This window comes from Sapajus apella, unplaced genomic scaffold (genome assembly GCF_009761245.1).
Source record: "Sapajus apella isolate SASKATOON/1434 unplaced genomic scaffold, GSC_monkey_1.0 scaffold90, whole genome shotgun sequence".
Lineage (NCBI taxonomy): Eukaryota > Metazoa > Chordata > Mammalia > Primates > Cebidae > Sapajus > Sapajus apella.
In genome coordinates, this window is record NW_022437030.1 from 4088056 (window position 1) to 4192641 (window position 104586).

At 40.7% G+C, this 104586-nt stretch overlaps 1 protein-coding gene across 11 annotated transcripts; it reads left to right on the forward strand.

Moving 5' to 3' along the window:
* Positions 1-6975: 6975 nt before the first annotated feature.
* Positions 6976-72184, forward strand: CYLD (CYLD lysine 63 deubiquitinase). 11 transcript variants are annotated; one of them, XM_032255700.1, is made up of 19 exons: positions 6976-7045; positions 7685-7764; positions 14933-15587; positions 16477-16779; positions 19119-19224; positions 45506-45514; positions 46501-46599; positions 48385-48501; positions 49756-50135; positions 51338-51503; positions 52403-52544; positions 54390-54512; positions 56891-56982; positions 57814-57880; positions 61608-61740; positions 62833-62941; positions 63724-63842; positions 64380-64596; positions 66511-72184. In XM_032255700.1, exons 3-19 carry the CDS (start codon positions 15084-15086, stop codon positions 66693-66695), a joined length of 2871 nt encoding a protein of 956 aa, XP_032111591.1. In that variant the 5' UTR covers positions 6976-7045; positions 7685-7764; positions 14933-15083; the 3' UTR covers positions 66696-72184. The 11 variants fall into 11 exon arrangements, with proteins under 11 accessions (XP_032111591.1, XP_032111595.1, XP_032111598.1 ...); XM_032255704.1 differs by having other exon boundaries at positions 14961-15587; XM_032255707.1 differs by having other exon boundaries at positions 7685-7745.
* Positions 72185-104586: the final 32402 nt, after the last annotated feature.

Below are 104586 nucleotides of genomic sequence, written 5' to 3' on the forward strand. Positions count from 1 at the left end.
TATGAGAAAGAGATGGCCAAGCAAAGGGTGAGAGGGAAGAAGTGAATGTTCTGGTCATAGGGAACAAGAGGTACAAAGATGCTGGTGGGGGAAGCAGACTTGTATGCATGGTAGGCTCAACAGTGGCTCCAGAAGATATGTGGATCCTAATCTTCGGGACCTGTGAATGTTGCCTTATGTGGCAAAAGGGACTTTGGAGGTGGAATTCAGTTAAGAGTCTTGAGACGGGAAAATTATCCTGGGTCATCCGGATGAGTCTTAAATGCAATTGCAGTTTCCTTGTAAGAGAAATTTACAGGAAAATGTAAAGCAAAGGGAAATAGGACACTGGAGAAGAAAGCAGTGTGACCACCAAGCAAGATGCTACAGTACTGGCTTTGAAGGTGGAGGAAGGGGCCATGAGCCAAGGATTGCAGCTCTAGAAACTGAAGAAGACCAGGAAACAGATTATCCCCTAGAACCCCTGCAAGCAGCATAGCCCTGCCTGCCTTGGCTCCAGCCCATTTTGGACTTCTGGCCTCCAGGACTATAAGGGAATAATTTGTGTCATTTACAGTTAAAGAAGATCTCCCTTGCTCCTGGGAGGAGACGGGACAGGAATATGTAGGGGTGGGGATGGGAGGAAGAAGGAGTGGGAGGCTGCCTCCAAGCTATGGCAGGTGAGAGGCGGTTGGCGGTGGAGGCAGAGAGAAGAGGATGGATTCCAGAGACATTTCGGAGGTGGATTCCCAAGGGCTCACGAATGGGTTGGATGGGAGGGATGAGGCAATGGCAAACATCAAGGATGACTCATAGATTTCTGACTTGAGAAACTGGGGGCCTGGGGAAGTTGGGTAAGAAACCAGTTTGGAAGTGGGAGGGAGTTCTGTTTTGAATTGTCAAATCTGAGACACCAAAATGGAGAGGAGAAGAGGGGATGTGAAAGAATGGTGTGAATTTGGAGTTCGAGTGTCAGACTGAGAATGGGGCCCTTGTGGCTGGATGATGTGGGCTAGAAAGTGATTATGGAGAAAGAAGAGGTCAAGAAGGCCTAGGGAAGATGGTGCTGAGATCTTGATACGTGATTCCTGGTAGAGTTCAGAGTAGGAGAAATTCCCTAACTAAAAGCCTCCTGGGCCTGTGTAGGGAAGTAGGATTCTTAATCGTAAGCTTCTGTGATAGGGAGATTACCTGAAAGGTACATGCTCATGCCAGGAGTTTATCCATGAGCAGACGGATTCCAGTTTTGCAGCTAAGGATACATAATTTTTATGCATAGAAGAAAAGATATTAGAGCAGAATTTAAAAAGGAGCCTCAGATATTCACCATCATCCTTGAAGCAAAAGGATGCCAATATGAGGGCCCTTCCCTCCCATAGCACCAAACAAAAAGCTGAAATGAATACGCCCCACAGAAATGTGAGAGGTGGAGTCTTATTCCAAGCTGCTGAGTTGAGATTGGCACTTCATTCTATTATTGTACCAGGACAGCTTCAAGCCACCATCTTCACTCCGGTGAGTGGCCCAGCCCAGGGTGTGAAGTGCCCAGCACTCAGGGCAATGCCTGGCAGTGCCCGGGCATGAAGGGATGTGCTGCCTCAGGCCCCAGGTGGTAGGTTCCAGGTGAGCCGTAAGGTCGTAAAGGACATTTCCCCTGGAGAATTGCCAGTGGAGACTGCAGCAGGGAAGACTGGCAATCCAGGCTCTTTGATTGGCTGCCCTTGGATAGTTTTTTTTCCTCTTATTTAATCTTAACCTATTATTATTTCCTGAACAATCCACAGATCCAGTTCCCTAAGCCTCACCACTCCCCTGATCACTCACTCTGAAAACGCTTCTTTTGGGGAGCGCTACTCCTCTCTCTGATTTGCAACAACTTCTCTCTTGATATCTTCAGTTACACATTCTCCTCCGCCTCTCCCTCTCACCTGCTCTGCCTCCACCCCCAGGAAAGAAGGTCATACCTTTGGGATTCACCCTTGCCTGGGTTACTGCATCAGTTTTCCTGTTTCTGTCTTTGATCCAACGTGTGAACATATTACAATGTAGGTCAGACCAGCCACTGCCCTGATTTAAATTCTCAGTTCTTCTTGTCTGATGCAGGGTAATAGTCAAGGTCTTATCTGACTGGGACCCCCTGTGTCCTCTCTGGCCTCCCCTTTGTCACTCACACCTGTTCTCTGGGCTCCAACCTCACCAGCTTCTTCGCTGTTTCCTGAGCATACCAGGCACATGGCTGCTTCCAGACCTCTGTGCTCACCTGCCCCCTCCTATAGGAACATTGTTCCCAGGGACAGTGGTGTGGTTGGCTTCTTCGTTTCCTTCCAGTCTTAATTCAAATGCCACCTCCATGAGGTAGTCCTCCCCTGAAAAATCTACTTAAATAGCAGTTCCCAGCCACTGCCTACCCTCTTTTGTATTGTCTTCCCTGTACAAACTACCTGACACCTGGTCATTTTTTCCTTCCCCTAGAATGTCAGCTTCTTGAGAACAGGAACTTGCTCACTGCAGTGTCCTCAGAGTCAACAAAGGTGCCTAGCACATAGTAGGTGCTCAATACATATTTGTTGAATGAATGAAGGATCCACTTTCTTTTTTTAAAGAGGGCAGAAAATAGAATTTGGGGCAGCTTGTAAGGATGAGTCCCCCTTTTTCCGACATTGTTTATGTCTCTTTCCTAAAGGAGGAAGATTCCCTGGGAAGTGGAACCACCTCTAATGCATCATCTGCCCCAAAATGGGACCCAGATGTGGCAGAAAGTTTCCTTTAATAAAGAGCTTTCTGTGTGTGTTTTAAAAATCAAACATAGAAATTATTTGTGATTGATATCAGCAAATAGCTCAAACAGGAGAGCATGGATTTATAGTTCAGCTGGATTAGTTTAAAGATGATTAAAGAAATCCCTTTTATCTTATCAAAAAGAGCTTTTAGGTGGCCAGAGTAAAAGTCCCCAGACAGAATGTTCAGTTGCAGTTGGAATTTCTCTTCCCTAAGAGATAATCGTATCTCAGAGATGGAAGACTCAGCCCGACATCCACTGATCAAAACACTGTGCTGGGCTACTGTAGGGAACGTGCCTGTGACATATCTTTGCTTGTGGGGATACCTGGTCCCATTAACCCCTTGCCCCAGTGTTCATTCTGAATGCCCATATTCACAGGATTGGTGGGAAAATGGCTGGAACCACGGGAAGTTGGATGAACATCTGGGAGTTGCCATTTACCAAGATGGGGAAAGCAGAGGGATTGCAGGGGGTGGTGGTGGGGAATATCAGGAGTTCGCTTTTGGCTGCATTGAGTGGAGATGCTGAGAAGGCGGTAGGATATAAAAGAGACACTAAATTTGGAGAGACTGCAAGTGGGAGGTACCCCGTGGTAGGCACTGGGAAGCATGGGGCAGGGCCTAGTCAATAACCATTACTGGTGCCACTGAACAGGTTCCCTTGAGTCCTGGCCATGTGCTACTCTATGTCCCATGACCCTACCAGGCTACCTGGAGTTTACCACCCTCCATGGGGAAAGCTCCATTCAATTCAGTAGCTTTATGTTGGCTTCTGGCTGTGTGCAATGAGAGAACTACACAAGACAGCTTAAAATCAGTGTTAGGTCAGGCACAGCGGCTCATGCCAATCCCAGCACTTTGGGAAGCCAAGGCAGGAGGATCACTTGAAGCCAGGAGTTCAAGATCAGCCTTGGCAACATAGTGAGACCCTTGTCTCTACTAAAAAGAGAAAAGTTAGCTGGGTATGGTGGTGCATACCTGTAGTCCCAGCTACTCGGGAGACTGAGGGGGGAGGATCACTTGAGCCCAGGAGACTGGGGCTGCAGTGAGCCACGATTGTGCCACTGTACTTCAGCTTGGGCAACAGAGTGAGACTCCATCTCAAAAAAATAAAAGCAAAAGCAAAAACAAAAACAAAACAACAACAACAACAAAACCCCAATGTTATTTTACCTGTAAAACCCTTCAAAAACTTCCCACTGCTCTTGGATGGAGACCAACCCCTGTCCTTGGCTCTCAAAGCCTTTTTGTGTCCTCATTATCTGTGCTCTGCCTCTTCCAGTTTCTTCAACAGGTCATTCACTTGCCTGTTCGCTATTTCTGAGTGTTCCCCCTCACTCCTCCCTGCCAGTTATCTTTACTATCTCCTCTCAAAGGTGATGTCCTCAAACAGGCCTTCCCTGAGTGGCCCACACCCCTTTAGGCATGCTCAGAGAGATTCTTCTTCTGAGGCTTACCAGAGCCACAATTAAGTAAGTGATCATCTAATGAGTTTTTTAGTTTGCCTTTTTTTTTTTTTTTTTTTTGGCCAGAGGCAGAGTGGCGTCTCTCTTGTACACTGCTGTTTCCTGGCACCTGCTCAGTAACTCAACCGTTAATTCCATGAACCCAGGACCAGGTTAGATGGAAGAGGCTGTGGGGTGGTGGATTCAGAGAGGTCATTAGTGAGGGCTGGAGCCCTCTGCAAGGACCTATCTGTAAAGATCTTGACTGGGCCCTCCACGAAGGGAGTATTTGGAAAGCAGAGGGGATGAGCATTTCAGTTGGGGAATCCATTTAAACAGAGGTGGAAAGAGCCTTGGCTTGGAATTACGGTGTCAGCCCATCTCCTGAGTGTCAGGGGGGCTAGTAATTTACCATCTTTGGACCTTCATCTCCCATCTGTAAAATGAGAGGCTGGTTTACCAAGGACTGTAAATAATAGCACCATGACACTATCTCCCCATCTCATTCCCTGGCAGATATCTCTCTTCCCGGTGAGCCTGAACACAAGTTCAGAATTAGCTTTAACACAACGTTCTAGGTAGCCATTCCCAATTGATAGGAAATGGTAATTGAGATAGGCCCCATTTGTCAGGCTTGAATTGGATGAAGATCTCTTAGATGAAGTCAGACCCCGGCACTGATTCAGTGAACCTGTGACAGGAGGGTAGAGCCTGGGGAATAATGCCCTATGGAAGTAGAGACCTCAGCAGCACTAAATGCCATCAACAGAAAGGACACAAAAATGGGCCGGGCATGGTGGCTCACGCCTGTAATCCCAGCACTTTGGTAGGCCGAGGTAGGCAGATCATGTGAGGTCAGGAGTTTGAGACCAGCCTGGCCAATATGGTGAAACCCCATCCCTACTAAAAATACAAAAATTAGTGGAGCATGGTGGCAGGCACCTGCAATCCCAGCTACTTGGGATGCTAAGGTAGGAGAATTGCTTGAACCTGGGAGTCAAAAGTTGCAGTGAGCTGAGATGGCATCACTGCACTCCAGCCTAGGCAACAGAGCAAGACTCTATCTCTAAACAAACAAACAAACAAACCAGAAAACCAAACAACAACAACAACAAAACAAAAAAAAGGAACACAAAAATGTTCCAGTCCCTGCTGGCAAACTCAAATGCCTTAAGAGACCAGTAGATGTAGATGGTGCAGACAAGAGAAGTGGTCCCCGGGGTAACATGAGAATGTTTGCTTTGCCTAAAAGGACCCCAAATCTCTCTCCTTCATTTTGTTTTCTCTTTCCTCCTTCTTATTTTATGGGTTAGGCAAAAACAAGTTTCAGCTGAAATTTTCTTCCAGATAGTTGGATTGTGACCTCTGAGTCCTTCCAGCTTTGTTGGAGAATCCAGATTTAGAGGAGAATGGTTCTGCCTAAGGCCACACTTCAAGCCAGGCCTGTTGATTTCCTGCTTAAGGGTTCCTACCACAGTGTGGTCATGGAGCCTGGGAGACAGGAAGAATAGGGGTGACCAAACAGGGACAGGAGCAGAATGAGGCTTAAGTTTTCCAAAGATGTTCATTTCACTTTGGATGACTATGGCAACGAAGAGGGGTGGCCTGTCTACTGCTACTGTTAGTCATCACTCATGTGATTGCTTTTGTGTATTCATTGGTTTAAATTCCCTGGATCTCCAGAAACATGTCACTTTCCACTGGGGGAAATTTGTGTCATGATTAAACACACACACACACATACACACACACACACACACACACACACACACACACACACCCCTCCTCCTTTCTCAGTGTTAATCACCTTCTCCTATAATTAGCACTTAAAATGTCAAAGGAGAAGAAATTAATTAACAGGAGTATCCAGTGCAGCAAGGCTCTGGGACTGATTATAAAAAGCACTTCCTTAAATATTTTGAGTACTTTTGGGAATCAGAAGCCTCCCTTCTAATTGAAAGATCCTTAACTACACCCTAAGTCCTGGCTGGTGGCCAGGGGTGCGGGGCTGAGTGAGGCGGCGTGTGGAAATCCCTTCTTCACCATCCTTGGGAGAATTCCCTCCAAACTGGGATAGGTGGCAATAGAGGTTCAGAAACAGCAAGCGTCCCAGGCTGAATCTGCGGGGGAGGAAGAGATGAACTTTTCCTGAGCTGCTACTGCGTGCCAGGAACTTTAACTCGGTATTTTGCCTCCATCCTGTAAGACAACCGATACTATGATCTCCATTTTACAGATGAGGACATTGAGGCTCAGCGCGGTTGTGACTTCCCTGGGTCACGCGGCCACTGAATGAAAGAGCCAAAGATTCAAACTGAGGTCTGATTCTAAAGCTTTGCTTTCTCACGGCATCCTGGAATCCTGTTCCCAACCTTTGTCTGGTCTCCCAACCTAGTCCAAACCTAAGCGTCTACAGTTTTGACAGCTAAGGGAGAAGCACGGGAGGCGGAGCTGGGAGCAGCACAGCGCCCCGCCCCAGTTCCGGCATCAGCCAATGGTGACGCGGCACCCGCGCCCTTTGGCCCAATCAGCTCGAGCTCCCCGCCTCCTTCCCCACTCTTCTCCGCCCCGCCCCTCCGCTTTCCCTTTGGCTCCACCGAGCTTGACCGAGCGGAAAGTCCCTTCGGTCGGCGCCGGGCTGGCAGCCATTGGAGGAAGGTCTGTCACAGGGAGGCCCAATCAGGGCCCGCTCAAGAGCGCAGTTCGGCCTGCGATTGGCTAGCGCGGCGGCTCCCCCCTCCGCCCCCGCTCCCTCCCTCTCCCCTGGGCGGTTCGGAGGCGGGGCAGGTGGGGGCGGGCCCAGGTAGCAGGTTCGGCTGCGCGGGGGCCGAGCGTCGGAGGTAAATACTAGGGCGGTGGGTGTGGGGCTCCGGGGCCGGCCCGGGACGCGGGCTTGGGAGCCGGAGCGAAGGGCTACGCCCCGCCGCTGGAGGCGAGTGAGTGAGCGGGCGGCGGGCTGCGGGCGGCTGGCGGCCCGATCCCCTCTGCACAGCCGCCCGGCCTCTGGGCTCCCGGAGCCGCCGCGGCGACCATCGGGCCCTCGGCGCCGACCCGTTAGTTGCCCGGGCCCGAGCCGGCCGGGCCCGGGGGGTGCCGAGCCCGCTTACGTCAGCCCGGGCTTCCCCACCCCCGGGACTTCCCCACCCCCCCGAGGCTTCCCGGGAGGGCTCTGAGTCCGGGGAGCGTGCGTGGTTGCCGCCGTCGGGACCCCCAGAGGAGAGGGGACTTGAAGCGGGAGCCGCGCGGGACGCAGCCCCCCTCCTCTCCCCCACCCCATTTACAGATGGGGAGACTGAGGCACAGGCCGCTGGCGGGTCCCGACGGCCACGGTTGGCCTTGGGAGCCCGGGGCTGTGATTCCTCCGGTCTGCGCCGCGGGGCGTAAGCACCGATTGGTTTTGGGGGTGTTGGTGGCTCCGGTCCAGGAATCTCGGTCGGGGTTCTGGCCTCGTTAATGGCGTGTTCTGTTTTTTCTTTCAGTTTCAACCTTTCCAGGGTGAGGATGGTTCTACACAGCCACCCGGAGTTCTTTAGTTGAAAGGTGCGCCTCGTTGTGACAGGTATTCTTTCTTTATGTTTTTCTTTTATGCTAACGATGAATGAGGGGGGGCTCGGGGGAGGAAGTCATCAAATCTTGAGGAAGATGCTGTTGAGTTTGGTTCTCAGCTGGGTCAGCTGCCTGGTTATTCATGTACTTGGCATCATTTTTCTTCCACCCCTTGACATTTACATGTTTTAGGATAGTTGTCATCTTCCAGCTACCAAGCCTGTGGCCTTTCAATCTTCCAGCCCCCATCATCCCTACCACCATCCTCTCCCCAGTTTTTCCTGGAAAGTTGTATCCTTAGCTCAGCTAAGGAGCATGCCTACCTAGCCTTTGAATTTGGGCTAATTAGGGATCTTAATAATACTGTTCATTTTGCAATCATTGACTTTCAGAGAGGCACCCAAGCCTTGAGAGGGTGTTCATTCGATTGTTGGCTTTCTACACACCCCCTCATGCCCCAAGTAGATTGAATGGCCTTAAGAATTTAGCCTCCCATTCCCCACTGAGCAGTGGGTGGATTTGAACTACAACAGTATTAGGAGAAATGATTTGCTGGAAATTCTTATTGAAGTTCATATACTCTGAACGTCGAGAACACCCAGAACATTCTCTAATATTCTGCTGCAAAATTTTATAGTACTCTTGCAAATAAATCTTCCTTTGGGTGGTAACTTTTGTGAGAAGCAGATAAGGCTTGTTATATAAAGCAACAACAAACATTAAGCACCAATGATTTTTGTAGTCTGGGCCACGTAAACTGTGGTTTTGTTTGATTTAAGGAAGCCTTCAACACAAGGAGAAAGGAATAATTATGCTCTTTATCAAACTATAGTATTTTGTTCCTGATTTTCACACTATGATCTTAGTTTTTTTATTTTTTTACATTGGTTGTAGAGGATTTATAAGCATCATACATGCTAATGAGGGTATAGTGTCAAACCTCAAAACAACCTGGTTTCATAATTGTGACATTTTCCATATTTGTTTCTTCTTATGTGTATAACAATGAAGTGGTTTACCATGACTTCATTTTATCCAGAAAATTAGTGAAGTTTTAGGCAAAAATCATTAAATACTCCCAATTCCTGAGTCTTTTTCTTTTCTCTTTCTCTTTGTTTAATCCCTTAAACAGAAGGAGGAAATGCAATTTTGTTTTCACTGTTACCATTTGAGTCCTTCATTCATTTCTCCGTATTCAGTGCCTAGCATATGCCAGGCTCTAGTGTGGGCACTGGATAATATAAAAATGAAGGACTTGGGGAATTCACAGTTTGGCAGTAGAGTGGCTATGTTTAACATTAGAGAGACAGCAATATTCCTGGTTCTGGTGGGAACATGCAGATGTGGGAGCCAGGCTTTTTTCTTTTTTTCTTTTAACCGTATAAATCCCACTTATATTAGGGAATGTGTGCTTGTAGCACAAGTTAGTCATTGAGGAAAACTAAAACTGACTCAGTCTCTTTTCTGGCCATGGAATTTCTGTATCCCTATTCTTTAGCTGTTTAGGAATATAACAACTTTGTCTTTTAGTGAGAGGTGTTCTTTTTTAAAAGGGCAATCATTCTAGCTATCTAAAAGCTTTTGGAAAAAGGCCCACATGTCTTCTTTCCTTGGTGGTCACGCTGACCTTCGTACCTCTTTGCCTTTTATAATTAGGGACAGAGTTAAGTATTGTGATTTTTATTCTAATATAGATAGCTTCCTGTGGTTTTCAAAACAAGCAGAATATCTCAGGAGATGGAAAAAGCTCTTGCATTGGATCTGTCTTTGTGAGATGCTTATGAACAATATAACCTGATAACTTGAGAATCAGAAACACACTCTATTTTCTGGATAAGTTAACCGTTGTCAGTTTTCTGTAGCAACCGATGTTCATTTGTACTGTATGTTGCCTTACAGAATGTGGTAATTGTAATCTTTAAGGTTTTCATGTAAAACTTATTTCATGATCATCTTTCCATTGCCTTCATGGAAAATTGATAAATATTTGTGCCTTCCAACCCACATCGTGGTTTAATGACTTCATCTTAATACAATTAAGTTTCCCTTTACTCAGAATCCAGACTCTCAGCAAGCTCAAATAACCAGAACTGTTTTCAAATCTATGTGACCCTGAACTGTTCTTCTTCAATGTCCTCAAAGGAAAGGCCTTCTGTTCAACATGGCTTTAGGGTTAAACATATTATTGTGTTTCAACTCTTTGGTAATTTTCATTCAGTATTTATTACCAGGATGTACATAATCACACAGTTATCCAGCCTGAAGTAAGATAGTATTTAGATGAGTCATTTGTTATCTACTCGCTTAAAGTGATTCAACCTGCAAAGTAGTAAGAGAATACAAATGAAAATTTCTCCCTTCACACTGACCCCTCTCCCCCACCTGCCCTACGGTGACTTTGAATTTAGCAGTGCTGCTTTTTCCTTCGGTTGTTTTACTGTTCAGGCAGAAGCTGAGTGAATGTAGAAAGTAGATTGGTGTGTGTGTGTGTGTGTGTGTGTGTGTGTGTGTGTGTGTGTTTGTGTGTGTGTATGTGATTCTGAGATAAGGTCTTGCTCTGTCACTCAGGCTGGAGTGCAGTGGTGTGGCCATAACTCACTTCAGCCTGGACGTCCTGGGCTCTAGTGATCCTCCCATCCTCCTGAGCAGCTCCCCGAGTAGCTGGGACCACATACCTATACACACCACCACACCTGGCTAATTTTCTCTTCCTTTTTTTTTTTTCCTTTTGGGACAGGCTCTCATTCTGTCATTCAGACTGGACTGCAGTAACGCTATCACAGCTCAGTAAAGCCTTGAACTCTGGGGCTTAAGGGATCCTCCCACCTCAGCCTCCAGAATGCTAGGATTACAGGAGTGAGCCACGGTGCCTAGCCCAGATGTAGTTTTTAGTATTTAACTCCATGCTGAAAGCATAAACAATACCAAACTAACAAACAAACCTTCTAGATTGATAAATAACTCATTTATAATGTGATTTAGATCTTTCCCTTCATATTGTGTTGAGTCACTTTTTAATGCTTGGGGTACCTAAGACTTTAACTATTTAACGACTGTGCACATCCCAGTGAAAGTACAATGTTGGTGTTATATTCACTTTTACAGTGGGGAGAAACGTATGTTAGTATATTTCTATTGTAATAGTGGTATTTTGAGTACATAAAATAAATAAATAAATATATATATTTATATATATATATATATGTAGTGTGTGTGTGTGTGTGAAAGAGAGAGTGAGAGAGAGAGAGATCGAGAGAGAGGGAGAGAGGGTCTTGCTTTTTCACCCAGGTTGAAGTGCAGTTGTGCGATCATGGCTTGCTGCAGCCCCACCCTCTAGGGCTGAAGCCATCCTCCCACCTCACCCTCCCAAGTAGCTGGGACTACAGACACACATCATCACACCTGGCTAACTTTTGTACTTTTTGTAGAGATGGGGTTTCACTATGTTGCACAGGCTGGTCTTGAACTCCTGGGCTCAAGCAGTCCACCCACCTTGGCTTCCCAAAGTGCTGGGGATTCCAGGCATGAGCTACCTCACTGCTGAGAATATTAATGATCATTTAGTTTATTGCCTTATCTCTAGACTCAAGCCATCAAGTTTCCCATTCAACTTTTTCTATCAGTTGCAGTGAAGAGAATCAATTTTTAATATGATAGTTTCAAACCTGTTCTTAATCTGTTCTTTCTGAAAGAGGAGAGGCTGCATCCTTTATTTTTGGATAATGCTTCTTAAATATTTGATAACTTGTACTTTGACTGTTCTAGTTATCTGCCATGACCCATCCTGTTACTAAGTCTAAGCTCATTTCCACTTGTGCTGATGAAAGGAAAAAGTTTGCCACTCCTTGTGGAGTTTACTTTAAAATATGGTACTTGAAAGCTATTGTTTATTACCCTCAAACGTTTGTAAAAACCTAGCAGTTATATCAATTTTTACTGTGGATTCTCTCCCTTAAATGATTTCAGACAGCAAGTTTATAATCAAATTTATTTATAATAGTGTCCTAATGCATTACATTTAGTAATTCATTTTTGTCTTAATAATAGGTTATTAGCACTAATGATTTTTATTTTAAATTGTGACATGAATTGTTAAGCTAGAAGACCAATAGAATAGGAGCTCTTGGTATATAAGCAATTATTGAGATTCAAGGAAGTTTCTGATTGTAATATTTGAAGACATTATTTTTAGGCATTTTTTAAAAAGAATTTCTTTTCAAAATAGAATTGCTTTACCTTTATCAAAAAATGTTTTGGCCCAAAAAATCTAAACATATTTTAAAGAGAACCAAAACAACAGCTCATTTTTTTGGCAGTTGCTTTTTGACTATCTTAACCTTCTGGGAGTGACCAAAATCTCTATTTCAATAGAGCCCACGTGTCCTTTACTCCTGAAGACGCATTCTGAATGTCTGCATTCCTCTTTTCACTATCGTGACTTTGTTTTTTCAAATACTCAAACATATTTCACCACCTGGCTTCTCAGAACTGATTCAAAGCAGTAAGTTGGAAAGCAACAAGGCCGTAAAAGGAGTCAAATGCATACAGCAGGAAACCACAGAAAATGGCTGATTGCAAGGGAAAACTCTAGACAGTAGATCTGTAGAGAGCATTTGTGAGCTCAGGATGCATAAGGTAGAGCCTTTAACAAAATAACAAAGAGCCTTGCAGATCAAGAGTTATGCAAAATAATTTACAGTCATAATGGTAAATCAATGATCAAGAAAAAAAATAAGGACATTTTCTTGTGGAAAGTGTTGACATGTTAAAAGCATTTTGGTCAAAACGAACAAACACTTCATTTTGGACCTTTAAAGGAATAGAACCAAGTTGAGGGGTTGGGTAGCTGTTTGGGCAGCTTTTATGAATTTTGTTTATAGACTGTCAAGATAGTTGTTTCCACAGGTGTCTTATATAAGTAGCAAATATAAATTGATCCCATTCTTGCTGAAGTAGACAGTGCCCTCAAGTGGAATCAAAACAAACACACAACAAAGACGAAGGAAAAAGGAGAACCCCTTTATGCTGCCTCTGCCTTTACCCTCACGGAGTGTTCTGTAGATATTTCAGTAATGTTGGTGTGAAGAGGGCGCCTAACCTGCAGCCTGTCTTGGCCAAACCACATGTCTCCTGCTGGCTTGTAGAGGGAGAGACTTTTAAAAACCCTACTATTGTGGAAAACTTCATTATCTAACAGTGCTTTCTAAAAGAAATGTTCCTCTGTATAGATTTGCCAGGTTGTTTGATTATAAAGTGATTAAATCTAAAATTTCGTTCTTTCGTTTTAGGAGTATTTATTTTTTAATTGCTAGAATAAAATAAATATGATAGTGCTCTCAATTACAGCCATTACCCAGTATAATGGAAATGGATCCCTCTAGCTCAAGGAAGGATGAAATAAATATTGTATTTGGAAACCAGGTAGCCACATTCTTATGACAGGGAAACCTAGGAATCACTGTTTTTGGCAAAAAATTAATTAAAATAATGAAGTAAAGTCTCAGTTTGAATTAATGAAATTGTGTAGTTTTTAAATCATCAGTTCAAATAGGTTTGAGAATGAGGCTGCTTCATTGGAAAGATTATTATTCTAGTAAAAATTTTAAATGAGGACCAGGTACTGTTGCTCATGACTGTAATCCCAGAACCTTGAAGGCTGAGGTGGGAGGATCACTTCAGCCCAGGAGTTTGAAGCTGCAGTGAGCTGTGATCCCACCACTGTACTCAAGCCTGGGTGACAGAGTGAGACCCTGTTTGGAAAATAAATAAATTAATGAAATAAATGAAAATTTGAAGCTGAAAAAGAAGTCATAGAAATAAATTATAATGCAGTTATGTCATGATATTCCCTTGCTATGTAGTAGATGTTTTGATGCTACAAAATTGATTTTAAAAATATCTTTAATATAATCATAATGTCTGATATTTGTGATTTGAGAAATTAGATGATAACTACGATTAATGTGATGAACATTGCCCATCTATGGACAAAATATGTAAAATGAAGTTGAGTCAGAGGGAAAATGTTCCATTATCAAAATATGGCCATATCATAGCTATCATTTACAGGCATGAGCCACAGAGCCCAGCCCCAAATGCTACATTTTTTAAAAAAATTATACTTTAAGTTCTGGGGTACATGTGCAGATCGTGCCGGATTGTTACATAAGTTATACACGTGCCATGGTGGTTTGCTGCATCCATCCCCCTGTCATCAATGTTAGGTATTTCTCCTAATGTTAGCCCTCCCCAATCCCACCCAACCCCTGCTATCCCTCCCCTAGTCCCCCCAACAGGCCCTCGTATGTGATGCTCCCCTCCCTGTGTCCATGTGTTCTCATTGTTCAGCACCCACTTATGAGTGAGAAAATGTGGTATTTAGTTTTCTGTTCTTGTGTCAGTTTGCTGAGAATGATGGTTTTCAGCTTCATCCATGTCCCTGCAAAGGACATGAACTCATCCTTTTTTATGGCTGCATAGTATTCCATGGTGTATATGTGCCATATTTTCTTTATCCAGGAACCAGCCCAAATGCCCAAATGCTACTTTTTAAGTTTGTTAGTGGCTGAATATGGGCTGGGCCTGGTGGCTTATGACTGTAATCCCAGCATGTTGGGAGGCCAGGAGTTCAAGACCAGCTTAGCCAACATAGTGAGACCCTGTCTCTACAAAAAATAGAAAGCTTAGCTGGGTGTGGTGACATGTGCCTATAATCCCAGCTGCTCAGGAGGCTGAGGCAGGAGGATCACTTGAGCCTGGGATGTAAAGGCTGCAGTTAGCCATGATTGTGTCACTGCATTCCTGCCTGGGCAATAAGAGTGAGACCCCAACTCAAAATAAATAAATACATACAAATACATTTAAAAACATAGAATGTAAGAGTATGTATAAGGGTAACCTTTAAAAGTTTTTACTAGAATCTGATTGTATATGGTTCTTGGAAGTAAACATTATTGTGTTGTCTTTGGAAGTATTTACAGTTGGATTTCATTAATTAAATATGCACAGTTACAGTAGATAAAAGTAATATGCTGTATGGCTTTTAGCCCTTTTAGATATTTTTTGGAAATACTTCATTTGTGTGTATGTGTTTACTGGTTAAATGAAAAATTTAAAATCTTCAACCTTAATTTTAAGTCGTGTAGAATGAAGTCTAAAGTGTATTTTTGCTTCTTCACCAGGCATTTTGATTTGCTTTCTTTTTTACAGCATGGACACTACATTGCTGAAAACATGCTTTGGGACTTCCACTGAATTTATCTTTTGTGGTTTTATGACAAAGTTATTAGTAATTTCCTTTTTTTGAGTTAGTATTTTGAATTTAATATCACAATGAGTTCAGGCTTATGGAGCCAAGAAAAAGTTACCTCGCCCTACTGGGAAGAGCGGATTTTTTATTTGCTTCTTCAAGAGTGCAGCGTTACAGACAAACAAACACAAAAACTCCTTAAAGTACCGAAGGGAAGCATAGGACAGTATGTTCAAGATCGTTCTGTGGGGCATTCAAGGATTCCTTCTGCAAAAGGCAAGAAAAATCAGATTGGATTAAAAATTCTAGAGCAACCTCATGCAGTTCTGTTTGTTGATGAAAAGGATGTTGTAGAGATAAACGAAAAGTTCACAGAGTTACTTTTGGCAATTACCAATTGTGAGGAGAGGTTCAGCCTGTTTAAAAACCGAAACAGACTAAGTAAAGGCCTCCAAATAGACGTTGGCTGCCCTGTGAAAGTACAGCTGAGATCTGGGGAAGAAAAATTTCCTGGCGTTGTGCGCTTCAGAGGACCCCTGTTAGCAGAGAGGACAGTGTCTGGAATATTCTTTGGAGTTGAATTGCTGGTAAGTTTGATAAACCACTTTAGTGGTGTGTGTGTTTGTGTTTGTGTGTCTGTGTGTATTTGTATGCACATACGTATTTTTCTTCTTTAAATACAAAACAAATTTTCCCAAGAGTCTTCTGTAATTTTTAATATTCATCATCCTTGCTGATGAATCCATAATCCAAAACTTGCTTATGGTTGTCCCTGACGATATGTGTGAAAATCACTTTGGAGTTTATTTCTGTTGGAAGGAGACCCAAGAACTCCGTGATACATTTCCAGGCTTAATATTCATTCTCAAGAACTTAAATGTCAATCATATTTTGACACTTTTGCAAATAAAATTGCATGCCTTCTTTGCTTCTTGATTTATTTTTTTTAAAAGGCATGATTGTAAAAAAATTGGGAATTTGAATCCCAGTTAAACCATTTACTAGCCGGGTTGCCAGATTATTTAACAAAGCTGCTTAACTTCTCTAAGTCTGCATCCTTACCTGTACAATGATGTTGATGGTATATGACTTGTAGTGTTTTTGTGGTACATAGATACAGGATTTAGCACAGTGGCTGGCTTAATGAATGGAGCTAGCATTACTGTTATTTTAAAGTAACATTTTCTTTTTATAACCAAATTAATATTAGAATTACAACATGGAATTCGGCCTAGCTTCCTCACAATAGAGTTATGATTTGAAATTATCAGATAATTTTATTTCAGCATCAGATACAGCTCTTTCTTACTTTTTAAACACCCTAAATCCAACAGAAACTGCTAATAACTATATTTCTTATATATGAATCATTTAGAATTTTCCCAGAGTGATTTTCCTGCAATCTCTAAAGTGAACCCTTTTTCTTATGAATCATCTTTCTATATCTATTTTTTTCTCCTCTCTCTTAAAAACTAGGAAGAAGGTCGTGGCCAAGGTTTCACTGACGGGGTGTATCAAGGGAAACAGCTTTTTCAGTGTGATGAAGATTGTGGTGTGTTTGTTGCATTGGACAAGCTGGAACTCATAGAAGACGACGATACTGCGTTGGAAAGTGATTATGCAGGTCCAGTGGACACGATGCAGGTCGAACTTCCTCCTTTGGAAATAAACTCCAGAGTTTCTTTGAAGGTTGGAAAAACAATAGAATCTGGAACAGTTATATTCTGTGATGTTTTGCCAGGAAAAGAGAGCTTAGGATATTTTGTTGGTGTGGACATGGTAAGAAAATTTTGTATTAAATATCTTTGTGAATATATGTATTAGTTTTAGTACCAATTTACTTGCAAATTGAACACTTTGAATATTCAAAATGATCTAATTTGGAGTACTTTAAAGAGCATGTTCTAATTTATGTTTGGTAAAGGAGCATTGAAATAGAACAGGGGTCTACATATAGAATTACATTTACTTTTTTCTGATTTGAATAAGCTAGAAAAATCTTCTCAATCTTTAAATCTGCCTTATTGTAGCTGACCAATACACAAAACAAAACAAAACCCAAATATATTACATGATGTCTTATTTTTCTTTATTTTGAAAAAGTTTTTTGGGGTAACCTATGTTTTTTAATAATTTTCTACACGATTTTATTGGCCGATCTGATTTTAATAAGTAGTATAAAAATCATTTATAGAAAATATCTGGGTAGAGGAAAACCACATTGATTTTGAGTAATAGACAATTAGAATATTCTCATAGGATGTCATTCATTTGAAAAACCTTTTTTAATTGTGGTAAAATATACATAACATAAAATTTACCATTTTAAGCACTTTTAAGTGTGCGTGCAGAAGCATTAAATATATTCACATTGTTGTACTGTCACCTCTATTCATCTCTGGAACTTTTTCATCATCCCAAACTGAAACCCTGTTCCTGTTAAACAGTAACTGCCCACTTTCCCCAACCTCTGCTAACCACAGTTTCTTCTGCTTTCTGTATCTGTGAATTTGCTTGTTCTAGGTTCCTCATAAGAGTGGAATCTTAGAATATTTGACCTAAGCTTGTGTCACTTATTTTTAATGTTTCTTTATAATCATACTTGTTAATAATGGATCCATTCCAGTGTGGTGAGTTAAATAATACCTGCAGCATTGAGAGAATGAGAAGAAAAAGGCTGGAGCATTTTTATCACACATTGAACATATGGGCAAGACTTTGTTATGTATAAAAAAGGAAATTCATACGGAATTATTGAGTAGTAGAATGAGTTAGGAGGGGACGTGAGTAGTAGTCTCTTGTACTCACGATGGGGATGATTAGTCATCATTTTTATCCATTCAGGTATACCTTTTGGTTGTTGGTAAGGTAATGTTCTAGCGTAATGTTTCCTGTGCTTGCAATTCTAGGAAATTCTATTTGTTACTCATTGGTTAGTTACTAAACATTTACTTTTAATATGTGAAAAGTTAGAACCAGAGCAAAACATATATGCCCCTCACGATAGCTGACAATAAAGCACCCCTTTTAACCAATATTCTTTAAATATTAATTCAGTATTTATTTCAAGGAGAATTGTGGCCTGCATGGAGGGAAGATTGGAGAAAGTGGGCCGCTGGTTATCGGGGTTGGTCTCCCCTTGTGTCAGGTTCTTGGGCCTCAAACTTGGCAGAAGCTGTTTAGGGTTTAGGCCTTGCCTTTAGATGGCGGTCTGGGGTCAGCTTGTTTACCCGGGGCAGGCTACCTAAAGGTTTGCCCTGACAGTTTCTCTCTCTGCCTCCATCTGTCCCATAGTTGACTTGTGCAGACATTCGTTCCAAACATTTCTATTATACTCCTTGAGAAGAAAGTTCTGGCAAATGCTAGAACTTTCTTTATCTCTTCTATTCAAAGAGATATTTCTTCTATTTCAAACTTTGTTATCTCTTCTATTCATGTTCTATTTCCAGGGACATTTTAGCATGCCATGCACATCGGTGTCCAGGGCAGTTGTCTGACTGGCCCATCTACTGACGTAGTTCCCTGAACAGCACAGTGCCAATTGGTGCTATATTAGAATATCAAATAATTAAATATAAACATCTCGATCCTGGAGAAGATTCCCATATGTCCATAAAATGTCAAAGGAACAAGGAGAAAATAGACTTTTTTTGTAAAGAAAGGCATACAGAAGTTCAGAACGACTATTTAAGTGCTCAGGGAGTATGAAGAGCCTAGGACTAGTTAGAGGCAGGTATCTGGGTGAAATAATATATTGTTAATGACTCTTCCTATGCAAAATGTTGTCTTTTGAAACCTCAAATGAGTGTTATTCCATAGACTAGTATTTATTGTTCAGTAAAATATGAAAAACGCTTCTGATTCTTTGCTTATCTAGGGGTTTACTATAACTTGGTTATTCTTGGATCTCATTTTCCTGAAGAATAAAATGAACAAACAAACGAAAAAAGCAAAACCTTATTACTATGGCAACTATTCCTAATATATTCTTTCTTTCCTTTAGGTAAAATTGTTAACATTTACCAATGTAAAATATTTTGGAGGATTCTTTATGGAAAATACAGACTTTCACATTTACATTTCATTGAGAAGGATTTTAATGTTTATTTAACTTCTAGGATAACCCTATTGGGAACTGGGATGGAAGATTCGATGGAGTGCAGCTTTGTAGTTTTGCGTGTGTTGAAAGTACAATTCTATTGCACATCAATGATATCATCCCAGGTATGTTTTCTTTATGTTTTATACATTTATAAGGCAAGTGTTTCTGAAAAATTTTTTATTTTTTTATTTCAGTAGGTTTTTGGGGAACAGGTAGTGTTTGGCTACATTAATCTTTAATGGTGATTTCTGAGATTTTGGTGCACCCATCACCTGAGAAGTGTGCACTGTACCCAGTGTGTAGTCTTTTACCCCTTGCCACCCCCTGTTCTTTTTCCCTGAGTCCCCAAAATCCAGTGTATCATTCTTATGCCTTTGCATCCTCATAGCTTAGCTCCTACATATGAGCAAGAACATACAGTGTTTGGTTTTCCATTCCTGAATTGTTGTACTTCACATGGAATAGTAGCCTTCAGTTCCATCCAGGTTGCTGTGAATGCCATTATTTTGTTCCTTTTTATGGCTGAGTAGTGTTCCTTGGTATCTGTATATAACACATTTTCTTTATCCACTTGTTGATTGATGGGCATTTGGGAGGGTTCCATATTTTTGCAATTGCAAATTGTGCTGCTGTAAACGTGCATGTGCAAGTGTCTTTTTCCTATAATAACTTCTTTTCCTTTGGGTACATTCCTAGTAGTGGGATTGCTGGATCAAATGGTAGAGCTACTTTTATTCTTTAAGGAATCTCCACACTGTTTTCCATAGTGGCCATACTAGTTTATATTCCCAACAGTGTGCAAGTGTTGCCTTTTCACCACACCCACGCCAACATGTATTATTTTTTTATTTTTTGATTATGGCCATTCTTGCAGGAGTGAGGTGGTATCACATTGTGGTTTTGATTTGCATTTTCCTGATTTGGTGATGCTGAGCTGTTTCCCATGTGCTTTTTGGCCATTTGTATATCTTCTTTTGAGAATTGTCTAAAAGCGGGCTAATGTCCTTAGCCCGTTTTTTGATGGGATTGTTTGTTTTATACTTGCTGATTTGTTTGAGTTCTTTGTAGATTCTGGATATTAGTCCTTTGTAGGATGTATAGATTATGAAGATTTTCTCCCACTCTGCTGATTATTTCTTTTGCTTTGCAGTAAACCTTTTAGTTTAATTAAGTCTCATCTATTTATCATTTTTGTTACATTTGCTTTCAGGTTCTTGGTCATGAAGTCTTTGCCTAAGCCAGTGTCTAGAAGGGTTTTTCCAATGTTATCTTCTAGAATCTTTATAGTTTTAGGTCTTAGATTTAAGTCTTTGATCCATCTATAAGGCAAATTTTCTAATGTATATTTTGTTTTGAAAACATAATTATGAGCTTCAAAATGTATTTTAGAACTTGACTTTTATATTATGAAATTGTTATTAAATAGGATATGCTTTGTTACCCTCAAATGAAAATAATCAAGATTTTTGTTTCCAGAAGTATATAAGGGTGGCATTCATATGTTTTCATTCACTTTTCCATCACCTGTCCATTCTAAGGGTTGGGGGAAAAGCCCTTGCTGGCAATTAGAAGGATCGGAAAATGTAATCAACTGCCACCTGAGTAAGAGCTTGTTTAAACTAGAAGCTTTTACACAGAAATTGGTCATCTAATCTAATCGAATGTACTGTGGAGAAGATTCTTGCTGGATGACCTGTGAGATCTCTTCTAGTTTTGAGAAGGGGTGATTAATCAGGGGTCAGGACTCTAGTCAGAAATAGATTTCTCAACTTTACATTTAGAAGAAGCCTCAAGCAATCTTCTATTTTGCCTCAAACAAGTAGCACCTAGTGGCTGCTGTCAGGTAATTGACAGTTTCTGTTGATAGCAACATCAACAGTTTCATTGCCCTGCTGTTAGGGGAACTCTCTGTGATACAGGCTAGTGCAACAAAGCCAACAGTGGCAGTCAGAGATGGTGATTCTTATTGAGCACTATGCAACTGTGATTAAAATGTCAGAAGGCCTGCAGGCAGACTGTAGCCAAGAAGGTACTAGGCCCTGAGTTAATTACTTACACTTTTTTACATTCATAACAAACTTATAATATAGGTCTTAATGATTCCCATTTTCTGATAAAAAGCTGAGGCTCGGATGGACAAAAATTGCCAATATCAGAGTAAATGGTAGAGCCAGAACTCAAATCCAGACTTGTCTGATTAGAAAGCTGTGCTCTTTTCAGTACCTCTCCACCCCAAATCCTGCCTGTATATTTAGGATGTGAAGACCTGCATAGAAAACCATACTTCTCAGTTTCACATGATACCTGGGAATATTGTTTCCATGGAGATATATTTTGCCTCTAATTCTATAAAAGCTGAATTTTGCTATAGCAAGGATCACAAATGAATAAGTATACTAAATTGTTTTCTTTTTTTTCAAGTCATTTCAGGTCCTCAGTTTCTTTTGTTCTAAAAATGAAGGGGCTAATACTAGATGATTCTTAAGGTTCCTTTTAGCCTGCACTGTTTGCCCTTCCTGTTTTCCTGTTGCTGGGGCAAGTAACCAATGCTTGTTTTTCAAGTTAGGGCATGCTTTCTGCTTTAGTTTTGAGCTTTACAGCAAGAACACATTAATTTAGTTGGAGATATAGGATTCAAATTATAGCTTTATTTCAATTTTACTTTGCTTTACTTGATTTAAGTCAATTTTTAATTTTTTGCAAATTGAATTTCTAGTTATTCTGGTTTTTGCTTCCCTTTGAAACAAATGGTTTACATTCAGGAAAAAGCATATATGTGCTTGATACTTTATTTGGCAAAATTTACTTTACTTTTTCATGATTGTTAATGGAGAGATTACGATTTATTATTTTATGAATTAAAATACTTTTAAATATCATAATAAATGCTTATGGTTTTAAAAACAGTTTAATAAAAAGCCATTCCTTCATTCAGATATTATTAAGCCCTTACCTAGATGATGGGGATATACTAGGAAGCAAAACTGGTAAAAATTCTTCTCGTGTGGAGTTTTCATTCCAGTGAGTAGAGACAGTAAATATGTAATGTGTATGATCAATTACATGATATATAAGATGGAGAATGATAAACAAGGTGAGGGGGAAGGGAGCCCCAGGTTGTAGGGTGGGATTTTTCAATTTCTTATAGGGTAGTTTTGATGAACCTTCTAATAAGGTGATGTTTGAGCTGTTGACATGAAGGAAGCTTGGGAGATAACATGTGGATTCCACAGGAGAGCCTAAGGCTGCAGCCAGCATGGCCAGCTTGAGCAATGTGAAGAGCTGACTGTGGCTGCAGCAGATGGAGTGAGGGAGAAAGTGGTAGGAGCCGCAGTGGAAGCTCAAACAGGTAGTGCTAAGTGGGCTGCTGTGCGGATTCTTGGCTTTCACAGTGACAGAGGTGGGGAGCTATAGGTGGGTTTTTAACAAAGGGCAACTCACCCTAATTTGCATTTTAAAATGATCTCTCCAGCTGCCTGTTAAGAATAAACTAGACAGAGGACAGAAACAGGGAGACCAGGAAGGAGATGGCTGTAGTTATCCACGTGAGAGACAGTGGTGGCTGGGACTGGGGTGGCATGAAGCGGATGGTGAGAAGTGAAGGATTTTGGATATAATGTAAAGATCACTAACAAGATTTGTAGATGGGTTGGGTGTGAGGTTTGACTGAGAGAGAACGGAATCAAGGATAATTCCAAGGTTTGGACTGAGCAACTGGTAGGTTGGAGAAGCAATTTACCCAGGTGGACAAGACAACAGGAAGGGCATATGTGGGGGAGTGGGAGTTAGAAGTCAGAATCTTGGTTTTGATCATGTTAAAATTGAGACATCTGTTAAATAATTTCAGTTGAATGTTTATGTTATTATAAGAATTCATCTTTAATCCTTAAAAATGGGCAATGTGCTGATCATTTTCATATTTAAGCAACATTTGGTTGGGTGCAGGGGCTCCCACCTGTAATCCCAGCACTTTGGGACACCAAGGTGGGTAGATCACGTTAGGTCAGGAGTTCGAGACCAGCTTGACCAACGTGGCGAAACTCCCATCTCTACTAAAAATACAAAAATTAGCTGGGCATGGTGGCAGGCATCTGTAGTCCCAGCTACTTGGGAGGCTGAGGCAGGAGAATTGCTTGAACCTTGGGAGGCTGAGGCAGGAGAATCACTTGGGAGGTGGAGGTTGCAGTAAGCTGAGATCTCACCATTGCACTCCAGCCTGGGTGATAGAGTGAGACTCCATCTCAAAAAAGAAACTTTTTATTGTGGAATGTATTTGCAAAAGTGTATATAACAACATATATTAAGAATAATAATGAAGACTCATGAAACCGACCATCTAGGTTAAGAAACAGAATACTAGAAGTACCTTAAAAACCACCTGCATACCTTGTCTTTGTTATAATTGCAGTCTCTCCCTATGGGTGACCAGTATTCTGATTTTTTTTCACTAATTATTTTCTTGCTTTTTATAATTTAATTATATCTCTATAACTAAACAATATACTATTTAGTTTATCCTGCTTTTGAACTTAATGTAGTTAAAATCTTACTGATTTTTAAATCACTTGCATCAGTTACTTAAAATATATTTTGAGATTCTTTTCTGTGGACCAGGGTATGAATAGTTTGTTCACTCTCACTGCTTCACAGTGTATTTCCTTGTGTGACTATCCCACAATTTGGTGCCCATTGTCATATTAATGGACACTTAGGTTTTATGGTGTTTCCACCTCCTCTTCAACACTTGGCACTGATTAAAATTTTTTGCCAATTGGACAGCTGAGAAATGGTATCTCAAGGTGGTTTTAAAGTTATGAGTAGGATCGAACAGACTTTTATATGTTTATACGACATTTGTGTCCTCTATTAAACATGTATGTTTTTTGCCTGTTTTTCTGTTGAGTCGCTCATTTATTGACTCATGAGTTCTCTAGTTTTATAATTTTAATAAAATTATTTTAATGTTTTATTATGAAAATTTAAACAGAAAAACTGAAAATTTTATATTGAGCATCTTTATGCATACTATGTAGATCCTATAATCAGCATTTTACTTGCTTTATCATGTATCTGGCCATCATTTTATTTATGTACTAAGCCATCATGTTTTTTTGTGCATTTCACATGAAGTTGCAGATGTCAGTTCACTTCCTCCTAAATTCTTTAGTGTGCATCTAATTAACTAGAGACAAGCATTTGCGGTTTTCTTTTTCATTTCAGATAGAAGTCACACATATAATGAAATACATATGGATTTATTTGGGTTTTAACTAATACATATATACCCTTAAATTAGAAACCTCTATCGAGTTACTAAAACAATTTTAGTAAGAAATGCATTCATGTATCTCAAATCAAAATTTAAAAGTACAATAAAAAATCTCATTTCCATTTTTATCTCCTCTGCCTCAGTTGCCTGCTCACTCCATCTTTTGTTTCTCACTAGTCACAGTTTTTAATCTTATATATCTTTCCAGTGTTTCTTTATAAAATATAAATATTCATATTCCCCCTTCCCTTTTAATACAAGAAGTGTACTGGATATACCATGCTGCCGTTTGCTTTATTCTCTTCATTTTATGTCTTAGAACTCTTTGTATATTTGTGAAGAGATTTTCTTGTTTTTTATAGTGTATAATTTTCCATTGTATGGAAAACAATTCTATAACCTAACCAGTTTCCTATAGATGGATATTTGGGTTGGTTCTGACTTTCTGATATTCCACACAATGTTACTGTAACCTGCACATCACTGTTTCTCACATGTGCTAGCATGTCTGTAGGATAAATTCCCAGAAGCGCAGTTGTTTGACGAAAGGGTTTATGCATTGGTATTGTTCTAGATATTGCTAATTGCTTTCAGTAGTGGATAAAACAATTTATATTTCTGTCAGTAGAATACAAGGATAACTTACAGCTTTCCCATGAAAGTGTTTTTTTTCCCTAATCTGATAGATAAAAAATATATATCAGTGTATATAATACATTTACAAATAGAAATTTGCATTTCTTCTGTTGAGTGATGTTGAACATCTTTGCATATAATTAAAAGCAGTTTCTTTCTGTGAAGTGTTTGCATCTGTGCCTATTTTTAAGTCGGGTTAGGTTATTGGTCTTTTTTCTCACTGATTTCTTCATGTGTTAGGGAGGCAAACTCTTTCATGATGTGAGGTGCAAATATTGCCCAGTCTTCCACCCTCATTTGTCATTTGTCTTTTTTTTTTTAATTGCTTATATCTGGTCATCCTTATTTCTTTTTACTGTGGTAAAATCTATATAACAAGATGTACCATTTTAGCAGTTTTTAAGTGTATAATTCAGTGGCATTAAGTATGTTTGCAATTGTGCAACCATCACCACTATCTATTTCCAGAAACCGTATTCATGATCACAAATAGAAACTCCATACCCATGAAGAAATAGCTCCCCGTCCCTCTCCCCCTCCAGCCTCTGGTCATCTCTGATCTCTGCTCTCTGTCCATATGACTTTGCCTATTCTGGGTATCTCATATTCGTGGAATCATACATTTGTCCTTTGTATCTGATCATTTCACTTAGTGTGATGTCTTTTGACTTTGGTGCTTTTTGCCATACGGGATTTAAAAACTTTTTAGGCCATTGTATTTATCATTTTTGTTCCAATAGCTTCTGGATTTTGAGTTACTCTAAGGTTATAAAGGAATTTCCCTGTGTTTTCTTCTAGTACTCTGTGGTTTTAGTACATATCATTCTTTCTTTCTATCTATCTCTATCTATCTATCTATCTATCTATCTCTTCGACCCATTTCTGTTTTATGTGGTATATAATGTGAAATATAGATCCAATTGAGCTACTTTTAATTTTTTCCACAGGTAGAAGATACCCAGTTGTCTTAGTATCATTTATTAAAAAAGGCCATCTTTATTGGTTTGAGAGGCCACTTTCATCATACTAAATTTCTATATGTATTTTGGTGTATTTATGGACTTTCTATTTTATCTCCCCAGGCTCAAATACCCACATTGTTCTTAATGATTTTTTAAAAACTGTATATATTCATGGGGTACAAGTACAATTTTGCTACAGCTACACTGGTATATTACACTGTGGTAAGGTCAGGGCCTTCAGCACATCCATCACTGGAGCAATGTACACTGTACCCACCATGCAGCCTCCCATCATCCACCCCTCACCACCCCTTTGAGTCCCCCCATTGTTCATCTTTTCACACTCTGCTTCCACGTGTGATTCTTTATAATGTGTTTTAATATTATTAATGCTAGTATCCTCTCACTGTTGTTTTGAATTTTCCTATTCTATATTGTTTTCAAAATAGTTGTCTTCTTGATAGTTTTGCATTTTCACATTTAAGTGTTTCACTTGGATTTGGTTTTGTGCAGGATATGAAATATGGGTACAGATATCCAATTTGACCTTCCATGCTTGCTGTGTATAAATCAAGTTTCCAGATGTATACGTGTGGATCTTTCTGGGCCCTGTTGTTTCCCTACACTAAAGCCTATCCATAGCGTTAGAAGTCTTGGTAGCTGTGAGAGTACATTTCCATTGTTCTTTTTCATGATGAGTGTCTTGGCTATTCTTAGCCCTTGGACTTTGTTGTAAGTTTAAGTAGCAGCTTCTCAAATACTCTAAGAGAGTTCTGTTAGGATTTTGGAATTGCAGTTAATCTGTAGAACAATTGAAGGAGAATTGACATTTCTATGATACTAAAACTTCTAGCATATGAACATTGTATAGCCTTTCATTTATTTTTCTTTTAGTAAAATTTTATAATTTTCTCCATGAAGAGCTTAAATGCCTTTTGATACATTGTAAAATAAAGCATATTTTCTAACTGTGTTGTGCTGTGTGGAAATACAATTGCATTTTTTTTTAAGAAAACAGCTTTATTGAGATGTAATTTATAATTCACTCAGAGTATACAAATCAATGCATTTTAATGCATTTACAGATATGTGCAATTGTCAAGACAAGTTTAGACCATTTTCATCACCTCAAAAAGAAATGCTGTACCCCTTAGTGATCACTCCCCAAACACTTCATCCTTGTTAGTTGTAAGTAACCACCAGTCTACTTTCTGTCTCTGTATGTTTGCCTTTTCTGGACATTTCATTTAAATGGAATCACATTATGTGTGGTCTTTGACGTTTTTCACTTAGCATGTTTTCAAGGTTCCTCCATATTGCAGCATACGTCAGAGTTTCCTTCCTTCCTAAGGCAGAATAATATTCCATTGTATGGATACATCACATTTTGTTTATTCATTGGTAGATAAATATTTGGGGTTTTTTCACCTTTTGGCTACAATGAATAATGCTACTAAAAACATGCATGTACAAGTTGTTGTTTGGACATATACTTTCGTTTCTCTTGGGTTTATATCTGGGAGTGGAATTGCTGGGTCATATGATAACTCCATGTTTAATCATTTGTGGAACTGCCAGACTATTTCCCAAAGCAGCCACACCATTTTACATTCCTACTAGCAGTGTTTAAGGGTTTTGATTTCTTTGTCCTTGTCAATACTTGTTATTATCTGACTTTTAATTCTAGCCATCCTAATGGGAACGAAGTCAATTTCAATTGACTTTTGTGTACTAATTTTTGTTACAAACAGTCTTACTAAAATGTCTTATTCACAGTTTATCTGTGGGTTACTTTAAAAATATTCAGTCATTATTGTTTGCACATAATAGTAGTTTTGCCTCTTTTTTTGAATTATTTTTTAAAAATGGTTGTTTACTGTCCTAGCTAGTACCTCTAAATACAACATTGAATAGAAATAGTGATGGAAAGCAACTTGGCCTTTTTTCCTGACCTTAAAGAAAATGCTTTCAACATTTCATTATTAAGTGTGATGTTTGCTATAGAGTTTTGTTGTATTGTCATTTATCAGGTTAGAGAGTTACCTACTGTTCCTAGTTTTCTAACAGTTTTATCATGAATTGATGTTGAATTTTATCAACCCCTATTCTCTACTGATATAATCCTATTGTCTTTCAATCTGCTGACTTGCTAATATTGAATCAACCTTACATCCCTAATATAAACCTAATCTCCTCATGATTCATATTTTGCTTGGTCCAGTTTGCTAGTATTTGCATGCTGTTTTAAAAACCTCTGTTTAAAAGAGATATTGGCCTATCCTTTTTCCCTCTTAGCTGTCCCTGTCTGGTTTTGGAATCAAAGTCATGCTTGTCCCATAAAGCACCTGGGAAAGGTTTCTTTTATTTTGTTATTTGAAAGAGTTTATGTAAGATTAGAATCACCTATTCCTTGAGTATTTGGCAAAGCTTCTTTTTGTGGAAATGTTTAGCTACCGATGAAATATCCTTTAACATTTCTATTTGTTTTTGATTTTCTTTTGTCAGTTTTATTTTTTATAAATGTATCCATTTAATTTGTTTTCGAAGCTTTGGACATTGTTTTGTTTATAAAAGCCTCTTAATTTTCTGTTCAACCTCAGCAGCATCTGCACTTATGTTCCTATTTTCATCCAAAATGTTAATCATTTGTGCTTTCTTATATTCCTCACCAATCTTACCAGTGGTTTCTCACTTTCATTTTTTCAAAGGACCAACTTTTGGCTTTCTTAATTCTTTCTAGATATACTAATACACTATTATTTTTACTGTGTAACTAGTGCATTTTTTAGGTCTGAGCCCTTAGTTTTCAGCCTGACATGCTTTTGTCTCCTGGGGACATTTGGCAGTGCCTGGAGATTTTTGATTGCCACATCTGCTTTAAGAGTACTACTGTCCCCTAATGGGTGGAGGCCAGAGATGCTGCTAAACTTCCTATGGTACACAGGGCAGCCCTGCACAACACAGAATTATCTGGTTCAGAACCTCAGTAGAATTGAACTTGAGACACCCTGTCCTAAGCAAATTCTAGGAGTTATGCTCATTTTATAATGTTAACTTGCTGGATGGCTATGGGGGAATCACTTGTAAAATAAAATTTCTTTCATTATTTATGTATTCTTGGAGGGATAACCAATTCTGTGCTGATACTGTTTTCCCCAAAACAACACGGATAAATGTAATTTCACTTGTCTTACAAAATAAATACAGGCATACCTCATTTTATTGTGCTTTTCTTTACTGTGCTTCACACATATGTGTTTTTTATTTATTGAAGGTTTGCGGCAATCCTGCTTTGGGCAGGTCTGTCAATGCCATTTTTCCAATAGCATCTGCACACTTTGTGTCTCTGTGTCACATTTTGGTAATTCCGGCAATATTTCAAACTTTTTCATTATTATTATATCTGTAATGGTGATCTGTAATCAGTGGTCTTTGATGTAATTATTGAAATTGTTTCAGAGCACCACAAACCACACCCATAGAAGATGACAAATTCCACCGATAAATGTTGTGTGTTCTGACTGCTCCACTGACCAGGCAGGCCACTGTCTCTCTCACTTCTTGGGCCTCCCTATTTCCTAAGACCCAACAATATTAAAATTAGGCCAGTTCATAACCCTATGGCGGCCTCTAAGTGTTCCAGTGAAAGAGAGAGTTGCACATCTCTCACTTGCGATCAAAAGCTAGAAATGATTAAGCTGAGTGAGGAAGGTATGTTGAAAGCCAAAATAGGCTGAAAACTAGGCCTCTTGTTCCAAAGTTAGCCAAGTTGTGAATGCAAAGGAAAATTTCCTGAAGGAAATTAAAAGTGCTACTTTAGTGAACACATGAATGATTAAAAAAAAAAAAAAAAAGAAAGCCTTATTGCTGATATAGAGGAAGGTTTAGTTATTTGGAAAGAAGATCAAACCAGCACATTCCCTTAAGCCAAATCAGAGCAAGGGCCTAACTAACTCTCTTCAATTCTGTAAAGACTGAGAGAGGTAAGGAGCTGCAAAAGAAAAGTTGGAAGTTCACACAGGTTGGTTCATAAACTTTAAGGAAAGATGCCATCACCATAACATAAAAGTACAAGGTGAAGCAGAAAGTACTGATATAGAAGCTGCTGCAAGTTATCAGGTCTAGCTAAGTTAACTGATGAAAGTGGCTACATTAAACAAAAGATTTTCCATGTAGGCAAAACAGCCTTCTATTGCAAGAAGATACCATCTAAGACTTTCATAGCTGAGAGTAGTAGTCAATGCCTGGCTTCAAAGCTTCAAAGGATAGGCTGGCTCTTTTGCTAGGGGTTAATGCAGCTGGTGACTTTAAGTTGAAGACAGGATTCTGAAAATTGTAAAGCCCTTAAGAATTATGCTAAATCTACTGTTTCTGTGCTCTATAAATGGAACAACAAAGCCTGGATGATAACACATCTATTTACAGCATGCTTAACTGCATATTTTAAGTCTACCGTTGAGACCTACTGCTCAGCAAAAGATTCCTTTCAAAATATTACTGTTCATTGATGATGCAGCTGGTCACTCAAGAGCTTTTGTGGAGATGCACAAGGAGATTAATGTTATTTTCATGTCTGCTAGCATAATACCCGTGTTGCAGCATATGGATCAAGGAGTAATTTCTACTTGCAAGTGTTATTTAAGAAATATATTTTGTAAGGCTGCCATATATCATGATTCGTCTGATGGACGGGCAAAGTCAGTTGAAAACTGCAAAGGATTCACCATTCTAGATGCCATTAAGAACCTTCAAAATTCATGGGAGGTCAAAATATTAACATTAACAGGAATTTGGGAGGTTGACTTTGAGGGGTTGAGGATTTCAGTGGAGAAAGTAACTGTAGATGTGGTGGAAATAATAAGAGAACTACAACTAGAGGTGGAGTCTGAAAATATACTTGACTGAATTGCTGCAATTTCATGATCAAACTTGAACGGACGAGGAAAGGAAAAGTAGTTTCTTGAGATGACATCAATTCCTGATGAGAATACTATGCACATTGTTGATTTGACAACAAAGGATTTAGAACATTCCATAAACTTAGCAAAGCAGCAGCAGGCCTTGGGAGAGGATTGACTCCGGTTTTGAAAGAACTTCTATTGTGAGTAAAATGTTATCAAACAGTATCACATGCTACAGAGAAATCTTTTATGAAAGAAAGAGCCAACTTCATTGTCGTCTTATTTTAAGGAATTGCCACAGTTACTCCAGCCTTCAACAGCCATCACCTTGATCAGTCAGCAGCCATCCACACCACACTGAGGCGAGAGCCTTCACTAGCAGGAAGACTGTGACTCATTGAAGGTTCAGATAATCATTAGCATTTTTTAGCATTGAAATAGATTTTAAATTAAGGTGTATACATTATTTTCTTTAACATAATGGTATTGCACACGTAATGGACTACAGTATAGTGTAAACATAACTTTCATATGCACTGGGAAACCAAAACATTTGTGTGACTTGCTTTATTATGATATTTGTTTTGTTGTGGTGCTCTGGAAAGAAACCTGCAGTATCTCCAGGGTATACCTGTATGAGTTTGTGGGTTTCAATTTTTTTTTTTTTAATTTCCAAAGGGTACTTTTGAAAGCTCAAAAAATAAATAAATAAATAAATAAGCATTTTAGATTGAGAGTAACTGTTCTCTTTACCTACCTTAATTGCTTTTCTTTGAATTTTACATTTAACAGCGGAATGTAATTCATTATATTGAATAAGTTAGGAGACTAGGGAAATCATTAGTTTAGTGTTATAATTTGAGATACCTGAGCTGTGAAGTTGGCTTATGTATAATTGATTGTTTTTCTCTGTTGGCTGTAGAATAAATACTTGAAGTGCTTTCCCCCACACTCTAGAGCTGTATTTCCTTCTGTATATTTTTTCCACATCTCAATTTGGTTTGAAATGTAAATTATCTTGGGTTCTACAGTAGCACTTAAAAAGAAAAGCAAAGGAAAAAGCTACCCTTTCTATTTTTCCTGGAATATAACCTAACAAGGAATTGTTCATTAGTAGTGTTTATCTTAAAAACATTTCCAGTTTTGTTTTATTAAAATATTGGTGGAGGATTAAAATAATAAAAATTAGTTACATGAATATCTTGGGTGTCACTTGTCAGGCACACTTTGATCTTCTAAATCAGTAGTTATCATTGCCATTATTGCTGGCTCAGAGCAGTGACGAGAAAGGAAAAGAATGGTACTTTTTTTTCTTTTAAAGCTTGATTTTCATAAATCCTGAATAGGAGATAATTAAGAATGATACCAGCTTTTATAACATAATACACAAATTACACTTATTTGCCAACAAACAAAGCTTGCAAATAGACTTTAAAAATTAAAGTTGTTTAAATGAAAATTAATTTAGTTTATTTGAATGAGTCTTCATCTATCTTTTATGTCATCATTAGGACTCTTTTCTTGAGAGGAAAAAAATGTGTCTCCTTTAGTTCCTTAGTTTCTTTTTCTTGCCCAATTATCTTCATTTGTAAGACAAAATTCATATTTCCAGCATTTAAAAAAGAAAGATTCTTTTTGGAGCAGTTGAACAGCTGGGGAGCTTAGGAAAGAATTCTTTCTAGTCAATTGCTTGTAATAGTGGCTTCTGAAGGATACCTTTGACTCAAAGATGCAGGAATCTTAAATCTATTATAAAATTGTTTCTCTCCTTATTTCTGTTCTAAGTGGTTTAAAACACTGCTAACATATCTAATTTGACATTATGTTTAGGTTCTTGAAGTTGTTATGATGAAGCATATCAATTAATGCCACTCCAAAATTATACATTTCTGGTTTTCTAGTTCAACCTGTGTCTTCTGTTCTAATTGTAGGGGTTGGGAGTATAATGCTATTTTTTGACGATCTCCACAATCAATAGTGAACATATCCATCACCCCAAAGTATGTCCTTTGGGATCCCTCCTTCTGCCTCTGCCTGTCCTCCTGTCCCCCACATTCAGACAACCACTAGTCTTCTTCATGTCAGTATACACTTGTTCACATTTTCAAGGATTTTATAGATGTGGAATAACTCAGGATAATTCTTTTTTGTGTGGCTTATTTCACTCAGCGTAATTATTTTTTAATTCATCCATGTTGTTCTTTTTATTGCTGATATAGTTATACTAGTTTCTATATCCATTCACTTGTTGATGGACACTTGAGTTGTTTTCAGTTTTTGGCTATTATGAATAATGCTGCTATGAAAATTTGCATACAGATCTTCATATGGACATATGCCTTCATTTCACTTGGGTACCTACCTAATGTGGAATGGCTGATAATATTGTAGATGATTGTTAACTTAAATAAAACCCCCAAACCTTCCAAGCTGTGTTTCCAAAGTGGTCGCATTATTTTACATTCCCAGCAGCAGTATATGAGAGTTACGGTTCTTCCATATCTTTGCCAACACTTGATGTGATCAGTTTTTAAAATTTTAGTAACATCTAATTGTGGTTTTATTCTGTACTTCATTGGTGACCAGTGACATCAAACATCTTTCCATGTGTGTATTTGTCATTTACATGTCTTCTTTGGTTTAGTATCTGTGCAAGGCTTTTGTCAATTTTTAATTGTTTCTTTATGATTGGGTTTTGAGAGTTATTTATAAATTCTAAATACAAGCCCTTTTTCAGATATTTAACTTACAGACATTTCAGATTATTATAGATTCACATGCAGAGAGAGGGATCCTGTGTGCCCTTTAGCCAGTTTTTCCCAGTGGTAACATATTGTAAAGCAAGACGTGTGCAACATCACAACCAGAATGTTGACTCTGATATGGTCAAGAGGCAGAACACAGAGATCTCACAGAGATCCTGTATGTTGCCGTTTCATTGCCACATGAATTCCCTCTTACTCCTACCCCATCCTTAACCTCTGACAACCACTCATCTGCTCTCCATTTCTATAATTTAGTCATTTCAAAAATGTTACATAAATGGAGTTGAACAGTATGTAACCTTTTGAGACTGGCTCTTTATTTCACTCAGCATAATTCTCTGGAGATTTATCAATATTATTTTATATATCTATGGGTTGTTCCTGTTTATTCCTGCTATATCCATATTATGGATGTATCAATTTGTTTAACTGTTTACCCACTGAAGGACATCTGGTTTGTATCCAGTTTTTGGCCATTATGAATAATGCTTTTATAAATATTTGTGTGCAGTTTCTTGACTGCACATAAATCTTTATTTCTTGGGCATAATTGTCCAAGTGTGTATTTGCTGATATTTGCAGATTTAGTTTCTTAAGAAACGGCTAGGAGACGATCCAAGATGGCCGTTTAGGAACAGCTCAGGATTGCAGCTCCCAGTGAAAGCGCAGAGGGTGAGTGGACGCCGCGTTTTTATTGCCCACAGACTAGGAAATTCCCGGGCAGAGGTGCTCCACGGTCGCCAGCGCGGCTGTTTCGGCCAGCGCGGCTGTGCCGGCCGGCACCGCTGCTTTGCCCCGCGCGGCTGCTTTGTTGGCGCCCCGGAGCCGCGGTTCTCCGTACAAAATACACCAGTCCGCGGGCCCTTTTGGCTGGCGATTGGAGCCACGGGAAGTCGCCCATACACTGGTTCAAAAAGGGGACTGAGCAGAGAACCAGGACAGTAGATTCCAGGGCAAAAAAAAAAAAAAAAAAAGCGCCACAAACCTCAGTGCCGCTGTTTAAGCCAGCGCAGTGAGTGGCCGCAGGGGAAAACAAACAGACCCCGGCGCCTCTTCAACAGGCGACTGGAACACCAACTTAAAAAAGGCTCTGAGGCAGGGAGCCAGGCGATCAGGCTCGGCTGGCCCCACCCCCACAAAAGAACAGCAACCAGAAACTCTGGATTGAGAATTTCACAGCAAGCGCAGCTGAACCCGGGACGGTCCAGCTCTGTGGGGGAGGGGCGTCCGCCATTACCGAGGCAGCCCGCCGTTGCCAAGGCAACCCGCCATTGCTGAGGCAGCCCGCCGTTGCCAAGGCAACCCGCCACAGCAGAGACTCCGCCCCAACAGAGGCGGGCCACCATCGCCAAAGCAGTTCTAACTACACCCATATAAACAGGACTGCAGGGAAGTTCACTCGTCGGGGCGGAGCCCACAGCAGCTCAGCAAAGCTGCTATAGGCCGACAGTGACTAGGCTGCCTCCTTGCTGGGCTGGGCAGGTCTGAAGGGAAAAAAAAAAAAAAAAAGAAGGCAGCAGCATAACGGAAACTCATAAATAAAGCCCTAAATCCCTGGGACAGAGCACCTGGGAACAAAAAGCAGTTTATGAGTTCTGCTGCAGCAGACCTAAAAGTACCTGCCCAGCAGCTCTGAATGAACAACAGCAGAGCTCGCAGCTCACCATTTGAGCTCCTATAAAGAAGAGACCGTCTCCTCAAGCAGATCCCTGACCCCTATATATCCAAAAAGACACCTCATAAAAGAGAGATCAGATTGACACTAGGTGGGTATCCTTCTGGGACAAAGATAGCAGAAGAAGAAAACTGGTAACAACCCTTGCTGTTCAGCAGCTGCTGCAGGTGAACCCCAGGCAAGCAGGGCCTGGAGTGAACCTCAGCAGACCTACAGCAGAGGGGCCAGACTGTCAGAAGGAAAACCAAGAAACAAAAATAACCTCATCATCAACAAACAGAACGTCAATCTGAAAGATTTGAGACCCAGTCTGAAAGCCAGCAACTATGAAGTCGACAGGTGGATAAATCCTTAAAGATGGGAAGAAACCGGCGCAAAAAGGATGAAAACACCCGAAACCAGAACACCTCTCCTCCTAAAAGGGATCACAACTCCTCACCAGCAAGGGAACAAGGTTGGATGGAGAAAGAGTATGATGACATGACAGAATCAGACTTCAGAAGGTGGGTAGTAAGAAACTTCTGTGAACTTAAAGAACATGTTCTAACCAAATGCAAAGAAACTAAGAACCTTGAAAAAAGATTTGACGAAATGCTAACAAGAATGGACAAAATAGAAAGGAATATAAGTGAATTGATGGAGCTGAAAAACGCAACACGAGAACTTCGTGAAGCATGCACAAGTATCAACAGCCGAATTGACCAAGCAGAAGAAAGGATATCAGAGGTCGAAGATCAACTCAATGAAATAAAACGGGAAGGCAAGACTGGAGAAAAAAGGGCAAAAAGGAATGAACAAAGTCTCCAAGAAATGTGGGACTATGTGAAAAGACCTAATCTACGTTTGATAGGCGTACCCGAATGCGACGAAGAGAATGAATCCAAGCTGGAAAATACTCTTCAGGATATTATCCAGGAAAACTTCCCCAACCTAGCAAGGCAGGCAAACATTCAAGTCCAGGAAATACAGAGAACACCACAAAGATATTCGTCAAGAAGGGCAACCCCAAGGCACATTTCAGATTCACCAGGGTCGAAATGAAGGAGAAAATACTAAGGGCAGCCAGAGAGAAAGGTCGGGTTACCCATAAAGGGAAGCCCATCAGACTCACAGCAGATCTCTCAGCAGAAACCCTACAAGCCAGAAGACAATGGGGGCCAATATTCAACATCCTTAAAGAAAAGAACTTTCAACCCAGAATCTCCTATCCAGCCAAACTAAGCTTCATAAGTGAAGGAAAAATAAAATCCTTTGGGAACATGCAAGTACTCAGAGATTTCATCACCACCAGGCCAGCCCTACAAGAGCTCCTGAAAGAGGCTCTACACATATAAAGGAACAACAAGTACCAGCTCAACTAAAGGGCAAAACAGCCAGCTAGCACCAAAATGGCAGTATCAAATTCACACATAACAATATTAACCCTAAATGTAAATGGACTAAATGCCCCAATCAAAAGACACAGAATGGCAAATTGGATACAAACACAAAACCCATCAGTGTGCTGTATGCAGGAATCCCATCTCACATGCAAGGATACACAAAGTCTCAAAATAAAGGGATGGAGGAAGATTTACCAAGCAAATGGAGAGCAAAAAAAAGCAGGAGTTGCAATTCTCGTCTCTGATAAATTAGACTTTAAAGCAACAAAGATCATAAGAGACAAAGAGGGACATTACATAATGGTAAAAGGATCAATGCAACAAGAAGAGCTAATGATCCTAAATATATATGCACCCAACACAGGAGCACCCAGATACATAGGCAAGTTCTTAATGACTTACAAAGAGACTTAGACTCCCACACAATAATAGTGGGAGACTTTAACACCCCATTGTCAACATTAGACAGATCAACCAGACAGAAAATTAACAAGGATATCCAGGACTTGAACTCAGACCTGGACCAAGCAAACCTAATAGATATTTATAGAACTCTCCACCCCAAATCCACAGAATATACATTCTTCTCAGCACCACATCACACCTACTTGAAAATTGACCACATAATTGGGAGTAAATCACTCCTCAGCAAATGCAAAAGAACGGAAATCGTAACAAACAGTCTCTCAGACCACAGTGCAATCAAGTTAGAACTCAGAATTCAAAAACTAACTCAGAACCGCACAGCTTCATGGAAACTGAACAACTTGCTCTTGAATGTTGACTGGATAAACAATGAAATGAAGGCAGAAATAAAGTCCCTCGAAACCAACGAGAATGAAGACAGAACATACCAGAATCTCATTTAAAGCAGTCTCTAGAGGAAAATATGTAGCAATAAGTGCCCACATGAGAAGCAAGGAGCGATCAAAAATTGACACCCTATCGTCAAAACTGAAAGAGCTAGAGGAGCAAGATCAAAAAAACTCAAAGCCAAGCGGAAGACAAGAAATAGCTAAGATCAGAGCAGAACTGAAGGAGATAGAGACACAAAAAACCCTTCAAAAAATCAATAAATCCAGGAGCTGGTTTTTTGAAAAGATCAACAAAATAGACAGCCCACTAGCCAGATTAATAAAAAAGAAAAGAGAGAATAACCAAATTGATGCAATAAAAAACAATAAAGGGGATATCACCACAGATTCCACAGAAATTCAAACCATCATCAGAGATTATTACAAACAACTCTATGCACACAAACTAATAAACCTGGAAGAAATGGATAAATTCCTGGACACTTGCCTCCTGCCAAGCCTAAACTGGGAAGAAGCCGAAACCCAGAACAGACCCATAACAAGGTCTGAAGTTGAGGCAGCAATTAAGAGCTTACCACCCAAAAAAAGCCCAGGTCCAGATGGGTTCACAGCTGAATTCTACCAGACATACAAAGAGGAGCTGGTACCATTTCTTCTGAAACTATTCCAAACAATACAAAAAGAGGGAATTCTTCCCAAATCATTTTATGACACCAACATCATCCTGATTCCAAAACCCGGCAGAGACTCAACAAGAAAAGAAAACTTCAGGCCAATATCCATGATGAACATAGATGCAAAAATCTTCAATAAAATACTGACAAGCCGATTGCAACAGCACATCAAAAAGCTTATCCACCATGATCAAGTAGGCTTCATCCCGGGGATGCAAGGCTGGTTCAACATACGCAAGTCTATAAATGTAATTCACCACATAAACAGAACCAAAGACAAAAACCACATGATTATCTCAATGGATGCAGAGAAGGCCTTTGACAAAATTCAACAGCCCTTTATGCTAAAAACACTCAATAAGCTAGGTATTGATGGAACGTATCTCAAAATAATAAAAGCTATTTATGACAAACCAACAGCCAATATCATACTGAATGGGCAAAAACTGGAAGCATTCCCCTTGAAATGTGGCACCAGACAAGGATGCCCGCTCTCACCACTGCTATTTAATATAGTATTAGAAGTTCTAACCAGAGCAATCAGACAAGAAAAAGAAATAAAGGGCATTCAAATAGGAAAGGAGGAAGTCAAATTGTCTCTATTTGCAGACGACATGATTGTATATCTAGAAGACCCCATCGTCTCAGCCCCAAACCTCCTGAAACTGATAAGCAAGTTCAGCAAAGTCTCAGGATACAAAATCAATGTGCAAAAATCACATGCATTCCTATACACCAATAACAGACTTAAAGAGAGCCAAATCAAGAACAAACTTCCATTCACAATTGCCACAAAGAGAATAAAATACCTAGGAATACAACTAACAAGGAATGTAAAGGACCTCTTCAAGGAGAACTACAAGCCACTGCTCAACGAAATAAGAGAGGACACAAACAGATGGAGAAACATCCCATGTTCATGGTTAGGAAGAATCAATATCGTGAAAATGGCCATACTGCCCAAAGTAATTTACAGATTCAATGCTATCCCCATCAAGCTACCAATGACCTTCTTCGCAGAACTGGAAAAAACCACCTTAGACTTCATATGGAACCAAAAGAGAGCCCGCATAGCCAAGTCAATTCTAAGCAAAAAGAACAAAGCGGGGGGCATCACACTACCAGACTTCAAACTATACTACAAGGCTACAGTAATCAAAACAGCATGGTACTGGTACCAAAACAGAGATATAGACCAATGGAACAGAACAGAGGTCTCAGAGGCAACACAACATATCTACAACCATCTGATCTTTGACAAACCAGACAAAAACAAGCAATGGGGAAAGGATTCCCTGTTCAATAAATGGTGTTGGGAAAGCTGGCTAGCCATGTGCAGAAAGCAGAAACTGGACCCCTTCCTGACACCTTACACTAAAATTAACTCCAGATGGATTAAAGACTTAAACATAAGACCTAACACCATAAAAACTCTAGAAGAAAATCTAGGCAAAACCATTCAGGACGTAGGTGTAGGCAAGGACTTCATGACCAAAACACCAAAAGCATTGACAACAAAAGCCAAAATAGACAAATGGGACCTAATCAAACTCCACAGCTTCTGCACAGCAAAAGAAACAATCATTAGAGTGAATCGGCAACCAACAGATTGGGAAAAAATTTTTGCAGTTTACCCATCTGACAAAGGGCTGATATCCAAAATTTACAAAGAACTAAAACAGATCTACAAGAAAAAAAGCTAACAAGCCCATTCAAAAGTGGGCAAAGGATATGACCAGACACTTTACAAAAGAAGACATACGTGAGGCCAACAAACATATGAAAAAATGCTCATCATCATCACTGGTCATCAGAGAAATGCAAATCAAAACTACATTGAGATACCATCTCACGCCAGTTAGAATGGCGATCATTAAAAAATCTGGAGACAACAGATGCTGGAGAGGATGTGGAGAAATAGGAACACTTTTACACTGTTGGTGGGAGTGTAAATTAGTTCAACCATTGTGGAAGACAGTGTGGTGATTCCTCAAGGACCTAGAAATAGAAATTCCATTTGACCCAGCAATCCCATTACTGGGTATATATCCAAAGGATTACAAATCGTTCTACTATAAGGACACGTGCACACGAATGTTCTTTGCAGCACTGTTTACAATAGCAAAGACCTGGAACCAACCCAAATGCCCATCGACGATAGACTGGATAGGGAAAATGTGGCACATATACACCATGGAATATTATGCAGCCATCAAAAACGATGAGTTTGGGTCCTTTGTAGGGACATGGATGAACCTGGAAACCATCATTCTCAGCAAACTGACAGAAGAGCAGAAGATCAAACACCGCATGTTCTCACTCATAGGCGGGTGTTGAACAATGAGAGCACATAGACGCAGGGAGGGGAGCACTACACTCTGGGGTCAGTTGGGGGGAAATAGGGGAGGGACGGTGGGGGGCGGGAAGCTGGGGAGAGATAGCAAGGGGAGAAATGCCAGATGTAGGTGATGGGGAGGAAGGCAGCAAATCACACTGACACGTGTGTTCCTATGCAACAATTTTGCATGTTCTTCACATGTACCCCAAAACCTAAAATGCAATAAAATAAATGGGAAAAAAAAAAAGAAATGGCTAAACTGTTTTCCAGAGAGACTGTACTCATTTACATTACCGTTGGCAATATATGGGTAATCCGGTTTCTCTGTATCCTTTCCAGCATTTGATGTTGTCACTATTTTTAGTTTTAGCCATTTGGAGAGATTTGTAGTTGTGTCTCATTGTGATTTTGAGTTTACCTGCTGGCTGCTGGTGTTGAACCTCATTCCGTGTGCTCACTGTCTTGTGTGTGTGTGTGTATATGTATGTGTGTGTATATGTGTGTGTGTGTGTGTGTATGTATACATATTAGATGGAGTCTCGTTCAGTCACCCAGCTGGCTGGAGTGCAGTTGCACGATCTCAGCTCACTGCAACCTCTGCCTCCTGGGTTCAAGTGATTCTCTTGCCTCAGCCTCCTGAGTAGCTGGGATTACAGGCATGCGCCACCATGCGTGGCTAATTTTTGTATTTTTAGTAGAGATGTGGTTTCATCATGTTGGCTAGGCTGGTCTCGAACTCCTGACGTCAAGTGATCCACCCACCTTGGCCTCCCAAAGTGCTGGGATTACGGATGTGAGCCACTGTGCCCAGCCTTCTTATATATTCTTGAGTGAAAGATGTCTTCGTCTCTTTTGCCTAGGTTCTCATTGGATCCTGTGCTTTTTTACTGATGAGTTTTGAGAAGTCTTTATGTGTTCTGGATACTAATTATTGGTTCGATATGGTTTGCACATTTTGTCTCCCAGTGTGTAGCTTGTCTTTTCATTCCCTTAACAGGGTCTTTCACAGAGTACAAGGTTTTTATTTTTATGACATCCAATTTATAAAGTTTTCCTTGTATGGATCATGCTTTTGTGTCAAGTTCAACAACTTTTGTTTAGCTCTACATATGGAAGATTTTCTCCTAAGCTTTTAAAAAATGAAATGTAATATGTTGTCCAACCCTCATCGCTATCCAGTTCCAGAACATTTTCATGGGAACCCAGTACCCAGTAAGCAATTACTTCCCATTGTCTTACCCTCAGCCCCTGGCAACCACTGATCTGCTTTCTGTCTCTACCGATTTGCCTATTCTGGACATTTCACATAAATAGAATAAAAAATATGTGGCTTTTGTATCTGGCTTCTTCAGTTAAGCATAATCTTTTCAACGTTCATCCATGTGAAAGCAAAATCAGTACTCTATAATCTTTATGGTTAATATTCTAATAAATGGATCTGTTATATTTTGTTTATCCACTTATCAGTTGATGGACATTAGTTTCTAGTTTTTGACTATTGTTAAAAATGCTGCTGTGAACATTCATTTACAAGTTATTCTGTGGACATCTGTTTTCAGTTCTGTTGGGTACTGCCTAGGAGTGGACTTGCTGGGTCATATGGTGACCCTGTGTTTAGTCGCATTTGTGGAACTGCCAGATGGTTTTCCGAAGGAGCTGCACCATTTGCTTTTCCAGGCCACAATGTATGAGGGTTCTAATTTCTTTGCATCCTTGTTCTCTGTTTTCCAAAACATTTCATAGATTTACTTTGTACATTTAAGTCTATAATCAATTTTGAATTAATTTTTTATAAGGTATGAGACTGAAATAGAATTTCTTTTTTAAAAACATCTATGGATATCTAATTGCTCCATCACTATTTGTTGAAAAGACTCTTTCTTCCATTGAATTATTTTTGTGCCTTTGTCAAAATTCAGTTGGATATATTTGTGTGGGTCCATTTCTTGGTTCTCCATCTGTTCCATTGATCTGTGTGTCTACCCTACTGCCCATGTCATGGTCTCTATCGCTGTGGCTAACTAGTAAGTCTTGCAATTGATTAAACAAATCCCTCCTACTTTATTCTTCTTTCCCAAAGTGATTTTAGCTATTCTAGATCTTTTTCCTTTCCATATGCATTTAGAATAATCTTGTGTGCATCTATACAAAATCTTGTTGAGATTTTGATAGGAACTGCATTAAACCCAAATATAACTTTGGGGAGAATTGATATCCTTTGGCTAGAGAGAGCAGAACTTTCATTGGGGCCTTCTTTTGTCTGTGCCTATTTATGTTTCCAGGGTGCTGACTTATTTAGCTCTAAGTATGGAATAAGAATGCAGTCAAGAAGGAAACCCAGAGGGAAATCTCTATGATGTTATTTCTTAGGTCTTGAGGTTCCTAGCTGGTCTACCTTCTCATCTCTATCTTTCAAACCCTTCTTATATTTGTTTTATATATTATGTCTAGAGTTTTTAGTTGTACTTAGCGAGAAATAGGAAGTACATCTACTTCATCTTCCCCAAAGTGGAACTTGCACCTTCCTTTTTAACTTAACAATAGATGTTGGAGATTATTTCATATTAGTACATAAATTGTACACTTAATCTTTCATTTAAATCATTGTATTATATTTCATTTTTTTGCATGTGCCATAGTTTTTGAATCAGTCTCCTCCCGATGAGCATTTAGGTTGTTTTCAATCTTTTGCTGTTATAAACAGTGCTTCAGTGGATAACTTCGTATCTCTGTATCGGTTAGCATGTGTGTCAGTATAGCTAAAAGAGAACTTCCTAAGAGTAGAACTGCTAGGTCAAAGGATATGTGCATTTTACGTTTTGATAGATAATAGTACGTGGCTTTCCTAGAGATTGCCTGTCAATCGGGATCACTGTGAATGCTGCCTGTGTAGGCAGAACTCCTGGTCCTCTGAGACAGTTAGAGCTGGAGTCTTGAAGAAGGATAATTTGAAGCATCAGATCTCAGTATGCAACTTTTGGTGTGATCTGTATGGCACCTTTTAGCATTTCTTGAACCATTTTTCATATACTATTATGGAAAATATTTATTCTGATCAGGAACCCAAACTTTTAGAAATTTTTGAATAGCTGCTATGTAGCTATTGGTCTTATTAATACCCCATTTTACTCAAGTAAACTGTATTTTCTTCGCAAGATTTCTACGGATGTTAAATTCTCATTTGAGTCTGAATTATGCTCTTGTGGCTGCTGATGTTAAGCAGTACATTAATTGGACAATTTCTCTTAATTTACTGGGTCATTCAAATTCATAGACACTTCATTTGATTTGAACAATAACTTGTTCTCGAGTTTATTGTTATGATTTCCAGCTCAAGATTCTCCAAGGGATTTTTCTTTTTCTTGTTAAATCAACAAGTGGTGGATAAGCTGTGAATTTTCTTAAAATGCAGTCTTGCTGTATATATGTAATGGATACATTTGGTACATATTTACCTTTGTACATATTTATGCATATGTATCCATATTTCTCTTTTCCTGAGTTGGTAAACACTTCTAATTCACTTCAGTTTGAAAGCTTTGCTTCATGACCCAAGTACTTTTGGGCCATGAACACAGTTGTGACAAAGTAACAAGAAATATTTGGTATGTAATTGCTGGGGGACAAGTTAGAGGTGGTTTGTGTTCTTTATCTGCATAGAATTCTAATTCTGATGGAATGTCCTCTTCTTCAGAGCTGATATTTAACCCCCTCTCAGACAGGCTTTGGCAAAAGGTAGCCACAGTTTCCAACTCCGGTGCCCTCCTGCTCACATTCCTAATCTTTGGAGCTCCTTCCCAGTGTCACCTGCAGACCTGTCACCACTGGCCATCCGGTTGGACCTCCAGTCAGCCCTCCAGTGCTGCCAGGCTCCCCTCATAGCCTAACAGAGGGAAGACCACCTGCTGCATTTGTTATAATGGTTACTAACTATATAATGGATCTATATCATGGTATACATGTAAACATCTTTTAAAAATGTTATATGCAGTTAATTACAGTTAATAGTGGGAATTGTTTGTCTTTAGTAAATTTATATGCTATAATTTGGGAACTCATCTCAGTGACTAAGATTTTCCTTCCAAAGTAGCTTTCATGGGTGCTATTTAAAGATATCTGAATGACAGCATCATAAAAGTACAGTAGTCCCCTCTTTCACCAAGGGTTCCTTCCAAGACCCTCACTGGATACCGGAGACTGTGGCTAGTACTGAACCCTATATATATACTGTGTTTTTCCTCTATATTCATGCCTCTGATAAAGTTTAATTTGTATGGTAGGTACAATAAGATATTAAAAACCATACTTAATCAGAGGAGATACAATTATACTATGGCAACATCACTGCTCTTGTACTTCAGGAATGTTATTAAGTAAAATAAGGGTGACTTGAACTCAAGCACTGTGATACTGCAATGGTTAATCTGATGACTGGGGTGGCTACTAAGTAACTAACAAGGCAGGGAGTAGACACAGTGCGGCGATGACGACGGATGGGGGATGGGTCACGTCCAGGGGTTATGGAGTGGAATGGTACAAGATTTCATTATAATACTCAGAACAGCATGCAACTTAAAAGTTATGAATTTTTTATTTAATATTTTTGGACAGCGGTTGACTGTGGGTAACTGAGACTGTGGAAGGTAAAAGTGTGGATAAGTGAGGACCATGGTATTAATACATAGCTTTTCTCTTATACCACTTGATGGAATTCATGGTTAATTGGTATGATTTTTAAATTAAAATAATAGTTTCATATTTTATTGGATCATATTCTGAGATGTTTAAGATATAGTTTAATAATACATTCCCCTCCTTTAACCATGGAAAAAAGTTACCAAGTATTTACATATAATTCATTTAGTGTGATTTCCTCTTTTTTTAAGAAAAGTATTTTCCTTGCGTTTAAAATGTAAAAATTTTCCTATTTCTTTCTTCCTGTCCTCAAATCCACTGTGGGTGATAACCGTTTTTGCTGACACACAGCTTTATCAGGTATGACTCCTAAGTGTCGTGTTGGACTTCACGGATGTGTTGTTGAATTTTTCAAAGGAAGAACTTTCCACACTGACCTTCTACATTCCCTTGATCAGTATTTAGGAGTATTTTATGATCATCGCTGGGCTTTAAGGTCTAGAGTGCTCTTTGTATTCAAAACAAGTTTGCCACATGTGTTACACCTGGATTTCAGAAATTAATTGTGTTTTCTTCAAACATATGACTGTTGTATGTCGCTGGCTTTCTGTGTTTTTAATCTGTGTATAATTCTCTGTTTTCTTCTTTTATATATATGTATTTGTATACACATCTGTGTTATTCCTAACATACGTGTTTTTAAAAGCAGATACATGTTCTTAACCAGAACTTTTCTAACCAGATACATATTCCTAACCAGGCTGTTTTCAAACTGTGTTCATGAAATATATTAATCTAAGATGCTAAGCAGAGTGGCATAAAAATGTTTACCAACAAGTTTATTATGTTTCCCCTTGAGCAATTCACAATGCACATTAGCATATTAAAGGTTCTGGTTCCATGCAGTAAAGAAATTGTTTATCTTTGTTTATCTCAGCATCTTCAAGAAATATTTGAGTTTGAAACACTTCAGAATACACAGGGGTGTTGTAGGCCGCTGATTTGTGAAATGCTGTAAAAAATTGAGTAAGGTTTTCTTTGTAGTGTTTTAAGACATCAAATAAAATTGACTACAAGTGATTAAATTTTCAAGAGGTTAAAGCATTTAGCTGAATTGTATTTTGAGAGAGTATTTTCTTATAGAAATTACATTTTGAAATACAGCATTGATTTTTTTCCCCCATAGTATTATCTTTTTCAATATTTTTCATGGCCTTTAAAAAGAGTTTGTGAGACTAAAAATTCTGCCATTTTGTGGAAGGAGGGTTTTTAAAATGTTGTTACTGTCATTGCTTTCTTCTATAAGAATTTGCCTTTATCTTTAAAAAACATGTTTACTATTTCAGAGAATGTGACACAGGAAAGGAGGCCTCCCAAACTTGCCTTTATGTCAAGAGGTGTTGGGGACAAAGGTTCATCCAGTCACAATAAACCAAAGGCTACAGGTATGGATTAATAGCATACAACCTTTAGTAATTTACATAATGCTGAATTTGCCATCGCATTAAAACAGGTTATAAGCTCTTACTTCTTAACGTGTGTAGACTTTTTTCCTTCAAACATTTTTAGTAGTGAAACTAAAGCTTTTATAGAAATATTGTTGCTTAAGTCAAGTGTCCCCAGCCCTTTTCACCTCATGAAGAGTTCCCCATAAAGGACCTGTGTGTTTTGCTGGTCTATAATCAACTGGTTTTTGGAACTCCTTATTTGGAATATTTATATATATAGTTTAGGATTGCAGCTGTGTAAAATAATCCTATATGGATAATGTTATATAGGATAAAGTATACTAGAGATTAATTAAATGGTTTTACTAACTGGATGTGACACAAATTAAATCCCAAACTGCTAAGCAAAAATTTCTTCTGTTTCCCAGAAGCTTCCTCAATACGTGCGGAGCTCCATAGCTCTTTTTTGTTAGCTTCCTCATACTTCATAGATTTATAGAATAGTAGTTATACAAGCCAAACAGCTCATTAAAAAGCTCTAAGAAATTTTGTTAACTCAGATGTGGATTAGGAGAAGAATATCTTTTCTTCAATTATTACAATTTTGGTTCATTTAAAAGGAAATTATACTTTAAGAATTATTTTAGGCCGGGCGCGGTGGCTCACGCCTGTAATCCCAGCACTTTGGGAGGCCAAGGCGCGTGGATCACGAGGTCAAGAGATCGAGACCATCCTGGTCAACACGGTGAAATCCCGTCTCTACTAAAACTACAAAAAATCAGCTGGGCATGGTGGCACGTGCCTGTAATCCCAGCTACTCAGGAGGCTGAGGCAGGAGAATTGCCTGAACCCAGGAGGCGGAGGTTGCGGTGAGCCGAGATCGCGCCATTGCACTCCAGCCTGGGTAACAAGAGTGAAACTCCGTCTCAAAAAAAAAATAATAATAATAATAAATAAATAAATAAAGAAAGAATTATTTTATGTGACAGTGGGGCCTGAGAGACTTAGAATTAGTTGCAGGATATATACATGATAGTCTTTTTTTTATGGTAACCTATAGATCTATATGGGATAGCTCAAACTTGCTACTTTCACTTAAAGAGAAATAGACTAAAGATTTTTTGTGGGTTCTGGAGAGCCCACTGGCCCCACCATGACATGTCTTCTAGTTAACACTGAGGCAGGGTAATGTCTTGAAATGGCTGTGACATAGCTACACCCACCCTCTCACATAAAATAAATCCAATCTATAAGAAATAAAAATGCTTGATTTTTTCAAAGACACGAGGAATTTGACTACCAACAATTCCAAATGTTTAAAACTTAACTGTTTTAAACATAATTTGTGTATTGATTTATATACAGCATTTGAAGATTACTTTCTTTTCAAATGAACTGTTTTAAAATAATAGGTTAAATTTGTGAACCACTGGGTCTGTAGAATGAAGCTGGGGAATGGTGATTTGACATTTAGAAATAAGCTGCAGTACATGGAACAATTTCTTAAAGCAATTCATTTTAAGAAAATGAGTAGGCTTTTCTTTTAACTTACTCCGATTACCCTCCTATATTGACTTTTGGGCCCAAGGATGTTTTCAATATGGCCAAAATGGTTACCGAATTTTTAAAAGCCGAAGGCAATTACAAAACATATTGTTTTTATATACATTTATTGGTTATGTAAACAGTTGTTAAGATCGTACTCATTCATTTCTCTTACTAAAAAAAAACTTTGACACTATGTTGACTTTATTTTTAAATGAAACTTTTCTTGTTCTATAGGATCTACCTCAGACCCTGGAAATAGAAACAGATCTGAATTATTTTATACCTTAAATGGGTCTTCTGTTGACTCACAACCACAATCCAAATCAAAAAATACGTGGTACATTGATGAAGGTAATCTGTAATTTTAGAGTTCTTTATAATGAACCTCTCTTTTTAACTCATCATAGAAAAATGGCTTTTTAAAAACAGCAATATCTATAGTTTTTGGAAGCAGAATGAATAAACCACAATATTTAGTTTGTAATATTGCTCAACTAAAATATCGTACACAATTTGAATTGTACTACTGTTAAGATTATTAAAATGTTTAAGAAATGTATTAGTAGTTTGTTCTTTTCCTTTAACTGATCTGTTTAGGGTGGGAAATTTCTGTCTGGTTCTTTCTTGACCTCTTTAAAGCATTCCCTTTTAAAAAAAATTTATCTTCCCTTGTTTCTGGGACATCATTTTCTCCTAGTTTATTCTCTTCTTTGTTCATTTGTTCAACAAATATTTATTGAGTGCTTACGATGTGCCAGGCATTCTTTTAGGCATCGAGATGAAAATGGTGAGAAAAAATAGACACAGTTTGTGCCCCTTGTGAGTTTGCAGTTGTTAAGTTTTTGAGATAGAAATTAAACAACCACAGATACAGAAGTAGAGTTGCCTTGGTGATGTGCGCAGTAAAGGTACATGATGCCAGGAGAATACATCAAAGGTGATTTTTCTTAGGGTCTTGGGGATGCTTCTTTGGGACAGTGACACACGCTTAGGTTTACCAGAAGAGTGACAGATGACAAAGTGAAAGGGGCCAGAAGAACCTCCTCGGGAGGAGAAATAGCATATGGAAAGTACTCATGGAAGAATGAGTTGTATCCTGAGTTCATATTTAGCTTTTGTTTTTTTCTGAAGTAAACAATTAAGTCTATAAAATTCCCTTGTAAGTATTAATTTAGCCATGTTACATAAGGATTCTTTCTTTCTTTGTTTCTTTTTCTCTCTTTTTTATTTATTGTTAAAACTTACTATCTCTTTTTTGATCCATTAGTTATTTAGAAACGTTTCTTAAGGTTTTTGGTATCTTTTTATACTGCTTTCTCAATTAATTGTGTTTTGGACAAAGAGTATCACCTATACGATACCCACTGATAATAGATTTTTTTGTTTTGTTTTGTTGGGTGCCATTGACTGAGGTGCATAGATCGGGAGGTGGAGAGAGAAGCGAGAACACTGTTGGAGATATTAACTTTGTGATGCCTATGAGAATACTATGAATAGTCGGGAGGCCGGGGGGCAGTTGGACTAGATCTGTATATTTATTTTTAGAAATGTAAGACAGAGTCAATATTCTTGAATGCGTTTCTCTAATTAGGAATAATTTTTTAGTTGCAGAAGACCCTGCAAAATCTCTTACAGAGGTATCTACAGACTTTGACCGTTCTTCACCACCACTCCAGCCTCCTCCTGTGAACGCACTGTCCACCGAGAACAGATTCCACTCTCTACCATTCAGTCTGACAAAGATGCCCAACAGCAATGGAAGTATTGGCCACAGTCCACTTTCTCTGTCAGCGCAGTCTGTGATGGAAGAGCTAAACACTGCACCTGTCCAGGAGAGTCCACCCTTGGCCATGCCTCCTGGGAACTCACATGGTCTAGAAGTGGGCTCATTGGCTGAAGTTAAAGAGAACCCTCCTTTCTATGGGGTAATCCGTTGGATCGGTCAGCCACCAGGACTGAATGAAGTACTTGCTGGACTGGAACTGGTAATTTAACTTGATCCAAAAATTGCGATTTTTTTTTCTGTATGAGGTTTTGTGCAGATTTCCCCCTATTATATGTTTTTTGGGAAACTGTTATGTTTGTCAGAAAAGTTATCACTACAGAAGAATTTTTTCACCATGTTGCCTGACTTCCCTTTGCCACCCACTTGCGACCCACTTGTCCTAATGTTAGTTGATTTACATTCAAAAAATGAAAGCTGATTTTTAGGCCAATCTATTTAGGCTTCTTATATTAAACAGAATTCATTAAATCAAGCAAATTTTCCATCAGCCTTTCTCTTTCTTCTTCAGCCCCTTCTCCTGGTCATTTCTAATAATTATATCATTGGCTTTAAAATTAATCACCATTTTTAGAGATCTTTTGAGACCTTTGCTAGAGGGAAAGGGTTTCCCTTTAGAGATCAGGAGAACATATTGTTTGATATTTTGTAATCAGGAGAGGAGAACTTGAGTACATTTAGCATTTATTTATTTATTTAGAGATAGGGTCTCACTCTGTCGCGCAGACTGGAGTGCAGTAGCACAATCAGGGCTCACTGCAGCCTCGACCTCCCAGGCTCAGGCGATTCTCCCACCTCAGCCACCTGAGTAGCTGGGATTACAAACATTTACCACCATGCTCAGCTAATTTGTGTTTTTAGTAGAGACAGGGTTTCACCATGATGCCCAGGCAGGTCTCAAACTCCTGGACTCAAGTAATCCACCACCTTGGCCTCCCAAAGTGCTGGGATTACAGTGATGAACCACCGCATGTGGCCAATTTAAATATATTTCTTTTTTCTTTCTTGTTTGTTTCCATGCTAGTGAATACTATCTTGTGGGGCGTGGGGGTGAGGTGAGAATGCAGGTTGTTAGAATAAATAGCCTTCTCCTTCCCTGCCTGTTTTAATGCTTATAGAAATGGTGCAGAAAAGGCCATTAACCAGGGGAGGCCGAAGTGTATATTCTGAAAGGAAATATAGAAAGGAATTCATGCGGGATTAAGGGATTCACTTTTTAAATCATTAGCTGTTGGCCGAAGCACTGATTACTGAACTCCTTTATCTCGATGAGGTTCCCAGTACAGGTGCGAAGAGGGAATGGTGAGAAAGAGTATACTAGAAACAGGTCTTAGTAACCTTAGTTCTTTGTATACTGTCTCTGCAAGGTGTGGTATAATGCATATCGGAGCATTTCTTTTTCAGGAAGATGAATGTGCAGGCTGTACCGATGGAACCTTCAGAGGCACTCGGTATTTCACCTGTGCTCTGAAGAAGGCGCTGTTTGTTAAACTGAAGAGCTGCAGGCCTGACTCTCGGTTTGCATCACTGCAGCCAGTTTCCAATCAGATCGAGCGCTGTAACTCTTTAGGTATTTGGATGCTTTTCGTTTACTTAACAACCTGGAATGACTGTAATTCTAATCTCATATCATGTCATATTAGGTGATGGCGACAGTGTTTTAATATTTTTCTTGCCAATGCTCATTAAGCTTTAAATCAGTAAAAATTGTTGCATGGTATATAAGAAAGTTGTTTTAAGGGGACATCTTAAAAAAGTATTAGGAAGAGTATTTGAGACTTACAAAGTGAATAATAGTGTGATTTGTTTTTCTCTTCCTGTTGATTACACTTAGTTTTCAGCAATACCAGTGGTAGAAATTGAAATGTGACCTTTTTTTTTTTTTTTTACTGACTTCCCTCACAGTGTCTTGTTTAAGTACAGCAGTGAGTGCATCTTACAAAGAAATCAGCATTAGTGTAAGAAGTAAATTTCAACTGAGTGCTCTCCTTATCACGTGTAATTGGGGCAGGTTCCTGGTGCTGTTTCTTTCCATTGTTGGATAATAGTGGAAAAGCATCTTGGGGCTTCAGCAGGTGCAAACAGGAAAGTCATCTTCATGAAAAACACTTTTTATTATGTTGAAATAGTCCTTTGGAATTTTCATTTTCTTTTCAAACTTGAAGCATCTTCAGATAAACACTGAAATATTTGGGAAACATATTTTATTTGACAGGTGCTTTTTACACATAATACTCTAAAATGTGTTTTTAAATTGTGGAGGAAGTGAAGTTGAAAATGAACAATAGCAATTTTTATAAGCCAAGTTAAATAGCAGTTACCCAAAGCCTACTTTTTACTTAAAGTTAAGAAACAAATTTTGCATCAAAATACAAAAACATTTTAAAATGAAAAAAATATTTATGAGAATACATACTGTAATAGTTTAAAAGAATTCTTTTCATTTGCTTTTTTTAAAAATCTTTTCAGCATTTGGAGGCTACTTAAGTGAAGTAGTAGAAGAAAATACTCCCCCAAAAATGGAAAAAGAAGGCTTGGAGATAATGATTGGGAAGAAGAAAGGCATCCAGGGTCATTATAATTCTTGTTACTTAGACTCAACTTTATTCTGGTAAGTTTAAAATGCCATAAGGGCAGGGACACATATGGGTATGTGTTTGTGTGCGTGTATTTGTGAAAGAAACTGCCAACTCCTTCTAAGTAGGGAAACTGGATGACCATGGGTCAGGATAGAAAGGGAGATTTTTTTTCATGACATACCCTTTGCAAACTTTTGAATGTTGTCTCATGTTTCTGTATCCAAAAAGTTAATATAAAAAGTAACTGAATAATGAATAAGAGGTGAATGATATTGTTACAAATGGAATAGATATACTGAGAGTATCTGGGAAATGTTTCTGCACATATCAAATAACATAACTTGCAGTGAAGCCACTGGCTGCTGTGTGCTGTATTTATTTGAGTAGGTAAAGGCAGTCATAAAACTACCATCTTTAAACAAACCTATTTTCAGTAGCAGCACTGCTGCCCTCCAAAGTGGAACAACTTAACATTGCAAGAATTTTTTTTTCCTGACACCCAGGCTGGAGTGCAGTGGCATGATCTGTGCTCACTGCAACCCCCACCTCCCAGGTTCAAGTAATTCTCTTGACTCAGCCTCTTGAGTAACTGGGATTACAGGCATGTGCTATGACTCCTGGCTAATTTTTTTTTTTTTTTTTTTTGTATTTTCAATAGAGACAGGATTTCGCCATGTTGGCCATGCTGGTCTTGAACTTGTGACCTCAAATGATCCACCTGCCTCAGCCTCTCAATGTGCTTGGGATTATAGGCGTGAGCCACCATGCCCGGCCTTAACATTGCAAAGATATTTAAGCTCTGGAGAGTGAACCAAGGATCGTTAGGCTCTGAGGACTGTAGGCTGAGTTAAATTGAGAGTAGCCTGCAAGTTCTGTAGCTATATGATAAGAATTAGGAAGTTAACTTGGGATGCTAACATTTTTAAAGTAGGGAGAAGAATAAACTGGTGGCCATTTTATTTGCAGAATGCTTTGGCAAAAACAAGCCTTATAGTATTGATATAATATTCTTTAGATTTACTGATAAAAATCTGTATTAGCCAAATTTTCTGTTTATTTGATACCAGCAAATTACTGCTGTTAGTCACTCATTTTATTTATTTATTTTTTTGAGATGAAGCCTTTTTCTGTTGCCCAGGCTGGAGTGCAGTGGCGTGATCTCGGCTCACTGCAACTTTGCCTCCCGGGTTCAAGTGATTTTCCTGTCTCAGCCTCCTAAGTAGCTGGGACTTCAGGCACATGCCACCACGCCCAGCTGATTTTTTGTATTTTTAGTAGAGACAGGATTTCACCCTATTGGTCAGGCTGGTCGCTAACTCCTGACCTCAGGTGATCCACCCACCTAGGCCTCCCAAAGTGCTGGGTTTATAGGCGTGAGCCACTGCACCCGGCCTGTTATTCACTTATAAGTGATTTTAGCATTTAGAGAAATTCATTAATGTAATAGATCTTTGCAAAGGAGCATGGGGAGAGAGAAGTGGGGCACTGAGTGGTGCTAGCCTCGGGAAGTTGTCTCCAAATGCTCTCCTCTGTTGTCTGTAATTTGACTGGGATTTTTAGTTCCTCTTTCAACTTGTGCAAAGAAGTTTTCCTTCTTAATATTCTGTGGGCATGTTATTATCCTTTAACTGTGTTGATCTGCAGTTTGCTTTCTCAGTATTTGTTAGTATTGTCCTCCTGGAATGATCTCTAGGTCCTGATGATTGAACCGTGGGTATCTTCACAGGGGCCCTAGTACCTGTGTTAATGAAAAACACAAATTGATATGTTATTTGTTCTCTAGACTTCACTTATTTTCCTCTTCCAATTCTTTTAAAAATCTATTTCTTGAAAAATATGTTTACAGCATGAAGAAAAATATTCTTTTTCTTTTGCAGCTTATTTTCTTTTAGTTCTGTTCTGGACACTGTGTTACTTAGACCCAAAGAAAAGAATGATGTGGAATATTATAGTGAAACCCAAGAGCTGCTGAGGACAGAAATTGTTAATCCTCTGAGAATGTAAGAAGACAATATATTGCTATTTTGCCTTTAAATGGTGTCCTATTTGCTGTTTTCTGGCATAGTAATTAATTTATACCTTGTCTTCATATAATAAGAGATGGGTGAAAATTAAGTTTCATGGTAAAATATTACATTTTTAAATCTTTGGTCCTTGTATGTTTTTGCTTATTTAATTTCTTAAATCTGGCCAAGGTGCAGAGCATAGCATATTCCATGAAATGATTTAAACCATTTTGCTGGAGTAAACTACAGTTTAGCAATTGCAGTAGGTTTAGGAAAGCTGATACATAATACTTAGGATTCTTACCTTTTAAAATAGTTTATTCCGACACTTCCACTACCAGTAATCATGCTTACTGGTCAAACTGGCATAGTCTATCTTCTTAAATCTGAAAGAAAAGGAGCAAGTGAAGTTCTGTACAGAATAGCTAGTATTTAATCCTTTTGTACTAGCAACAGATGAGATGTATTTTAGTACCATATGCCTTGGTTAAAGGAATATATCTGGCCTCTTTCCACCTGTCTTAAAAAGGTGACTCTTTACATTTCCTACTTTAGGAATTATAAATATGTCTTTGTATGGCCACAGGAAGCAATTTGTAATGGTACAGGCACGAGTGACAAGGAGATACCTAGTAAAGACTTTGAATGAGTGGTAGTGATATGTGATAATGTCATATGATAAAATTTGAACTGTGAAGAATTAGGATCGTAGATCATAAAACAAATTTGTTCGTTCAGGAATATAGAGAGAAAGTGATATAATTTAAAGTCCACATAAGATAAATTTGAATTCTTTTATACACTTTTCTTAATTTATTAATTAAAGTAAAAAATAGTTTGGTATCAAATTTGAACCAAAAAAGCAGAATACTGAAATATAATGAGCATTCCAAATTATCTGCTATATCACATGACTAGGAAAGTAAATTATAAGAGGATAAATTTCCTCACTTACATCTTTTGCTTTCCTTAAATTCTGTAATGAATTCTCTAATGATCTTACCCTTTAAGAAAATTGTGAATCTTGATTTTCATATCAATTATTTTGTCTTATGCAAATTTTTAAACATACTATTTTTTTCCCGTAAGTAATTGATACTGGAACAAGACAGGTCAAGTCCAAATCTCTAAGGCACGTTACTACCTCTTTCCTTCCTTCCCAAACACCCTAAGTTCATTAATAAACATTCTTTGAATCCTATTGTTCAACCAGTTAAGAATCATAGTTAATCACATTTTCTTACCCTGTCCACAGTAAGAAACTGGTCAGATGCCTTGTTGTGATCAGGATTCCCTGCGTCTGCAGCATTCATATCTGTATTATAGCGTTCATATCTGTATTATGGTTTTATTTGGTGCTGAAATCTCTGCTTTTCTTCACTGAAAGCTTCTCAAAGGCAGAGACCCGATGTTTTTCACCTTACTCATTTTGTATTCCCAATGGCTGACAGGTTACATTACTGTGTAAGCGGTAGATGCTGAATCTATATTGATTGCAGGAAACTAACAAGTAAATGAATAGTCAGCATAAAAAATCGATATAAAATTAGCTAGTTCTGACTTGTCCTTAGTAAACTTATGGTAGCCACTAAGGTCTCCTCTGAAGCTATTTTTAGAATTACAAATTCAAAGTGATATTAAACTTACTGAATATGTCTTGCATTCAGACAAAGATGAGAGAAAATGTCATAATTATGCCAATTGGTTTGATTGCAGATTTTAGATTTTCAGTTTCTTAAAAAATCCCATTTCCCTTAGTGGCTATTTCACACTTTAGTATTAAAAGGATATTCTCTCTCAAAATTGTATATTCTGCTTTATGAAGTAAATACTTTAATTTCCCAAGCAAATATTATTTAAAAACTCAGTCACCACAAACTTAAAAAATGTTTTTTCTCATATTAGTCTATGACAATTACTTGTAAGGCATATGATAGTGTCTAGGATAATTCTGGTTCTAGGTCTTTAATTTTTCAAACTTCAAGAAAAAGCTTGGCTAGGTGCGGTGGTTAACACCTGTAATCCCACCACTTTGGGAGGCTGAGGTGGACAGATGACTTGAGGCCAGGAATTCAAGACCAGCGTGGCCAACATGGTGAAACCCTGTCTCTACTAAAAATAGAAAAATTAGCTGGACATGGTGGTGCACGCCTATAATCCCAGCCATTTTGGTGGCTGAGGCATGAGAATCTCTTGAGCCTGGGAGGTGGAGGTTGCCGTGAGCCAAGATCAGGCCACTGCACCACTCCAGCCTGAGTGACAGAGTGAGACTCTGTCTTTAAAAAAGAAAAAGAAAAAGAAAATGTGTGGTTAAGATGTGTTATATAATTTAATACATGCCAATATCAATTAATAGTTTTTTACCAACATAGATATGGATATGTATGTGCCACAAAGATTATGAAACTGAGGAAAATACTTGAAAAGGTGGAGGCTGCATCAGGATTTACCTCTGAAGAAAAAGGTGACCATCTTAACTTATATGCATTAAAAGTAACTGAAGAGCATATTCACATACCAAAGTATTAGCTGAAACGTGTGTCTGTGTAGCTGGGGGCTTTATTTTAAATTAGGAGTGTTTTTCTGTGTGATATGGTTATCTCCCCATTTTGTAAATTCTTCCTCTCTTCTAAAAGTGATTGATGATGTGTAATAATGAACCCCTTTAAGAAGTGGGCTGGTTCTAGTATATTAAATGCTTAAATAAAAAGTCCTTTCCTTTCCACACAGCAATGATATTCTCAGTGGTTTATCTCTCGTGGTGCAGAGTTGCATTGGGTTTTCTACGTTTTCCCACTTAGTTTTTCTTGTTACAAAAGGGAGTTAGAAGCTGCTGACTAGGATTAAGTTTATGGTTAGGGAACAGTGTTCTAATCTCTTCCTAGCTAATGGGCTTACTCAGAGATTCGCTACCTGACTTTGAACTGGATAGCATACCGTAACCAGCTATAATGCTTAGAGGCTTGCAGGGAAAAATGGGGTATACTTCAGGTTGTACTCCACTTAGCTTAAAACCCCCAAAAGAAATAACAACTATTTCATTATATGTGATCTATTACACCCTTTCAAATGCAATAAAGTCATGACAAAATTGAAACATAATACTTGATCATAACTTTTAAAAATCTTTTATGTTTTTCCTTTGTCAGGAAAACTTGAAAACTGTACTTTTAATTGAAATAATATTAGATGAATGAAATTGAATTCAGTATTAAAATATGACTATTAGAAATAAAAAATAAAATGATTTAAAAATGTTGCCTGTGACTTATTTGATTTTAAAATTTTCTCCTAGATCCTGAGGAATTCTTGAATATCCTGTTTCATCATATTTTAAGGGTAGAACCATTGCTAAAAATAAGGTAACCTTTAAATTGTTCTAGAAGCACTGTAAAATAGACAGTTCTCATTTCTACTGCCATTATTTAGCAGATATGAATTCCAGAATGATTTCTTAATATCGTATTTGTTTAGGGCTCTTAATAGGCTAGTGGAATATCATGCAAGTTAATTTGTTTATTGTCTTCGCAGAGTACCATGCTTTACTTGAAGAACAAATCCAATGTAAATTTGTACTATAATTTTTAACCCTAGTGATAACTATTATTGAAAATCATTTTCCTATGAAACTGTGTGTATATATATATATATTTCTTCATAGTTTCAATTAATGAACCTTTTAAGAAAAAAATCTCATTCTAACTTAAGCACTTCAAGAACGCTTTTTTTTGTGTGTACTCATCACTCAAAAAATTTAGTCTTAAATTAGCTTTCCTGTTCTTTGATGTATAACTTCGTCTGCCCTCCCCACTCACCATGTTGAATGAAAGCCTTGTTTAATGTAGTAAAGTTCTTAACAAAATGTTCTAAATGACTGAACTTTCCAGATAGTTTGAATGTTCTCAGTCTAAACAATGGACCTTTTTATATTTTAGCCTGGGTTTCTCTCTTGAGAATCTTAGTAATAGCCTGTATACTTTCCTAAATGCTAAACATAGATAAGTACTCTTCCTCATCTCTGTGTCTTAAAGGGATGTTGTTTGATGCCATTGTTGAATTGATGGATGGGGAGAAGAGAGGGCTGGTGGAAGGTGCCATGACTGTGGTTTGATATTGTTTGGGAAGTTCTGATGAATGAAATGAGACATAATACATAATCATCAAGAGCTCGTATTATCTGCCCAAAGATGATAATAGCCATATGCACACCTAAAAATCTTAGAGAATTGTCTAAAAATTACTATAATTAGCAAAAGAATTCATAATATTTCTATGTAAAATAACCAGGGAAAAATCAATGGCATTTCCATATACCTTCAAGCAAATATGAAAAAATAATTTCATACTTCATGAAAGTATAAAACACCAAGAAATCAATTTTATTGAGATAAGATTTTTTAAAAGACTTATACAGAACTAAAGGGGATTTGATTAATTAGTGAGAAAGATTGTGTTCTGGGTAGGACAATTAAATAATTTAAAGATTATTACATAATAATTTGCACACAAGCAAGATCTTAACATACTTTAGGAAAGTGGTTTTAGAGTTCTCTACAAAATGGAAGTGGACAAAAATCTTGAAGAATGCTTTTAAAATAGATTTCTATTATAAGCTATGAAGGCAAAGCAATAGACTTTAAAATAGTGTATGATACTAGCATAAGATTAGAAATATGGATCAATGGGACCAAATAGAAAGCTCAGAAATAGAATTAACTGTATGTAGCATTTCAGTGTCTCATAAGTCAACTTTTCGAATACAAATGAGAAAGGAAAGATATCTTTAATACATGATACAGGAAACCTAGCAGGCACTTTGGAAGAAGAAAGTCAATTTGGTTTTTCATTTTAAAGGGACAAATTTCAGATGCTTTAAACAGTTTTTTTCATCCTTTATCCTCCCCTTTCTAGCCCACACACCTAAGGAATGTAATACATGCCCAGCAATAACATAGGTTGAATACTACAGTGACCCTCAGAGTGGGTAAGGAGGGATCAGGGCGTCTCTGAATATAACTCAGAGTCTGAATGCATTGTGGGACTTGAAAGGGCCTTGGGAAGTTCTTACACCCCCCTGAAGGGTACACTGTCCCCTTCATCCCTGCAAAAAATCTCTTCATATTGACAATCACCTTTTTAAAGTTTATAAATATTCTAAGCTGGCTCTTTTTCAAGAGTAATTCTTCCCCTCCACTAGCATTTCTTATTGACAGAGAAAGAGAGAGTCAGCAACAAATAGTCATGCAACAAATAGGAAGAGCACGTGAAAAATTAAACAGTCTAAAAGAGACTACAAGATGTCCTTAAATGATTGAAGAGACAAAAGAACTAGATGCCAATGGAAGGTAAAACAGGGTTGATAAACAGAATCAAATAAAGACAGAATCTCCAGAAGTAGAAACTATATCATGATGTTACCTCATTGGTGCAGGGTGCACAGCTGAAGAGAGAATTGCTCATTTGGAAGACAGAGCTGAAGAAAGTACCCAGAATGTTGTCCAAAGGGATAAAGAGTTAGAAAACAAGAAAAAGAGGATAAGAGACATGGAAGATGGATTCTAACTAGAGTTCCACAAGGAGATACTGGAGAGAATAGGGAAAAGGCAATATTTCAACAGATAACAGCTGAAGAATTTTCAGAATTTTTGATAGACTGAAATTCTAGTAATAAAAATATTCAGAATTTCTGAGCAGAGAGAACCAGGACTAAATTACCATTTAAGACTTATTACAGGATATACTTTAGTAAAACAAAACTGAGTTTAGAATAAAGGAGTGGGATGCAAGAAACAGGGAAAAGCCAAGAAATTAGTAAATTGTCTTCTCTATCCTAATTTCTGCCTCCCTTCTCTCAGTGTTTGCCACGTAGTGCTCCCTTCAACCACCAGCCCTCCCCTGCTGCCATGATTATGATTACAGTTACTGACCTCTGCTACTTCCTGGTTTCTTAGTCTCCTCTCTCTCTCTCTCTCTTTTTTCCTGGAAACTGTTAATTTCCTATGCTTTTTGGCTTTCACAGAAAAATTCTGGTTTTTTGTCATAGTCATCAACAACTGATTAAAACACTGGTATAGCATAGCCTTCAGGTTTTTTGCTTATTCTCTGTGTTTGTTGTGGGTCTCAAGAATCTCCTGTTTTGTTATCAATTAAGTTATCTTTATTTGGGGACGTAAGTTGCTTTGGAAAGCTGAAGATTTCTGCAGGCTGGTTTCTGAATAATGAGGCTTCTTTTTTATAATGAAAATGATGTTAATATTTTCCCCTAAAAATCTTAAAATCTAGAAATAGGTTTAGATGTAAACAGTCTGACTCTATATCTAGAAATTCTGCTGAAGAGGTAAATAGTAAACTTAAGGATTATTAGTCCTTCTGGTAGAGTTAGTCCTAAAGACTAATGACATGCTATAGTAAAATATTTAGAAGGAAAATGTTCAAAATAGAAGGGTAACACTATGATTAGCGTATGGTAGATGCTTAGTTGGTATGTGTTGAATAAACAAGTGACTATTAGACAGCATGCTTTAGCAGAAAGAATGGTAAGCAGTGGTTAGGGTCCCTGGGTTCTGTACCCAGTTCTGCTTTTGACTTGCTGAGAAGTCATTCTCCTTCCCTAGATCTTAGCACCTTCATTTTAGAAATGAAAAGTTTGGTCTAGAAGGTCTGCTAACGGTCTGTCATATCTGGGCATATAAGAATTTATTTTCAAGCATTAAATGCAGTTTGCAGCTTTCCAGATTCGGGCAGTTAAGTTGCCCTAGTGATTTAGCTTTTGGTTAGTTCTGTTCACATAGTGGTTCTTGATTGGGGTTATTGGGGTTAGAAAATTCCATTATTTTTTTCCTAATCACTAAGAGAACTTTCCAATCTAAAAACTAAACAAAATAAATCATTTATAAGGTCTTGTGCTTAAGCAAATTTAATTATTTTATCCAAATCATTTATTTCCCTCTGTTGTTCTGACTGTCCAAAGCTACACGATCAATTTTATGGTTTTTCTGTTCTCAGATACTGCTGGGACAGCTTCACATTTTGATTTAAGCATTTAATAAATAGATTATATGTGGTTTTTTTTTCTCTGCATGTTTTTAGATCAGCAGGTCAAAAGGTACAAGATTGTTACTTCTATCAAATTTTTATGGAAAAAAATGAGAAAGTTGGAGTTCCCACAATTCAGCAGTTGTTAGAATGGTCTTTTATCAACAGTAACCTGAAATTTGCAGAGGTTAGTGATCCTCACTTATGGTATTTTTTTTTATGAAAGTCTGTGAGAGTCTTAAGACTATTGATAGATTCAATATCTCTTGATTTTAACTAGCTGAGAACAGTTTGAGACACAAACTGTTAAGAAACATGAATTTTAAAAAGTATGCAGTGTTTCAACTTTGCCTTTACGGAAAACGTCTTAGAATTAAGATTGAATTTTTTGGATTTTTGGTGCCAAAGAAAACACTAAGCTTATTTGCAGAACTTGAAAACTTTTCAGTAGTTTTTTTTATTTTATTTTTTGAGACGGAGTTTTGCTCTTGTTGCCCAGGCTGGAGTGCAATGGCACAATCTCGGCTCACAGCAACCTCCGGCTCCTGGGTTCAAGCGATTCTTCTGCCTCAGCCTCCTAAGTAGCTGGAATTACAGTCATATACCACCACTCCTGGCCACTTTTAGGCAGTTTAAAGCAAAAGGAAGATGTATGTTTTTTAAAATGCCATTTTACCCAAGCATATTATCCAAATATATCAAAATATAATGTTTACTTTTCCCTCTTCATCAAGAGACAAAATGTCAATACATTCATTTATATTTATTAATGACCAAGTGATAGAACTTATTCTTTTATTGTCTGAGAATCTTCATAATTTTAATAATATATGCTTGTGGTTTATTTTGATTGTTTTCATTTCTGAAGGCATGTTTTGGTAAAACCTTAACAGCCACAGTTATTTATTTGTTGAAATATAATGAGTAGTGTACTTCTGTGATGACATTTTCTGTATTATATTTGCAAAAACAATCTTTCCAAAATATTTAATAAGTATAAACCCAAATAAAATACCATGATTTTCTTTGAGACCCAAGACAATTGAACTCTGTGACCTCCAGGTGCTGGTATGTCCCTGCGATCATGAGCCACTTGAAGACTTGTGGCTTGTTGGTGTCCTGTATTCACAGCCCGTGGTCACATGTGGATCCTGTTTTATAGGACACCAATATTAAGGCAGAACTTACTGTTTTGTTTGACAGCCATTACTATTTTGGTTTCATAAGGAAAAGTTTTTTTTTAACACTTTGATTCTAAAAATATCTGTCTTTTTTATAGGCACCATCATGTCTGATTATTCAGATGCCTCGATTTGGAAAAGACTTTAAACTATTTAAAAAAATTTTTCCTTCTCTGGAATTAAATATAACAGATTTACTTGAAGACAGTAAGTATGAGGTTTTTAAAATTTGTTTTGTTGGTTTTATGGAAATTGTCAGATAATTCCCATCAATTGTAGGTTAGAATCTAACTGGACACAGTAGTTCTCAAGGCAATCCAGTATCTGAAGAGCCTGGAAATACGAAAACAGTCATTTTATTTCTCAGAATTTATTCTTAGAAAATAGAAATGAAAATACATATTTGATGTGCAGATATATTTATTATCATATGGTTAAGAAATTAGAAACAACTTGAATGTTAACCAGAGGAGAGTAGTTAAATGAGTGGTGTATCTGTACAATTACTGCCATTAAAATTCATGGTTTTAAAGACCAATGTGTATGAAAATGGTCATGGCGTAATATTAAGTGGAAAGGTAAGTACGTTAATACGTTCTACAAAAGGGGCCATATATATATATACACACACACATATACTTATGTAAATATTCAGATGTGAAATTATTAGAGAAAATTCACGATCAGATTAACAGTGGCTATCTCCTGCCAACTGAAATTGTAGATGTTTTTAGTTTCCTTCTTTATACTTTCTTGTATCTTTGACTTTTCATCAATGGGCATTTTATAAGAAGGGAAAAACACCCTAGGAGACACATTTAGGAAAATTATTTGGTCCAAGAAAACGTTTTTAAAGATATTTCAAATACCAACTGAGAGCTTAAGCGGATGGAAGAGGAAGAGACTTTTTTGAAGCCATGAGCATTGTCCTTTTTAAAGCCTAATTTTTCTTAGCCTTCTAAACTCCCCTCCCACTCCCCACATTTCAGCGCCCAGGCAGTGCCGGATATGTGGAGGGCTTGCAATGTACGAGTGTAGAGAATGCTATGATGATCCGGACATCTCAGCTGGAAAAATCAAGCAGTTTTGTAAAACCTGCAACACTCAAGTGAGTTTCCCTTCACTTAATGGATGAACTTTTGTTGAACAATAACTTATCTTTAGTTGAAAACAGATGGCTGGTTTTGGAAGGTGTTTTAAAATCATAATTAACTGTTAATTCACAATAAAATGGTATTGCTTTTGCCTCTTTTGTTTACCTGAGCACTGTTGGTGAAGTACTTGGTTGCTACAAATCGGGATGTATTTAATAAGAGTAAGGAAGTCAACTCACTCGACACATTGAGTTTTACTCATTAATGATGATGACTTTTTTTTAAGACGGAGTCTTGCTCTGACACCCAGGCTGGACTGCAGTGGCGCAAGATCTTGGCTTACTGCAACTTTTGCCTTCCGGGTTCAAGTGATTCTCCTGCCTCAGCTCTCCGAGTAGCTGGGATTATAGGTGACTGCCACCATACCCGGCTAATTTTTGTATTTTTCATAGAGATGGGGTTTTACCATCTCAGCCAGGCTGGTCTTGAACTCCTGACCTCATAATCCACTCTCCTCAGCCTAATGACATTCTTTTCATGGTCCATTTTAGGTCCACCTTCATCCCAAGAGGCTGAATCATAAATATAACCCAGTGTCACTTCCCAAAGACTTACCTGACTGGGACTGGAGACACGGCTGCATCCCTTGCCAGAATATGGAGTTATTTGCTGTTCTCTGCATAGAAACGAGCCACTATGTTGCTTTTGTGAAGTATGGGAAGGATGACTCTGCCTGGCTCTTCTTTGACAGCATGGCCGATCGGGATGGTACTGAGAACGCCTTTCTTCTGCATGTGGCACAGGGTTCTGGTTTGCAGTGGGACAGTTCATAGAGAGAGAACCTGTTCTGAGTGATATGATATTTTTTGAGAAAATCCTTTCAGGATTATTCTGGTGACACAGTCTTATATCTTGAATTGCATTAACAACGTGGCTAGCTGAACTAAGGAATAATATGTTGTGTGTGTGTGTGTGTTTTTTTTTTTTTTCTTTTTTGAGATGGAGTCTTGCTCTGTCACCCAGGCTAGAGTACAGTGGCATGGTCTTGGCTCACTGCAACCTCCGCCTCCCAGGTTCAAGCAATTCTCCCACCTCAGCCTCCCGAGTAGCTGGGACTACAGGAACATGCCACCATGCTCGGCTAATTTTTGTAATTTTAGTAGAGATGGAGTTTTGCCATGTTGACCAGGCTGGCCTCAAACTCCCGATCTCAAGTGATTCACCCTCCTTGGCCTCCCACAGTGCTGCGATTACAAGAGGAGCCACTGCGCCCAGCCTCATATTATTGTGATTTTTTGACATGCGTATGCTGTTTTTAAAAAAAAGAATCATAAAATCCTTATTTCAGGCCTGAGGGAACTTACTTCCAGCTTCGTTGTCTTCTTTCAGGCCCCTCTCATTTTTGTAGGTATCTTGGTACCTGTTTATTGAGCACCATTAAGTCATTCTACCTAAATCCTGGCAAGATGAGAATTATTCCTGGTTTTCTCTTATTAAAGCTGAGGTTAAGGTGCCTGAGGTCATATGGTTTGTGTTTAACTCAGTCTTTCTGATCTCAGTGCTTATGTTTTTTGTACTAAACCACATTGTCTTCCAATTGCCAAAAGCCGAGAGCAGAAGTAAACATCCCCTTTAGACAAGTAAAGCCTATTCCGTGTGTCGTACGTTTCTCCCTGAAGTGGGGAATAGGCTGCACTGGCCAGGCCATTTTCTAGGATGCTTAATCATGATGTAACGAATGCTTAATGAATGCCAAGAGCAATCGTGGGCTTCCGGTAAGAAATGGTTGTTAAAGCAGCCCTACCTCGACCCATAAGGAGTCTGCAGTTTAAGACCAGGTCTAGGCAGGGTTGTGAGGTGTGACTGTTATGTTCCGCCATTCTTGCACCCTGTCTCTCCTTTAGCTACTCTCTCAGGTCCACCCCCCCGTGGTCTTCTGGTGTGGCCCTCCAGTAGCCTCAGACATTCCCTGTGACAGCCTCTTGAACAGAGGCCTAGGCCCTAGACCAGGAGCTCTCTACCTTTTCAGTTCTCTGATGCTTGAGGGATACATCCCAGCCCCATCTATAGATGTGTCCCCAACCCAGTTAGTGTTTGCATTGAACAGCGTAACGCAACAGCATAGGCTTGGAAAAGCTTCTGAGCTAACCCAGAGGAGCCTTTCCTGGAATCTCTGAATCCACACCCCAGATCACCTTCATCGGGGGCTGACGACGAGGCTAACCAGCTGTTAGAGTTGTGCAGGGATAGTGTTTAAAATGTAGGCAGTTATGCTAGCGTTCATTTTACTAGATCTGTTCCGAGTGGACAGTCTCATGGCAAAGTGTGCTGGTGGCCTGTGTCTGGGAGGAAGTGAAAGGTGAAGAACAGTGGTGTCTACCTATGTATTGATAATATGGTTCCCTGAGTGACCACAGAGAGAAGCCTGGAAGGTAGGTGTGGGGCTTATCTCAGAATGTGTCTCCTTTTACCAGTTTTATTCACTGCTGGCTCCAGAGTGCTTTCAGAAACCAAGAAATGAGAGTATATCAAGAGTTAAAGGAAGCTTTCACTTCCAGAAATCAGAAGTAAAATAGAGGCTTTTAGAGCCTGAAATTAGCTTTTTGAAATGATAGGATTGTAAAATCATTGGCAAAAGAGTTTAGAACTTGACTGCTCTAAAAAGAGTTCTTTGTGCCGTAGGTGGTCAGAATGGCTTCAACATTCCTCAAGTCACCCCATGCCCAGAAGTAGGAGAGTACTTGAAGATGTCTCTGGAAGACCTGCATTCTTTGGACTCCAGAAGAATCCAAGGCTGTGCACGAAGACTGCTTTGTGATGCGTATATGTGCATGTACCAGAGTCCAACAATGAGTTTGTACAAATAACTGGGGTCATCAGGAGAGGTGAGAAACTGAAGGCAGTCTTACGTTGGACCTTATTTGAGCTGGCGGTCTGTTCCACGTCCATTGCCGGCAATGGATGTCTCTGTGGTGATGATCCTTCAGAAAAGGATGCCTGTGTTTAAAAACAAATTGCTTTTGTGTTCCTGAAGTATTTAATAAGAAGCATTTTGCACTCTAGAAAGTATGTTTGTGTTGGTTTTTTAAGAAGTCTAAACGAAGTTATTAATACCTGAAGCTTTAAGTTAAGTGCATTGATCATATGATATTTTTGGAAGCATACAATTTTAATTGTGAAAGTTTAAAGCCTCTTTTAGTCCATTGAGAATGTAAATAAATGTGTCTTCTTTATGGACCAAGGATATGAAATCATTTTTCCTTTGTAGCTAACGGTTGCCTTGAGGAAGAAATAATTTGGTTTTATTAAGAATCGACTCTCAATCCAGTTATTAAAGGTGGACTGAGTTTGATCTGTTAATCCTTTCTCTATACTGCTGATCCTTGCATGTCTACAATCTGCTCAGTTTTTCTGTGTTTCTGCAATAGTGGTCAGAAAAATACTTAAATTCCCTTAATGGTGTTGTTTCCTATTTGTCCTGGTTTTGAGATGAATGAGTGATTCTGTCCCAAAATGTCCATTTTTGAAGTGGTTTTCCTGGAGGATTAGGGTATTCAGCAGTTGAAGCTCTTCATTCATAGTAGTTACTATCAGCTAACAGGTTTTTTTAAGGCTTTTAACTATTAATATTTTATGGAATGGGGCATACTAAATTGATAAAAGAATTAGAGTGATAAGTAAATAAGATAGTCCTATACAAACAAACATACAGTCCATAAGAAAATGAATTTGGCATATAGAATTACTCTTTAAAATTTCCCTGAAGAGATGGATATTTAAACTTCTGTTATTTTAGACAAGACTGTCCAGAACTTAGGTTCGATCTGTCAGCCAGTAATCCCATTACATTCGGTGTGACGTCACTTGAGATAATGAATCAGATATGTCATCGAAATGTTAGCAGCAGCTTCATCCTCCTTCTGATTAAGTAGCAATGGGATGTTTTGTTTAATAATAGCCATAGTGTGTGTAGACCACAGTAGATGTTGTAGACTAGGACCATAGATTATACATGTCCGTGCTGTGGGATGTGCATTCTCTGAGTGTTGTTTTGTAGTATCATTGTCTTTCTGGAACAACTTTCTAACTGTGCAGAAAGGCAGAAAGGTTGTCATATGTGTATGACATATGACTTTTTAAAATATTTAATGTGAAAAAAAGTGGAAAGTATCTTTACAAACCCTGCAATTACTTTTTTAAAGGCACTTTTATTTGGTTTTATCTTTCCATTTTGCAAATATTTACTAGCTTTATAAACTACAATAAGCTACAAAAACTCATCTTGTAAATTTTTCATTTTTGAAATGAAAAAGTACATATATTTTGCACAAGGTTTTGTACTGCTAAGTGCTTAGTTGGGGTGGTGAGATGATGATTAGATCAGGGGTGAGGCTGAGGGACTCTGGGTTTAGGGCTAGTCCTGCCTCCATCTCCCTTGGGTAAAAGGAAGGGTGTGGGGTACAAGACGTGTAAGGCCTTTTCTAGCTCTGACCACCCAGAAATCCAGTCACCCTGTAATAAATATGTGTTGAATGAAGAAATGGATGAATGAGCTTGTCAATGTGATATTTAAAAACTTGTCTACCTGGAGGAATGATTAGGAATCTAAATGGGGCCAGCCCTTGGCATCTGCAGGTTTCTGATCCATGGATTCAACCAACTGCAAATGGAAAATAGTACTTAAAAAAAAGGATGGTTGCATCTGTATTGAACATGTGCAGACTTTTTTCTTGTCATTATTCTCTGAACAATATAAGAACTCTTTACCTAGCATTTACATTTATTAGATTTTATAAGTAATGTAGAGATGATTTAATTAAAATATACAGGAGGATGTGTGTCAATTATATGCAAATTCTGTTCCATTTCATATCAGGGACTTGAGCATCTTCAGATGTTGGTATCTGCACGGATCTTTGAACCAAAACCCTTCAGATATTGAGGGCTGGCTTGGTAAGACTGGATTTAACAGTTAAAATTAAAAAAAAGGAGAAACAAGACAGTTCCTTTTCTGTAGAAATTAAAATGCAAGTTGAGGAATCTCTGCTACCCAGGCTGTCATGGTAGAGGACTTGAAGAAGACCTGTTTGGATGTACACCTGGTTTTAAAACTCAGGTGTGGGGACTGTCTTAAATGGGAGGGCCTCATCCATAAATGATTTCTGATGACGTCTTCTTCAGGTGGAACTTGATGTCCTTTTAATGTTACTTGGGGAGGGAGTGCTCATCAAGGGATGCCAAGGCCAGCTCTGGTGGTTCCTGGGGAGGCTGGGTCCTTCCCTGCTTCTGAGTGTCATGAGGCAGCAGGAAGGTTTCTCCCTCACCTGTCTGTCCTGGCTCCCTCTGGGTAGCCCCTGCTGTTCTGCACTTCAGCATAGCCTGATTTGTCAAGAGAGGCATAGTTGGGGCTGGGCTGCATGGCGTGAGGGCCAATGTGCCTGCCGGCTATTTAATTTTTGGCCTTAGGTTTTCTTTAATATTTTCCTGTTGGCTTCTTAAAGGTTTTGGTTATCTTTTTTTTAATCTACAATCAAGATGACAATATAATCAGATCATCTCATTTATAACATGGTTCATGATTGATAACTATAAGTAGAAAATGTGTCATGTTCTCCACCTCCCAATAAATGTGTGTGTGTGTGTGTGTGTGTGTGTGTGTGTGTATGAGAGAGAGAGAGAGAGAGAGAGAGAGAGAGAGAGAGAGAGAGAGAGAGAGAGAGAATGGGGAAGGAGAGCAATGTTATCATATATAGAGAGGCTAAATGTGTCCCATCCCTCACTATCAGCTTTATAAAGGAGTTTGACTCCATCCACTAAAGAATGTTTTGTAAGACTAGGAAAACACATTGAAAACTAGGAAAAACAGCAAGAAAAATCAACTTAATATGTTGTTACCATTGCTAAGGATTTTTTCCTTAGAATAATTTAGGATTTTTAAAAATTTATATTTGTAAAATGGCTGTAAATAAATGGCTAGGTTCTTCCTATCCTTAGGATTCATTTTTTTTTTTCTCACAGATTTTGAGAACAAGGGGAAGACAATTTATGGAAGATTAAGATTCCATAAATCTTATAGAACTCTATTGTTGCCCAAATTCCTGCTTGTTTGAATATGGCATCTTCATAGACTCAGGATTCATTACCCTCTATAGCTGGATCTGAAAATTACCCAGCCAGATAATTTCGCATCTGCTTTGATGATTGTAGACCGGGATGTGAATGGAGGATAAAGTATTAGGCCTTTGCTGAGTAACTACCAACCAAGAAGCCTTTATCGGACACTTACTAGGTGCCTAGGATTGTATCAGAGGGAACATGAGATAGGTCCCTGCCCTACCTAGTTTTAAGGCTGCTTAGCTGAAGGATATGGGTGACAGGTCTAGGGGAAGCTCTGGGAGGTGGTGTGGTGTGACAGAAAAAGGAGCAGACTATGGCCGAGAGACCCGCGTTCTAGCCCTGTTCCTGTCACTTGCTTTGTATGCTTAGAAAACAGCTTGGCCTCTTGGGCTTTAGTTTCCTCCTCTGCATAATGAGAGGGTTAGACTATTGAATTTTGTAGGAAAGAAATATAAATTCCTGGGTCCTAGGCCATGCCTACTGAATCCAGTTGTTCATGAAGGGGCCTAGGAGATCTGTGAGGGGAGGTTTCCCAGGGGAATCTCATGACCAGCCAGGTATGAAATCTGCTAACTGGAAGATCGCAAAGTTTCCTTCACTTTCTGTGATTTTGTGATCATGTAATGTTACTGTATTATTTACGTCAATGTGGGTACTTGGATGTTTATCACACTGTTTCTCTGTGTTTACATGTTAATTTATGTAAGAAATGCATTTTAGTCTATGTTCCCCAACCTGCTGTTTCCTACAGGTGTTAGTAGTTGTTGAATACAAGTAAGACTTAAGAGGACATTTGATGTTATTTACCTGGACATTGTCTTTCCTTTTATTTATTTAGAGGAAATTGAGATTCTAGGAGCCAAAAAATAAAAAAAAAATAAAAAATAATAAAAAATAAAACAAAAACAACAAAAAAAAATTCTTAGGCAAAGTTAAAGAAAAGAAGTTACATTATTTCTTACTATTTGCTACTTTATAATGAAAACTTTTAAATTATACGGGAAGATTTTTTCTATGGGATAACAAATCCTTGTCATAAAGAAAGAGGTCTTTTAAAAGTAATTAAGGCCTGTAATTTAAAATAATGCCCCTTTCTCTAGAGTTTGGTGATGTGACTAACACATCCACAATTCTCCACTAATGAAGATCATATTTGAATTTCACAAAGCAGGTGATGAGTTGGGGAAGAGAAAGAGATGTTAAAATGAAAACTCATGTGCAAAAAGGAGGTGGAGGAAGAAGTAATATAAACTCCTTAAAGCAGATGTGCATGGGGCCATATGAAGGCCAGGATTCTGTGGGTGTCAGGGGATTGCCCCTCTTGACAGAAACTGGGGTTTTCAACTGAGGCTTCCTTCAGGGAGTTCACCTTGCACTTCTCTGAACCCCTTTCAGACCTCTTTTTGGGTGGAAGAGATGGGAGGAGGGGAGAAAGACTGTTCATCTCATTCTAAATCCTGGAGCAGCTGAAGGCTTTCTCTTGGGTCACGATGCAGTGCTAAAACGTTAACCAGCAAGTACGGCCAAGGATGGTGAAAACGTGGGAAAGAAAGATCTTCCTCCTCCCTGATCATAGCATCCATCAGTGTCTGGAGCCAGGTTACTGAAGATCCCCGTTTGATTTCCTGGCCCTTTGCCTTGGCAGTGATGACATTTTTATTTCACTGTATTTTAAAGTCTTCATTTATTTTTATAACATGGGTTAAGGAGAAGGGCCACTAATGGAGGGAACTGTCCTTTCAAGAACCATAGCTTCCGATATAATAAGTACTTTAAAAAACTGTCCACTTTAACTTAAAAAAAATTCTAGCGAGATTATACTGGAGACACAACTACCCTTGGTTTTAGTGAATAAAATGGCCTAGTACTGTGGAATTCTAATTTTAGGAAGTCTTAGCATCAGATCATAAACATTCATTAAAAGAACTCACATCCCATTTGAAACTTCCCAGGGGAGTTGGGATTCTTAGTAGATTGGTAGAAAGGGGCTCATTTTATACTGTATTTCCCATTTCTGGTATCTTGTTCAGCATTTTTTTATTGTTATTTTTTTGTCTGCAGAACATCCTATATTTATGACAACATTCTTTAAGAACACCATGTAGAACACCCCTTACTATCAGCTCGCTCTGATTTAGCCTTAATTTTGTTAAATTTTTTAGAGATGAATGAAGTGCTGCTGTGGAAAGAAATGTACATATACTATTTCTGTATCATTAAAAATTACATTTTTATGGTTTCTTTTCTTGGATTTCTTTGGGGGAAGGGTTTTGGGTTATGGGAAGGCTGGCATTGGGTTTCTACAACGCTTTGAGTGTTTGTGGTAAGATTTCTTTGAGAAAATGCTATACCTGGGCACATCTCTGTTTCTTGATCCAGCCTCTGCCACCATTACAATTGCTTTAGAAAACCTCACACACCCTGTTCTGGGAGATGTGCCAGTTATGACGCTGTGTGGCTTCTTGACCTAGCCTAGTATTTCCAACCTCTGATGCTTGTTAAAGCTAAGCTGCTCCAGCCCCCAAGCCACTCCAGCCAGAAGTTGTCCCCTGCTTCATTCCATCGTCTTTAAACATGAACCCAACGCTGTTGATTAAGGAGTAATGTGTCCCATTCTTTTTTCTTTTTTTGAGATGGAGTCTTGCTCTGTCACCCTGGCTGGAGTGCCGTGGTGCGATCTTGGCTCACTGCAACTTCCATTTCCTGGGTTCTAGCAATTCTCCTGCCTTAGCCTCCCGAGTAGCTGGACTTGCAGGCATACGCCACCACACCTGGCTAATTTTTTGTGTGTTTTTAGTAGAGAGAGAGTTTCACCATGTTGACCAGGCTGGTCTCGAACTTCTGACCCCAAGTGATCTGCTTGCTTGGGCCTCTGAAAGTGCTGAGATTACAAGTGTAAGTCACTACGTCCGACCAGTAGTGTGTCCCATTCTACCACAGCTGCCACAGAGGCAGTTCCATATTTCATTTTTCTGTAATAACCAGAGGAATGCCTGCATCATGTTCTGTGGACTGAAATTCCTACTTTGGTCTTTTAGGTAACAGATAAACCTTCCTTGGAAATTATTTGGAGTTTAAGTTTGTTTAAGTCACCTATTGTGCCAAGATAGGAAAGCTAGACTGGTCTGAGTTGGTAATACTGGTATTAACAATACACTGAAAAACATTTTTGTTTCAGAACCCCATGGGTGGGTGTACGTGCTGATATCCAAACAATGTCATTCTGACATCACTGATCTTCTTTGTCCGATTCAAGGGTAGGCACATGTTTTCATAGTCTCCACTCTGTGACACTCTTTGAGTCTGTTATTGTGACAGTGACAGCACATATGCTTGTGCCCATCTGCGGAGGACAGTTAAGTGAAAATGAGTCTTTGTCAGAAGAAAGCTGGCCTGGAGGAAGGAGGAGCCACTGACCCCCCTCCCACACACCCCTTTTCTTGACTTGCTGCGGCATGTTCTCCCTCATCATCACCTGAAGAATGTGTGTGCACTGCCTTTGAGCAGCCGTTCTCGATGCAATCCTGATTGCGTGTTGAATTCACACAGGGAGATTTTAAAGATGCCGACACCTGTGCACACCCCAGACCTATTGGAATGTCTGAAGATGGGGCCAGGCAGTTGGTCCTTGGCAAAGTTCTTTATCCGTTGTGCAGCCAGGACTGGGAACCAGTTGTCAGGAGGAATGGAGGTTTCTGAGGGAGATGGAATCAACTCGGCATTCCCTGGTGGAACAGTTTGCCTTGGAAAAAGACAAGAGGGTTCTGGATATGAACAAGCTCCTCAGGGGAAGTAGGAAATTTATATAAAGCTGCCAGCCCAATCCCTTGAGGAGGAACCTAGGGAATATATGGGGAATGTGTTCCAGAGGCAGGAGAGAGAATTTAGAAGTAGGATGAAAATTTCACTATTTGTGAAGAGGACTTAAAGACATCCTTAGAAGGGCACGATGAAGATGCTGTTCCTTTTGTTTCCGAAATATTTCAGAGATAAGCCTCAAATGTATAAAAAGAAAAGAGAACACTCATCAGGTGGATTAGGGGAGAAAGCAGGCAGGTGAGTTTTTGGGGCAGGGCTGTTTTCGGGTAAGCTTTCAAGCCTCTCTTTGCACTGAACTGTGGGTGGTCAGGTCTCTGCGGGCTGCCAGCTTCTGTAGACCGCTTTGAGTGCTGATTTTATTGGAGAGCAGGTAGTTTGTGAGGTCTAATTCAAGTAATTGGGTAAGTGAAGTCTGAAATGGGCATGTAAGAATAGTGTAATTCACCCAGCAGACAACCTCATCACCAAAGCTCGAAGGAAATTTGCAAGTTGCGCCCACTCTTTTGACTGTACCATTTTGCTAGGAGCTTATGAAAACCTTTAAATTCCGTGTATGAAATCACCTTACAAATAACACACAAATCTGTTTTAACACCCAATATGGCCTTTCCCAAAGTAAGTAGTTGGAAGTTACGCTAGGGTTTGAGGAGCTGGTGAGGAAGTTGACTGTTCCAGAGTTGACTTCCTGAGTCCCTCTTCTCAAGCCTTCCTCAGCTTTAGCCAACTTTGGAAGTGACCCCTCAGGCCTTGCCTTGCAGGTTCCATTTGGTGACAGGCAGGACTGCAGCAGCCTGTAATAAATGCAGTCAGGCTTCAGCCCTTCTCATTGGCTCCAGACAGGCAAGGCTGCTCCGGGTTGCTGCGTGGTGGGGTGATGGCATTGGAATATATTGTGTTTTAAACAGATGTGTGTTTTGCTGGGCCTGGCCATCTCTGCAAACTTTAGACTGTTTTGTTCCGATGTATTTCTAAATGGTGCCCTGTAGGTCGCCCGCTGGGGGTGGGATGGGCCACTGTGGGTTGGAAGGATTAAGTGTAGTATCAGGTATCTGTTCAGAGATACCTTCAAGAGGTCACCTTCTTGAAGAGGCCTTCACAGACCACATGAGCCAGAGGTGTGCTGGCCAATGTTTAACAGCCAGCTCTTGGGGGCTGAGGGGCAACCCCGTTTTGTAGCCTCTGCTGATTTGGTGGTATAAATGCTCCCACCACGGCCAATTGCAGGCTACCAAAATGATACCTTTGAAGGAACTAGGGAAGAGTTATATAGTAGAATTAATAAAAGTACATAGCATTTCCACCATACAGGTACGGTAGACATAAATACCTGTGCACAAACCACGAAGGCAAACTGCAGCCCATGAACCAAACCATCCCAGCACCTGATTTTGTGAATCACATTTGATTGGAATACAATCACGACCATTTATCTAAGTATGGGTTGGATATCCCTTATCTGAAATGTTTGGGACTAGAAGTGTTTCGGGTTTCTGATGTTTTTGGATTTGGGAATATTTGCAGTACTGAGTGAGCATCGCTAATCCAGAAATCTGAAATCCAAAACGCTCCAATAAGCATTTCCTTTGAGTGTCACATTGGTGCTCAAGATGTTTTGGATTTTGGAGGATTTCAGATGTTTGGATTAGGAAGCATTTCAGATTAGAGATGTTCAGTCTGTATTACCAATGCTTTTGCACTGTAATGGCTAAGGCAAATAGTTTTGCCCGAACCCTTAAGGCTGGCACAGTCATTAGATGGCCCTTCCCAGAAACAGTTTGCTTACCCTTGGCATAGAAAATGGTAAAATGTAAAATAAAAAGGAAGTAATGAGTTTTGAGTCTTTGTTACCTTTGTTTTAAATATAATTTCAGTGTAAGTTTATGCGACTTAACTTCAGTAATAGATATACTCAAGGACTGATGAGCAAAATTTCTGAAAATGTGACAGTAGGCTCTCACGAGCCGTGGGTGCCAGCTCCAATTTACTTCGCCATTATTCGAATGCACCGACTACAGGTAGTTATAGACTCCTGCATGCTTCATTTTCTCCACAGCACCGACCCCCTGGCCGCAGGGCTCCTTGCTCTAGAAGCAGGGTTTCCCCTGGTCCCTTCAGTTGTCTTCCTTACCACCTTGATCAGTGCCTGGCACAAACCTCCCGCCTCAGCCTCCTGAGTAGTTGGGACTGCAGGTGCAGGCTACCACGCCCAGGAAGCTTTCTGTGTTCTTGTAGAGAGGGGGCTCTCACTATGTTGTCCAGGCGGTACAGCCTTTTATTCGCAGAAGCCCCACTCTCTATTGCCAGTGTGATCAGAATTAGGTCACTGTCCACATGCCTGTTGAGCAAGCACAAGACGTCTCAGTCTCCAGTTCCTCACATAATGCTTTCTCTCAGAAGTGGAGACATCGTAGAACTCCCGTCCTCGGGCTTTTACGAACTTTGAATGAAACCAGGCACGAAAAGTGCTTATCACAGTGCCTGGCACCCATAGCCACCAGGGGCAGCAGCAGGAGCAGCATTAGTACTAACATCATAAAAGTGAACTTGAGAGACAGGTTGCAAGTCTAATCAGCGTCTCTTTCTGCCTCTGTCCACGATCCTATTTTAAGGCACACTCTTGAGTCTTAGACCGTTTTGTGAGATTTGAGATTTTTCTCAGGTATCTTGTCCTCCTGCGTGCAGCAGCGCCATCTTGTGGTCATTACGGGTTTTGGCGCTGTCCTAGATCTCAGCTCCTCAACTCGGAGCGGCAGCCAGACGCCAGGCTTGGGAGGCAGCTCGGACTTTTGAAAGCCAACGTGCAGTCGGGGCTGCGCACCACATTACACACTATATCCAAGAGGGTTTAAGTTTCCTGTGCGTCATTTCGGGACAGCTGCTTCATGTTGGCCATTTCTGTTCGTGGCTGTCCTCTTTCCTAATGCGCTCTGTCTCACCCTTTCTCTGCATCTGCCGCTCCCTCTAACTCGAGCTTTCAGGCACCTTCTATAAATGGGGTTTAAAACGAGCTAGCGCCATCTACTGGGCGAATGCCGTAAGGTCGGCTGTGAGGTCCCGGAATCTGCAAAGAAATGAATGAATTACAAATCTGTGGCTTTAAGGGGGGAAAGTAGGTACGTAATAGGATTCTGATGTCACCTCCCTTTATTGGCGATCCTTTCTCGGTGTAAGCCTTATATCGACTGTGCTAAGTACAGCTTATTTTGTCAGGATCCCAATATGAAAATCAACCGCACTGTCTTCAGTATTTCCCAAAGAGCGGTCTTTGTACTACCCTGCATCGGCGTCATCCTAGGGAGCTTTAAGAAGGCAGGTTCTGGCTGGGCGTGGTAGCTCTCGCCTGTAATTTCAGCACTTTGTGAGGCTGAGACGGGCGGGTCGCTTGAGGCCAGGAGTTTAAGACCAGCCTGGTGCAACACAGCAAGACCTTGTCTCTACAAAAAATAATTATAGTAAAAATTAGATAGGTGTAATGATGCACTCCTGTAGTCCTAGCTACTTGGGAGGTGGAGGCGTGAGGATCGCTTGAGCCCAGGAGTTCGAGACTGTAGTGAGCTTTGATCACACCACTGCATTTAAGCCTGGGCAGTGGAGCAAGACCCTGTCTCTAAAAAAAAGAATTCGGTCTCAGAGGCCCTATGCAAAACCTACAGTATCAAGCTTTCAGGACAGGACCCTGGGATCTGCATTTTGCCCACTTCCCCCTTTTCCCTCCAAGAGAATCCCAATTTCATATTGGGATCCTGACAAAATAAGCTGTACTTAGCACAGTCGATATAAGGCTTACACATGCTAAAGTGTGAGAACCACTGCCGCTGTGGAGTAGAGGTTCCCCCCGCCCCGGAAATCCAGAGAAGAGATTGCACTTGGATTAAGACTTGCATAAGTGAGGAGTTGAGTCCAGTCTCTCCCCCACTACAAGACCCTGTTGCATGTATATATGTTGCAAGACATGCATTAAAAAAAAAAAAAAAAGACTTGCACGAACTCCTTCTGTGCAAATGAGAACGAGCATCACTACCAAAGCCACAGTGCCCTGTCTCTCATTTTGTGTGTCGATTCAGTGATAACAGACCCAAAGTCCTGGGACCAGCACCTGACACACCATGGGGGCTCAGATGGGTCATTACTGCTGCCGTTACCTGTGTGAGGCCAGCTGGAGGCCTCCTTGGCATTCCTCACCCCCTCCCACCCACTTCTGCTTGGGAGGTGGGGGAAAATGGTTTACACTTTTATACCAAGGCTTGACCTACCACCTCGGGGACTTCTCCCAGAGTAGGACTCACTTCAAACAAAGCACACAGCTGTGTTGGAAAGATTCCAGTACTGAGTCACCCTTTTCCTGGGTGGCCCATCTCTGAGCCTCAGTTTCCCCATCCCTAACACAGAAGATTGTATTAGAGAGTCTGTGCTGTTCCTTCCAGCTCTGACGTTCAGGGGGGCTCAGAGCTTTGCAAGACCTTTTCCCACGTGGCACTTCCGTGGTGTCTGGGCCTGGTGTGCTCAGAGACCCCTCCTCAGAATGCTGATTTCTCTTGCTTTGATTCTTTCCCTGCCTGCTACCCCTAAACAATTTTGCACAAATGGTGAGTCATGTAGGTGCCCGATACATGGGTGCTTGTTTTTCAAAAGCCTTCATGTTGTGCATACCTCATCCCCAGTAATTCTGTTGCTAGGAAATTTTTCTAAAGCAATCATGATCACAGATGTGCCCAAGATTAGCTGTCAGACTCCAATGGCACTTTTTATAATGGGGGCCAAACTTGAAAAAGTTAAATGTGCAGGACCGTAATAAATTATGGTACAGCTAGACTAGACCATAACCATTAACCATGTGCAGCTATTAATGAGTCTTCTGGAATGCCACTTTTTAAAGGACATGAGCAAAGGTTCGCAATATATTAGATGAAAAAAGTGGATTATAAAAATGCATGTATCATAATAGATCTAATTTTGTGTATAAAAAATTTGTGGCTGGGCATGGTGACTCATGCCTGTAATCCAATATGGTGAAACTCCATCTCTTCTAAAAATACAAAAATCAGTCGGGCTGTGGTAGCAGGCCTGTAATCCCAGCTACTCAGGATGCTGAGGCAGGAGGATTGATTGAACTCGGGAGGCGGAGGTTGCAGTGAGCTGAGATCACGCTACTGCACTCCAGCCTGGGTGACAGAGGGAGACCCTGTCTCACAAAAAAAAAAAAAAAAATTGTGCAAGTACTGAAACGTTTGTCCCGAGGTGACAGTGACTGCAGATGACTTTCATGTTTGCATTTTTCTCTTGTCAGTATTACCTAAATTAAAACCTGTGGTTGTCTGAGTGGCAGAATATGCAGGGAGGGTGGCTGGGCAGGAGCCATTGATCAGAAGCAGAGAATGGACACCAGAAAAGGTGTGGGCTGTCAATCAAATACATTTGGGAGTGTGGAGTGGTCACTTCCAGCGTCATTCACATGATAAAGACCCACGTGGACTTCCATCGGTTTTGAAAGGAGACCTGGCCATCCTGGGAAGAAAAAGATTGTCTGGAGGGGCTGTGGCTGGGCCTCCGGAGATCAGAGGCTTTTATGACTCCCTGGAGGGACTGCATGGCAGCTGGCACTGAGGGTGAGGCTGCCAAAAGCTCACCACATCAAAGGGGTGGGTGTGGCCGTTGGGGGCTCTGGGGTATGCCAATGGCTTCAATCAAAACAGAAGCCATCCCCAGACCAGGACGAGTGCTCTGTGTGGTGGGGGTCCTGTAGAGGAGAGCATACGACATCAATGTCGGGATCAGGCTGCGGAGACTGAGGCAGCCAAGCCAGGTTGTGAGAAAGGAAGAGGAAGACTGTATTCTGTCCAGCTTGCTATAAAAATCAGACTCGGCCAGCATCGCCCTCTGCTCTGTGTTCACCCTCCAGGTAGCTGCCTAGAAAACCTTTTCATGCCCATCGTCCCTGCTCTCTGATAGACAGAATGGAGAGTTTTATTTCTCAGCTGGAAAAACTGGGGTTAAAGGAGCTAGATGATCTCACTGGGGTTACTTGCTAACCAGACCTGTGCTGTGGGACTGTCCCACAGGATGAGCGCAGCGGAGAGGGGTGACCATGAGGAGCCCCCTTGCCCCGCAGGTAAATGCCATCACCCTTTCCCAGCCTTAGATGCTAGAGGTTCTGGGACAGAGGAACACCCTGAACATGGGGTGTGGGGGTGGGGAGTGGCATGTGTCTGGAACATGCTATGTGGACAGAGGAGGAGGGAGAGATGAGGTGGTTTGGGCTAAGACGAAGAGCAACTGTGGGTGCGACTGTGTTCTGGAGGCCCCAGAGCAGGGGACAAAGAAGACATTGTTCAAGCAATCCTCCCGGCTCAGCCTCTCAAAGCGCTGGGATTACAGGCATGAGCCACTGTGCCTGGTCTGCTTGGAGCATAGTATGTCTGCTCTGTGGGCCTCAGTTTCCCCATTTGGTGAACATTGGGCCCTGGGTTAGGTGCTTCCTATGTATTCTCTCTTATTATTGTGAGAATCTCATCCCCAGTTATCTGATGAGAAAGCTGAGGCTCAGGCAGAGCCAGTATGACTTGAAGTGAGGACCCCCTGCCCCTAGAAGCCTGGCATTGACTCTAAAAACGAGGAGTGGGAGGAGGGCAGGTGGGTCCAAGACGATTCCCCCAGCTCCTGCCTGCTTCTGTGGTCTCTCTGGAGAGGCCTGCAGGACCCTCCTGGGCCCCAGGACTGTCCCCTCAGCGAGGGAGCAGTTGGCAGGGTTCCCGCTATTCAGACAAGCAAGGGCCTGCTGCTCTTCGGTGTGGCCTGTGTTTGGTGACCATCCCCTGGCCCAGTGTGCCAAGAGAATGTGCCATCTATCCCGCCTGGGAGGGCTGCCTTGTGCTCAGGGGAGGTGAGCTTGAATTTTATTTCCCCCAGACCCTGGTAGCCCCGTCACCCCTGCCAGCTCATCTGCTGTGGGCGCGGGCTCCAGTTCTGTCACATTCTGCACCGTGTCCAGGGCTATGCACAGAGCCTCAGCACCTGTGGGGAGGGGCACTGCCAGGAGTGGCCCAAATTCTAGACCCTGGATGGCCCTGGGGAAGCATGGGTTGTTCCCTTTGCCTTTCTTTCTTTGTAATTGAGATGTACTTTGTTATCCTAAAGGGCACTGGGTGCTTGTATAGGGCTCAAAGACATTTACATTTCCGCACACCCTTGCAGCCATGCATCAGGTCAACCTGGGACCTTTCCTAGCACACCTACAAGCTCCTTCTGTCCCCCAGGTCAAGTTACCTCCCTGCACCACTGATCACCACCATTTTGACTTCTGTCACTGTAGGTCCCTATTGCCAGGTTTTGAACTTATGTAAAGGGAGTCACAGATCGTGCAGACTTCAGGTAATGGCTGACATCAGGCTGTGTGCCTCATTCAGGCTGTTTGTTGTGTATGTCAGTGATTCTGCTTCATGGCTATGTGATGCCGTCTTATGTTAACATACCATTGTTTCTTGCTGGTTCTCTTGCTGACGGAAAGGGGCATTGCTGACAGTTTGGGGCTATTTCTCACGGCACCACTGTGATCCTTCTTGAATTGGTGCAGTTTAGTTTGAGGAGAGACAGCTACTCCCTCTTCCAAAGTTTACACTCCTTCCTTCTTTTATTATTTTTTAGCCAACTTCACTAAGGTGTAATTTATATACAGTAACATATACATATTTTAACAGTTAGATGAGTTTTGAGAAACTATATTTTTAAAAATTCACTCATGAATTTATTTTTTATATGACGGGTCTCACTATGTTGCCCAGGCTAGTCTTGAAATCCTGGGCTCAAGTGATCCTCCTGCCTCAACCACCGAAGTATCTGGGACTACAGGCATGCGCCACCATGCCCCGCCAATTTTAAAATTCTTTTGTAGAGATGGGGAATCTTGTTATATTGCTCAGGCTGGTCTTGAACTCCTGACCTCAAGTGATCCTCTTGCCTGGGCGTCCTGAAGCTCTATTACGGGCCTGAGCCACCACGCGGGGATCTGACAAACTTCCTTTTAGCGTTAAAATTCAATCACCTGGAGCAGTTACGTCCAGCTCAAGGGGCATGTGCCTGTGTATGCCATCCTTTTCTTGATAAAACCCAGGCTCAGAACAGGGTCGAGAAAGAGGCAGAAAGCAGGGTGGAAAGCTACCTTTCTACCCAATGGTAGTGTATGCCTCAGAGCACTACCATTGGCATCAAAGACCTTAGTCACTGGAGCCATTGAGATGGGTCCACCCCTCTGTCTCTCTCTCTTTTTCTTTCACTGTTGAATTCATTAGTAACAGGGTCTGTCTCACTATGTTGCCCAGGCTGGAACACTGAGCTCAAGCGACCCTCCCATCTCCGCCTCCCAGGCCCAGCTCAACCTTTCTTTTTAAAGTTACAGAACTTTAGAAAAGAACTTTCTAAAAGTTCTCCAACTTTAAAGGCTGTTGCTTGCCTAATGGGGACAGGGCTGCAGCCAGGGGCACAGGGTGAGTTAGAGGCCAAGCTGGAATAGAACCCCAACATGGGAAGTCCGTGTTGAGGGGGGCCATTTAACTCTGGGCGATTGTTTGCACATCAGCTGTAGGCACTGACTAGGGAGGCCCCGAGCCTGGAGCTGGCGCTTGATCTGAGCTCTGCAAGCTGTCCTGGGTGGAGAGGAGCCGCTTCTCGCCGTGCCCGTCAAGCTTTCCCTAAGTGACCCAAACACCAACTTTCTGGGGCTTCCTGGGCTGTGAGGATTCCCAGTCTGGCAGGGCTGGTGGCTTCAGCCACACACTCTGCAGCCTGGAGGTCTCTAGCTCCTGGTTGCTCCCCATCGCTCAGCGGCTCCCCAGTGCTCTGCCAGCCTTAGGACGGCGCCATCCCCATCTCTCCTCCACACCAACCTGCCACCTACTGCCTCAGGTTGACTCACTCAGGAAGAATTCAAGGCTGTCCCTATAAAAACACCATTCCCAGGCACTTGCCTGAGAAGAGAGGAAGTCCCAGCTCACTTCCAGGTGAGCCCAAAGTATCTACGGTCCCTGCACTGCCACCACCCACCCCACCTCTGGCAGGAGTCCCTGCATTTGTGCAATGCTTTAGACTCATCTGTAGGCTCAGCAGTGGGGCCCCGGAGGGTGAAAGCCACATGGTCCCTGTCTCATCAGCCACCAGCACAGGGAGCCCCAACTGTGGACCCCCCATGTTTGTTGGGAGACTGAAGGATTCTCAGGAAGCTGCGGGGCCTCAGGTCATTTTTTGCACGCATTTCCAAGCTGGGTGTTTTCTGCACCACACTATTTTGGGCGGGAAGGCTTTTCCAGTCTCTTTTTCTCTTGGCATGCCACAGAGGAATTTCCCTCATCCGCATCTGAAGCATCTGGAATTAGCCAGGTCAGCCTGTTGCTTTCAATGGCAAACGTCCAGCGCATGGTTGGCTCATTTTCATCCCTGCTGTCGGGGACCCCTTGAGTCTTGAGCTTTGGTTCACTGTGGGCCGTCTGTTCTCTCCAGGCCTTGGCCAGTGCCGGGCATGAACAGTGCCCACTCAGGGGCAGATCCACTTCCCCTGGGGCCACCAGTTGGAGCTGGGTGCTCTGTGAAACCAGCCACATCCAACCTACTGGATTCTGGTCACTCCATGCTCCTTGGCAAGACTGTCTGTGAGCCTCAGTCCCTCTTTCCGTAAGATGAAATGTCCTAGACTGGGAATCTCAAGCTCACTTGTCTACAGAGGCCAGGCAGGTACCTTAGGAAAGGGAGAGGGCTGGAGTGTGGGCAGAGGGGCTGACGTGGTAAAAGAATGGGAGAACTGGGCCAGTATATTCTAATTTTTCAAATGAAGTCGGAAATTTCTAAGAGAAGTGAAAGTTCCCGAACTATAAAAATCTGGCAACTTTTTTTTCTTTTAAAACTCTGTATGTGCCAGATGTGTTTAAGCCACACCAGCTCCATCATGAATAGGGGCCGAGGAAAATGAGGCTGAAACCTACGGGGCTGCCCTCCCAGGAGGTGAGGCACTCTAAGCCACAGGGTGAGGTGAGAGGTGGGCACAAAATACAGGTCACAAAGACCCTGCTGATAAAACAGTCTGTGGTAAAGAAGCTGGCCAAAACCCAGCAGAGCCAAGATGGCAACAAAAGTGACCTCTGGTTGTACTCATTGCTCATTATGTGGCAATTATAATGTATTAGCACGTTAAAGACACTCCCACCAGCGCCATGAGAGTTTACAAATGCCATGGCAACATCTGGAAGCTACCCGTATGGTCTAAAAAGGGGAGGAACCCTCGGTTCCGTGGAATTCTCTGCCTCTTTCCTGGAAATCTCATGAAGCATGTACTCCTTGTTTCGCACATGATCAAGAAATAACTCTGTACTCCGTCAAGCAGCCCACGACGGTGCTCTGCCTTTGACGTAGCCATTCTTTTATGTCTTTACTTTCCTAAGAAACTTGCTTTCACTTTTCTTTAGATTCACCTCAAATTCTCTCCTATGCTAGATAGGGGGTCTGGATCGGGACCTTTTTCCTGTAACATATGGGCCAGCTATTTGAGCTCTGCCCTAGACATCCTGCTCTATATGCCTTCCACCTGGAAGAAGGGTGGGTGGTGGCAGGGTGGGAACCCCAGAAAGGTACAGGGCTTGAATTCTGACTACACCTGTCCTCCCCACATGCCAGCTGTCATGTGGCAGCCACCCTTTGCAGTGCGGTCGCCTTCCTCCAAGGAGCCCGAGATAGCATATGAATTTTTGATCAGCTTGCCTTTTGAATGAGTTGACTATCATGAATAATAGGGCAAAGGGCACCAGCATTGTGTCTTTAACTATAACTGTTCCAATTAATTATGGGTGTAATTAGCATACATCGTGAGCAGCCCTGGAAAACAATACTTCATGGGTTATAGATGTCCTGGCAGCTGTACCATGAAGTGTGATACCGGGCTGGGGTAAAGATAGTTATTCATAAATTACTCCTGTTGTCAGAGACCCTTATTTATACAAATTAGCAGGGGATACATAATCAACTTTAACTGTATAATTTATAATAATTGATTTCATTTTGACTGACCACCAGTCGCTTACCAAATATCCTCAGAAGAAAAATTGCCCTATTAGGGTAAGTTTAATCCTAAACATAGCTAATGAATCCTATTACTTTAAGGTCATATTTGAAGCTTTTGTTAATTGTCAGAACCATTTTAAATTGATTAGAGTTAAATTAAATCAATGTAATGTTTAGAAAAACAATATTTCTAATGGATGAGGCCAGGCTGACCTCGAATAAACATATTTATCAACCGATTCCTGGTGACGAGAAGGGGAACAGCTGGGCCCATAAGTCACATTTGTCTATAATATGGGAAATGTCACCAGGCAATTAGTTATGTCAGGTAATGAATAGGGAGCACGGGGACTCCCCTCTGGCAGCTGGTGTGGATGGGGTTAGAATGTGCCGGACCCGAGCCCGTAGCTGCTCCCTTCGGGATGGCCTTTGTTTCCCCACCCTAAACCCAACGCTTCTCAGCTTCCTCATTCACCTCCCTGGAGGCTCACCTGGCCCACATTCCCTCCTGCCCTGCCCCCACTCTCTCAGGTTCCAGCGCTCTGCTCTTCCTCCTGGAGCTGGGGGCCGCCCGTCTGTCCCGTCCACACCTACTCATCCTGTTACAGGAAAGGGGTCCTGATCCAGATCCCAAGGGAGTGTTCCTGGATCTTACACAAGAAAGAATTCAGGGTGAGTTCACAGAGTAGAGTGAAAGCAAGTTTATTAAGAAAGTAAAGGAATAAAAGAATGGCTACATCATAGACAGAGCAGCCCCAGGGCTGCCGATTGCCCATTTTTATGGTTATTTCTTGATGATATCCTAAACAAGGGGTGGATTATTCATGCCTCCTCTTTCTAGACCATATAGGATAACTTTCTGACATTGCCATGGCAACTGTAAACCGTCATGGCGCTGGTGGGGGTGTGGCAGTGAGGACGACCAGAGGTCACTCTCATCACCATCTTGGTGTTGGTGAGTTTTGCCGGCTTCTTTACTGCAACCGGTTTTATCAGCAAGGCCTCTATGATCTGTGTCTTGTGCTGACCTCCAATCTCATCCTGTGGCTTTGAATGCCTTAACCTCCTGGGAGTGCAGCCCAGTAGGTCTCCGCCTCATTTTACCCAGCCCCTTTTCAAAATGGAGTTGCTCTGGTTCACATGCCTCTGACAGTCCCTCACCATCCCCTGGATTTTGCTCAGGAATCACTGCCTCAGGGAGGTCTTTTCTGATCCTCCTTCTACATCAGCCTCCCAAGGATGAGCTGCCAGGACAACATGGATACACTACCCAGCTGTCGCTTTCCATCTGTGTGGTTCCCACACTAGACTGCAAGCCCCTCAGGGGCAGCCCTGGGTCTCAGATTCTGACCCCTGATGGAATGCCATGAAGACCTGCTGAATGAATGGAGTGAAGGACACAGGACTGGTATTAGCTACAGAGTAAAGTCTGGCTAGAAGGAGGAGAATGTCATTTACTGCTTTTGGAACATGTACCAAATGCTAAGTGCTTTACATATATTCAGCCAGTTTTTGTGACATTCCTGAGGGGTGGGCCCTGATACTTCCATTTTATAAAGGAAATAACTCATTCAAGAAGTTTTGGCTAAGCAGTGAAGGAGATAGAATTCAAATTCAGGTCCAAGCTGGGAGCAATGGCTCATGCCTGTAATCCCAGCACTTCGGGAGGCTGAGGTGGGAGTATTGCTTGAGTCCAGGAGTTCAAGACCAGCCTGAGCAACATACAGAGTGAGACCCTATCTCTACAAAACAAAAAACAAAAAACGAAAACAACAAATTAGCCAGGCATGTGGTGGCATACACCTGTGGCCTCAGCTATTGGGGAGGTTGAGGCAAGAGGATCACTTGAGCCCAGGAGTTGGAGGCTGCAGTGAGCTGTGATTGTGCCACTGCACTCCACCCTCGGTGACGGAGCAAGTCCCTGTCTCTAAAAATCAATCAATCAATAAACAAAGAAAAAAACTCAGGTCCAAGAGAATCCAAAGTCCTTTCTGAAGTTGTTGCCTGGTCAGCTGGGGTTCCTGCAGGAAACTGCATCCATGCAGTTGAGAAAGATTTGGATTTCCAGAGGGAGGCTGAGTGGATCCTCTGGGCTAATTTCTGAAAGAATCAAATCTGAGCAGGAGGAGCAGATGTCGGGCAAAGGAAAGAGCGGGTTCATTCCAGTGGCCCCTGCTTCTTCCCCAGCCCAAAGGGGTGTTCATTGTGTGGGGTGGTCATAGGGCGGAATTCCTGCTGGACGTCCGGACCTGTGGTAAGTCCTCAGTGGGAAACATATTCACCGTGTTACCTTAGGAGCATTACTGTGGCCTTGGTTTCCAGGGCTGTGAAATGAGTTCCCAGCCACAGCACTGCTCAGAGGAAGGGCATGGCAGGAGCAGGCTCACTGAGTGCACTGGGGGAAGCGCCTCACCTTCCCCACCCACCGTCCCCCTTGCTCCTGTTACCCTGGATTTATCCAGCTTCTGCTTGGCACCTTGGAATGGAGGTAGCTGGCAGGCTGGGATCTTTCAAGCCTGCTGAAGCTTGAAAGAGGGGTCCAGACCAAGGTGCCCAGGGTAGGAGAGGCACTCAGATTCCCTGTACAGGGATAGAACTTCGAGGATCAGTGGGATTCAACCTCCTGTTCCCTGAGCTCAGCAGTTTTCAAAGCTCTTCGGTATCCATCCCTTAGGAAGGCAGGGCAGCTGCTTGTCTAGCCCTTCCTCACTGATGAGAAAATGCAGGCCCAGAGTAGAAATGCAGCTTGCCCAAAGTGGCACAGCCAGAGGTGGGGGTGCAACTGGAGGACAGGCCTCCTGCCTCCAATTTTCCACCCCAAGTGTCAAGGACACAAAAAACGGGAAGATTCAGAAACTCACAGACTGAAGCCATGATGACTAAATGCCTTAAGAGATCCCTGAGCAGAAAGATGGCTTTTGCATAAAAATGGGTGAAATCTGAATAAATTCTATAGCTTAATTAATAGAATTGTGCCAGTGCTAATTTTCTAGGTTTGATCCATGTACCACAGTGACGTAAGATGTTAGCATTAGAGGAAACTGGATGAAGGGTATATAGAACTCTATCATCTATGCAACTCTGGGGCAAACCTAAAATTATTCCAAGGCCTAAAATGTTTATTTAAAAAACCCTAATATAACTATATAGATAAAAAATATGTCAAACAGTGTAGAGGTGAAAAGGCAATCTCCTTCCTCCCTCTGCCTTCCAATTCCTAATTTGTGTCCCTAGAGTTCAACCTTTTTAAAAAAAAAAATTTCTTATTTCCTTCCACATCTAGACATAGACAAACGAATGCACATTCCTGTTTCAGGGATGCACATGCACTCCCGTTTTTTGTTTTTGAGACAGAGTGTCACTCTGTCACCCAGGCTGGAGTGCAGCAGTACAATCTTGGCTCACTGCAACCTCCACCTCCCCAGCTGAAGTGATTCTCCTACCTCAGCGTCCTGAGTAGCTGGGATTACAGGCACACACCACCACACCCAGATCATTTTTGTATTTTTAGTAGAGGTGGGGTTTCTGCATGTTGGCCAGGCTGATCTTGAACTTCTGACTTCAGGTAATCCACCTGCCTCGGCCTCCCAAACTGCTGGGATTACAGGCATGAGCCACTGTGCCTGGCCTTATATGTGCACCCTCTACAGTTGGTTTTGTGCTTGGCTTTATGCATTGAATCATACAACTTGGAGACTGCCGATCAATACCAGCGTATTATAAAGGTGTCTTCATTTTTGTAAGCAGTCGCTTTGTGTTTTATTGCTTGGTTGTGCTGTCATTTATTTATTTGGTCATTTATGTTGTTTCCAGACTGTAGCTGCTGCTTCCTCTTCCTCCTCCTCCTCCTCTGAAATGGCTTTTCCAGGTGCTTTTACACTGTAGTAAACTCACTCTGGGCTGTCCTGAAAATTTGCCCATGTGCCAAGTCATCATTGAGGGAAAGAGCATTTCTTTTTAGACAGAGTCTCGCTCTGTCAACTAGGCTGGAGTGCAGGGGCATGATCTCGGCTCACTGCAACCTCTGCCTCCTAGGTTAAAGCAATTCTCATGCCTCAGCCTCCCAGTAGCTGGGATTACAGGTACCTGCCACCATGCCTGGCTAATTTTTGTATTTTCAGTAGAGACGGGGTTACGTCATGATGGCCAGCTTGGTCTTAAACTCCTGACCTCAAGCGATCTGCCTGCCTCAGCCTCCCAAAGTGCTGGGATTACAGGTGTCAGCCACTGTGCCCGGCCAGCATTTCTTTATCAAACTCACATTCTTCTTCACCCCACACCTGTCATTGGAGGAAACATGATGTCACTTTGCAGAGGTGGCTGTGGTGGATGGGAGGGATTATGGTGGTTAAGTGGACAGCTGGGGGACAGTAGGAGCCTCAGGGAGAGGAGTCCTATCTGTTATAAGAGGCTCCTGAGTGTGCTAGGCACTTCACAGCCCTATATTGATCAGTGCCTCTGGCAAAGAAAGGGCACTTTGATCAGTTTATTCCAGATACAGCAAGTATCTGACACGTGGTTACCTGGGAGGGAGGGAAGAGGAGCCATGGAGGATATAACAGGGAGTGTGTTAGAGAACTGAGAAGGCTGGTGGGTGCAGGCTGCAAACTCAGCTGCCTGAGAAGTCCCACAGCCTGCCATCTGCAAGCCCTTCGGGCTTGGGCTCGAACTAGACCAGTGGCTTCATGCCCCGTTCCCTCAAGGGCTGGAATGGGGTGGTCTGTGTCTCCAAGGACATTCTGTCCCTTCTAGGGGAAGCAACAGAAATTGCAAACCATAGCCTTTTTCCTGCTTCGTGGGTCATAGAGTGGAGGTTGCAAACTCAAGGCCTGCCTGCATGACACTTGCAAAATATTGTGAAAAGTTTTCAGCCATGATGGTTAATTTCATGTATCAACTTGAGTGGGGTAGTGGGTTCCCAGATTAAACACTGCTTCTGAGTGTGTCTGTGAGGGTGTTCTGGGCAAGATCCGTGTTGGAATTGGTGAATTCAGTAAAGCAGGTGTGGGTAGGGGACATCCGATCATTTGAGGGCCTGAATAGAATTTTAAAAAGAGAAGAAATCCACCCTCACTTTTTTCTGGCCTCACTGCTTGAGCTGGGACATCTCGTTCTCATCTTCTCCTGCCTTCAGATTGGGGTTAACTCCATCTGCTCTCCCAGGACAGCCACGGGTGTAGTTCAAGTCCAAGCTTAAAGGGCTTGCAGATGGCAGATTAACGGACTTCTCAGTCTCCCTAATAGAAGGAGCCAATTACTCATAATAAACCCCTGTCTCTCTGTCTTTCTCCCTGTCTCTCCCACTCTCTCTTTGTATATGGAAACACACACATGCATATGCTATTGGTTCTGTTTCTCTGGAGAGCTCTAATTAAACCAGTGTTTAAAACATGGAAGATTTCACATAAAATCTGTATCTCCAGCCCTACTTGAAAAGCTGGAGGAGCTGGGACATCAGGTGCTGTTATCTAGAAGGGCACCAAGGGGCAACAAGAGGACCCCCAGGATCAGCCCTGAGCTCTGCCATTCTCCCCAGTCCCTACCTGGCTGCCTCCTATGGCTCGGAAACCAGAGATAATGCAGTTTGCAACCCTTAGCATAAAGAGAAGGCCATCAGGTTTCACGTATCCTGCCTCCCAGAAAAAGTTAAGAAGAGTTTTATTTTAAGGGAAGATAATCTCAGAGCCTCTTGTGCCAACAGGAAGAGGAGTGGACAAAGAAGTGACATTTTTTGAGCACTGATCCTTTTTTGTTTTTTCCTGACCTCATGTAATCTGCCAACATCAGCCTCCCAAAGTGCTGGAATTACAGGCATCAGCCACCACACCTGGCACATAATTTTTCTTTATTTTTTATTCCCCATATGTTATTGAGGTACAGGTGGTATTTGGTTACATGAGTAAGTTCTTCAGTGGTGATTTGTGAGATTTTGTTGCACCCATCGCCCGAGCAGTATACACTCCACCATATTTGTAGTCTTCTATCCCTCATCCCGCTCCTACTCTTCTCCCCAAGTCCCCTAAGCCCATTGTGTCATTCTTATGCCTTTGTATCCTTCTTATGCCTTTGTATCCTCATGGCTTAGCTCCCACATATCAGTGAGAACACATGATGTTTGGTTTTCCATTCCTGAGTTACTTCACTTAGAATAATAGTCTCCAATCTCATCCAGGTCACTGAAAATGCTGTTAATTCATTCATTTTTATGGCTGCATGGTATTTCACCATATATATACTGTTTCTTTATCCACTCATTGATTGATGGCATTTGGGTTGGTTCCACAATTTTGCTATTGCGAATTGTGCCACTATCAACATGCTTGTGAGCACCGACTCTATGGACATGCAACTAGTTCTCCCAACACCGGGTTGATGGGTTCTATTTCAAGCTTATGGATGAATAAACAAAGGCTCAGAAAGATCAAGGCTGCATACCTGATATCTAATACAATGTCTGGCTCTTGTTAGGTCTTCAATAAGTACTTTTTGGGATGAATGAATGAGTGAATGATTGAGGATGTGAATTGTGTGACAGTTGAACATGTGAATATCAAAGATGGGCTGAACTCTGTGTGTGGGGATGGGATGTACCTTGTAGAGTAAGACGGTCCTTGTCTTAATTAGAACCTCCCACCCACCAAAGAGCTCCCAACCATCCCCCACTGGTATGCCATTCTCCATGGGCTCCGGAGGGTTGACGATGAGGTGTTAATGGGTGATTCTGGCTTCCTAGGTCCTCTGCTAGGTGATGAGTTTGCATTTTAGAGGGTGGTGGCTTCTGGCTTTTTGGGGGCCCCTTCTGTTGTGTAAGTTTAGAGAGTTGGGGATAGAGTCAGACAAGTGGAAATGCTGATTCCTGTCCACTTAAGAAGCTGTAACTGGGTAAAACTTTACCCTAATGATAGACTAATAATGATGCTTTATGCATATTCTCATTTTGTATTAATAACAGTTCAGTGAGCCAGGTATTATGAATACCATTTTATAGTCAAGGAAACTGAGGGGCAGAGAAATTAACTAAGGGATCGTCACTTGTCCATATATGTTGCTTCTGTCTTGCTCGGTTCAGTTCTGTTTCCTCTGCTTAGGAATTCTCTCAAAGCCCAGTTCAGGTGTCTATTTTCTCCCTCTGTAAAGCCTTCTCTGATTATCCAAGCAAAGGCTATCTCTCCTTCCATGTCCACCAATGCACTGGTTCTGAAGTTTTCCCTGTACAAAGGGCCCTCATGGAAGAAAGGGACTTGGAGATGGGTTTATATAAACTTTGCCCAGGAGTCAGAAAAGCCCAATTATGTACATCAAAGTCAGGGGATGGGCTGGTGGAAATGGGAAAGAAGACCAGCCCCCAGCCCCTTATGCACAGAACTTGGTACTCACCCCATTTGTCTCATTCATTGCATCCTAAAAATTACCTGTGTAGAGAATGAGAATTTATGTCAGCTGGAAAATGACAGATCAGCCTGCTTTCTCTTTGAAGGAAGGTTTTGGCCTATTCCTGGAGTGGTATGAGGGGAGAGTGGACCTTCTCCAGACATATATAAATTACCCTCTCCTTCAGAGAGTAGAGATCCAGCAGTTGTGTTTTCCTAAGACAAGGCCTTCCTTGCTCTTAAGAAATGGGAAATTCAGCTTTTGGCTTTCTAATAACTTGAGCTCTGGGTTCTAGTAACACATGGAGATTTTTCCTGATTGGCTATCTTGGGGAAGGAGAGGAGGTAAACCAGGAGGGAGGAGCTGATCCCTCCAAGCCATTCTCCAATAGTAGAGCCTGGGTGAGGTTCAATAATGGTCTCCCCAAAGATATGTCCACTCCGAACCTCAGAAGTGGCCTTATCTGGAATAAGGATTTTTGCAGATGTGATTAAAACTGGGGCCTCAAGATAATGTTACACCTGGATTAGAGCCCTCAAGCCAACGACAAGTTTCCTGATAAGAGACAGAAAAGGAGGTACACAGGCCAGGTGTGGTGGCTCACACCTGTAATCCCAGCACTTTGGGAGGCTGAGGTGGGTGGATCACCTGAGGTCAGGAGTTCGAGACCAGCCTGGACAACATGGTGAAACCCCATCTCTACCAAAATTACAAAAATTAGCTGGGCAGTGGTGGTGGGCTCTTGTAATCCTAGCTACTTGGGAGGCTGAGGCAGGAGAATTGCTGGAACCCAGGAGGTGGAGGTTGCAATGAGCAGAGATGGCGCCACCGCACTCCACCCTGGGCAACAAGAGTGAAACTCTGTCTCAAAACACATAAATAAATATGTTTTTAAAGAAAAGAAAAGGAGACACACAGGAGAGAAACCGATGTGAAAATGAAGACAAAGATGGGAGCACTGAGTCCACCAGCCAATGGCTGGCTGCCCAGGGCTGCCAGCAGGCGTCAGGAGCTGGAGAAACAGTAAATGTTAGCACTTAGGGAACCTGTCCGGTCATGAGGCACCAAAGTGTGTTACTGGCAGCAAATTCATATGGGTCTGCAGCAGCCTCAATTCTTGTCTCCTCAGAAGAAAGAATTCAACCGAGGGGCATAAAGCAGAGTGAGAGACCAAGGCAAATTTCAGAGCAGGAGCGAAAATTTATTAAATTTTTAAATTATTAAGTTTTAGGGCAGGAATGAAAGGAAGTAAAGTACATTTGGAAGAGGGCCAAGCAGGAGACTTCAGAGTCAAGTGCGTGATTTGACCTTTGCCTTAGGGTTTCATACTTCCAGGGTCTTGCGTCCCTTCTCCCCTGATTCTTCCACTGGGGTGGGCTGTCTGCACGTGCAGAGACCTGACAGCAATTGGGAGGGGCCCCGTGCATGTGTTTACTGAAGTTGTGCGCATGCTCACTTGTGGCGTTCTCTCCTTACCAGTTGAGTGCTCCTAGAAGGTCATAAACCAGGTAAACTCCGCCATTTTGCCTCTGAGTGTTCATGCTGAACCCACTCGCCCAAATCCTGAGATCTTATCGGGAAGCTGCTGATCACCAGTTTCAGGCGTTTCTGTCTATTGGGAGGCAGCCTTTCCCTGGTGCTGGCTGTGATCAACTATTATTTTAGAGAGACCTTTGACCTTTGACTTAGGGCTTCATACTTCCTTAATTAAAAAGCCAGACAGCTTAATAACTGTCTATCACCTAACAATCGCTTGACACTCTTGGTTGGGTGTGGCTCTCTCCTGCTCTGCTCATATCTAACTACCGACTGTGACAGGAGAGATTTTCCCACTGAGCCCCAGAGGGAGCATGGTCTTGCCAACACCTTGACTTCAGACTTCTGGTCTCCAGAAATGTAAGAGAATACATTTCTGTTGTTTTAAGCCACTAAGTTTGTGGTAATTTGTTGAAGCAGCCCAAGGAAACTAATATACTGGATCACCAATTTGTATTGACCTCTCAGTGGTTAAGGCACTGGTGAAAAGACTCCAGGTGAGACAGACTGCGAGGCCCACAGCAGAGGTTCAAAAAGGGTGAGGTGTGTTTTTGTGCCCTTCACAGCTTCTCAAGGCCTGGGTGCTGTCTTCTCCAGGTCTCTTCTGGGTTTGCTATCTGCCCTGTTGGATCCTGAAGTGGCTTCAGACCAAGGGCCTTCCTGCAAGAGATCAAAGGAAGATAGCTTTGGGTGGAGGGAGAGGGAGTGGGGCAGAGTGGGCACTAGTGGGAAGAAGAATGGGGGTTGGGGAAAAAAGGAAGGAGGAGGGCTGGATGCAGTAGCTTATGCCTGTAATCCCAGCACTTTGAGAGGCAGAGAAGGGAGGATCATTTGAGGCCAGGAGTTCCAGACCAGCCTCAGCAACATAGCGAGATCCCCATCTCTAAAAAAGATAAAATAAAAAAAATTAGCTGTGCATGGTGGCACACACCTATAGTCCCAGCTACTTGGGAGGCCAAGGCAGCAGGATCACTTGAGTCTAGGGAGGCAGTGAGCTGTGGCTGTGTCACTGCACTCCAGCCTGGGCAACAGAGTGAGAAGATGTCTCTAAAAATGAAAAGAAAGAAAAAAGAAAAGTTTGGCTGGAACTCTGAAGTCTGAGGACCCCCCAAATGAGGCTGGTGTTCAGGTCCAGTTTGGTGGTTGTGTGGGGTACTGCAGGGTGCCCCAAGACCAGTTGGGTCTCAGCCCTTGCCCACCTGATTTCAAATAGCTCTTTTGTGCCAACTGCAGACCCTGAAATTCCACTGTTAAATCCCCTGGGAAGACCTGGGGTGGAGGTGAGTTTTACAGCAATTACAACTCAGTGTTATCTTCCTTTATAAATCACATCCGCAATGCAGCTTGGCTACAACTAATTCTGGCATTTTAAAGCCTGAGTGAAGAGACTCATATGAAGCAATCTGAATACATAAGCCTGTGTTTCTCCTAACGTTTATACTTGCTCATCTCTATTTCCATGACAATTTTTTTTTGGTCCACGCTTTCATAGGGAACACAACATTTTAAAAACAAATTGCCATTTTGGAATCTTTTACAAACATTCAAATTAGTTTAAAAATGTTTTCCACTCATATTTCATTGGTTGAATATCATTTAATTAATGCTATAGAAACTCCAAAGAACTAAAAATAGAATTAGCATTTGACCCAGCAAATACCACCACTGGATATCTACCCAAAGGAAAATAAATCATTTTATCAAAAAGATACCTGCACTTGCATGTTGATTGTAGCACTATTCACAATAGCTTAGTCATGGAGTCAACCTAGGCACCACCATTGGTGGACTGGATAAAAAAATGTGGTACATATACACCTTGGAATAATTTACAACCGTTGAAAATGAATGCAGCTGGACTTCATTATCCGCAGTGATTAATGAAGAAACGGAAAATCAAATATTCATATACTCACTTATAAGTGGGAGCCCAAAAATGGGTGCACATGAACATAAAGATGGGAACAATAGACACTGAGGTCTCTAAAAGTGGGGAGAGACAGAAGGGGGCAAGTGTTGGAAAGCTGCCTATTGGATACTATGTTTACTGTTTGGATGATGGGTTCAATGGAAGTCTGAACCCTAGAATTATGCCATATACCCTGTAACAAATCTGCACATGTACCGCTGAATAAAAATTTTTTTTTAAAACCACAAAAACTCAATAAGAAATGCCAGCATTACATGGGTCTGGGAACATATACAATTGATATTGGTCAACTTTCAACTCAAATGGCTGGAGGGAGACAGAAGTGAGTTTGTGACTAGATCAGAGCTCCTCAACCTTTGATTTGAATGATGAGAGTGTCTCTGGGGAATTGGGGAGGGGGTTTTATATATATAGGAACACATCTCGGAAAAATATCATGGGAACAGTTGGGGGGTCTGGTTGAAAATGCAGATTTGGATTTAGCTGGCCTGAGGTGGAGTGTGCAGGCCACATTGATGAAGCCCCCCCAGGCTGTGCTAGTCCTGCTGGTCTGGAGACCACACTTCGAAGAAGGAGGGGAAGAGCAGCTTCACAGCATTAGTGGTCAGTATGTTCTGGGTGGGGAGGGAGAATGAGTCAGTTCGCAGTGGCTGTTAGGAGGACTCACGCTGAGCTCATTTCTGTTTTCCCATCCTTTCCCCATTCACTGCTTTCAGTTCCAGTCTTGGAACCTGGCAGGATAAATCACTAAATCACATAAACTTCATGAGAATAGGGTCAGCTCAGAGCTTTGCATGTAGGTAGAGTGCCTTAAAAGTTTTATTTTTGTCAGGTTTATTAAGGTGTAATTACCATACAGTAAAAATCAATTTTAAAATGTATATAGTTCAATGAGTTTTGACAATATATATAGTTAGGTAACAGCCACAATTGAGTGATAAAACATTACCTGCAAGCAAGAAAAATTTCTCTTGTCCCTTATTGTGCAGTCTGCTTTCTTCACCCTCAGTCCCTGGCAACCACTGATTTGATTTCTGTTCTTACAATTTTGCCTTTTCCTGAACATCATATTCATGAAATCATACAAATTGGGTCTGGCTTCTTTTACTTACCATGTTTTTGAGATTTACTCATATGGTTACACAGATCACTAGTTCGTTCTTTTTATTGCTAAGCAGTATTTCATCATATCCATTTATTGATGGGTTTGGAGGTTGTTTCTACTGTAAGCTAATATGAATAATGCTGCCATGAACATTTGGCCACAGAACTTTGTGTGTGGATATAGGTTCTCATTTCTCCTGGTGAAAGCCTCAAAGTGGAATCACTGGGTCATGAGGTTGAAGCGTGTATAACTTTACCAAAGACTGGCAAAATGGTTTCCAAGATAATCCCAGCTGCTCCACGTTCTCACCACTGCTAGTACTGCCAGTCTTTTCAGTTTTAGCTATTCTAGTATATGTGTCATTGTATCTCATTGCGGTTTTCATTTGCATTTCCTTAATGACTAATGATGTTGAGCATCTTTTCATGGATTTATTTGCCATTCCTACATCTTCCTTGGTGTAGTATCTGTTCATATTTTTGTCCAATTTTTAAATTGAATTCTTTGTCTTCTTATTGTATTGTAAAGAGTTCTATATATTATTCTAGATGCAAGCCCTTTCTTTATCCACTTTCTCAATATGTTTTAAAATATTGCCCCTCAAGAGCCTTTTTAGACATTTTTTCCTAATGTCTCCCCCCACCCACTATGAAATTTAATACAATAGACATACTATATATCTATTTATATACTATGATCCTTTGCAGGCATGTATATCATTATAATATCTAAAATTTTTTAGCCCCCAAGAACAAATTTTTGCCTTCTCGAGGGTATCACCTCCATTGAGAATGCATATAATTATCAGATATGTGCGTTGCAAACATTTATTCTCAACTTGCGACTTGTTTTTTCATTTTTTAAAGCATCTTTCTAAGAGCAGAGTTACATTTTTATGAAGTCCAATTTATCAATTTTTTCAATGACTTAAGCTTGTTGTTTTCTATGTAGAAATTATTGGTCAAAACTCAGGTCACATATATTTTCTCTTATGTTTTCTTCTAGAAGTTATAATTCTTTAGCTCTTACATTTAAGTTGAACCATTTCAAGTTACTTTTTGTGTATGGTGCAACATAAGGGTTAAGATTCCATTTCGTTTGAAATAAATGCCCCATTTTCTAGCACTCTTATTGAACATACAATATTTCCCCATTCAGTTACCTTGGAACTTTGTCAAAAATAAATTGATCATGGAGGTGTGGGTCTATTTCTGGACTCTTCGTTCCATTCCATTGACCTATATGACTTTCATTATGCAAACACTAAACCATCTCATCTGCAATTAGGTAGCATGATTCCTCTAGCTTTGCTCTTCTTTTTTGAAATTGTTTTGGCTATTCTAGGTCATTCATTGTTTTATGTAAATTTGGAATCAGCTTGACAATGTCCACAAAAAGCTAGCTAGAATTTGGACTGGGAGTACATTGGATGTACAGAAATATTTGGGGAGTATATTAGTCAAAGTTTTCCAGAGAAACAGAACTAACAGGGTGTGTGTGTGTGTGTGTGTGTGTGTGTGTGTGTGTGTGTGTGTAACATATATATTTATATTTATTATAAGGAATTGGCTCACATGATTGTGGAGGCTGGAAATTCCAAATTTGCAGTGTGGTCTGGCCGGCGGAGACCCAGGAGAGCTGTTGGTGTGGATGAGGTCTGGAGGCAGCCTGCTGCAGAATTCCTTCTTGCTAGGGTAGGTCGAACTCTTTGTTCTATTAGGGCTCCAACTGATTGAATGAGACCCACCCCCATGAAGGAGAGCAATCTGCTTATCAAAGTCCACCCATTTAAATGCTAATCTTATCCAAAAACATCCTCCAAGTTGACACCTAGAATTAACCATCACAGGGAGGATGGATATTTTAACAATACTGAGTTTTTTGATCCATGAACCTGGTCTGCATTTATGTTCGTCTTTTATAAAAACTTTTTTCAGCAATGTTTTATAGTTTTCAGCATACAAATCTTGCATATATATCATCAGGTTTATTCATAATTATTTCATGCTTTTGAAGCAACTATAATTTTGTAAAATTTAAATATTCAATTGTTCATTTCTACAATACAGAAATGTCATTGATTTTTGTATGGTGATCTTGTACCCTGTGACTGCATTAAACTCACATAGACTTCTTTAAAGGTATATGATCATATTAGTTATTAATAAAGGCAGTTTTAGTTCTTCTTTTTGAATACCTATGTTTTTTATTTCTTTTGATTTCCTTATTGCACTGGCTAGAACCTTTAGTATGATGTTGAACAGAAGTGGTAAAAAATGGGAATTTTTTCTTATATTAACCAGGTCCTCACCAGACAAATAATGAGAATTTTTTTGAATCTCTGTTATTAGATCTTTTGAGATGGTCATTTCATTTTCTTTTCAGCCTATCAATGTGGTGAATTTACACATTGTTGGATGTTAATCTCACCTGGTATTTCTGCGACAAACCCCACTTAGTCATGATATAGTATTCTTTTTATATATTGCTGAATTTTATTTGCTCATATTTTAATAATATTTTTGAATCTAAGTTCAGGGTGGACATTGTCTGTAGTTTTCTTGTGGTATCTTTGTCTGGTTTTGATAATAAGGTAATGTTGGCCTCAAAATGAATTGAAAGGTGTTACCTTATCTTCTACTTTATGGAAAAGTAATGTTTCTTCCCTGAATCTTTGGTAGATTTCACCAGTGAAACCATCCAAACCGGAAGTTTTGTTTGTGAGAAGGTTTTAAACAATAAATCAAGTTTCTTTAAACTTATATGAAAAGCTATTTCTTGTCAGATAAACACTGGTAGTTTGTGTCTTTTCAAGCTTTCTTCCATTTCATCTAACTTGTTAAATTTATTGGCATAGTCACCCTTAATATTACCTCTTTCACATTTTGATTTCCATAGAGTTTATTGTTGTGTACCTGCTTTCATTCCCAATATTGGCAATTTGTGTTTTCTCTCTTTTTTCTTGATCATTCTGTCTAAAGGTTTGTTGATTTTATTGATCTTTTCAAAGAACCAGGTTTTTGCTTTATTGATTTTTCCTATTTTCCTATGTTTTATCTCATTGATCTCTGTCCTAATTTTTATTTCCTTTCTTTCATTTTGGTTTAATTTGCTCTCCTTTTTCTAGTATCTTTCCCTTCCTTCCTTCTTTCCTTTCTTTCTTCCTTCCTTCCTTCCTTCTTTTCTCTCTCTCTTCCTCTTTCTTTTTTTCTGACAGAGTCTCACCGTCACCCAGGATGGAGTGCAGTGGCGTGTTCTAGGCTCACTGCCACCACTGCTTCCTGGGTTCAAGCAATTCTCCTGCCTCAGCCTCCTGAGTAGCTGAGATTACAGATGTGTGCCACATGCCTGGCTAATTTTTGTATTTTTAGTAGAGACGGGGCTTCACAGTATTGGCCAGTCTGGTCTCGAACTTCTGTTCTCATGATCTGCCCACCTAGGCCTCCCAAAGTACTGGGACTACAGGTGTGAGCCGCCTTTTTTTAATTTCTTAAGGTGGAGGCTGAGGTTATTAATTTGAGACCTTGGTTTTTTTTTAATGCAAGTTCCATGGGGCCTATGGAGTCACACGGTTCAAGCTACAGGACTCTAGCACATCCAGGACCTGCTGCAGAACCCTCTCTTGCTTTGAGCCTCACTTAAGACTAGCATCCTTCCTCATAAGTCACTGAATGGGCAAAAGCAGTATTCCCAAGTGTGGGAGTATGTGTCCTTCAGTTCAGACAGGTCTACCAAGCACTGAGATTTTTTCCTTAGTGGTAGGAGTTGCACAGTACAATAACTTGTACTTTATTTTGGAGGGGATTGATAGTGTTTGGATGTGTGTGCCCACCCAAATCTCATATCAAATTGTAATCTCTGATGTTGGAGGTAGGGCCTGGTGGGAAGTGACTGGATTATGGAGGCATATTTCTCATGAATGGCTTAGCACTATCCCCTTGGTGCTGTCCTCGTGACAGTGAGTGAATTCTCTTGAGATATGATTGTTCAAAAGTCTGTGGCACCTTCTCTTTCTCTCTTTTCCTCCCTGCTCTGGCCATGTGACATGCCTGCTGCCCATTCTCCCTCTGCCATGATTGTAAGCTTCCTGAGGCTTAGCTTCCCCAGAAGCTAAGCAGATACTAGCACCATGCCTCCTGTAAAGCCTGCGGAACCATCAGCCAATTATACTTTTTTTCTTTATAAATTACCCAAGCTCAGCTATTTCTTCACAGCAGTGCAAGAATCACCTAACACAGGGATGTTCCCCTGCTGCACACCACTGGCTCTTAGAAACTTTGCTGATACATACCTGGGATTTCTTAATTCCCATCCTTTGGAGAGCATGTATCTTACCCAGGCATCCCGATGACTTGTCTCTTTTTGCTCATCTGATCCAATTAATATATCACTGATACAGGGAAGTAATTTCAGGTTCTTTGTGAAGTGTCCAGATGGCCTAGGTCACATTATGGCAGAAATTAGAATTACCATATTCTAGGGCAGGATTATCAATGTGTGCTGTCATCCATTTGGATGTAAATGCAAACAGCTTCTGATCCTCATTTGTGATGGGCATGTGAAGTGGCTTAAACCTCCTTCCCACCAAAGAAAATATATGTCCACCTGGAACCTAGAACTCTGGGCCTATTTGGAATAAGGGTCTTTGCAGATATAATGAAATGAAGGATCTCAAGATAAGATCATCTTGGATTAGGGTACTGAATCCAATGATAAGTTTAATTATAAGGGAAGAGAGAGGAAACCATACAGGACAGAACAGAGATTGGAGTGATGCGTCTATAAGCCAAGAAAGGCCACAAGGACAGCCGGCAGCTACCAGGAGATGAAGGACTCTTCCCTAGAGCCTCCAGAGCAGCTTGCTGATGCCTTGACTTCAGACTGCTGGTCTCTAGAACTGTGAGAGAGTAAATTTCTGTTGTTTTAAGCCATTAAGTTTGTGGTAATTTGTTATGGCAGCCCCGGGAAACAAACACAGTATTGGAAAGGACACATTTGGCAGATCAGAAATAAATTGTAAACCACACACCCGAGGTTGTGTTACTCTGCTGTAGTAAACAGACCTCCTTTGGCATAGGAACTGCCATTCAGCTACCACTTGGTTGATCCTTTCGTCCATCATCTGCAGTGAGAGCTCTGGCATCTCAGCTTCATTTAATGAGAGCCAACGTGAGCTTTTTCCAAGCTTCTAAGAGCTATCCAAGCTCTGAATTAGACCTACCTCCTGGAAGCCTTGCCAGGGTATTAAATTCCATGTCAAAGGAGAGGGCTCCCTTGTCAACAAATGTTCCCTTATTCAGTGATAAATTCTGTCCACCTTGACCTAGCATCCCCAGGATCCACTCCTGGGCATGCCCTCCCAGTCCTGCCTGGTCATGTCCACTAGAACCTACAGAGTCTTTTACTTAGAAACTTTCCCATTCCTAAGCAGGCCTTGCACAGTTTAGTCAAGCTGAGATTTGGCCCTACAAATTGGTCTGGTGGCCGGGAAAGGAGGTGACATCAGATACTGAGGAGGCCCAGTACTGCCTTATAATTATCCTCATTTGAGGCTTCTTGGAGAGTTTCCTAATGGAGGGATGACCCACTTCTGCAGACCCAGGGGACCTAAAGTTCTCGAGTCCATGTACTCAAATGTTCCTACCCCAAGTTCCAGATTCCTGCACCTTCTCCATTAGGGGCCTGATTTTGGTGTAGAAAACTTGCTTAGCTTGAGAATTAGAATTTAAATTTCCCTAAAGTTGACACTCTTATCCTTAAGTCCTTTTTGCTCATATCCTTAAGACCTGGGCCTGGAGCCAGCTGTCTGCCTCCAGCTGTAGGAGATGAGAGTTTCTATAATGCTGCCATTATAGAAATAGGGGGCTCTCAGACCCTCATGCTTTGCTTCACATTGTGATTGATGGCCCTGAGTCTGTCTTTTTCTCTTCTTAAGGCATGGCTGGCATTCTTCGGTGGGCACCCAATTCTATAGTCTCTATAAGAACTCTTTCTCCCACACCTCTCAAATATCAAAGCTCTTGCATAGGGCAGTGTACCTCTTCCACATGTATCCCATGCCTTGGGTGTATTACAGGTAGAATCTTAGCAACAATCACTGCATATCACTGCATGCCATTTACTACTGTACACTAAGCACCAGTGATGGGACTGTGATTTCTAGCCAGCTAGGGACTTCAGAATCCCATCCTTCTTGTCTATTTCCTAGGATCACTCCTGGTACCAAATATATTAGCTTGGGTTCCCTAGAAGCAGAACTTGAGACAGGGATTCAAGGAGCACATGATTCAAGGGGAGTTCTTTTCAGGAAAATACAGTAAGGGAGGGAACAAGACAAGAGGGAGAGCAGAGCAAGGAAACAAACCTTAAGCAAAGCCTAGTCTTGATCTGAGCCATAGTGGGGAGAGCTCTGAAGCTCTGAATCACACCGATCAGTTAGTCATTAGCTGTGGGCTGCCTTTATTGTGTCTTGGGGTTCAACTTCCAGGTCATGGTTTCTCTCATGAGCTGAAGGCAATTCTCAAGGGAAGGGTGCAGCTGGTGCAAACTCACTGGAGTCCAAAAAGGCAATCTGGGAGGGGAGAAACAACATCCTACAGACCCCATGTAATTCAAAGCCTCCATATTTCACAACTTCTTTCTCCATGAAGTGGTAGATGGCAGTTCTGTGTTGTTGGAATGCCACATATCTACAATGATAGTAATTTTTTTTCAGCAATGTTTCTGACATTTTTACAGAGCATGCACTCCTAAATTAGTGACACACCATATGGTTTTTGGTCTTCTTCAGAATAAGTTTATCCTTTCCCTTTCCCTTCTCTGGCCCAGAGTTATTGATTTTTCAGTGGTTATTTTATTTTATTTTGTTTTATTTGTATGGGGGGTGATGGACTCTCCCTCTGTCACCCAGACCGGAGTGCAGTGGCATGATCTCCATTCACTGCAACCTCCACCTCCCAGGTTCAAGTGATTCTCCTGACTTAACCTCTCAAGTACAGGTAGCTGGGATTACAGGTGCATGCCACCATTCCTGGCTAATTTTTTTTTTTTTTTTTTGTAAGACGGGGTTTCACCATATTAGCCAGGATGGCCTTGATCTCCTGATCTCATGATCCACTCACCTCAGCCTCCCAAAATGCTGGGATTATAGCCATGAGCCACTGCGCCTGGCCTATTTTATTCTTTTTTATTTTTTACTTATTTATTTATTTTTTTTTAGCACAAACTCTAGTATAACCACCACCCTTTAATCAATGCTTGGATAATGTTCCTACAAGGTTATAAAATATTTTGAATGACACGATGCATGTTAAAGATAATATGCATTAGCCACCAAAGGTACTGTTGGAAGTTGTGATAGGGGAACAATAGCATGGGTCACACAATAATGACAAAGGACAACACGTCCTTCTTTTCACCAGCTAGAGGCATTGCCATGTTGCACTAATGAGAATGCAGTTTCAGCTCACCTGGACTACCAGTTTGAAAGTTGAGCAATTTTTGACGAGTTGCCAAATTATGCAGTTCTCGATGAGTTGTCAATCCCCTCCTTTGGGGGGATTTGACATTTTGTATGTAACATAGAGACATTATTATTTTTATATTACATAGTTTCAAAATCATATCATTCAAATGCACATGTGATGTTGTATTCTATTATTTTTCAGTATCTGTCTTTTACATTTAGCTTCTTAATCCAGTAGGAACTTACTTTTGTGTATGATGTGAGGTAGGGATCTGATGTTTTCTTTCTGTTTTCCAGTGGAACGCTGGATGTCACAATCTCATGTATCGGACACTCCATTATTTTCTTGATTTTTCCTATAAATAAGCTTCCATT

Excerpts from the sequence above, each read along its gene's own strand:
- CYLD (XM_032255700.1), top strand. The coding sequence starts at position 15,084 with ATGAGTTCAGGCTTATGGAGCCAAGAAAAAGTTACCTCGCCCTACTGG. Across the intron at positions 52,545-54,389 it reads TTAGACTCAACTTTATTCTG|CTTATTTTCTTTTAGTTCTG; the intron begins GTAAGTTTAAAA and ends TTTCTTTTGCAG. Across the intron at positions 56,983-57,813 it reads ATTTACCTCTGAAGAAAAAG|ATCCTGAGGAATTCTTGAAT; the intron begins GTGACCATCTTA and ends ATTTTCTCCTAG.